Raw genomic sequence first — 120,521 nt, forward strand, 5'->3', positions numbered from 1 at the left:
CGGGCGGGCCAGTCCATAGCATCAATGCCTTCCTCTTGCAGGAACTGCTGACACACTCCAGCCACATGAGGTCTAGCATTGTCTTGCATTAGGAGGAACCCAGTGCCAACCGCACCAGCATATGGTCTCACAAGGGGTCTGAGGATCTCATCTCGGTACCTAATGGCAGTCAGGCTACCTCTGGCGAGCACATGGAGGGCTGTGCGGCCCCCCAAAGAAATGCCACCCCACACCATGACCGACCCACCGCCAAACCGGTCATGCTGGAGGATGTTGCAGGCAGCAGAACGTTCTCCACGGCGTCTCCAGACTCTGTCACGTCTGTCACGTGCTCAGTGTGAACCTGCTTTCATCTGTGAAGAGCACAGGGCGCCAGTGGCGAATTTGCCAATCTTGGTGTTCTCTGGCAAATGCCAAATGTCCTGCACGGTGTTGGGCTGTAAGCACAACCCCCACCTGTGGACGTCAGGCCCTCATACCACCCTCATGGTGTCTGTTTCTGACCGTTTGAGCAGACACATGCACATTTGTGGCCTGCTGGAGGTCATTTTGCAGGGCTCTGGCAGTGCTCCTCCTGCTCCTCCTTGCACAAAGGCGGAGGTAGCAGTCCTGCTGCTGGGTTGTTGCCCTCCTACGGCCTCCTCCACGTCTCCTGATGTACTGGCCTGTCTCCTGGTAGCGCCTCCATGCTCTGGACACTACGCTGACAGACACAGCAAACCTTCTTGCCACAGCTCGCATTGATGTGCCATCCTGGATGAGCTGCACTACCTGAGCCACTTGTGTGGGTTGTAGACTCCGTCTCATGCTACCACTAGAGTGAAAGCACCGCCAGCATTCAAAAGTGACCAAAACATCAGCCAGGAAGCATAGGAACTTAGAAGTGGTCTGTGGTCACCACCTGCAAAACCAGTCCTTTATTGGGGGTGTCTTGCTAATTGCCTATCATTTCCACCTGTTGTCTATTCCATTTGCACAACAGCATGTGAAATTTATTGTCAATCAGTGTTGCTTCCTAAGTGGACAAAAAGCTGAAATGTCTTCAGTCAATAAGTATTAAATCCCTTTGTTATGGCAAGCCTAAATAAGTTCAGGAGTGAAAATGTGCTTAACAAGTCACATAATAAGTAAGTGCAATAAATGAGTTTAACATGATTTGATTGACTACCTCATCTCTGTACACCACACATACAATTATCTGTAAGGTCCCTCAGTCGAGCAGTGAATTTCAAACACAGATTCAACCACAAAGACCAGGGAGGTTTTCTAATGCCTCGCAAAGAAGGGCACCTATTGCTAGATGGGTAAAAATTAAAAAAGCAGACACTGAATCTCCCTTTGAGCATTGTGAAGTTATTCATTATACTTTGGATGGTGTATCAATGCACCCAGTCACTACAAAGATACAGGGGTCTTTCCTAACTCAGTTGCCGGAGAGGAAGGAAATCACTCAGGGATTTCACCATGAGGCCAATGGTGACTTTAAAACAGTTACATGGTTGTGATAGGAGAAAACTGAGGATGGATCAACAACATTGTAGTAACTCCACAATATTAACCTAAATAACAGAGTGAAAAGAAGGAAGCCTGTACAGAATAAACATTTCCAAAACATGCATCCTGTTTGCAATAAGACACTAAAGTAAAACTGCAAAAAATGTGGCAAAGAAATTAACTTTATGTCCTGAATACAAAGCGTCATGTTTGGGGCAAATCCAACACAACACATCACTGACTATCACTCTTTATATTTTCAAGCATGGTGGTGGCTGCATCATGTTATGGGTATGCTTGTTATCGGCAAGGACTAGAGAGTTTTGTTTTTGTTGGATAAAAATAAACACAATAGAGCTAAGCACAGGCAAAATCCTAAAGGAAAACCTGCTTCAGTCACTGGGAGACAAATTCACCTTTCAGCAGGACAATAACATAAAACACAAGACCAAATACACACTGGAGTTGCTTAGACATTGAATGTTCCTGATGGCCTAGTTACAGTTTTGACTTAAATTGGCTGAAAATCTAGGGCAAGACTTCAAAATGTCTGTCTAGCAATGATCAACAACCAACTCGACAGAGCTTGAATAATGAAAAAAATTATAATGTACAAATATTATACAATCCAGTTGTGCAAAGCTCTTAGAGACTTACCCAGAAAGACTCATAACTGTAATCGCTGCCAAAGGTGATTCTAACATGTATTGACTCAGGGGGTTGAATACTTATCTAATCAAGATATATTAGTGTTTTACTTTCCTTTTTTTCTCTTAAAAAAAAAAATTATGTTAGTATTTTTCTTCCAGTTTGACATTAGAGTATTTTGTGTAGATCGTTGACAAAATTATTATAATGTGTTGTAACTTTTCTATTATTTCTCTATTTAATTTTTCTCTGCATTGTTGGGAAGGGCCCGTAACTAAGCATTTCACTGTTAGTCTACACCTGTTGTTTACCAAGCATGTGACAAATACAATTTGATTTGATTTGACACACACACACACACACACACACACACACACACACACACACACACTGGAAGTTACAAAAAATAGAGGACTGAACTTTGGAATGTAGTCTATGGTCACTGAGTGGGAGGTGAAAGCTAGGAGAAATGGGAGAGACATATTTGGCCTCACCAGTTGATCTGATGGTCTCATTACACTAGAGCTGCTTTTTCCCCCAATGATTTACAGTCTCTGCTATTGCTTTCTGATAGCTCTGCTCTGCTCCACGTCTGACATGATAATGTTTATTTTTGTTTTTTTAGAAACCAGTTAGATCAGATTCTGATTACTGGCAGAGATTCATGGCGGCATGAGGACATTCACTCTTTCACAGTTAACAAGGATACGTTTTATATTACAGTCTTTTAAGGGTTGACCTCACCCATGTTAGTGCATGGATGTTTGTTATCTCTTTTCAAATGCTTTGTAAAATTGAGCAGACTGTTTTCTTTCATTCATAAGTACGTGATTCCGTCTTGAGATATGAGATGTGACATAGACCGTGAAAGATCTGTCTCTCTTTTGGATCTGTCTCTCCTAACATGATTTCATCATCAACATGACCGCTCCAAATATTTTGTTACTTCTGTTACTGTTGTATGTGAGTATTTCAATCCTTTAACTTTCCTGTCAGTTTATAAATATCATGGGTGTTTTAATACGTACACTTAATTTGCAATGACGTCTTTCCCTTGACTGAAGGCAGAAATGCCTTGAAACAATTTAAATCTTCTTTAATGTATTCTATTCCTCCTACCTAATTTCTATACACAAACAGTACTTGAAAACTAACCAGGCACATATTGAGGGGCTACATGGATTGCTCTGTGTCAGTTCACTGCCACTTCAGAGTGAGATCTTCCACTTCAGACTGTGACTTTATTTTCCATGTCCTTAGTTCATGGCATGCAATTCTGTTTGAGTTTGGAGAAATATACTTTTGTGAGACAGCATGCAGTCAAGACATTTTTCAACAAAACTGAACTTGATATTTGAATCAGATCTGAATTTAATATGCACTACATTATAGGCCTACATGTGTGTGGGTTTAATGTTTACCAATTATTAATGGTTTTGAAGAGTTCTTGACCAGTAACATATTCAAACCTCACTATGAGTGACCTAGACGTGGACACGTGCAGATACACACACACAAACACACGTCATGGAAAAGCAAATGGAAGTGATCCCTAAGGAACTGTGTGGGAATGTTTTCTAAAATGTATTGGACAAATCGTGGACATTTCCAACATAGTTTAACAGGTAGAATAGTATCTTTTTTTTAAAGGGAACATTTTCTCAATCCTGTATACAGTACAGGTCAATGGACACCTTGTTCATAAAATTATTTTGAGGGCTTCAGATGAAAAGGTAAATAGCAGTGAAACATATACATGGCTAACTAGTCTTTAACATTGTTCCAGATCCCAGTAACCATTTCAAAATTAGGCTACCATTATGAAACCATATAAAAATGCTAGTGCAGATTCTGATTTGTTATGTGGCGAGACCAGAAGAAAATTCCCTCCATAATCCTGAGAGGCATGACAATAAACAAACCAAACCAAACCTTACGATAAACCTTTTTAAAAAATGCAACTTTGCATTTTCTTTTCTTGATCATCATAACATTTACATTTACGTCATTTAGCAGACGCTCTTATCCAGAGCGACTTACAGTTAGTGAGTGCATATATTTTCATACTGGCCCCTCGTGGGAAACAAACCCACAACCCTGGCGTTGCAAGCGCCATGCTCTACCAACTGAGCTACAGGGGACCCCATCCTGATTACATATTTAGTGATAATAACCTATATCACTAAATCCACCACAACACCCAGAACCCCCCAGAGGTCTCAGTCCAACCCCAGAGGAGACCTTAACGCTGCAGCTGCCCTTTACCCTCAGCTTCCTTTGTGCTCCAGCCTGTCCTGTCCTGTCCCCCGCTCCCTCCAAAAAAAGGACATTCATTTTACAGAACACAGCTGGACCCGCAGCTATAAAATGAGGGCTTACCTTGCCCACTGTCTAATCTGACCACCAGTCAGTGCCTGTCAAAAAGGGAGGGATAGAGGAGAGGCGGATGTTGCTTTGGCCCAAACACAAACTCAGACATCTGTAACCTCTTGTTGCCACATTTGCCACACTGTCATATCTGACCACCAGTGGTGGTCAGAGTCAGATATAGAGGTAGATGTGGTTAGAGAGGAGGGGAGGAGAGAAGAGGGGAGAGGAGGAGAGAGGAGAGGACAGGATAGACAAGGACAGGATAGGGAAGGAGAGGAGGGAACGGGAGAGAAGAGGTATGGATAGAGATGAGGCTTATATTTTAGGCCAAACACAAACTCAGTCATGTGGGAGCTCACGTTGCTACCCTGTTATCGTGCTCTGCCATGCCTTCACATCTCCCAGAGGAGCAAGTCATGGGGTCAGGCCAGCCAGCCAGTCTGTCTGGGAGGGGAGGAGAGGAGAGGAGAGGATCGCTCTGATAAGCTGTACAAATGCTTCTGCAGAGTCCCCCTGCCTTCCAAATGAACTTAGTCAGGTGGCTACATTACACATTAGGCAGGAGTCATTGCATTACCTGGGGACAGGAGGGACACACTGTCGACCGCCTCTGATTAGAACCACTGCTTAATTAACCTTCAGGTCTACCTACTGTCTGTTCAGTTATTCACCATAGCTAGGTAATACCACCATGACTAATATGACGTTTTTTTGTCCTTGATGCAATACATTTGTTGCCAGATTTGAACCGTTTATCAAAATTATTCAAATGATTAAAAAAGCCTATTTGCATCGCTAATCATAGAACACTTACAGAGTAAATTAATTTTTACATCCATTCATCAAATTGCTCACATGCACTTTATTTTTCTTCTTCTCCTTCCTATCCAGCCCAGTACATTGTGTGAGCAGCTCTCCCAGCTCTCCCTGCTTGCCCTGCTACAGAAGTACTGTGAGGCTCTCTCCGCGCTCTACAATGTCACAGGTAATGTAAAATATTCATGAAAGTGGGGAACACAATGAGTGTTTGTTCTTTCCAGCCTGTTAATGACTTTACTTTATTTATTGACTGAAGAATTAGAGTGCTGCTCAGTCAGAGCACATACCCCAAAGTAGCTTCGTCACGCAATGAGACTGAGGTAACACTCATTGGTGTGCACAACGGGCTGATATTGAATGACAAGCACTGCTTAAGCCAAGGCAGATAATTTAACTAGAGGATGTTTATTGGCATAATTAGCTGGTATAAATAATCACATCCACTTTCAGTGTTCTCAGTCATACCAATGAATATGCTTGAGCAGCACTTATTCCAATAGTGTTGGATGTGTGAGGTTTTACACAGACTTGGTTGTTCGTTTGCGAGCGTGAAATTAACCTAGCTCCATAATTATTAGGAATTAGACAGTTGCTGTAGCCTACTATTTTTGGGACATGGAAACATGTAAATCCCAACAGCTCTATTGTGTCATAAACAAGTGTTTTTGGAAATAGCGTAAATTAGGGAATAGTCTGGCCTCCTAGCACAACATGTAATCATATTTTCCAATGTATTAACATTTCATCATAAACATTGAATACCAAACTTTCAGCAAGATTTGGAGATGACAAAATAATGAATTACATGTGTGTTATGAGAGAAATATCTTATTTCCCTCCTCCACATGTAACCGGTGTGAAATGGCTAGCTAGTTAGCGGTGCGCGCTATCTTTGATGTCAGTCGCTCTGAGACCTTGAAGTAATTGTTTCCCGCGGCTTTTGTGGAGCGATACTTAACAATGCTTCGTGGGAAGCAGTTGTTGATGTGTTCAGAGGATCCCTGGTTCGTGGCGAGGGAAGGAAGCAACACTGTTACACACAGAGAGCATTAATCATCATTCCTGTCGACAGGATTATTTGAAAAAGGCAGCTTCTGCTCCTGTGTTTTCACTAGCATGTCAAACTAACAGCTCCCTCTCCCTGCTTATTTCAGATCAAGTCTAAAACGTAAGTCAGATGCATCATGAAAAAACTCAACCTTGCTGTCAGAGAGATTCTACAATAATATCTCTATTACAATGGAGACTTTTGTATTGGACTGCGAAGGGAAAAATAAAGTAATATACCGCAGGAAGAAAATACCCCCCCCCCTTGCAGGAAGACCCCACCCACCCGTAGGAAGACCCCGAAAGACATAACAGGTCATCCTGGTATCTCTTTATAACTCTTTATATGTCATCATAATAGTGAGGAGTGAGGACCATTTGAGGATGACAATAGAAACCAGCAATTTAATAATTCTGCCACCGCTGCTGAAAAAATCCTAGGGGAAGCACATGAAGCCAGTCGATACCGAACAATGACAATTATTCCTTCAGCTGCTTCTTCCTCCTTCCTGCTGTGTTTCCTACCTGCATGCTCCCGCTATTTTTTCCACAATCTGTTTTTCCAGCCTCTTGTGCCCTTGCTCTGAGCAACAACTTACTGAGTGAGAATCTGAAGATTCTCTCTCTGTCCGCCAGGCCTGGCAGACTCAGTCTTTGTCAATCAGACAACTAAAGCAAACGTGTCTCTTTGAACCAGCACAAAGGATGTCGGGAACTGGGCTTGCAGATATGGCAGTCAGTGTTTAAAATTAGGTCAGACAAGTTGACTCCAGAAGGAAGAATATATTATTAAGTTGCTGGTTTATTTTGTCATCCTCAAATGGTCCTCACTCCTCACTGTTATGATGACATATAAAGAGTTACCAGGATGACCTGTTATGATGATACACTATATAAAGTTTCCAGAAATTCAACACATTCAAGTCACCTGGTTTAGATGGTCCATGGCTGTAGTAGAGGGTTACATGTGGATGGAATCTGGATCTTCTCGTCTGTTAATATGCCAGACATCTGAAATATATGATGATATAACCAAAAAAGACATAACTGTGCAGATGAGCAATCTCCCATATTACATCAAGTATCTCATCTGGGACAGCAAACCAGATCGAACTGCACTAAATCATATGCAGTTAATACATAACATCAGAAATCCTGCCTCAATAAACAATTCTAGATGGCCAATAGTTATCATCAGAGAGAAATCCTCCAGCTATAGTACATGAGAGGTGAAAGTTGTGCAGGACTGGGTTCATAGCCTTACAGTCTCAAGACGGCTCTGGGATCCATCGGTCTCCTATATTTGCAAGTGTTTTGATCCAACTTTGCAACCCTGATGTAATGTCTCTCATCTTCACTTCAAGACTTCTGAAGAAGAAAACCCATTCTCTTGCGTATTTTATTGGACCTGCACAGACTACATTAAGATGCAAAGAGTTGATGACTGCAGGTCTAGTCTATTGTCCCAACGTTTACAGACCCCCCCAGGCTATTTGTTTAAAAACCTTTTTAGGCAAATAAATTCAAAACGAAAACATTTTCCTCCAACATGCTCTTGGAAAAGCAATCAAATGCATTGCTATTAGTTTTATTCAAACTGAAATATAATTGTCTTATGCCACAGCCACTTTATTTTCTGTAAAGACATATCAGTCAATATGCAAAAAGCCTTCTTAATTTCACGATTCTGCATTCAGGGAATAACACTGACAAACTCAAATTAATGATCACTTGGCAGTTTCATTTTAATCAGTTAAATTACAATCAAGGAAATGTCTAGAAAATAAAGGCACAAGTGCTGTCCATTAGCATGCCATTATCACACAAGTCTCACTAGATTTTAATTATATGTAATGTCCCTATTGCGCAAACAATTGAGAGAGGCGCTTAAAGAACATTAAGCCAAAATTCAGCATCTTAAAGATTTACTTAGTTCAGAATCTTAAAGACTTACTTTGAACCAGTCTGAACATTTCACAGCTGAAGCACAGGCTATATAGTATGACAGCCAATATGTGACTACTGTCCCTTTGTCCTCCCTGCACATCCAATTTATAGGCCTATCTATGTTATTTACCGACTTGTTTACTTATCTGCTTCCCCCATTAGCCTAATGGAATATCGAGCATAACAAGTAAATTAATAATAATCATCATCATCATCATGATGGTGATAATGATAGCCAGTCTAATTCCATCGCTGGTAGCCTTTAACAGCTTAGCACAGAGTCCTGCTCTGGGGAATACATTAACATTTAGGTGGTGCTATTAATAGACATGGGCAATTAAAACTTCCTCCACTAGGCTACTCTGTGCTGAAGTTGACACTCACAGAGCTGGGTTGCGGGACGGATGGACGTGTATGTTTCAGATCTCCTAATACGTGTCTAGACTGCATATTACAGTAAATGAGATGGGACAGTAATTGTATGTGCTAGTCCAGTGCAAAACTGAGAGAACTCTATAATTTAGATAAAGGTCATGAGTCTAATTGAACAAATAAACAGATAGATCGTCAGAGTCTGTGATGACATAATGGTGATACATATGTATTACAGAAAGCATTGTAGAACGTGTTGCTACAGGACATGTATCAAAAGCTATATAAAAAGCTATGTCAACATTTATATCAAAAGTGACATCTTCAAAAGTTTGTTTGTGTCATTTTTTTCATGCAATTTCGCAACCGTTTAGCGATGGCCTGGGTATAGGCTCATTCCTTTATCAACGTAACAGCTTTTTCACCCACACAAAATAGATAGGCCGACATTAAAATGCATTGAAATAGACACTTTTCCCTGGAGTCAGAACTTCAGATGGATAACACAAATTATATTAGGGAATTCTGAGTCTCACAACGATGCTTGGCATAACTCAGGGGTATGTAAAACCTATTCTGATCGTAATCTGACTAACTGTTACAAAAATGATCTTATTTGTAAATAGAATACGAGATTAGTCAGTAAGGGTCCCTTTGCAGTCTCCTGAGTGGCGCAGTGGTCTAAGGCACTGCATCGCAGTGCTAACTGTGCCACTAGAGATCCTGGTTCGAATCCAGGCTCTGTCGCAGCCGGCCGTGACCGGGAGACTCATGGGCGGCGCACAATTGGCCTAGCGTCGTCCAGGGTAGGGGAGGGAATGGCCGGCAGGGATGTAGCTCAGTTGGTAGAGCATGGCGTTTGCAACGCCAGGGTTGTGGGTTCGATTCCCACGGGGGGCCAGTATAAAAAAATATGTATTCACTAACTGTAAGTCGCTCTGGATAAGAGTTGAGGGGATGCTGAGAGGAAAACAGAGTGTAGTTAGTTTAAAACAATTTTCTGGAATTTCCATTAGTAAAAAAACAAACATTTGAAATGTTAAATGATCTGTGTTTTGGATTTAAACATTTAAATAGAACATAGTTATTTATATATTCCCTAGGCTACATGCCACTGAATGCTATTTAAAGCCACATTTATGTCACCCACATGTATCTGTAACCAGTTCTCTCTCTCTCTCTCTCTCTCTCTCTCTCTCTCTCTCTCTCTCTCTCTCTCTCTCTCTCTCTCCTCTCTCTCTCTCTCTCTCTCTCTCTCCTCTCTCTCTCTCTCTCTCTCTCTCTCTTCCTCTCTCTCTCTCTCTCTCTCTCTCTCTCTCTCTCTCTCTCACTCTCTCTCTCTCTCTCTCTCTCTCTCTCTCTCTCTCTCTCTCTCTCTCTCTCTCTCTCTCTCTCTCTCTCATAAAATATAGTTTCCAACAGTGCTTTCATCAGTACATTGGATCACCCACTGCTACCAGATTGTTATTTTTTCAAAGTGGATGCATTTGTCTCAATAACTCACACACCGGCTGTCAAGAGACTGAACAGATGGGCGGTGCGGAAAATAACCCGTCTTTCTGTATGAATTTCAACTCACTTTTACAATTTTTGCATAATTCCACAGAAAGATGATGAATTTGTGGTAGTAGGCTGAGGCTCGGTGCATCAATCTGATTGTTCAGGGAGCTGTGTGAGGAGGAGAGGGTAGGAAACGCTCGAGTAGCCTACGTGGAGTCAAATTCTGAGTGCGTCAATTGGACGAGCAGTTTTCCACGGGTTTGAAACGGGCGCACTATTTCTTGCCATTCTATCTTGGATGAAACACATGCACGTAGTGGGCAAAGTGTTGGGAGCTTTTCGGACTTCAAGCCTAGCTCTTTGATTTAACGTATCAATTGAACCATGGATGCTACGATTTACCAAATAATCTTTGGGGAGTTTGGGGACCCAAACTGTAGTTTGATGGATGCCTTTCAAAACACTTTCTACGAAAACGCATCGTTCTCTTTGATGGATATTGACGGTACGATTTGGGGGGATTTTGACACCGTCATCAATGGTTAATGCTCTTCCTTGACGTCTTAGGCAATTAAATATCATTATTTAAACGCCTTTTTGTTTATTTAAAGGTTTGTATTGCAATGCCACAACTGATGAGATTGGAACATGTTGGCCAAGGAGCAACACCGACGGATGATGGAGAGACCCTGTCCAGAGTACATCAACGGGGTAAAGTACAACACCACAAGTAAGATATTAAACCACTGAATTATTTAAAAAGTTTTTCACCGTGTATCTTTACACTGTTAACATTGGCTACAAAGGGGGGGATTGTCGCTGTCCATGCGTAATTGGGTGGCAATACTTATCTAGTCGTAATGTTCCGATAATAAATGAAGGGGAAACTATCAACTGTGCAATTGGAGCCAATCTTCTAAAATTGGAAACAGTAATAATATCATATTCAGTTTGCGCGTGGGTTGCTGGAATGGAGCCAAAGACTCAAGTGCCATTTTTAAACTCGAATAAATTATTAATTCATGCAGTGTTTGCCGCCACTTGCTCTCAAATATCAGCTGAAATGTGTTTCTTCTACCAAGAAGTGTGATGATACAATACATTTTTATTTGAGCGAGAACCACTGTATTGCAATGAATCATTTTAAATTATAATGTAAGAGAGTAATAAATGGAAATCTGAATCAATCCAGTGTGATTTAATCCAGAACATTTTCGAGAATATTGAACACTGTTTGTAAGCAATGTGTCCAGTTATGTCTGCAAGGGCCATGCTGTTATGACACATGATCATCAATGTCTAAATAATCCACACTATCTCTCCAGTCTGTTTTGGCTCTGTGTCCTTCCCTGTGCTGTTGGTGGACTCACACACTCTTCTTCACCATACCTAGCCTGCCAACATTCGTTCATCCATCTCCAGATGAATTAGACCACATGGGTGAACAGCAACACCCTGCTGATTGATAATATAGAGAAACACCTGTGTCACCCAATGCATCATTGTTGGCATCCAGGAAAGTAGTTATTGATGAGATTATACAATAACAACCTCTGATTAAATAATACTAGCAGGTGTCAATATGAAAACAGTAGATCACAGATGATGGTTGACTAGTCAACTCTTCTGAGAAATTTTGAGGTGACAAATGCACCTCAAATAACAAGTAAATTAATAATAATTCATTAATAATTAAACACCTCACCTTTTTTTTTTTTACATACAATTGTCCAGGAGATCTTGTGCTAGCTCAGCAAGCTAATGCCTAAGCTTTAGCCCAGCAAGTTCACACAGGAGACAGAGTTTGAATCCAGTCGGCCACATTAGCATAAAGCAAAATACAGGGTATTAAACTGATCCAAATTGAAATGTTTTGCTTTTGGTTAGTGATGAGCACTGATATGGAAATTCAGTATGTAGACTATGATAGGGATAGGTTGACTGATTTGATCATTCCAGGATACACACAGACACTGAGTTTGCCTCTCACATTCACATGTGATTTAACAGAAGCCCTTATCCACACTACCATTTAGTAACCATGTTACGGGTTCAAACCAGGTTGGGTGAACGTTCAAACCCTGTTTGTGTTCAATTCTAAAGTGATTATTAACTGTATATAAAAACTAATTTTAGAACCCTGTGTTCAACCATAGGTTTTAGCCAACAATCTAATCCTCACAATCCTTCTCTGGGTACACTATGAACACCACCTTCCCATGCACTCTCATGTACTGTAGATTGTACCCTAAAAAGCTGGATGTCAAAACCAGCCCTATAATGTTAGCCGAAGTTAAAGGGAGGAGACACTGGTTAGCAATGAGACAATTGCTAAAGCAGCTAAATCAAACAACAAAGAAACAAGAGATCAGCTAAAATGACAAATCGATGGTCAGAAACGTCTCAAGTCTGTGGAATAATCTGTATGTTATTGTTGTAAGTTTGTGCAGTGTGGCTTGCATCATTTGCATTATATCTGCTCAGTGCCAACTGAGTTTCAATACGCCAACATCCAAGGCAGCACATTATTCACTCCCATAGCATTCAAATATAAGGTACTTTGGATAAGCATCATAGGGACATTGCGTTTGTTGATTAGCTTGGTTTCACATGAATGGTTTAAAAAGTAGTGGTTAGGTAGGACAACACATTAATCTGCTGTAAATGGTTTGGAATAAAATAAAAAAACAGCCAGTGTAGTACATAGGGATGTGTGAAACGTACTCCTCAGCCTGAAGTGTCCCCACTTTTCGCGTGGTGTCGACTGATAAAACGCTTCAGGAGTGCGGTCACGTGTGCTAGCAAGGCAGAGGTCCTGGGTTCGAGCCTCGGTGTCAATTGAATCAGGAGGAAGTGGTACTGGCTAAGCAAGCAACGTGACGTCCTTTACACCAGCATCACAGCCTTTAAAGCTGCTATATGTAACTTGTTGGGCGACCCGACCAAATTCACATAGAAATGGAAGTTATAAATCTGTCATTCTCATTGAAAGCAAGTCTAAGAAGCGGTGGATCTGTTCTATGTGTGCAATTTTTATGCTTCCCGGTCTTAAGTTTCGTTTTTGCGACTTTTACTTGCGATTTTGTACAACAGCTTCAAACAATTCAATATCTTTGGTTATGGGAAAAATATTTCACAGCATTTAAGATGGTACAATGATTCTCTACACTATACTTGCTTGTTTTGTCACATAAACTGAAATTAGGTGAACTATTAGAATTTTAGCAAACAGGAAATGGCAGAGCGAATTCGGCATAGTGCACCTAAAGACAATACATTCGATATACTCAACTAATCTTTGCAGTAGGCGTGTAATATTACAGTCCCGTTCTTTTATATACACTATATATACAAAAGTATGTGGACACCCCTTCAAATTAGTGGATTCGGCTATTTCAGCCACACCCGTTGCTGACAGGTGTATAAAATCGAGCACACAGCCATGCAATCTCCATAGACAAACATTGACAGTAGAATGGCCTTACTGAAAAGCTCAGTGACTTTCAACATGGCACCATCATAGGATGCCACCTTTCCAACAAGTCAGTTCGTCAAATTTCTGCCCTGCTAGAGCTGCAACGGCTCAGCTGCAAAGTGGTAGGTAGGCCACACTATCTCACAGAAGGAGACCGCCGAGTGCTGTAGCTTAGCGAGTCAAAATCGTCTGTCCTCGGTTGCAACACTCACTACCGAGTTCCAAACTGCCTCTGGAAGCAACGTCAGCACAAGAACTGTTCATCGGGAGCTTCATGAAATGGGTTTCCATGGCCAAGCAGCTGCACACAAGCCTAACACCTTGATCACAACGACAGCATCATTGCGCGAAATGTTAAGGAGCATCATCTGGATATGTGTGCAACAAAAGTTCAACATTCAACTTATGCTACCAATTCTGTCAAGCCATCTACACATACAGTTTGACGCATACGTTCGATGAATCCAATGTATGCACCACACAGAACGCACTGCAACTGCCTCTGCAACGCAATGCTCCAAGGCAAATGCAGCGTTCCATTGGAAATGAATGTACTTCTGGTGTACCAAAATGCAATGACGCTGTCGGTGTGATCAAAGCGTAAGATCACTATGCGCAATGCCAAATGTTAGCTGGAGTGGTGTAAAGCTCGCCGCCATTGGACTCTGGAGCAGTGGAAACGTGTTCTCTGAAGTGATGAATCACAAGTCAATGTGCGGGGGTACAGGTTAGTCGAGGTAATATGTACATGTACAGTGGGGAGAACAAGTATTTGATACACTGCCGATTTTGCAGGTTTTCCTACTTACAAAGCATGTAGAGGTCTGTAATTTTTATCACAAAAATCCAGAAAATCACATTGTATGATTTTTAAGTAATTAATTTGCATTTTATTGCATGACATAAGTATTTGATCACCTACCAACCAGTAAGAATTCCAGCTCTCACAGACCTGTTAGTTTTTCTTTAAGAAGCCCTCCTGTTCTCCACTCATTACCTGTATTAACTGCACCTGTTTGAACTCGTTACCTGTATAAAAGACACCTGTCCACACACTCAATCAAACAGACTCCAACCTCTCCACAATGGCCAAGACCAGAGAGCTGTGTAAGGACATCAGGGATAAAATTGTAGACCTGCACAAGGCTGGGATGGGCTACAGGACAATAGGCAAGCAGCTTGGTGAGAAGGCAACAACTGTTGGCGCAATTATTAGAAAATGGAAGAAGTTCAAGATGACGGTCAATCACCCTCGGTCTGGGGCTCCATGCAAGATCTCACCTCGTGGGGCATCAATGATCATGAGGAAGGTGAGGGATCAGCCCAGAACTACACGGCAGGACCTGGTCAATGACCTGAAGAGAGCTGGGACCACAGTCTCAAAGAAAACCATTAGTAACACACTACGCCGTCATGGATTAAAATCCTGCAGCGCACGCAAGGTCCCCCTGCTCAAGCCAGCGCATGTCCAGGCCGTCTGAAGTTTGCCAATGATCATCTGGATAATCCAGAGGAGAAATGGGAGAAGGTCATGTGATCTGATGAGACAAAAATAGAGCTTTTTGGTCTAAACTCCACTCGCCGTGTTTGGAGGAAGAAGAAGGATGAGTACAACCCCAAGAACACCATCCCAACCGTGAAGCATGGAGGTGGAAACATCATTCTTTGGGGATGCTTTTCTGCAAAGGGGACAGGACGATTGCACCGTATTGAGGGGAGGATGGATGGGGCCATGTATCGCGAGATCTTGGCCAACAACCTCCTTCCCTCAGTAAGAGCATTGAAGATGGGTCGTGGCTGGGTCTTCCAGCATGATAACGACCCGAAACACACAGCCAGGGCAACTAAGGAGTGGCTCCGTAAGAAGCATCTCAAGGTCCTGGAGTGGCCTAGCCAGTCTCCAGACCTGAACCCAATAGAAAATCTTTGGAGGGAGCTGAAAGTCCGTATTGCCCAGCGACAGCCACGAAACCTGAAGGATCTGGAGAAGGTCTGTATGGAGGAGTGGGCCAAAATCCCTGCTGCAGTGTGTGCAAACCTGGTCAAGACCTACAGGAAACGTATGATCTCTGTAATTGGAAACAAAGGTTTCTGTACTAAATATTAAGTTCTGCTTTTCTGATGTATCAAATACTTATGTCATGCAATAAAATGCAAATGAATTACTTAAAAATCATACAATGTGATTTTCTGGATTTTTGTTTTAGATTCCGTCTCTCACAGTTGAAGTGTACCTATGATAAAAAGTACAGACCTCTACATGCTTTGTAAGTAGGAAAACCTGCAAAATTGGCAGTGTATCAAATACTTGTTCTCCCCACTGTATGTAGGGGTAAAGTGACTATGCATTTTGGAATGAGATGTTCGAAGAGCAGGTGTCCACATACTTTTGGTAATGTAGTGTATCTAGAGGGTCCTAGCAATACAGACATTCAAGCTCAGAGACGATGGGGAACAAAATCAGTATGTGTGGATCAATGTATTTCACAGATTAATGTTAAGCGTGCTAGAGAGGCCGTTCAACTCCGTGAACCCAGCAGGATGTTACAGCATGGGGAAATTTGGGCCCTGAGACAACTGAGCTGTCATAATGTAGTTATCCTGACCACATGGTGTCATACAGTTATGTCATACAGGGGTCATAACTCTATCCAGTATCCACAACCACTTACCTCTCTGGAATAGACCCTAGATACTTACACCAGGGGTGTAGTGGAGGGCAAACACGTGTAACATTTTTTTATTTTGTGTGAGGGTTTATCCACCTTTTGCAGAAACATTTATGAAAACATTATATAGGGAGCGTTACTTTACTCAACGCGAACGGCGATCAGCATTTACCCACCTATTTTTTAAAACCATTACATCACCGCTTACAACTGTACTTCTAATATGACACAACATTGAACATGAATACCTCTATCCACGGCAACATAGTACATATCTTTAATCCATGATAGAGACTTACAATATATTTATTTTGATATGCCTTGCCTAAAGACTTTGGATCTGTACATTTCCACTTTAACAATAACTTTTGTGACTGCTAATTTATGCTTCAGTATTTCTGTTATTTCAGGAGAATTTGTCATGCAGATCAAGAACAACTTCCACACTCTTAGGTGTGAATTTCATGTGAATTCACCTTATTAACACACTTCTAAAACTGTACCTACCTGGCTTTAAATAGGTCAAGATTACAGATGTAGAACATTAGGTCAAGATTATGTGAAAATTGTATTTTACGTAAAAGCTACATGTTCTGTGACTGGTGACTCTTTAGACACAAATCTCGCTTACAGATGTAGGATCTTAATTTGATCACCCCTTTGCAGGATAACCTTCTTGCAATGTAGGATATTTAAAACTTGTTGTGTTTTTTAGGTTTAAAAATGCTTCTGAAGTTTGTAATTTCCACTGAAATTTCAGACTTGATTTTCCCTTTAAAAAATATATAAACCCCTACAAAAATGTCCATTAATTATAATCCACTTAATAATGAACTTTTCCTGTTGCTGCAGGATTATTTTTCCTGCTGTAGTAAACTGGCTCCAATTAAGATCCTACATCTGTATGAAAGTCATAATGATTTCTATTCACTGAATAATTATCTCCTTTGGATTACATTACGATGAACAATATCGGACATGCAGTTGTAGGCCTGCATATTAGAATAAGGGTTCAAATTCAGGTCACTGAATTGTTACTGGGAGAATTGAAGATACTGTATGCCTGAACACACATAAAAGGCTCAGTATTTTGACTTTGTGGTTCTAAAGATACCACAGTGACTGTCAAGTCTCTCAAGTTTCACCTTTGTTGGCCGACTTGAACAGGGCAGTAGAATGAACAGTTTAGTGGACCTCATGCCAGGTCACTGGATGTTCCCAAGACCTCTAGAGAGACAAATATATTAACACTTTGGTGTCACAATTGTGTGACTTCCCTCAGGAGCCTCATCTAATTTCAGGCCACTTCTTTGTTGCCTCAAGTGCTTCGTCAAATTGAGTCAAATCAAAATTGGAGTGTGTAACTCTGATTAGTCAGACTTAGTCATTTTTCCTTTACACTGTCAACCCATCGTTCTGCCCGACCCTGTGCCCCTTTTATTCGTGTCCAGTAAAGCAGAGTCTGGCTTATAGGGTTTATAGTTTTATAGCTTCTCCAATATCGCACCAATCAAGTGCTACTGATTGCTTCAACTGCTGGCAATTAAGAGTCAGCTGGAACAAAGCGCGAACACCTGCCTACCCTGCAGGTCTAGAGAGAACAACACATTTTTTGCAGTATTGTAGGGATAGCATGTCACTTCCACTAAATCAGAGAGAGAAAAACAGAGTCCCACCACAGGGAGCTGCCGCAGCTTGACGATCCAAGGGAAAGCAAGCTGGAAAAGAAACCACAAGCTGTTGGCTAGTCTTGCGAATGCATTTCTTTAACATACTAAAAATGCCACTTTTTGTTTGTTTGTACTTTTACCCTTTTTTCTCCCCAATTGATAGTTACAGTCTTGTCCCATCACTGCAACTCCACTACCTTGACACACTGCTCGCTTAACCCGGAAGCCAGCCGCACCAACGTGTCGGAGGAAACACCATCCAGCTGGCGACCGAAGTCAGCTTGCAGGCGCCCGGCCCGCCACAACGAGTAGCTAGAGCGCAATGGGACAAGGAAATCCCAGCCGGCCAAACCCTCCCCTAACCCGGACGACGCTGAGCCAATTGTGCGCTGCCTCATGGGTCTCCCGGTCACGGCCGGCAGTGATACAGCCTGGGATCGAACACGGGTCTGTAGTGACACCTCAAGCACTGCGATGCAGTGCCTGAGACCGCTGCGCCACTTGGGAGGCCCGAAATGTAAGCTTTTTAACATAACGTGTTGGAAAGAGTTGACTGCATACAGTAGTTTGATAGGAGAATGTGGATCACTACCAATATCAGTTAATAACAAGGGAATTGCCAGGGACCTCACAATATGATATTATCACAAAATGTACGTGCCGATTGCGATTCAATACTGCGATTTTATTCCATTTTGATGGTCAAAACATTTTGCTCATATTTAATCCATTCGAAAAAATTCAGACCGCTTGACTTTTTCCACATTTTTTTACATTACAGCCTTATTATGAAATTGATTAAATCGTTTTTTTTCCCTCATCAAACTACACACAATACCCCATAATGAGAAAGCAAAAACAGGTTTTTAGAAATGTTTGCAAATGTATATAAAAAAAAAATAATATATATATAACAAGTATTCAGACCCTTTACCCAGTACTTTGTTGAAGCACCTTTGGCAGAGATTACAGCCTCAAGTCTTCTTCGGTATGATGCTACAAGCTTGGCACACCTGTATTTGGGGAGTTTCTCCCATTCTTCTCTGCAGATCCTCTCAAGCTCTGTCAGGTTGGATGGGGAGCGTTGCTGCACAGCTATTTTCAGGTCTCTCCAGAGATGTTCGATCGGGTTCAAGTCCGGGCTCTGGCTGGGCCACTCAAGGACATTCAGAGACTTGTCCCGAAGCCAATCCTGCATTGTCTTGGCTGTGTGCTTAGGGTTGTTGTCCTGTTGGAAGGTGAACCTTCACCCGAGTCTGAGGTCCTGAGTGCTCTGGAGCAGGTTTTCATTAAGGATCTCTCTGTACTTTGCTCCGTTCATCTTTCCCTCGATCCTGACTAGTCTCCCTGTCCCTGCCGCTGAAAAACATCCCCACAGCATGATGCTGCCACCACCATGCTTCACCGTAGGGATGGTACCAGGTTTCCTCCAGACGTGACGCTTGGCATTCAGGCCAAAGTGTTGAATCTTGGTTTCATCAGACCAGAGAATCTTGTTTCTCATGGTCTGTGAGTCCTTAATGTGCCTTTTACTGAATAGTGGCTTCCGTCTGGCCACTCTACCATAAAGGCCTGATTGGGGGAGTGCTGCAGAGGTTGTCCTTCTGGAAGGTTCTTCCATCTCCACAGAGGAACTCTGGAGCTCTGTCAGAGTGACCATCGGGTTCTGGTCACCTCCCTGACCAAGGCCCTACTCCCCCGATTGCTCAGTTTGGCCGGGCTGCCAGCTCTAGGAAGATTCTTGGTGGTTCCAAACTTCTTCCATTTAAGAATGATGGAGGCCACTGCGTTCTTGGGGACCTTCAATGCTGCAGAAATGTTTTGGTACCCTTCCCCAGAGCTGTGCCTCGACACAATCCTGTTTTGGAGCTCTACGGACAATTCCTTCAACCTCATGGCTTGGTTTTTGCTCTGACATGCACTGTCAACTGTGGGACCTTACATAGACAGGTGTGTGCCTTTTCCAATCATGTCCAATCAATTAGATTTACCACAGGTGGACTCCAATCAAGTTGTAGAAACATCTCAAGGATTATCAGTGGAAACAGGATGCACCTGAGCTCAATTTCGAGTCTCATAGCAAAGGGTCTGAATACTTACAGTGAGGGAAAAAAGTATTTGATCCCCTGCTGATTTTGTACGTTTGCCCACTGACAAAGACATGATCAGTCTATAATTTTAATGGTAGGTTTATTTGAACAGTGAGAGACAGAATAACAACAACAAAATCCAGAAAAACGCATGTCAAAAATGTTATAAATTGATTTGCATTTTAATGAGGGAAATAAGTATTTGACCCCTCTGCAAAACATGACTTAGTACTTGGTGGCAAAACCCTTGTTGGCAATCACAGAGGTCAGACGTTTCTTGTAGTTGGCCACCAGGTTTGCACACATCTCAGGAGGGATTTTGTCCCACTCCTCTTTGCAGATCTTCTCCAAGTCATTAAGGTTTCGAGGCTGACGTTTGGCAACTCGAACCTTCAGCTCCCTCCACAGATTTTCTATGGTATTAAGGTCTGGAGACAGAGCCACTCCTTTGTTGCCTTGGCCGTGTGTTTTGGATCATTGTCATGCTAGAATACCCATCCACGACCCATTTTCAATGCCCTGGCTGAAGGAAGGAGGTTCTCACCAAAGATTTGACGGTACATGGCTCCGTCCATCGTCCCTTTGATGCAGTGAAGTTGTCCTGTCCCCTTAGCAGAAAAACACCCCCAAAGCATAATGTTTCCACCTCCATGTTTGACGGTGGGGATGGTGTTCTTGGGGTCATAGGCAGCATTCCTCCTCCTCCAAACACGGCGAGTTGAGTTGATGCCAAAGACCTCGATTTTGGTCTCATCTGACCACAACACTTTCACCCAGTTCTCCTCTGAATCATTCAGATGTTCATTGGCAAACTTCAGACGGGCCTGTATATGTGCTTTCTTGAGCAGGGGGACTTTGCGGGCGCTGCAGGATTTCAGTCCTTCAAGGCGTAGTGTGTTACCAATTGTTTTCTTGGTGACTATGGTCCCAGCTGCCTTGAGATCATTGACAAGATCCTCCCGTGTAGTTCTGGGCTGATTCCTCACCGTTCTCATGATCATTGCAACTCCACAAGGTGAGATCTTGCATGGAGCCCCAGGCTGAGGGAGATTGACAGTTATTTTGTGTTTCTTCCAATTGCGAATAATCGCACCAACTGTTGTCACCTTCTCACCAAGCTGCTTGGCGATGGTCTTGTAGTCCATTCCAGCCTTGTGTAGGTCTACAATCTTGTCCCTGACATCCTTGGAGAGCTCTTTGGTCTTGGCCATGGTGGAGAGTTTGGAATCTGATTGATTGATTGCTTCTGTGGACAGGTGTCTTTTATACAGGTAACAAGCTGAGATTAGGAGCACTCCCTTCAAGAGTGTGCTCCTAATCTCAGCTCGTTACCTGTATAAAAGACACCTGGGAGCCAGAAATATTTCTGATTGAGAGGGGGTCAAATACTTATTTCCCTCATTAAAATGCAAATCAATTGATAACATTTTTGACATGCGTTTTTCTGGATTTTTTTGTTGTTATTCTGTCTCTCACTGTTCAAATAAACCTACCATTAAAATGATAGACTGATCATGTCTTTGTCAGTGGGCAAACGTACAAAATCAGCAGGGGATCAAATACTTTTTCCCCCTCACTGTAGGTAAATAATGAATCTGTTTTTTATTTGTAATAAATGTACTAACATTTCAGCAAACCTGTTTTCGCTTTGTCATTATGGGGTATTGTGTGTAGATTGATGAAAAAAAAAAATATTTAATCAATTTTAGAATAAGGCTGTAACGTAACAAAATGTTGAAAAAGTCAAGGGGTCTGAATACTTTACGAATGCACTGTATATAGTCTGCCATGGATTATATTTGAATGAATGTGAATTTATGTGACATTGAACCATAATACCTCTTACGTACCAAAAAGGCATTTCTCACTTGGGTGGATGAGTAATCTTTTGCCACTTGAGCAAATTAGTTACTTTAATTTGACACTTAGTGTAACTGCAGTTAAATGAACATTCTCTCTCTCCCTCTCTCCCTCCCTCCCTCCCTCCCTCCACTTGTTAGTGAATAAATCCTGGTCAGGATGTTTTGTGAAAACTTCACTGGCTTCATTGGACACACAATCGGCCTCATGGGATTTTAACAGTAAACACTGAATATTAAACAATGCCACATTCTCCCTGTACATTAACACTGCCAGTCACCCTGCACTTCAACACTGACATGGTGAGTGCTGACTATTCGCCATATAGAATCAGGACTCCAGAGGCTCATGAGGTTTACATCCTCTTTCAGTATTCAGCAAACATGGAGATCTCCCAAATAATATTATTACTCCTGGAGGAAGGAATTGTCATATTCTAAATATAACCACACCACTGGTATCGAGGCTTATGGGAGACTGCTTTGTTTATTTGTAAATGATCTGGGTGGAAATGCAGAAGCTACAGAATATACAGTAGGTTGCTTTTCATGCTAATTATTCAATAATGAATAAAGATATGCTTGTCTCAAATGAAATTCTTATTAGCTTTTTGGAAATCTTATGATTTAGCAAAGCTCTTTCCATAATGTGCTTCATGAAATTGCCTGATGGGTAAAAAAGTAGTCTCGCCAATGATTTTCTGCTATAGTTATTTTTTTTATCCCCAAATTTAATGTGTTGCAAACAGAGGTGCATGCATCACTTGTTAGAAATATGACTCAATAAGTATATTTGTGTGTCTGGACACAGCAAGAGCAACTTGAATGACAAATATGTCATATAACAGTTTAACAACTTTTCTTTGTTTTTGACTTTAAATGGTGGTTGGGCTCCCGAGTGGCGCAGCGGTCTAAGGCACTGCATCTCAGTGCTTGAGGCGTCACTACCGACCCCCTGGTTTGATTCCAGGCTGTATCACAACTAGCCGTGATTGGGAGTCCCATAGGGCAGCGCACAATTGGCCCAGCGTCGTCAGGGTTTGGCCGGTGTAGGCCGTCATTGTAAATAAGAATTTGTTCTTAACTGACTTGCCTAGTTAAATAAAGGTAAAATACAAAAATAATTCTAGCTTGTTATATAAATTGAAGGCCGTGGGAAACCGTCATTGGTTACAAGAAGGTAAGTAATCATTTATTTTTCACGATGTTGGCCTTTTCTACTGAATGACTCACCTGTTGAATTCTCCTTCAGAACAACCTTGTTGACATTCTATAGTGAATTTTCTCCTTTAGAAGATGCCCTTGTTGCCCACTGAATAAACTTGAGTGTAGTAAACAACATGCACAGTATTAACATTCTCTTTCTTCATACATATAAACATTTTCTAATTGCCTCGAAATAGATACATTGTCTAGACTGTCAAAATGCATCACCATAAGTATTTTTTATTGCCCTCTCAATTGTAGTTTTAGGATGATGTGGGGATAATGTTGACCATGCAGGCTATTGGTATCTTAAAACAAAGAAGTTAGATGTCTGCTTGTTTCCTTGAATTAGAGGTTGCAACAAATCAGCTATTGATTAGTTTGGGGGGGGAATTCAGTAACATGTGTAGGCCCTATCCAGAAAAAGAATCCCTAACCCCTAGAGACCCTAGACAGTTTTGGAGATATGAGAGGATTTGATAGGTTCGAGCAATAAGCGAATAGCTCCACCTTGCCCTCTGATAGGCTATAGGGGCAGTTTTTGCACATGGCCCTCAGTGTTTTCAGTACACACGGCAGAAAGAGACTACCCTGCTGTCCTCATAACAGCTGGTGTCACTTATTTTATTTTCTAAATCTACTGGTGAGTAAAGTAATGGCAACATAATGATTGTTTAAAGGGACATGTACCGTCCCCATTCCCCAAATCGATCTGCTAGTTGAAGAAATCTGACAGGGTTTATCTTGATAAGTTCAACGGTACAGTAAATTCAGGACAATTAAATTACCTTGTCTAAGTTTAGTATGAGGATTTGGCCTCCTTTTGTGCATTGTTCCTAAAGGGTATTTCACTCTGATTAATTAAATAATATACTGTCAGGTAATGTTCTCAAACAATTGTGTTCAAGACCCCCAAGATAACACAATTTAATTTTGACCTTCCGTGCCTTCCAGCTTTCCATGTCTTTGACTACCATCTTAGATGTATGTGAAAGTGTGGAGGCTTCTCTGAGACCGCTGCTCTCCGACTCTGAGGCTTCAATGGATCCTGATGATACTTTGAGGACATTATTTATTCAGGTCAATAACAGCTTGTTCATAATAAAGTAATCCACCACTGATTCAAATTGCTCTCGGAGGATAAATGAAGGAATTCCGACAAAGAGACTACACAAATAATGAGTAAATTATTTACAAATAGAAAAGGGGGGGAAAAGCAAGCAGGTATTTCTCAAGTGAATGCTCTGGTGAATAGATGGCACAGAATCCTAGTAACTATAGGTACAAAAGTGAGAAAATGATTTGAAGAGAATTGAATTTCGACAGTTATGGTAGAAGCTATTTATTTCTGTTGTAACTGTTGTTGACTTGGGACATCTCATGTTTTGAATGGTAGCTTGAGGCTTGGTGAACCTTCTAAAAAGTCTGGCCCAGATATGGACATAATCTCAGCTGTAGCCAACCCTGGCCCTGAGTTTGTTTGAAGCCTGAGGTGGAAGCTTTAGACAACACAGATGATGACGTTTGAATCCTTGTCCAAGTGTACTAATCTTTCTTAATGTGCTTTGGGAGCATGAAGGGGAAGCTTCAAAGACACAGCTGTGAATTAAGAAAAGCGTTTTCCCCAACACCCTTCTCCAGGCTCTCACAGTTTGTCCCTTTTAGTGGCCATCGCTCAAGACAGGGCTTTTTTAAGGGACACTGGTGAGAAGAAGTTGTTGTTTTTGGAAGAATTTTAATTGGGGTTCCTAAAATCGACAGTATGGTTCAAAGTACACTACATGACCAAAAGTATGTGGACACCTGCTCGTCAAACATCTCATTCCAAAATCATGGGCATTAATATGGAGTTGGTCCCCCCTTTGCTGCTATACTATTCTGGGAAGGCTTTCCACTAGATGTTGGAACATTGCTGCGGGGACTTGCTTCCATTTAGCCACAAGAGCATTAGTGAGGTTGGGAAATGATGTTGGGCAGTTAGGCCTGGCTCGCAGTCAGCGTTCCAATTCATCCCAAAGGTGTTAGATGGGGTTGATGTCAGGGCTCTGTGCAGGCCAGTCAAGTTCTTCCGCACCGATCTCAACAAACCATTTCTGAATGGACCTCGCTTTGTGCACAGGAGCATTGCCATGCTGAAACAGGAAAGGGCCTTCCCCAAACTGTTGCCACAAAGTTGGAAGCACAGAATCATCTAGAACGTCATTGTATGCTGTGAGCTTGTGTGGCCTACCACTTCGTGGCTGAGCCGTTGTTGCTCCTAGACGTTTCCACTTCACAATAACAGCACACTTACCGGGAAGCTCTAGCAGGGCAGAAATTTGATGAACTGTGAAAGATGGCATCCTATGAGTGTGCCACGTTGAAAGTCACTTCAGTAAGGCCATTCTACTGCCAATGTTTGTTTATGGACATTGCATGGCTGTGTGCTCGATTTTATACAGCTGTCAGCAACGGGTGTGGCTGAAATAGCCAAATCCACTAATTTGAAGGGGTGTCCACATACTTATATATATATATATATATATATATATATATATATATATATATATAGTGTATGTCTATTGTGGTGTTGTCTGCTGGAGTTTGTGTTTCAAATGGCCAATTACATGACATCAGATTTCTAAGGCCTTCCCAGAAATTAGTAATTTAGCCAAATGTGTACCTCTTTCTCATGGATCTCACAGCACAAACATCCCAGAATGACAAGGACAGAGGACATTTTTATTTATCTAGACTAATACTAATATCCCTTTCATACAAAGACGTTTTTCCGCCAACTTTACCATACCGCCAAAACATTTCTGCCTTTTCTTTATATCTGAAAGGTATTGCTGGTATCAAAGCCTAAACTTTTATTTCTGCCAAATGACCTAGCTACTAATGTTAATCATTTCGGTAACGTTCTGCCTACAGCTTAGTATAAATGTAGCTAGCTGTAATGCTGAGGCGGCATTTGCACGCACTACACGCTGTATCCGTTTAAAGGCACTTACAGACAGGCTGCGGTCACGGCAATTGAACCTCGAGAAAAATACGCCTACCTTGTGTACTAGCAGTCCCAGTTGTTGTCAGCTAGAACGTTGTCATTAAAACATTGTTTGATTGGTTGACAAGATGATTGGTCAACCATGCGCGGAAGCCGCTCAAGACTTCAGCTAATTTCATATTTTGGTGCTTTGCGTGCGGAGACAGCCGCGCTGCTCACGCGAGTGAGCACCATGAACCGCGCCGCTTGCGAAACTGTTTGCGTTTTGCCGCCCGCTGCCCAACTCACATTGAAGTCTGTGAGACCTTCGCCACTTACTGCGGCCAGTCTGTAAGCGCCTTCAAATGTATTTAGGATATGTCAAACTAGCAAGCCAGGCAACTAAAAGCAACTTTCTAGACAACAATGTTTTGGTTTGTTGCCAACTTTGTATTTACCATATCAGGAAAATTAACACTTTACAAGGTAATTATTTACAAGTATGGCGAGCTGCTAGCTTAGCTACTGTTGTGAATGTGAAGAAATGAAAGCAGTGCTGTATTTCTGTCTGAGGAATTTGCTGTTACGAGTTTGCTGTCACTCTGGTTACCATAACAACGATCACAACAACTGGGGGGTCAAAGATGAATGGGTTGTCACTAGTTACTACAGCCACAAGGTCAACATTTGCTGTATCGAAAAATTCATGAAATAGTTTTGTAGCTTTCTGGTCTTAATTTAAGGTTAGGGTTAAGGTTTAAAATCGGATTTTAAGAAGATAAATTGTAGGTAATAGGCGGGGTTTAGAAATAATTATGACTTTGTGGCTGTGGTAACTAGTGACAACCAGTTGAATGTCTCTTGCTCCCAGTGTTGCCAACTTAGCGACTTTGTCACTATATTTAGCGAGTTTCAGACCCCTCTAGCGACACATTTTCAAAAAAGCGACTAGCGACAAATCTAGCGACTTTTTCTGGTGTTATTGTGTTACAGTATGAAAAATTTATGTACTCACTAACTGTAAGTCGCTCTGGATAAGCGCGTCTGCTAAATGACTAAAATGTAAAATGTTAAAATGTTATTGGCGTGAAAGCACGTATCGTTCTTACTCTTCTCAACGAGCAGCGGGTGCTTTGTTACCCCCGTCCCAAAGCACTCACAGGCGGCACAGTCCTCGCGCAGCAGTCCCTCCCAGCTGCAGTCAGAGCAGGAGATGTTCACCCTCCGCGTCCAGACTGCAAATGAATCGCGCATGCAGTAAGCCACCAATGTTTTTTACTCACTTTTTGTCTCTCCCACAACGTTATTCCTCTCTCCTACAGCGTCCATCACAATTACATGCACATGGCCAATTATGCAAATTAGGTGATGACGTCATTTAGCGACTTTTAGGACAGTCAATAGCTACTTTCCTTACAGAGGAGTTGGCAACACTGTTTGCTCCTTCCCGAGAAAAGCAATGGCGAATGGTGAAAAGGCAAATGCAGACAAGAATGTGGTAAACATTTGGCTGTTTGATAGGGGACCATATTGCCTAATTCTTTTTTCAGGCAACATACTGCAAATCCTATGTGAATTAGGTATACAGTGAGGGAATTAAGTATTTGATCCCCTGCTGATTTTGTACGTTTGCCCACTGACAAAGACATGTTCAGTCTATAATTTTAATGTTAGGTTTAGTTGCGGCGGCAGGTAGTTTAGTGGTTAAGATAAGAGCGTTGTGCCAGTAACCGAAAGGTTGCTGGTTCTAATCCCAGAGCCGACTAGGTGAAAAATCTGCCGATGTGCCCTTGAGCAAGGCACTTAACCCTAATTGCTCATGTAAGTCGCTCTGAATAAGTGTGTCTGCTAAATGACTAAAATGTAAATTTGAACAGTGAGAGACAGAATAACAACAAAAAAATCCAGAAAAACGCATGTCAAAAATGTTATAAATTCATTTGCATTTTAATGAGGTAAATAAGTATTTGACCCCTCTGCAAAACATGACTTAGTACTTGGTGGCAAAACCCTTGTTGGCAATCACAGAGGTCAGACGTTTCTTGTAGTTGACCACCAGTTTTACACACATCTCAGGAGGGATTTTGTCCCACTCCTCTTTGCAGATCTTCTCCAAGTCATTAAGGTTGAGGCTGACGTTTGGCAACTCGAACCTTCAGCTCCCTCCACAGATTTTCTATGGGATTAAGGTCTGGAGACTGGCTAGGCCACTCCAGGACCTTAATGTGCTTCTTCTTGAGCCACTCATTTGTTGCCTTGGCCGTGTGTTTTGGGTCATTGTCATGCTGGAATACCCATCCACGACCTATTTTTAATGCCCTGGCTGAGGGAAGGAGGTTCTCACCCAAGATTTGACGGTACATGGCCCCGTCCATCGTCCCTTTGATGTGGTGAAGTTGTCCTGTCCCCTTAGCAGAAAAACACCCCCAAAGCATAATGTTTCCACCTCCATGTTTGACGGTGGGGATGGTGTTCTTGGGGTCATAGGCAGCATTCCTCCTCCTCCAAACACGGCGAGTTGAGTTGATACCAAAGAGCTCGATTTTGGTCTCATCTGACCACAACACTTTCACCCAGTTCTCCTCTGAATCATTCAGATGTTCATTGGCAAACTTCAGACAGGCCTGTATATGTGCTTTCTTGAGCAGGGGGACCTTGCGGGCGCTGCAGGATTTCAGTCCTTCACGGCGTAGTGTGTTACCAATTGTTTTCTTGGTGACTATGGTCCCAGCTGCCTTGAGATCATTGACAAGATCCTCCCGTGTAGTTCTGGGCTGATTCCTCACTGTTCTCATGATCATTGCAACTCCACGAGGTGAGATCTTGCATGGAGCCCCGGGCCGAGGGAGACTGACAGTTATTTTGTGTTTCTTCCATTTGCGAATAATCGCACCAACTGTTGTCACCTTCTCACCAAGCTGCTTGGCGATGGTCTTGCAGCCCATTCCAGCCATGTGTAGGTCTACAATCTTGTCTGAATTTTTTTGTTGTTATTCTGTCTCTCACTGTTCAAATAAACCTACCATTAAAATTATAGACTGATCATTTCTTTGTCAGTGGGCAAACGTACAAAATCAGCAGGGGATCAAATACTTAATTCCCTCACTGTAATTGTGTTGATGTCACTGGACATTTTACATTGCCTTTGACTTTATTGTCTGTCCTTTAGGAACTATCATGCAAAAAATGAAAAAAAACAAGTATTAAATTGTTTGAAAATCTTCACACCAAAGGAAGGCTTTTTGTTGTGAGTCTGGGTTCTGGAAATATGGTTGAATGTACATGAGCTCTATTTTTTTGGGGCATCACTTGGACATGCTGAAGTTTTTAAAAAACAGTGCTTTCATGTTACACTGAGAGTAGTGCCTTGGGGAATTTGAAGTGGAGTGTTCACACTGAATACATACATCTGTGTGTTTTGATGACAAGACATTCTCCAGAGACCAATTTGTAGGGTCAATGGACACAAGACAGAACTTAATTTCTTTATCTCTCAGTTTTAGGGATATGTGATTGCATCTTATTTCATCACCAAGTCAGGCCAATACATATTTTGTGAGGGTATACAGTTTGCCCTTATGCCGATTTCAAAATTACTGGGAACTGGGAAATCTCTGACTTCCGATTTCAGTGCATTCAAGACAACTGGGAACATTGGAAAAATCGGTGTGAAGGGTCATCAACTCAGAATTCCAAGTCGGAAACTGGGGCATCTTTCTAGAGCTCCGACTTTCCGACCTGAAGATCACTGACGTCATGATTTTACCTCGTTTTTTTCAGAGTTCCCAGTTGTCTTGGAAGCACCATTACTATATCAGATTTGTCTTCTTATTTCGAATAAACTCAAAGTTAAACATATAGGACATTTGAGGGTGGGGGTTCACAAAATATTGTATGTGTAATACCTTGACCAAACCGGCTCCGCACGTGCACCATTGTCATTGATTTTGTCTATCCCTACTAAACACGTTCATGACACGCAGGTTAAAATGTCAAAACCAACTATGAACCAACTATATTAATTTGGGGACAGGTCGAAACACACGAAACATTCGTTGACATTTAGCTAACTTGCTGTTGCTAGCTAAGTTGTCCTGTGAGATAAACATTGGCTGTTATTTTACCTGAAATGCATATGGTCCTTTCTTTTGCTCGATCTTTGTAGAATTTTGAGTCATACAAAATCATGTGTTCTCTACTCCGAAAATAAGTCCACAGATAAAAGGGTAGTTCATTTTTAGTTAGTTTTCTTTGATTAATCTCTCCTTGTTCATCTTTCAATCACCCAGTATGCTCGTGAAAACCAATGAGTAGATGGGAGAGGCGGAACTTGCAGTGTGTCAAGCCTCTAAAATAGAACCAATGCCCCATTCAAGACAACTGGGAACTCGAAAATGTCCTGCTTCTGACTTCAGTGCATTCAAGACAACTGGGAACTCGTGGAAAAAACAAGCTCCGACTGGGAAAAATATTTTTGAACTCTGGCATCTTTCCGACTTTCCGACCTGAAGATCACTGACCTCATGATTTGACCTCGTTTTTTTCCAGAGTTCCCAGTTGTCTTGAAAGCATTACAAGTTCTATTTTATCACCTGGCTATGCAGACACCTGTTGACACGCGTGAGCAGTTTGGATGAAATGATTGAATAACATGTATGTGTACATTTATTTTACAGCACTTGCGCACACAACGTGGCTGGTCTAGTCAGCATGTAAGCCTAGGTGTTAAATATAGTATCTTCCTGCTGTGATTGGCTGTGTTGTCCATGCTGTGAGGCAATTGTTGTTACAACTGTATGAAGAGCAGCATGTTGTCTGTGAATATACAGTCATGTGAAAAAGTAAGTACACCCCCTTTTTCTTTTCTTTTTTTCTTTTCTTTTTTTTGACACATGGATATTTCAGCTAAATTCCAACCACATTCATTGATAACGGTAACCCAATTTAAAAAACCACACCAAAAAATGTTTAACTTTGAAAATGTTATGCAATTAAAATAAACAAAAATGCAATTTCCTTATGCAGAAACAGTAAGTACACCCTTACCTTTACCATCACATAAAATGGCTAAAATTAGAATCAGGTGCACCAAAACAGGTGCAAATGATTAGAAAATCATTAGAGAGTAACTTGGGAGGGTCCAGCCTTCCATAAAGATTAGAAACTTGGTCTGGTTTGGTCTTAACCAAATGGCTGTGTGGTAACACATCATGCCAAGATCAAAACACCTATCCGAGTCCCTCAGAAGAAAGATTATTGATGCTCATGAGTCTGGGAGGGGTTACAAATCCATTAACAAGCAATTCGAAGTACATCATTCCATTGTCTGACGGATCATCTACAAATGGAGAAAATTGCAGACCACTGGCAATCTACCTAGTAGAGGTCGTCCCACCAAATTCAGCCCAAGAGCTGACCGAAAGATGCTCATAGAAGTCTCTAAGGACCCCATGGTAATGTAAAAGGGATCTAGGAGGTCTCTCTTGCCACAATCAATGTCGAAGTGCATGAGTCAACTGTCAGAAAGAGACTGCACAAACTTGGCCTACATGAGAGGTCAGGTAGGAAGAAGCCTCTACATTCTTTTTTGAATATCAAGACACGACTGACGTTTGCCAGACAACACCTGGGTAAAGACCAAAACTACTGGACCAATGTGCTCTGGACAGATGAGTCAAAGGTGGAGTTGTTTTGCCACAATGCCAGACTCCATGTTTGGCGAAAACGAAACGCTGCCTTTGAACAGAAGAACCTCACACCAACCGTAAAGCATGGAGGCGGTGGCATTATGGTTTGGGGCTGCTTTGCTGCCTCAGGGCCAACTTGTCATCATTGAGTCAACCATGAATTCCGTATTGTACCAGGGAATTCTTGAGGAGAATGTGAGGCCATCTGTCAAAAAGCTGAAGCTGAATGGAACATGGATCTTGCAACAGGACAATGATCCAAAACACACAAGCAAAGCTACAACAGAATGGCTCAAAAATAAGAAATGGAGGGTTATGGAATGGCTGAGTCATAGCCCAGATAGCCCAGCTGTGGGGGGACTTGAAGCGGGACGTGCATGCAAGAAAGCCCTCGAACATTACACAGTTGAAGCAGTACTGTAAAGAAGAAGGGGCAAAAATTTCCTCCCAGTCGATGTAAGAGACTGATAGACATTTACAAGAAATGTCTACATGAATTTATTTCAGCCAAAGGGGGCAACACCAGCTATTGAAGCTAGGGGTGTACTTATTTTTTTCCGCACTATGGAATTGCATTTCTGTTGATTTTTTTATGAATAAATGATTGCAAAGTATAATCTTTCAGTGTAATTTGTTAAATTAGGTTACCTTTATCTGTCAATAGCGTTGAAGTGAAGATTGCATATCCATCTGTCCAAATATGTACCAAAAAAAGACAACTTTGCAGGGGGTGTGCTTACTTTTTCACATGACTGTTCATGACATATGCATGTTGACCTCAATAATGGAAGGAGTGCTCTTATGTGCTACACTATAAATAAAGTCACTGTTTGCTGTGTTAACTGAGTGATAGGATGCTGTTTAGCTATCCTGACTGATCTGTCAGTTAATGATGATCTGAGAAATACAAAAATGTTATATACTGTTCATGTCTATTATTGTGCCCACGCGTAGAATGTGTGAGTGAATTTGCTGTAGAAAGTGCATTTTCTTCCCTATAGTGAAATCTTCAGTCCTGTCCTCTTTTGTTTAACTAAAGAGATAATTGGTATTTTGTCAGCGGAACAATAATCTCGCTCCACACCATTTTGTAAACTCCAAAATTCCTTCTTGTCGACTTCCACATGGAGGGATTGCATTTTTATGACACCCCTAGTAGCCTTACCATGTTCACAAGAGAAAAGTAGGTCAATTCTGAGGTGTGCTTGTATGCACTTCTTACTTTTCAGAAATGGTACCCTGCTGGCTTAAATGTCACTGTTCATGTAGATTGAACCTGACAAAATGCCATATGCAGTCACCCAACTGTTCCTGAAATCCAAATGACTAGGGGTTTAGGCTATTTATTTGTGATAAAAAATGTATGCTCACTAGGGATGTAATGTTTCACCAATATGCATCAGTCTCCGGTTCAAATGTTTAAGATATGAGTGCATCGGTCCATGGGATCACAAACCAATCCAAATGTAGCATGCAACATTCAGGAAATCGATTTAAACGTTACGAATCGCCAGGTCACACATTTGTTTTGCTCAAATTAATGTATTTCTACCTTCCGAAAATACCTCTCATCTTTTGTGACAACTGCGCCCTCTCCTTCAGTGTGGAACTAAGCATGTAATTATATTGACAGTCATTGATCTACAAGTCATTTAACAACAATAGGCAATATCAGTAGCTTAGTCAAACCAGATGCTGATCGGGGCTTACATTAGGTTCAGGTTCACCATCAGCAATAGTTTTGGTAGTTTTGCTTAAAACAATCAGTATATATAGTCATTTTTAGATATACAGGGTAAAGTTGATCATTTCATAACGAGGACATCAATCACTTTTGCTACCCACACTGCATGATTGAAGTGGGAGAATAAGAGAAGCGAGAGTCTGTTAACTTCCAAATGTTCTAAATCATTAAATTATGAGACGGGGGTGAAATCCAAAGTTGTGCTATATATCCATTGGCTATGTCCTAGTTAATTTTTAAAGGTAAATATTGATACATTAGTAGCTCTAACACTTTTAATCCTAAAAAACGACAACTTAATTAGTGGGTGATGGTGATTTCAGATCAAAAGTGCGTGTATGTGTGTGTGGGGGGGGGGACAAAAAGCAAACATTGCCCCCCCGAACTGATAGTGGGATGCCAAGTTTATCTTATGACTCAGCTCAGGCGTCTACATACACCATACATACACACACACGTCAGCTCAGACAGATCCAGCTCAGAGGCCCAACTCAGGAGCTCCATCAGCAGCAGATTTCAAATGGAAAATGAATGCTTTTATACAATAAATGTTAGTGCATTGAACCGAATCGCATCGATTTGTTTCTCTAATCAAACCGAATCGCACCGAATCATTTCAAACTAAAACGTATCGTTCCTGTATTGTATCGGAGCCCATGTATCTAGATATGCATCGAATTGTCTTGAAAGGGAAAGATGCACATCCCTAATGTTTACAGATTAGTTCCTTGTCCCCTGCAATATAATCTGTCAAAATGACAGTGGTGACTCAGAAATCTTACCTTAGCCCCAAGTTCAATTGCAATTCACATTTCCATCTGGGAGAGGTTTTGCTGCTTTCAAAACATGACCCTCATCCATCCCATCCACAAAGTTACAAACCATCAGAGATGACTGATGTGTTGATGTAGAAGGGATGTGCAATCTGCATATTAGCACATTTTTATTCATTTTATTTTTGTTTTTTTATTCCATGTTTTTTTCTCTCTATGTCAACACATAAATCTTCAGGGGATCAGCCATCCAGCCAGCCTAGCCTGAATGATTGTTGGATTGTCCCCCAGCCATCTCTCTACAGGAGGTAGACTGTACTTAGCACCTCAAATCAACCTCTCTAATTCATCACGATATGTTCATTAATAATAAATCAACTACTGCAAGATGAGAATGAAAATAACCTGATTTATGTGCAGTAGTCGGTAGTCCAATCAATTTCCATAGATCTTTATGTCCACACAGACACACAACCCAGACATATTGTAGTGGTTTAACAGCGTTTTCAATTAATGAATTCCTCCAAATGCTCCGATGTTGCATGTGGAGCAACATGCAGCCACTCCATGTGTTTGGCCTGATGCCATCTATTTTGTGAAGTGCACCAGTCCCTCCTGCAGCAAAGCACCCCCACAACATGATGCTGCCACCCCCGTGCTTCACGGTTGAGATGGTGTTTTTCGGTTTTCAAGCGAACCACATTTTTACTCAAAACATAACGATGGTCATTATGGCCAAACAGTTCTATTTTTGTTTCATCAGACCAAAGGACATTTCTCCAAAAAGTACGATCTTTGTCCCCATGTGCAGTTGCAAACCGTAGTCTGGCTTTTTTATGGTGGTTTTGGAGCAGTGGCTTTTTCCTTGCCCTGCGGCCTTTCAGGTTATGTCGATATAGGACTTGTTTTACTGTGGATATAGATAATTTTGTACCTGTTTTCTCCAGCATCTTCACAAGGTCCTTTGCTGTTGTTCTGGGATTGATTTGCACTTTTCGCACCAAAGTACGTTCATCTCTAGGAAACAGAACGCGTCGCTTTCCTGAGCGGTATGACGGCTGCGTGGTCCCATGGTGTTTATACTTGCGTACTATTGTTTGTACAGATGAACGTGGTACCTTCAGGCATTTGGAAATTGCTCCCAAGGATGAAGCAGACTTGTGGAGGTCTACAGTTATTTTTCTGAGGTCTTGGCTGATTTCTTTTGATTTTCCCATGATGTCAAACAAAGAGGCACTGAGTTTGAAGGTAGGCCTTGAAATACATCCACAGGTACACCTCCAATTGACTCAAATGATGTCAATTAGCCTATCAGAAGCTTCTAAAGCCATGACATCATTTTCTGGAATTTTCCAAGCTGTTTAAAGGCACAGTCAACTTAGTGTATGTAAACTTCTGACCCACTGGAATTGTGATACAGTGAATTATAAGTGAAATAATCTGTCTGTAAACAATTGTTGGAAAAATTACTTGTGTCATGCACAAAGTAGATGTCCTAACTGACTTGCCAAAACTATAGTTTGTTAACAAGAAATTTGTGGAGTGGTTCAAAAATGAGTTTTAATGACTCCAACCTAAGTGTATGTAAACTTCCGACTTCAACTGTATTATCTAAGTGAGTTTCAGAGATAGTCAGAATATGAATGTAATCTGTTACAAGCAAGTTATTGACTTCATGAACCTTGTTTCTTAGGCTAGATATGTTAATATGGGCAATTTTTAGCACTTTTCTGGGTTGCTTGATTGTTTTTAATGCTTTACTGGGAAGCTTATCCGAAGCACACTTGCTCATGTTATTTATATTGAGCTGAGTGGACTTCCTACTAGGACACTCTGCCTCAGTGCTAACAGTGTAACTCTGGTTCATAGGCACATGATGACTGCATACAATCGCTGTAGGATCAACAGAGGTATTCAGGGCAGTTAGGGGGACATAAATTAAGTTATTTACATTGTGTCTGCCAACACCCCTGGGAAAATGTATATTTGATGCAGCATTATGACAACTCAGCGTCATAATGGTAGGGATTAACTGAGCTGGTCTCGGGTCATTGATAAGTCATTGTCTCAATGCAGCCTTGAAATGCGTGGGCAGAGTCCAGGAGCCAAGATGATTTGGATGTTCTCCGACACTCCTGTAGAGTATCTTCTGTTTCCAGAAGGTGTCAAAGTTATCTATAAAAGTAATTCCAACAGAGCTACAGTAGTCTTTTAGCCAAGTGTGTAATGTCAGTAGCCTGCTGGATCTTTTACACCCGCAGCCCGACGATGGTACCGGACCTGAAATTATTGGCCGCTTTTTGGAATCTTTCAGTGCTAGAATCAGTTCTTTAAAATCAATTTTCAGCAGTTCTGATGTGAAACAAAAAAAAGTGATCCTTTTTAGAATAAACTATACTAAATATATTCACGTCACCAAATAATTGATTGAAACACATTGTTTTGCAATGAAGATCTACAATAGCCTCAACAGCACTCTCTGGGGTAGCACCATGGCGTAGCCAGAGGACAGCTAGTTTCCGTCCTCCTCTGGGTACATTTACTTCAATGCAAAACCTAGGAGCCTCATGGTTCTCACCCCCTTCCATAGACTTACACAGTAATTATGACAACTTCCGAAGGACATCCTCCAACCTATCAGAGCTCTTGCAGTATGAACTGACATGTTGTCGACCCAATCAAAGGATCAGAGAATGAATCTACTACTGATAGCATAAGCTACAGCTAACTAGCACTGCAACACATACAATGTGTTGAGTAGTTGCCTCAAAGAGAAAGACAATAGTTGAACAGTTTTGAAAAAAAAAAAATCTTCAAAAATGAAGGAGAATGAAGAGAGCGAGAGAGAGAGAGAGAGAGCTAGCTATATTTCGTTGTATTTTGTTTAAAAACTTTCACTTACCTAACTAGCGAATGCATCTAGCTAGTTTAGCCTACTCAAACACTTGGCTCAAACAAAGCGGGATGCTATGTTAGCTAGCTGGTTATGGTTATCCAACACTGGAACTCTTCCAAGTCAAGGTGAGCTTTTGGTTTTATTAATTTATTGCCACAAGGCAACTGCTTGCTGTACACTGTACTGCATGATTGTAGCAGATTTATTAAAGTGTTAGTTCTAGTAGCTAGTTATGTTGACTATGACGTTAGGTGACAACAATGTATACTGTGTGTAGCGGTTAGCGGTTATGGTATGAAGGTTTGGCTTGGAAAGGGTTTTTCGCCTGGTCACAGACAGCTGTTGTATTGTGCACTGAAGTCCACAAGCGAAGAGAAAAGGTAAAAGGAGGAGAGCGTAGATGTGAGAAGGAATTATACAACAAGCAATTGATCATGATGTTTTTATGTGGATGCTATGAAAGTGAACTGCGTTTGCGGTGATCAAGGGTGTATTCATTCCGCCGATTCTGTTGAAAAAGGTTTCTTAAATGGAAGCAAGCGGAACGAAAAGGGGATAAACATACCTGAATTTGTCGAATGGAAACTCTTGTTTGCAACTGTTGGACTAATGATTACAACCTAATGATTACAGCTAGATGCAGGCAATCGTGTGCAAGGCGGTATTGAATGTGTCACTGTCTGGATTACTAAACATTTTCTCTTGGAGGCATAATGCTTATTGCTTACGAAACCAGCAAGCTGTCTATTAGAGAGTGAATATTTAAGTGATATTCAGTAATGAGGCATCAGGTCATTTACCATGTCCTGCCCAACAGACATCCAGACAGATGTGTTAAGGCTTAGTCTCTCAGGCAACAGCTAAATATGCACACACATGCAGGCGTGAACAAACACACAAACACACACACACTCCTTGTGACCGCCAGGTGAAAGAGGAAGCGCCGAACAACGAGATGGTGCCGTATACATTGTTGGATTACTTCATGGAGCAAAAATTTATTTTGTTTAATAATGGAGCATTTTCTCAATTCCAACGTTCCACCTGTAACTAGCCATGGGAGATTAGAAGACACCGGTCTTTTCGACCAAGTAAAGGTTGGTCGAAAATGTTCTGAATACAGCTAAACAGGAGCATCGTACGACTATCAACAGCTATCACATGCCAATGAAATTATTTAGCTAATGATGATAGTCTTTAGATTTTATATTGGCTGAAGGACATGATGCAGCAGGCAGGCAGGAGGAAAAGGATGCAAAAATGTGCAAAAATGGTGGTTTCATTCACAAAATAAGGATAGTGATGGTAGCAGTTGTTAGGATATATAATAATGTCGGCAAAATAGGCAAAAAGGACTTTCAAAAACAAAGAAACTATGAAAAAACAAATGGCCCCAAGGAAATCAAAATCAAACTGAACTCAATCCAGGATATTTGCTGGCCTAGGAAACGGTATACTGTCAGACAAATGTACAGCCTACAAACACGTAAACCCTCCCCATCAGAACACTGGTAAAGCCATGTAGAAATAGGGCCAACCTTGTGCCACTATCTGGGTAACATAACCTAGCAGGCGTAGAAAGATGCCTGAGCGGAGTTCCCACTTCCGTTTTTCAGTGGAAATGGTTGAAAACCGGATGTTAGCGTTTTCTGCCGACTCTGCATAGGCTACAACCTGGGAAAAACCATTGCCTCAACAAGCATGGGTGCCAATTATAACTGGCCAATTATATAATTTAAGCTGAAGGCTATACAAATGTATAGAAGCAGACTTAATCATAGCATCACATAACATTTACAGGCTCTTCTCCATCCAACCAGTATACATTTTCAACATGAGAGATCTCATTAAACAAATTAATACATTAGCTACATGAGCAGAGCTCCAAGAGGCGGCGGGAAGCACTCTTTTCATGCCACTTCGATACCAAAGTGACTTTTTCGTAGCATGTTAGGATAACTTACACAGCAGGTTAGGAGAATTAACATAGCAGGTTAGGAGACTGAGGTTAAGGTTAGGAAAAGGGTTAGGGTTAGCGAAAATGCTCTCCTAACCTGCTACGAAAATCACTTTGTATCAAAGTGGCGTGGAAACAGTATGTCCCAAGAAGCTGCTGGGAATAGAAACAAGACAAACACAATTGAAGGAAAATAACTCAAATTACACAGATAACTGGGGCACTTGCTAGCAATAAGGGTAGGATTAGCATTTACAAGATACACATTTATAGAAAGGTTGTGGACTTGTCACTTGGGGCAAGTCAAAGTTAGCCTAATTCAAGAGCGCACAAGGGAGAGTGGGGCTTGCATTTGGGAGCGAGTGTATTTGAGCAGCAGTAGGCTTAGTGTTGATTAAAATGTTTCATATTATTATGGTGTAGGTCTAAATGGATACATGGATTGCATGTGGAGTTGTGCCCAATAAATGTGCATTAAAGTAGGATGTCCAATCCAAATCGCATCTTTTGACCTCCACTATGATACTCCGCTAAATGGAGTTAGTGGAATTTTTACCCTTGTAGTATGGCCAAAAATAGGGTGACTAAATCAATGGAGGCCAGAGAAAAAAGTGGTCAGACATCAGGAAAATAGCATTGTGTCAGCTAGGCTGGATGGTGTGCAAGAATTAAAGCTAACTGACACCGTTGAACTCATCATCTTTCTTCTTGAATCCGGAAGACATAAAACAATATAGAGGTAAGATACAGTGGGGAGAACAAGTATTTGATACACTGCCAATTTTGCAGGTTTTCCTACTTACAAAGCATGTAGAGGTCTGTAATTTTTATCATAGGTACACTTCAACTGTGAGAGACGGAATCTAAAACAAAAATCCAGAAAATCACATTGTATGATTTTTAAGTAATTCATTTGCATTTTATTGCATGACATAAGTATTTGATACATCAGAAAAGCAGAACTTAATATTTGGTACAGAAACCTTTGTTTGCAATTACAGAGATGATACGTTTCCTGTAGGTCTTGACCAGGTTTGCACACACTGCAGCAGGGATTTTGGCCCACTCCTCCATACAGACCTTCTCCAGATCCTTCAGGTTTCGTGGCTGTCGCTGGGCAATACGGACTTTCAGCTCCCTCCAAAGATTTTCTATTGGGTTCAGGTCTGGAGACTGGCTAGGCCACTCCAGGACCTTGAGATGCTTCTTATGGAGCCACTCCTTAGTTGCCCTGGCTGTGTGTTTCGGGTCGTTGTCATGCTGGAAGACACAGCCACGACCCATCTTCAATGTTCTTACTGAGGGAAGGAGGTTGTTGGCCAATATCTCGCGATACATGGCCCCATCCATCCTCCCCTCAATACGGTGCAGTCGTCCTGTCCCCTTTGCAGAAAAGCATCCCCAAAGAATGATGTTTCCACCTCCATGCTTCATGGTTGGGATGGTGTTCTTGGGGTTGTACTCATCCTTCTTCTTCCTCCAAACACGGCGAGTGGAGTTTAGACCAAAAAGCTCTATTTTTGTCTCATCAGACCACATGACCTTCTCCCATTCCTCCTCTGGATCATCCAGATGGTCATTGGCAAACTTCAGACGGGCCTGGACATGCGCTGGCTTGAGCAGGGGGACCTTGCGTGCGCTGCAGGATTTTAACCCATGACGGCGTAGTGTGTTACTAATGGTTTTCTTTGAGACTGTGGTCCCAGCTCTCTTCAGGTCATTGACCAGGTCCTGCCATGTAGTTCTGGGCTGATCCCTCACCTTCCTCATGATAATTGATGCCCCACGAGGTGAGATCTTGCATGGAGCCCCAGACCGAGGTTGATTGACCGTCATCTTGAACTTCTTCCATTTTCTAATAATTGCTCCAACAGTTGTTGCCTTCTCACCAAGCTGCTTGCCTATTGTCCTGTAGCCCATCCCAGCCTTGTGCAGGTCTACAATTTTTTCCCTGATGTCCTTACACAGCTCTCTGGTCTTGGCCATTGTGGAGAGGTTGGAGTCTGTTTGATTGAGTGTGTGGACAGGTGTCTTTTATACAGTTAACGAGTTCAAACAGGTGCAGTTAATACAGGTAATGAGTGGAGAACAGGAGGGCTTCTTAAAGAAAAACTAACAGGTCTGTGAGAGCCGGAATTCTTACTGGTTGGTAGGTGATCAAATACTTATGTCATGCAATAAAATGCAAATTAATTACTTAAAAATCATACAATGTGATTTTCTGGATTTTTGTTACTGACCTCTACATGCTTTGTAAGTAGGAAAACCTGCAAAATCGGCAGTGTATCAAATACTTGTTCTCCCCACTGCAGATATCGATTTTGAGACATGACGTAGTATTTTCATATTTTAGTTAACGGTTTTCATATTAATGCATTTCTCACAAAAACTATCTCTGTGAAATGTCAATGGAGCACTGAGCATACAGCAAGCTTTTTATTTTCAAAGCCTTTTATATTTACAGATTTTCCCAATTGTTAACAGACATTTGCTGAAACTACATCTCAGGTACTCAAAACTCTAAGCACAAAACAGTTCGCCAATTTCCCCAAACCCCACAGACATCTTGCAAAATGAAACACACCAATCAAAATCATGTACTCCATGCTCAAAATGAAACTGCATACAAATGAGACACACACACACACATCAAATGAATCTAACTTAGTGACAAACGACATCACACTAATGTGACATATTCAAAACACTACTATCAGAACCTATTTCATTGTAAAGACTAATATTTTGTTGTTATACTGTATATTGTTTGTATGTACTCAAACAAGAAAGGAACACAAATGCAAAAATTTTAGTTTTATATTTCAACATGACTCAATACATGTCAAACAGCATACTGTAAGCACACATACAGTAAAAATGTAAACATACAGTACATATTTGTTGCATATGCAAAGGAAGACAAATAGGCTTGTTTGTACTACTGTACTGTATGTTAGATCAATTGTACAGAACAGATAAAGAAACTGTCAAAATACAGTACAATCTCAATCATAAGTCAAGAAACAAATACTCCATTGCGAAAACAAAATCAGTCATGTCTGTTGTTTTGGTCCGGCCACATGGTCTGGCATGACGCATCCACCCCTGACAGGACTCTGCTGGAATGTCACCACAGGCCTCCTCCATTGCCTCGAGAACGGCCATATGTTCATGGGGTTTACGATCATACACCTTCTACTGCCATGCTGAAAACAACTCCTCAATGGGGTTTAGAAATGGGGAATATGGTGAGCGATAGAGAATTGTAAACCTGGATGGTCATGGAACCAACTGTGGACCTGAGCAGCCCGATGGAAACTCACGTTGTCCCAAATTAGAAAAAACCTTTGCTGCTCAGGATCACCTGGCCCTCTCTGCTCTAGCTGAAAATATTGTCATGTAAGGTGTTCAGGAAATGAAGGAGATGGGCAGTGTTGTATGTTCCAAGGGTGGCATGGTGGTGGAGGACCCCATTGTGGCTCATAGCTGCTCATATGGTGACATTTCTCCACGCTGGCCAGGTACCTTAATGATGACACGTTGACCAATGATGTTCCTTCCTCTCCTCCTCGTCTTCGCTAAATTGAATCCAGCCTCATCTATGAATATGAGTTCCTGGGGGATGGGACTTGCATCCAACTCCATGATTCTCTGAAATGACAGTAAATACTGTAATTGCTGTATAGTAAAGTTCACTGGCAACATCAAAGAGTCTCTAATGTTTCAAGAGTGTAATACTAGTACATTACTTGCTTGCACATATTCTTACCGTTTATCGTTCACTCTTTGGGAGTTCCTTTCAAATGGGACTCTGTAGATTTGCTTTATCCGGAGATGGTGTTGCTTAAGAATGCGGTTTATGTTTGATACGCTCACTCTGATGTTATGGAAGATGGCAGGGTTTCCCGCAGTCTTATGGGATTATTTTCAATTACCATTTGCACAATGGCAGCCTCCTGTTCGTCTGTAAATAGCCGTGGTCGTCTTTCAGTTCTACAAAAACAAAATAGCATACAGTACAGTAAACACTACAGTAATACAGTATACACGATAAACATGTTACAAAGTAGTGTAGCTCCCAATTTCATACATACAGTAATACATGAAACATTTACTTTGTTTCCCCTTACAGTATGTATTGGAATCTACAGTCTTTACTGTGCTTTATGTTGTACTACTGTCAAGTAGTAAAAGTAGTAGATAGGTCCGATGTCTGCAGTACATACTGTACCTATTCTCATTTCGGAATGTCCGGATGATGGATGCTATGGTGAAGGGGCTCAGATTGGGCTGCACTCTCTGCCCAGCCTCTCTCAAGGTCAAACCATGGTTGACCACATGGTCCACCACAGTCGCCTGAATTTCATCAGAGATTACTCTCCCTGTTCTTGGTTTTCCTCGACCTCTACCCCCACCCTCACCTCTACCTCTACCTCTACCTCTACCTATACCTCTACCTCTACCCCTACCTCTACCCCTACCTCTACCCCTACCTCTACCTCTACCTCTACCTCTACCTCTACCTCTACCTCTCTCTGCCAAGTTTGCTTCCATTGTTCTCCAAACACAGGAGTACTCACCTGTGGCCTTTTTATCCATGATCGCAAAGTGAACATATACGCAATTAGTGTTTGCACATGTGAAGAGTGATTGTGATCAGTTGGTAATTGTGACTCACCACCTGGATTTGGTCTTATGTAGAAACATTTGAAATGCTGTTTTTTATATTGGATAAAAGTAGAGACTCGGAGCTACAACATTGTATATCATACACTGCATTTTTGAGGAACAATGGGAAAGTAATTCTGCTTTGAAAGTTGATAAACTTGTAAACTCACTTTTGAGAAAATGGCATTTTAATGTTTTGGTATCTAGTGAAGAGCTCTTCTTTGTCTACACCCATTCAGCATCGTTCACACCCTCTTAAGCTTTAGCCCCACCCATCTCGTTTCGCTCTCGGAGCATTCAGAGTGCACACTTGACGCTCTGGCCGATGATTTGTTTACCTCTGGATAACATGAAAACTGCCTAAGCGCTATGCTGGCAACAATTTCATAACACTTTTTTGTTTACTGACACCGGCCATATTCAATGGGTGTTGTACACTTTAGCTTAAGACATGTAGCTAGCTAGGTAAACAACATGTAAGATCACACATGTCACATAACGTTAGTTAACGAGCCAGCAAGCTAACGTTAGCTAGTTAAACAACAATGAACAGTGCCAAATCATGTCGTTACTACCCTGCATGAATCTGCTGGGAGCTAACCAACCAGGTTCAAAGTTAGCTAGCTAACATTAGGCTCTAACTAGTAACAAAGCAAATGGATCTGGGATACGAATAATAACGTCATACACGTAACGTTAGCTAGGGAGCCAGACAGCGAATGTTAGCTAGCTAACAGTACACTTTAGCTTAAGACATGTAGCTAGCTAGCTAGGTAAACAATGAACCTAGCTAGGTAAACAACGTTTAATATCACACACGTCACGTTAGCTAACGAGCCAGCCAGCTAACGTTAACTAGATAACGTTAAACAACAATGAATAATAACGTCATACACGTAACTTTAGCTAGGGAGCCAGCCAGCTAACGTAAACTAGACTATCTTACCCGTATACATCATCATGCATGAAGGACGCGTCTCCCTGTCACGGATCCCATGATAGGGTTGCCCTTAGTTTGAAGATATAATCCGGGGACAGGTGTTTTCGCTATCTCTTTAGCTATCATACTCTAATTCCACTGATTTCAAAACTCGATCCTCCAGAAAGTGGAGAGCAACACTTACGCAGCTCCACTACACAATACATTTTTAAAAAGCTGCGTTCGACAGGATTACCAACACAGACTGAGCTCAAATAGACAGAAGCCTTCTATATGGCAGATCAATCCTCTCTCCTCTCTCGGCATGTCCAGCCCACTCATTATCTCAGCCAATCATGGCTAGTGGGAAGGTTGCTGTGGCTTAACAAACAAGGCTCGTAATTTAACAATTTTATTCGTATTTACAGATGGCATACACGTTTGTTATTAAGGGACATGAAAGTTCACATGTTCCAGAAGGCATTTCTGGCCAAAAACGCATTTTGATAAAAAAATGTTTTAAAAACTTCAAATGGCTCTCCTGTGAAGTCATGACTTGCGACATACGCCTAGTTTCCTGAAACGGGTCACAATTGTGTTTAGCTTGTTGAACAGTGTTTATTTTCATTTCCACACAAGATATTTTAGTTGTGAAGGTTGTGCCAGAGGTAGAGAATTGTGTGTTGTGTTCTGCCAAAATGTTTGTTATAGAATTTCAATCTGAGTATAAAGCAAAACATGTGCCAGTAGTATTGCAGATTTGGTGTATGGTTGTGCTAAATTAGTTACAGGTTTGGGTCATTGTGCCTCATGGGCCAGTTTTAGTGTGTAAACATTTGGGGGAAACTGTAATATGAGATGAAAGGCGAGTTCCTAACGAGTTCATGAAGCTAAACTAGAGCTCTGTGAGGTGTCCACAACGATGTGGGCAGACTTTTTGATCAAGAGAGACCTTAAGAAAATATGCACATTTTCTCTTTAACACTAAACATATTTTACAGTTATAAGGAAGGTGAAATCTTATAGTTCGTAATTATATAATTTGATTATGCTATATTTAGAACACATATAAGTCATTTCAAGCCTTATTCATACAGTTTTGTTGAATAGGAAATAGCCTACATCATATAAAATATTTCATATTTTCATATTTGTACAGTGTACTTGTGCTTGTGTCCTCAAAAGTGACTACACCTCAGCAATGTATAACTTTTCTTACCAGAAAGGAGAGATTTGAACCTTTCTTTGAGTATGTAGCATTACTAGATATTGTTTATGGCCCTCTCGTGATAAATAATAACTTTTGGGGATTATGTAGATTACATTTTCGATTACATTTAGTTACATTTAACTGGTTATACTGTATATATTAGCGTGTTTGCCGTCATTGTACAGTAGGGTTCACATGCCTTTAATACCTCCAAGATCTCTCTTCCTTTTAATTTTTTTTATTTCCAGGCACAGTCTGGAATACTAGATGTTTCTTAATGCCCACAGTGTTTTTATGGTCCTCTGTAGCTCAGCTGGTAGAGCACAGCGCTTGTAACGCCAAGGTAGTGGGTTCGATCCCCGGGACCACCCATACACAAAAAATGTATGCACGCATGACTGTAAGTCGCTTTGGATAAAAGCGTCTGCTAAATGGCATATTATATTATTATTATCCATCCTGTATGCATGAATTTATTACTTCTTTATTCTCATATAAATGTGTAAATGGTCTTAAATAATTCCACTCCATAGTATCTGTTTATTGTACTGTATCCTATGAGATTATGTTTTATTCTACTAAATGAGAGCATTGCTCGATCACTGTTAGTCAAGAACTGCTGCTAGGCAGGCACAGTGAATGTGACTGTCTGTACTGTTTGCCATTGGAGCATATGTAATTCCTGCCTTGTTAATGCATGCCTCAGATATTAGCACAACAATGTTAGGGATGAGTCAGTGTTATTAAATGTTCTGTCTCATTTACAAAGATTTCGAGGTGCCTTAATTAGCATTTTAATTAGCCAGTATATGAGGTTGATTTCCATACCACTTTCTCAGGGCCAGAAACTGCTCATTGTACTGTATGTATAGCAATAGTAAAAGCATGAGGGCATTAGGCTCATGGTAGTATGGGGGTTAGAAAGGTTGCTGTCAAGTGGGTAGGGCTAGCCCTTTCCATACCACTTATAAAGCAGTAGTAAAAGCATGAAAGCATTAGGCTCATGGTAGTATGAAGGTTAGAAAGGCTGCAGGCAAGGGGTTTAGGTTTCACCCCTAATGTCTCTAACTGATTGGGTCAGTGGCAAGGTGACTTGTGGCTTTTGCTTTAGTGGGCTAGGGTTGTGGATCAGGGAGTGCTTTCACTTGTTCACTGCCAGCCTCTGAGGGAGTGCTTTCACTTGTTCAGTCCCGTCCATATCTGACCTCTGACCAAGCTATGGCCTGAGAAGGAGCAGCCTGCCAGATATGGTGTTGGATAGGGACTACAATGACAGTATAGAACGGCAGTGTGTGTATCTTCTCAGTATGCCGTTTGCGGGAACATTTGTGGTAGATATGGTGCTGTAATTTACTGACAACATTACTAGCCTTTAAAATAAATAGCTCATTCTACTCCACTACTCTGTTTAGAATGCACTGATCCATTTGCAAATTATATATAATTATCTATCTGTATAAAAGTGCTATATTTCTCCAGAATTTGACAGCTACCCCTTTAAGAATCTCATTCATCATGTCATCACATTGAAACGTCTGGGTCAGAGAATGAAGAAGTCAATTCAATTTGGTCACCAAATGCTCTCATTCTGGGCACTTTTCCAAAGAGACAAATGCTGTTTGTGTGTTGCTCAGTGACCTTAGATAAAAAGGGCCTATCATATTATATTGTGGCCTGAAAGTTACTCTCTTAGTCTGTCTATGAGCCTGGGGTGTTGTAGTAGAATTGTCTGTTATTTTGGGGTGATTTTCATTACATACGCTGAAATCAGTGTCTACTGTATTTCAGTAGATGTCTACTGTAATGAATCTACAAGAACATATAATGTTGAGAAAAAATATGACATTGAAAAAAAACTTTAATAACTAGCCCTAGGTCTAATTTTGTCCTTAGGCTGTTCCTTTTTTAGAACTCATGAGTCAATGTCAGAGATACTACTGCATTAGAGCAGGGATTCACAAACCCGGTCCTGGGGCCCCCTCTGGGTGCACGTTCTGGTTTTTGCCCTAGCACTACATAGTTGATTCAAATAATCAAAGCTTGATGATGAGTTGGTTATTTGAATCAGCAGTGTAGTGCTAGGGCAAAAACCAAAACGTGTACATGGGGGATGGGGGGGGGGGGGGGGGGGGGGGGCTGCAGTGTAATGCTTTGTGATCTGAAACAGAGGTTTGTCATACAGGGTCAGATCTCTCAGGGATAGGACTTTAAAGTGGTCTGCCAGACAGGAATTCAAGACAACACGCTATCGGTGGTGAAAGCTGTTGTTTTACATATCATTTAAAAATAATATAAATTGCATTCAGATGAGCTGTCTAAGCACCTTTCGACTTCATTTGCTCTTTTCGTTGTTGAATATTCAATATATACAAATGTACCTGGAAACACTTTAACAAAATGTGTGACATTAGTAAACATTCCCTCTCGAAAATAATCAATTTACCTTTCATAATAGTATCAGCAAACATTACATCTTGAAAATGATCAATTTACCTTTCATAATAGTATCAGCAAACATTCCCTCTTGAAAATAATCAATTTACCCTTTATAGCAGGGGTATTCAACTCTTACTCAACGAGGTCCAAAGCCTGCTGGTTTTCTGATCTACCTGATAATTAATTGTCCCAGGTCTAAATCACACCCTGATTAGAGGGGAACAATGAAAATACACAGTGGAACTGGCTTCGAGGTCCAGAGTTGAGTTTGACGGCTTTAGAGCAGCAAAATAAATATGAATAAATATTTTTTGTAGAGATCAAACTCAAAAAGTTTGTCCCCTGGTGAGTGAATTTAAAAGCCTTTCCCTTTATGTTTTTTTTATTTATTTTACATTTAAGAATTTCATCCTTGCCATGTTAAAATGGATAGGCTGTCACTCTAAGGCTTGAAAAGGAACATCAAAGAAGCCATTGACATATCTAGTTTGTGTCATTGTGTTTTGAAGCACTGCTGTTTTTCTTTTATCTGAGAATACCGTTTGACCCTCTTGACCTCTTGGCTTTTTGAATTCAGGCAAACTACCCCCTAGCCTTAGCCTGTCTCTGATGTCTGGTTAGAAAACACCATCACAGTGACAGATATGCCTCCATTTGTTCTGTCTTAAAAAGACATGCCTAACTCCCTTAAGATGGGAGGTTTATCTACTGTGCTTTGACATGCCCCAGGTCATACAATTTAATATGAAATGTCTGGAAAGCGCGACTGGCGTAACTGGCTCAGGTGGATGACTTGCATGGAATATAGAGTCAGTAATACATCACTTTATAAGAGTTGTTTCATATGTAGAAGCCTGGAAACTCATCTAAATCTAGGAGAACATATACTAATATATATCAAGAGCCTAATAATTATATTTTTTTATTAGATTTGATTGTGTTTTTTATCACTAACATTAAAAAGGGGGTATGGAATTCTACAACCTGCTCAACCCGTACAACCAGCTGGATTCTCTTCAACCCTTGGGAAACCTCCTTCAACACTATAAACAACATACACTGAGTGTACAAAACATTAGGAACACCTTCCTAATATTGAGTTGCACCCCTTTTGCCCTCAGAACAGCCTCAATTCGTCAGGGCATAGACTACAAGGTGTCAAAAGCGTTCCACAGGGATGCTGGTCCATGTTGACTCCAATGCTTTCCACAGTTGTGTCAAGTTGTCTGGATGTCCTATAGGTGGTGGACCATTCTTGATACACACAGAAAACTGTTGAGTGTGAAAAACCCAGCAGCATTGCAGTTCTTGACACACTCAAACCGGTGCGCCTGGCACCTACTACCATACCCTGTTCAAAGGCACTTAAATATTTTGTCTTGCTCATTCACCCTCTGAATGGCACACATACACAATCCATGTCTCAATTGCCTCAAGGCTTATTTTATTTTTTTAACCTGTCTCCTCCCCTTCATCTACATTTTAGTCATTTAGCAGACACTCTTATCCAGAGCAACTTACAGTTAGTGAGTGCATACATGTTTTTTGTTTTTTTCATACTGGCCCCCCGTGGGAAACAAACCCACAACCCTGGCATTGCAAACGCCATAACTGAGCTACACGGTACTAATTGAAGTGGATTTAACAGGTGACATCAATAAGGGATCATAGCTTTCACTTGGATTCATCTGGTCAGCCTATGTCATGGAAATATGTTTTGTACACTCACTGTAACTGTACACAGAAACCTCAGTTTCTCCTTATCCAAGTCCAATGTAAGCTCTGAAACTGCCTCTATAGTGCCATGGTTATGGAAAGAGAAACAAATATCTGAATAAAGTGTCTTCATCATGCGTTATGTACAGACGGTTAGTCAGAAACTCTTTCCCTGTACCAGTGCTTCAAATGACTGCTGGCTCTGCGGAATACCTCACAGGCACAAGCCTGAGTATTCCCAGAATGCCACCCAATTACTTTGGATTTACTTTGTCAACTCTGGAGTTTGAGAACAGAGGAGGATGAATCTTTAGGCAGTCAGAGGTATAATCCAATTCTCTCAATACCCTGAAAATACACTCAAAATGTATTTAGTAGATCTTTCATCCGTGAAACAAGACATTTGTCGTCCCGTACAGTACTGTACAATACTTGCCCTTAGATTTGAGTAGCAGCAGCTTGTATAAAATGCCTCTGGCAGTGGATCAATGCACATGTCCAGTTAGTTTTGTTGAACAGGGTCAAATGAACAGACTCAATGTATTTGGTTGGGTAATGTCATTGATTGTTTTGCCTTGTCTCATGGGACTCATGCTGCCTGTTTGTTCCAAATGATTTAACTGAAGGTGTACGCTGCATCCAATCCAACTGTATAGATTCTTCATGGTTAAATATCCATCCAGTGCAAAATAAAAACATTGATTATGAGCGGAGGTCTTACTGTTGATTAGGAAATACCATTGAACTAAGAACAGTAAGACTAAACTCACACTTAACTGATTGCGTGATACCTCATTATGCAGACATGTTAGCTTTATTCATAATCAGGTGTTGTCCTTTGACTTGTGTCTCAGTAAATCCTCATGTGTTGAAAGGTAATAAACCAGATTGCAAGGCCAGATCTGATCATCTTTATTTATCCCCACTGCCACTGCTGTCCACTAACTCAGCACACCCTGCTCCTCCAACCAATCATCAAGCCAATATTTAGCTAACAAAGGTCAGTGAACATGCCCCACTTTTCCATTTTCCATTCATTTCCATACTAATGTTAGTTGTATACATCATGATTTTGTAGATCTCATTATATAAAAGAGATACAATCATAAAGTATCAAAATGTTGAAAATAAAATAATGTGTTGGTGTACAAGAGGCGTTGAAAAGGACTGATTCATTTGAAATGATCTGATTCTCTTTCATGAAATGGGCATAACATGGTGCACAAAATTAAGAGGATTAAAAATAAGTTTGAAGTGGTCTTCAAGAAGGAGATAAAAAAGTCTCATGTAGAAAATGGGGAAATTAAAAAACTATGTTCAAAGTCGATTACTGTAAGAGGTTTTAAAAGATATGCAAACATATTAACTGGAGGACTAAGAGGCTTTGCAAATCCCCTTTCATAAATTAAAATTTTTATTCCTAAAGTGTCCAGAGTGGCAGAAAAAAAGATTAAACTGGTCAACTTTGAACTGAGGGCCAAAGTAACAATCTTGTCTCGACTCACAGGAAAGAGCTAAGTGAAAGACTGTTGTGTCACTACTTTGGACTTAATAACTGCTACTGTAACTGAAAGATTGAAAGTGTTACCGATTGTTGTGTAAATTATCGACTTAATCTTACACATGAATGATTGTTTAACTATTATTGACTTACTACTATAAGTGGCATAATGCTATGTAACGATTATCGACAAAATAAATGAAGGATTATTTAAGCAATAACGCCCTCGAACCCAGGGATTATGGCGTGGTAACTCCTGACTAAGGGCTGTTCTGAGGCCCGATTTGAAGCCGATTCTAATCACTCTATTCATTCGACGTTGCTATGCTAAACAAATCATTGGCATGTAGATAGCTAGCAGACATTCAATGATGATGAGAGATAAGAACTTCAATAAATAATTATTTTATAAATATCCTACTTTTGCATTCTGAAGTTACTACGCAAGCGGGCCTGTCGTTAGTTATTTTCTCATGTTTTGACCCAGTCGTTAATTGTAATCATTCTATTCATTCAACGTTGCTATGCTAAACAAATCATTGGCATGTAGATAGCTAGCAGAGATTCAATGATGATGAGAGATAAGAACTTCAATAAATAATTATTTTATAAATATCCTACTTTTGCATTCTGAAGTTACTACGCAAGCGGGCCTGTCGTTAGTTATTTTCTCATGTTTTGACCCAGTCGTTAATTGTAATCATTCTATTCATTCAACGTTGCTATGCTAAACAAATCATTGGCATGTAGCTAGCTAGAAGAGATTCAATGATGATGAGAGACAATAACTTCCAATAAATAATGATTTAATAACTATCTAATAGGCGACATACAGAGAGCTCGCATTTGTCAAATTATACATTGTTGCACAGGTCGTAGAGGCAGACAGGTATGTTTATACAACCCCAACTATTGCAAACCAAATAGTAGATTGGAAAAATAATGTGTAGATGCTTTTTCCCCGAAGGAGTTAAGTTATGAATTTCCTGCCTGGGCTGTGGGACAGTGGAATTATGACATTAACACGTCATGGTATTTTGCGGGAGTTGTTGTCCCACAACTCCTGCATATCAACCAATCAGCATCCAAGATCCAAACAACATGTTGTATAATGTTGTATAACTATCATCGTCTTAATCCTACACTTAATCCTACACAACTATTATTGACTTAATAACTACACTGAACAAATATATAAACGCAACATTCAAGTATTTCACGACTCGGAATAGATATATGCTGTTGGTCACAGATAATGTTTTCTGATGTCAACATTGTGAACAGAGTGCCCCATGGTGGTGGTGGGGTTATGGTATGGGTGGACAACGAACACAATTGCATTTTATCAATGGCAATTTGAATGCACAGAGATACCGTGACGAGGTCCTGAGGCCCATTGTAGTGCCATTCAACCGCTGCCATCACCTCATGTTTCAGCATGATAATACACAACCCTATGTCACAAGGATCTGTACACAATTCTTGGAAACTGAAAATGTCTCAGTTCTTCCATGTCCTGCATACTCACCAGACATGTCACCCATTGAGGATGTTCGGGATGCTCTGGATCGACGTGTATGACAGCGTATTCCAGTTCCCGACAATATCCAGCAACTTCGCACAGCCATTGAATAGGAGTGGGACAACATTCCACAGGCCACAATCAACAGCCTGATCAACTCTATGAGGCATGCAGCGCGACACATTTTTTAAAACCTTTTTTAAGGTATCTGTGAGCAACAGATGCATATCTGTATTCCCAGTCATGTGAAATCCATAGATTAGGGCCTAATTATTTTTTGGGGTGAAGTTTATTAATTCGACCATTTAAAAAAACAAGCACTCATAAAACTTGAAAAAGCCATACATGCACATGAATAAAATCATTGAGGATAACACACAATAAAGTCTGGGACTTATTTCCATTGTGGTCCTCTTAATTTATTTCAATTGACAAATTTCTTTATAATCTTTGAAATTGTTGGATGTTGCATTTATATTTTTGTTCAGTATATTATCGACTTACTTCATAACTGTTACTACACATGAATGATTGTTGTTTTACTATTATCTACTTATCTTAAATACAGCACATTAATATGTATTGTGTAATATTGGACTCAACACAGATTGCAAGACTAAATTCATGCATTTTATATTTGGCCTATAGGAGCAATCAGCTATGAGTACACATATTAATTTGATCACTCTTTTGTTGCTGAGAATTGTCCTGCATTACAGGAAATGCAGATGAGCTTTGTGAATTACATAAACTCACTTGAAAACCAACACTAACACACGGTTATATTAACAGTATTGCACTTTTCATTGTAGCCTACTTTTGGCCAGCTAATAGCCTAACCACTGATCAAGCAACATTATGGACTAAACGTTCAAATCCTGTTGCTGCAATATTATTTTGCTGTGACAGTATAGTTCAAATTAAGATCCTACATCTGTATATTTCTGTTAACCCTATTGAATATACTTGTACTTGGATTGTAGCCCTTAAGTAATGTGACCATACATTTACAATCCTCTCACTCCTCTTTTCGCAGGGAGCACTTACAGAGAATGCATGGATAATGGAACGTGGGCTCTGAAGAGCAACTACTCCAGTTGTGAACCCATTTTGGAGGAGAAGGTTGGTATGACTATTGGTTATGCAGATCAAACCCTATGCCTTCTCCTTTATTATGCTTGTTGCAAGTAATCTGTTAGAGACAATGTTAACAACCAGAACCACATACACTACATAACCAAAAGTATATGGACACCTGCTCATCGAACATCTCATTCTAAAATCATGGGTATTAATATGGAGTTGGTCCCCCCTTTGCTGCTATAACAGCCTCCACTCTTCTGGGAAGGTTTTCCACTAGATGTTGGAACATTGCTGCGGAGACTTGCTTCCATTCAGCCACAACAACATTAGTGAGGTCGAGCACTGATGTTGGGCTATTAGGCCTGGCTCGCCGTCGGCTATCCAATTCATCCCAAAGGTGTTCCAATGGGGTTGAGGTCAGGGCTCTATGCAGGCCAGTCAAGTTCTTCCACACCGATCTCGACAAACCATTTCTGTATGGACCTCGCTTTGTGCATTGGGGCATTGTCATGCTGAAACAGGAAAGGGCCTTTGCCACAAAGTTGGAGTCACATAATTGTCTAGAATGTAATTGTGTGCTGTAGTGTTAAGATTTCCCTTCACTGGAACTAAGGGGCCTAGCCCGAACCATGAAAAACAGCCCCAGACCATTATTCCTCCTCCACCAAACTTTACAGTTGGCACTATGTATTCGGTCAGGTAGCGTTCTCCTGGCATTCATCACTCCAGAGAACGCGTTTCCACTGCTCCAGAATCCAATGGCGGCGAGCTTTATGCCACTCCAGCCGACACTTGGCATTGCGCATGGTCATCTCAGGCTTGTGTGCGGCTGCTCGGCAATAGAAACCCATTTCATGAAGCTCCCGACGAACAGTTCTTGTGCTGACGTTTCTTCCAGAGGCAGCTCTAGCAGGGCAGAAATTTGACGAACTGACTTGTTGGAAAGGTGGCATCCTATGACGGTGCCACGTTAAAAGTCACTGAGCTCTTCAGTATGGCCATTCTACTGCCAATGTTTGTCTATGGACATTGCATGGCTGTGTGCTCGATTTTATACACCTGTCAGCAACGGGTGTGGCTGAAATAGCTGAATCCACTAATTTGAAGGGGTGTTCACATACTTTTGTGTATATAGTGTCCTCAGATCAACCTGTTAGAAATGATGACGTACGATATGTACTAGATAACACCAATTCAAATGATATCTTTGGAATGATTGTGTAACATGATAAGCAGATTATTTTCATGCATAGTTTAGGACATTCAAAATGCTTATATTTATGTTTTCTGCTTTACTGATGTCACAAATACGGAAGGATTTTCACATGTAGTGCGCAATTAGTTGTGGCCTAATTATCTCACATTTCTGATTAGGACATATTTATAGCACATTTACTATATAATAACAGTTTAGCTGTATTCTGCAGTGCTATTTTAAGTTTAACTTTCAACGACACTAGCTACTCCCTTTTTAAGGTTCAGAAGCAGGTCCTTCAAATATTAGCTCAATACACAAAACTCTGGTTTATGCAAATCAGTATAAAATGTGGAAACAAATGAAATCCTAGCTTTTTGGAATGTTTATTTATTTTTACTAATCCAGTCAGCTAAAGTATGTAATTTATCATCAGAATGTTCCACATTTCCATTTGTATGTATTATTGATATCTTTTGAAGGTGAATTGTGCATTGCAAATGTATGTCTCTGTCAATGTGTATATAACCCCTTTATTTTTTATTTTTTGTGTCTATCGAGATTTTGAAGTAGATCTTGTGATATTCTCCCCACAGAGGAAATATCCAATGCACTATAAGATTGCTCTGATCATCAACTACCTAGGCCACTGTATTTCTGTGGGAGCTCTTGTCATAGCCTTCATTCTCTTCTTATGCTTAAGGCAAGTACATTTACATTTACATTTTACATATTTAGCAGACGCTCTTATCCAGAGAGACTTACATGAGTACAGAAATGGTACCCTTCTAAATGTATCTGCAGTGCATGTGACCTCTTTCAAAATAATAAGTGAAATGTATGTGAACTGCAGGACTGCCCTCCTATTAGGCTAACTCGCTTAATGTATTTTAGGTGTCTATGGAAAGTATACACTGTGTTTTGATGGTTGTTAATCTAACATAAAAATATATAAAATATCATTGATCAAGTAAATTGCACCCAAGAATAAAATGTGGTCAAATGTATACCTGTCGCCTGCTATAGGAATATGTTTAGGACCGGAATATTGTAACTTTAGGTATGTAGACTAAAACATTGGTTTCTTTATTTCCATCTGTAGGAGCATAAGATGCCTCCGAAACATAATCCACTGGAACTTGATAACAACCTTCATTTTGAGGAATGTTATGTGGTTCCTACTTCAGTTGATTGATCACAATATACATGAGAGCAATGAGGTAACATTCGTTACATATTATTATTTATTTGAACAATTCACATGACTGTTAAGCTTTTTATTGCAATAATAACTAACTATGTTTGTTTTTCTATCTTTCTACAGCCTTGGTGTCGTCTTATAACGACGATATATAACTATTTTGTGGTGACCAATTTTTTCTGGATGTTTGTTGAAGGATGCTACCTTCACACAGCCATTGTGATGACTTATTCAACGGACAAGCTAAAAAAATGGGTCTTCTTGTTCATTGGCTGGTGTAAGTGCATGATAATTAATAATGTTCAGCATCACCAAGCTTTTGAGTACCAATTTACTATGTCAGACTATGACAAGTGACTGACTTCTATCATAAAACTCTGCATAAGGCAGTACTGACACCGCCTAAATATGAAACATGAAATGGTAGTTTACCCTCTTTTCAAAACTGTCAATCATATTGTCACCTTCATGAGCCATTGTGACAGTCTGGTTAAAAAAAACTGTTTCTAGAAATAGGAATATCAATTTACTGTAGCTATAAGAGGTAAATCCCCACAAATTACACAGAACAGACCAGGGATTTTATTCATTCACCACCATCACAAAGGGTGGATGCTACAGAATGCTTGAGTATACGTATTTAGACAATGAAGCTAAATATCGCTCATTAGCAAAACAACATTCCATCCCATTTCCCTCAAAGCACCTTGTGTGATTAAACCAAAAGCATCTAATTTCAAGAAAATACCAAATGCTATTGGATTGTGCGGAAATCAGAGGTGGTTGTGCATCAGTTCAGGCGTGTGATTGAGCGAGCAATTGATGGGATGGGCAGCAGATGCCACCAGTCATCACCACATAGATTACCCACGCTCACCTAGAGCTGAAGTGTTAGTGAAAGCACATTGCAGTCAGGAGAGACTAACACTTATGTTAGAAGCTGACTCACACCATGGAGAGGCACCTGAAATGACACTGGAGTAGGCTTGAGTCATTTGCCTCAGCTCAGCTCAGTGCTGAGCCATCTTGCCGTTTTCTTTATGTAACATGTAGTGTAGGACTTTATATGCACTGGCATAATTTTTTTTATCTGAATGGATATGTATATAGCTCACATTTAAGTGAATCATCCCAAAGAACCCTTTGAACTTATTGTAGGCTATGGTAAAGGCCAGGGTATAGTAAATACAGCCAGTATAGTTATTAGAAATCTCATTTTGGCCGTCTGGCATGTGGGTTAATTTAACATAGACTTGATCTTTTTCTTGATTAGAACAACTAAGCGTTGTCTAGGTATTTGTATTTATTATGGATCTCCATTAGCTACTCTTCCTGGGGTCCAGACACATTAAGGCACATGACAAAATAATGCTGTCGGATTAATTAGGGGGTGGTACATGTTTAGTGCCCCTCCCTATAAGCATGCTGAAAGTCAGTTGTTAATTTGTTTACTGTGAAATAGCATTATATCTGGTCAAACACAATGTTTTCCAAAAGTTTACTAAGGGTTGGTAGCAGGCTGATTGGTCAGCTGTTTGAGCCAGTAAAGGGTGCTTTGCTATTCTTGGGTAGCGGAATTACTTTTGCTTCCCTCCAGGCCTGAGGGCACACACTTTCCTGTAGGCTTAGATTGAAGAGATTACAAATAGGAGTGGCAATATAGTCCGCTATCATCCTCAGTAATTTTCCATCCAAGTTGTCAGACCTAGGTGGCTTGTCATTGTTGATGGAAAATAATTTGTTCACCTCTTCCACACTCACTTTAGGGAATTCAAAATGACATTGCTTGGATTGACAGAGGCATTCAGGGGAGTTAGAGGAATATAAATTAGGTTACTTACATTATGACTTCCAACACCCTTGGGAAAGTATTAGAAGGGCAGCAGGTAGCCTAGCGACTAAGAGCGTTGGGCCAGTAACCGAAAGGTCGCTGGTTCGACTTCCAGAGGTGACTAGGTGAAAAATCTGTTGATGTGCCCTTGAGCAAGGCACTTAACCCTAATTGCTCTGGATAAGAGTGTCTGGTAAATGTAAGATGACATAGCCTAATACAGACAGAAGCATGTCTGTTCTAGTAAATATATTCTCAAGTACTTTATTTTCTCTGTTACGCTGTGTGCACTGAACTGACATGCATGATTGCTGCTGACACTGATGTTCAGATGAAGGGAATTAAATAGTCTATAATGTGCACCATCGCAGTGCTCAACTCAAACAGCTGTGTGTAGCCTACTATAGCTAATGGCAAAATAATTCAAAGCCTATACTTTTTCACTTAGGATGTAACTTTCCAGTGCTACTATTTTTGCCATGTAATGTTGTTACTAAAACTGAATCAGACAACCCCATAGTAGAATAGTTGACCTAGTTACCTAGTCGGCTTGTTGTTGTGTGTTCAATGCGAGAGTAATATTCCTCTCGAGGCGCATTCAAGTCAGGAAAGCCATAGGAGGAAAACATGTATTCTGACAAGCAGTCAATGCACAAAAATTCTTCATGCAATCACGGGAAAACACTTTTGAAAGCAGTTTTGGCAAATGTATTTTGTAAAGGAGTTTTGGCCTTTGTTATTGTTTATTTCTCTACTCCTTCAATTGTTTTTTTTGTTTTTTTACAAATGCAGTTTTACAACCAGAGTTTCTAGCATTGTTCAGGCCCAGCTGCATAATAGAGCTCTTAATAATATGGGCAATTGCGTCTTAAAACGGCAATGACAAATCAAATTTTATTTGTCACGTGCCAAATACAACAGGTGTAGACCTTACAGTGAAATGCTTACTTACAAGCCCTTAACCAACAATGCAGTGTTAAGAAAAAAAAGTGTTAAGTAAATAATAAGTAAATAGATAAGTAAAAAATAACAAATACTAATTATTAAACAGCAGCAGTAAAGGGAGGCTACATACAGGGGGTACCGGTACAGAGTCAATGTGCGGGGGCACCGGTTAGTCGAGGTAATTGAAGTAATATGTACATGTGGGTAGAGTTAACATTTAAATTTTTTTTTACATTTTAGCAGACACTCTTATCCAGCGCGACTTACAGTTAGTGAGTGCATACATTATTTTTTATTTTTTTCATACTGGCCCACCGTGGGAATCAAACCCACAACCCTGGCGTTGCAAACGCCATGCTCTACCAACTGAGCTACGTCCTTGCCGTCCATTCCCTCCCCTACCCTGGACGACTGTGCGCCGCCCCATGGGTCTCCCGGTCGCGGCCAGCTACAACAGAGCCTGGATTCGAACCAGGATCTCTAGTGGCACAGCTATGCAGTGTGCTATGCAGTGCTTTAGACCACTGCGCCACTCGGGTGACTATGCATAGATAATAAACAGAGTAGAAGCAGTGTAAAAGAGGGAGTTGGGTGGGGTGGGGGTGGGAGGGAGGGAGGGAGGGACAATGCAAATAGTCTGGGTAGCCATGATTAGCTGTTCAGGAGTCTTATGGCTTGGGGGTAGAAGCTGTTAAGAAGCCTTTTGGACCTAGACTTGGCGCTCTGGTACCGCTTGCCATGCGGTAGCAGAGAGAACAGTCTATGACTAGGGTGGCTGGAGTCTTTGACAATTTTTAGGGCCTTCCTCTGACACCACCTGGTATAGAGGTCCTGGATGGCAGGAAGCTTGGCCCCAGTGATGTACTGGGCCGTACGCACTACCCTCTGTAGTGCCTTGCGGTCGGAGGCCGAGCAGTTGCCATACCAGGCGGTGATGCAACCAGTCAGGATGCTCTCGATGGTGCAGCTGTAGAACCTTTTGAGGATCTGAGGACCCATGCCAAATCTTTTCAGTCTCCTGAGGGGGAATATGCTTTGTCATGCCCTCTTCACGACTGTCTTGGTGTGTTTGGACCATGATAGTTTGTTGGTGATGTGGACACCAAGGAACTTGAAGCTCTCAACCTGTTCCACTACAGCCCCGTCGATGAGAATGGGGGCATGCTCAGTCCTCTTTTTTTTCCTGTAGTCCACAATCATCTCCTTTGTCTTGATCATGTTGAGGGAGAGGTTCTTATCCTGCTACCACACGGCCAGGTCTCTGACCTCCTCCTTATAGTCTGTCTCATCGTTGTCGGTGATCAGGCGACAAACTTAATGATGGTGTTGGAGTCGTGCCTGGCCATGCAGTCATGGGTGAACAGGGAGTACAGGAGGGGACTGAACACGCACCACTGAGGGGCCCCCGTGTTGAGGATCAGCGTGGCAGATGTGTTGTTACCTACCCTTACCACCTGGGGGCGGCCCGTCAGGAAGTCCAGGATCCAGTTGCAGAGGGAGGTGTTTAGTCCCAAGGCCTTAGCTTAGTGATGAGCTGTGAGGGCACTATGGTGTTGAACGCTGAGCTGTAGTCAATGAACAGCATTCTCATGTAGGTGTTCCTCTTGTCCAGGTGAGAAAGGGCAGTGTGGAGTGCAATAGAGATTGCATCATCTGTGGATCTGTTGGGGCGGTATGCAAATTGGAGTGGGTCTAGGGTTTCTGGGATAATGGTGTTGATGTGAGCCATGACCAGCCTTTCAAAGCACTTCATGGCTACAGACGTGAGTGCTATGGGTTGGTAGTCATTTAGACAGGTTATCTTAGTGTTCTTGGGCACAGGGACTATGGTGGTCTGCTTGAAACATGTTGGTATTACAGACTCAGTCAGGGACATGTTGAAAATGTCAGTGAAGACACTTACCAGTTGGTCAGTGCATGCTCGGAGTACACGTCCTGATAATCCGTCTGGCCCTGCGGCCTTGTGAATGTTGACCTGCTTAAAGGTCTTACTCACATCGGCTATGGAGAGCGTGATCACATAGTCATCCAGAATAGCTGATGCTCTCATGCATGCTTCAGTGTTGCTTGCCTCGAAGCAAGTATAGAAGTGATTTAACTCGTCTGGTAGGCTCGTGTCACTGGGCAGCTCGCAGCTGTTCTTCTCTTTGTAGTCTGTAATAGTTTGCAAGCCCTGCCACATCCGACGTGCGTCGGGCCGGTGTAGTACGATTCAATCTTAGTCCTGTATTGACTCTTTGGCTGTTTGATGGTTCGTCGGAGGGCATAGCGGGATTTTTTATAAACGTCCTTGAAAGCGGCAGCTCTACCCTTTAGCTCAGTGCGGATGTTGCCTGTAATCCATGGCTTCTGGTTGGGGTATGTACATACGGTGAATGTCGGGATGACGTCATCGATGCACTTATTGATGAAGCCAGTGACTGATGTGGTGTACTCCTCAATGCCATCGGAAGAATCCCGGAACATATTCCAGTCTGTGCGAGCAAAGTAGTCCTGTAGCTTAGCATCTGCGTCATCTGACCACTTCCTTATTAACCGAGTCACTGGGGATTCCTGCTTTAGTTTTTGCTTATAAGCAGGAATCAGGAGGATAGAATTATGGTCAGATTTGCCAAATGGAGGGCGAGGGAGAGCTTTGTGTCTCTGTGTGTGGAGTAAAGGTGGTCTAGAGTTTTTTTTCCTCTGGTTGCACATTTAACATGTTGGTAGAAATTAGGTAGAACGGATTTAAGTTTCCCTGCATTAAAGTCCCCAGCCACTAGGAGCACTGCCTCTGGATGAGCATTTTCCTGTTTGCTTATGGCCTTATACAGTTCATTGAGTGCAATCTCAGTGCCAGCATCGGTTTGTGGTGGTAAATAGACAGCTACGAAAAATATAGAAGAAAACTCTCTTGGTAAATAGTTTGGTCAACAGCTTATCATGAGATACTCTACCTCAGGCGAGCAAAACCTAGAGACTTCCTTAGTATTAGATTTTATGCACCAGCTGTTGTTTACAAATATACACAGACCGCCACCTCTTGTCTTACCAGAGTCAGCCATTCTATCTGTCACGATCGTCAGGGAGAGAAGTAGACCAATGCGCAGCGTGATGAACGAACATGTTACTTTATTATATTAAAGCACGAAACAAAACAATAAACGACTCGTGAAGTCCACGGTGACAATGACCGAACACGGAACAAAAACCCACAAACACAAAGTGAAAAACAGACAGTTAAATATGGCTCCCAATCAGAGACAACCAGCCAACAGCTGACACTCGTTGCCTCTGATTGGGAGTCACTCAGGCAAACATAGAAAACAACAAACTAGAACCCCCAACATAGAAATAAACCACATAGAATGAACACACCCTGGCTCAACATATAGAGTCCCAGAGCCAGGGTGTGACAGTACCCCCCCCTAAAGGCGCAGACTGTGACCGCGCCTCAATAAGAGCAAAACAGGGGAGGGCTGGGTGGGCATACCTCCTCGGCGGCGGTTCTGGCTCCGGCCTTGCCCACCACCCTCCAATAAACCCCCCATAGCGCCCCTGGTCCGGTCTGGCCCCGCTGGCTGGAGCTGACCTGGACGTAGCAGGAGCGGCTAGCTTCAGCTCCGTTGTGGAGCAGTTGAGCGGTACCTGATTTGGCACCGATGACCCAGGCACGGGTTGTGCCGGACTGACGACGCGCACCCCTGGCTTGGTGCGTGAGGCAGGAACTGACCGGACCGGGCTGACGATGCGCACCCCTGGCTTGGTGCGTGGAGCAGCAACGGGCCGGACCGGGCTGACGATGCGCACCCCTAGCCTGGTGCGTGGAGCCGGAACGGGCTTCACCGGACTGACGACTCGCACCCCTGGCTTGGTGCGTGGAGCCGGAACGGGCCTCACCGGACTGACGACTCGCACCCCTGGCTTGGTGCGTGGAGCCGGAACGGGCCTCACCGGACTGACGACTCGCACCCCTGGCTTGGTGCGTGGAGCCGGAACGGGCCTCACCGGACTGACGACTCGCACCCCTGGCTTGGTGCGTGGAGCCGGAACGGGCCTCACCGGACTGACGACTCGCACCCCTGGCTTGGTGCGTGGAGCCGGAACGGGCCTCACCGGACTGACGACTCGCACCCCTGGCTTGGTGCGAGTAGCAGGAACGGGCCTCACCGGACTGACGACTCGCACCCCTGGCTTGGTGCGAGTAGCAGGAACGGGCTGGACCAGGCTGACGACTCGCCAGATCAAAGTAGAACTGGACGGATCCAACTGGCCTCAATGGATTCCCTTAATTCATCTCTGTAATAGCTGCTAAACACAGCAGCCTGATTCCAATTTAGATGTTCCTACTCCCTAGTGATATTAACACTATCACTCAGACGTTGTCGTCTTCAATACTTTTAGATGTGATGTTGTTTGGCAAATATGTAAATAAATGATTTCTTTCTTTCTTTCAGGCATTCCATGTCCTATAATTGTTGCTTGGGCCATTGGGAAGCTTTACAAAGAAAATGAACAGTAAGCACAAATTTCTAATTAACAACAACAGTGGAATCTCAAGCATTTTATAATAAGTAGTTTGTGTTGTAGACATTTTGTTGTATCTGATTACCTTTGATGGAGTGCATAGAAACCAATACATGTACAGTACTAGTCAAAAGTTTGAACACACCTACTCATTCCAGGGTTTTTCTTTATTTTTACTATTTTCTACATTGTAGAATAATAGTGAAGACATCAAAACTATCAATTAACACATATGGAATCATGTAGTAACCAAAAAAGTATTAAACAAATTCTTCAAATAGCCACCCTTTGCCTTGATGACAGCTTTGTACACTCTTGGCATTATCTCAACCAGCTTCATGAGGTATTCACCTGGAATGCATTTCAATTAACAGTAGTGCCTTCTTAAAAGTTAATTTGTGGAATTTCTTCCCTTCTTAATGCGTTTGAGCCAATCAGTTGTGTTGTGACAAGGTAGGGGGAGTATACAGAAGATAGCCCTATTTGGTAAAATACCAAGTCCATATTATGGCAAGAACAGCTCAAATGAGCAAAGAGAAATGATAGACCATCATTACATTAAGACAGGAAGGTCAGTCAATACGGAAAATGTCAAGAACATTGAAAGTTTCTTCAAGTGCAGTCGCAAAAACCATCAAGCGCTATGATGAAACTGGCTCTCATGAGGACCGCGACAGGAATGGAAGACCCAGAGTTAACTCTGCTGCAGAGGATAAGTTCATTAGAGTTACCAGCCTCAGAAATTGCAGGACAAATAAATGCTTCACGGAGTTCAAGTAACAGACACATCTCAACATCAACTGTTCAGAGTGGACTGTGTGTATCAGGCCTTCATGGTCGAATTGCTGCAAAGAAACCACTACTAAAGGACACCAATAAGAACAAGAGACCTGCTTGTGTCAAGAAACACGAGCAATGGACATTAGACCAGTGGAAATGTGTCCTTTGATCTGGAGTCCAAATTGGAGATTTCTGGTTCCAACCGCTGTGTCTTTGTGAGACGCGGTGTGGGTGAACGGATGATCTCCGCATGTGTATTTCCCACCGTAAAGCATGGAGGAGGAGTTGTTATGGTGTGGGGGTGCATAACTGGTGACATTGTCTGTGATGTATTTAGAATTCAAGGCACACTTAACCAGCATGGCTACCACAGCATTCTACAGCGATACGCCACCCCATGTGGTTTGGGCTTAGTGGGACTCTCATTTGTTTTTCAACAGGACAATGACCCAACACACCTCCAGGCTGTGTAAGGGCTATTTTGCCAAGAAGGAGAGTGATGGAGTGCTGCATCAGATGAACTGGCCTCCAAAATCCCCCGATCTCAACCCAATTGAGATGGTTTGGGATGAGTCGGACCACAGAGTGAAGGAAAATCAGCCAACAAGTGCTCAGCATATGTGGGAACTCCTTCAAGACTGTTGGAAAAGCATTCCAGGTGAAGCTGGTTGAGAGAATACCAAGAGTGTGCAAAGCTGTCATCAAGGTAAAGGGTGGCTATTTGTAGATTCTCAAATATAAAATATACTTTGTTTAACACTTTTTTGTTTACTACATGATTCCATATGTGTTATTTCATAGTTTTGATGTCTTCACTGTTATTCTACAATGTAAAAAATAATCAAATGAAACTAAACCCTTGTCACGATCGTTGAGACGGGTCAGACCAAGGTGCAGCGTGGTATGCGAACATGTTTATTAAACTCAATAAACATAAACGAAACAACGTGAAGTCCTCAGGCTATACACAGCCAAGCCTAAACACGGAACAAGATCCTACAACTAAGGTAGGCAAACAGGGTACTTAAGTATGATCCCCAATCAGAGACAACGAGCGACAGCTGCCTCTGATTGGGAATCACACCCGGCCAAACCTAGAATTACACATCTAGATCCTAAACATAGAAATTCTAACATAGATCCTCACGCCCTGACCAAACCAACTAAAGACAACAGGCCTCTCAAGGCCAGGGCGTGACAATCCTTGAATGAGTAGGTGTGTCCAACCTTTTGACTGGTAGTGTATGTCCTGGTAAATGTGTTAGTCACAGATAAACCTTGAATGATGTCTTATATCCTTTGCAGTACGGTGGTAGTACTTAAATGCTTTTAGTATCGTGGAGAAACTACCAATACTGATTCAAGGTGATTCAGCAATTTACTGTATTGTAGGTGTCACAGGGGCATTCGCTGTAGCATTTACAAGACAATAATGAATGTTATCTAAAGAGGTTATGAAAAGTCATTTGATAGCTATGTGTATTTGAAAATTGTATTTCTGTCCTTTTTAATACAAGAAAGTCAGATGACAGTTCATTAGTTAGAGGTCATGTTTTATAGTTTTGACTTTGAGGTCTATGCTGCTATTATAAAGGCACTTCTTGGCAAATTAAAAGAGTCAACATTTAATTTCATTCATTGTAGCATTTTCTAACTTGGGTACTCTGGAACAGAGGCATCATGGCCATAGGGGGCACAGTGGCGCGTCATTTTTATCCATGCCAAACTTGGTGCAAAACCACACCCACGAGAAACTTAGACCGCTGCGCTCCCAAGTGGGGCAGCGGTCTAAGGCACTGCATCTCAGTGCTTGAGGCGTCACTACAGACCCCTGGTTTGATTCCAGGCTGTATCATAACCGGACGTGATTGGGAGTCCCATAGGGCGGCGCACAATTGGCCCTGCGTCGTCCAGGTTTGGCCGGTGTAGGCTGTCATTGTAAATAAGAATTTGTCCTTAACTGACTTGCCTAGTTAAATAAAGGTAAAATAAACATTCAAAATTGTGCTGATTGGTCAGAGTTCAGACGTTCCCTGTGACGAAGTAAATGCACGTGTGAGAGAGGAAGAACGCTTTTATATATAAAATAATGTTGATGTTTTTTAACATTTTCTGTTGTTGTTTTTGTAATACTACTAGCCACCTAGCACTTTTATGAAGTTGACTTTAGCTAGCCCAGATAGTTTCCCAATCTCCCAACCTCATAACTAGTTACTAAGAAGCCATTTCAGGTTATCAATCAAGTTAGAGTAGCTAGCTTGTCTAACTCTCTTAGCCGGCATGCCTGCTGGCAAGTTTGGTAGACTTTAGAAAAGCAAGCAATTACTAAATGTACTGAATAAGACTCACATTCCTTTCAATCTTTTACCTGGTTTTAGCACCAGTCAGGAGGATACAGACAGCTCAAGAGTTATGCTTAGATATGCAGAATTAAGCATAATGACTATTGCTCTAGATTGTGTAGATGAAGGGGAGGAGACAGGTTAAATAATGATTTTTAAACCTTGAGACAATTGAGACATGGATTGTGTATGTGTGCCATTCAAAGGGTGAAGACAAAATATTTAAGTATCTTTGAACGGGGTATGGTAGTAGGTGCTAGGCACACCGGTTTGAGTGTGTCAAGAACTTCAACGCTGCTAAGTTTTTCACTCTCAACAGTTTTCCATATGTATCAAGAATGGTCCACCACCCAAAGCACATCCAGCCAATTTGACACAACTGTGGGAAGCATTGGAGTCAACATGGGCCAGCATACTTGTGGAACACTTTTGACACATTGTAGAGTCCATGCCCCGACAAATTGAGGCTGTTCTGAAGGCAAAGGGGGTGCAACTCAATATTAGGAAGGTGTTCCTAATGTTTTGTACACTCAGTGTAGATTGATACAAATGGTTAATATGCTACATTCTGAAAGCAAAGCCATTCATTTAATGTTTGTCAACAGATGCTGGTTTGGGAAAGAACCTGGAAAGTATATTGACTACATTTATCAAGGGCCGGTCATTCTTGTCCTTTTGGTAAGTAACAAGATGGTCATCTCTCACTGTTGACTTTCTTAAGCTGCTCTAATGCAACAACACATTTCAGTCATTCAGTTGTTGTTTTTTCATTGCTAAAACATCATGTTCTACATAATGAACTCTTAATTAAAGTCTTCCATCTGTATTCTCTGCTAGATAAACTTCGTTTTCCTCTTCAACATAGTAAGAATTCTCATGACCAAGCTGAGAGCTTCTACCACATCAGAAACCATACAGTACAGGTGAGTCGCTTCTCCTGTGGGGTTGTTTTTTGGAATATTGCATGCCATATTATGCCACCTTTACTTGACCCCCATTTAATATTTATGATAAAACATTAAGATGAGATTCTGCATTTTACCTCCATTGCTTCCCCCAGTGTTTTTAAGCGAGGAAGTGGTAACGTGTTCACAGGGCTAAACTATATTCAGGAGCCCTGGAGGAATGCATTTGTTAACGTTGAACCATTGAGCTTTAATGGAGCAGATACATTTTAGCCCTGTAGAAGCTCATAGAGATTCCCTTCAGAGAGTTTGAGGAGTTATTAGAGTACATTATTTAAACCAATCCCGTACCAGACCTCGGAAGGAATCCACCCCTAATGTCAAAGGAGGATTCTTAAAAACATTCTGACTGTCCCAAAATGTTACAAATATTCAGTGGTGGAATAAGTACCCAATTGTCATACTTGAGTAAAAATAAAGATACCTTAATAGAAAATCACTTAAGTAAAAGTGAAAGTCACCCAGTAAAATACTACTTGAGTTTTAAATATACTTAAGTATCAAAAGTAAATGTAATTGCAAAACTATACTTAAGTATCAAAAGTAAAAGTATAAATCATTTCAAATTGCTTATATTAAGCAAACCAGAAGACTCAATTTTCTTGTTCTTTTTATTTACGGATAGCCAGGGGTACACTACAACACAGAGACATAATTTACAAATGAAGCATTTGTGTTTAGTGAGTCCGCCAGTTCAGAGGCAGTAGGGATGACCAGGGATTGTCTCTTGGTAAGTGCGTAAATTGGACAATTTTCCTGTCCTGCTAAGCGTTCAAAATGTAATGAGTACTTTTGGGTGTCAGTAAAAAGTACATTATTTTCTTTAGGAATGTAGTGAAGTAAAAGTTGTCAAAAATATAAATAGTAAAGTAATGTACAGTTACCTCAAAAAACTAAGTAGTACTTAAGTACTTTACACCACTGCAAATATCAAGCAATCCAGAAGTGATATTTTGCTAAAAGGAACAGTCATTTTATATCATTTTAACAGACAGGATATGTGACTGAATGGTAGTGTGGACTGCTCTTTCCAAGAATGTTATCACCACCGCAAGCTCAAGTTATCTGTTTTTTTGTCTTATTTCTTGTTTGTTTCACAAAAAAATAATATTTTGCATCTTCAAAGTGGTAGGCATGTTGTGTAAATCAAATGATACAAACCCCCCAAAAATCCATTTTAATTCCACATTGTAAGGCAACAAAATAGGACAAATACCAAGGGGGGTGAATACTTTCGCAAGCCACTGTATCTAGGTTCCATTTTGATGCTGCTGCATTGAAGACTGTCTGGGGGGGATGAAAAGACAACCTAAACCAATGACTTACAGGAAGTACAGTGCATTCAGAAAGAATTCAAACCCTTTGACTTTTTCCACATTTTATTTCGTTACAGCCTTATTCTAAAATTGATTAAAACTGTATTTTTTCTCCTCAACAATATACACACAATACCCCATAATGACGACGCAAAAGTATTTTTTGTGTGCAAAAAAAAAGAAAAAAGAAACTGAAATATCACATTAACATAAGTATTCAGACCCTTTACTCAGTACTTTGTTGAAGCGCTTTTGGCAGTGATTACAGCCTCGAGTCGTCTTTGGTATGATGCTACAAGCTTGGCACACTTGTATTTGGGGAGTTTCTCTCATTCCTCTCTGCAGATCCTTTCCAGCTCTGTCAGGTTCGATGTGGAGCGTCGCTGCACAACTATTTTCAGGTCTCTCCAGGGATGTTCAATTGGGTTCAATTCCAGGCTCTGGCTGGGCCACTCAAGGACATTCAGAGACTTTTCCCGAAGCCACTCCTGCGTTGTCTTGGCTGTGTGCTTAGAGTCTGAGGTCCTGAGTGCTCTGGAGCAGGATTTCATCAAGGAACTCCAAGTGGGCTGTCATGTGCCTTTTACTGAGGAGTGGCTTCCTTCTGGCCACTCTACCATAAAGGCCTGATTGGTGGAGTGTGGCAGAGATGGTTGTCCTTCTGGAAGGTTCTCCCATCTCCACAGAGGAACTCTGGAGCTCTGTCAGGGTGACCATCAGGTTCTTGGTCACCTCCCTGACCAAGGCTCTTCTTCCCCGATTGCTCAGTTTGGCCGGGCGGCCAGCTCTAGGAAGAGTCTTCGTGGTTCCAGACTTCTTCCATTTAAGAATGATGGAGGCCACTGTCTTCTTGGGGACCTTCAATGCTGCAGAAATGTTTTAGTACCCTTCCCCAGATCTGTGCCTCAACACAATCCTGTCTCGGAGCTCCACGGACAAGTCCTTTGACCTCATGGCTTGGTTTTTGCTCTGACCTGCACTGTCAACTGTGGGACCTTATATAGACAGGTGTGTGCCTTTCCAAATCATGTCCAATCAATTGAATTTACCACAGGTGGACTCCAATCAAGTTGTAGAAACATCTCAAGGATGATTAATGGAAACAGGATGCACCTGAGCTTAATTTCGAGTCTCATAGCAAAGGGTCTGAATACCTATGTAAATAATGAATTTTTAATAAATTTGCAAAAATGTCTAAAAACCTGTTTTTGCTTTGTTATTATGGGGTATTGTGTGTAGATTGATGAGGGGGGAAAAAACAATTCAATCAATTTTAGAATAAGGCTGTAACATAACACAATGTGGAAAAAGTCAAGGGGTCTGAATTCTTTCCAATGTACTGTACACTACATGACCAAAAGTATGTGGACAACTGCTCGTCAAACATCTCATTACAAAATCATGGGCATTAATTGGTCCCCCCTTTGCTGCTATAACAGCCTCCACTCTTCTGGGAAGGCTTTCCACTAGATTTTGGAACATTGCTGTTGGGACTTGCTTCCATTCAGCCACAAGAGCATTAGTGAGGTCGGGCACTGATGTTGGGCGATTAGACCTGGCTTGCAGTCGACATTCCAATTCATCCCAAAGGTGTTTCATGGGTTTGAGGTCAAGGCTCTGTGCAGGTCAGTCAATTTCTTCCACACCGATCTCGAGAAACCATTTCTGTATGGACCTCGCTTTGTGCACAAGGGCATTGTCATGCTGAAACAGGAAAGGGCCTTTCTCAAACTGTTGCCACAAAGTTGGAAGCACAAAATCGTCTAGAATTTCATTGTATGCTGTAGCATTAAGATTTCCCTTCACTGGAACTAAGGGGCCTAGCCCGAACCATGACAAAAAGCCTCAGACCATTATTCCTCCTCCACCAAACTTGGCACTATTCATTCAGGCAGGTATCATTCTCCTGGCATCCGCAAAACCAAGAGTTGTCCGTCGGACTGCCAGATGGTGAAGCGTGATTCGTCACTCCAGAGAACGCGTTTCCTCTTCTCCAGAGTCCAATGGCGGCGAGCTTTACACCACTCACCTTGGCATTGCACATGGTGATCTTAGGCCTGTGTGCAGCTGCTCAGCCATGGAAGCCCATTTCATGAAGCTCCTGACGAACAGTTCTTGTGCTGACATTGCTTCCGGAGGCCGTTTGGAACTCGGTAGTGAGTGTTGCAACCGAGGACAGACAACTTTTAAGTGGCCTACCACTTCGCGCCTCGTAGATGTTTCCACTTCACAATAACAGCACTTACAGTTGACTGGGGCAGCTCTAGCAGGGCAGAAATTTGACAAACTGACTTGTTGGAAAGGTGGCATCCTATGACGGTGCCACATTGAAAGTCACTAAGCTCTTCACTAAGGCCATTTTACTGCCAATGTTTGTCTATGGAGATTGCATGGCTGTGTGCTTGATTTTTTACACCTGTCAGCAATGGGTGTGGCTGAAGTAGCCGAATCCACTAATTTGAAGTGGTGTCCACGTACTTTTGTATCTATAGTGTACAAAGGGCTACTCTAATTCATAGTGAACATGGGAATGTCCACTCACTGTTTGGTTGCTCTATAGGTGGTTAAAAAATATATTTTAATAAAGGTGACACAGTAACATTTAGACCGACATGGTCTTTATCCTAACATGGTCTTCCTCCTTACTCGTAATACATTGTATATATTGTGATGCGAGACTGCCAACCCACAGTTATTGCAGTCATTACAACTCCCCTCAATATTTGCAGTTTATGGAGCAGTTAATGGAGTATTTAAATCTGTTTAACAACTTCCTTCTACTCAACAAAGTGATGAAACGGTCAGCTACTTTATTATGGTTGAATCCCTTCAATCTGTACTTCACTTGCACGCACCATTACGTAACATTCCCATGAATATATGGCCACACTCACACACACACCATTTTCCATGATGATCATTTCTGTTTGAAACAGTGTCCCCTCTTTTTCATTAGAAATTATCTGCTGATGTTGCACAGTGTCTAATAGCCTTGCATATCATATTCATGGAACAACTTGCATCGTCCTCAATTCACATTTAAGCTCTTTTTCATGGTGGATTATTTGAGAGCTCAAAGGGGGAAATCTCAAATCCCAGCAAAGTCTGCAGACCTCTGTCCTATAGAAAAGGGTAAGGCCTCTTTTATGCCAATGCTGACATTGCTGACATTGGGTTCCCTACTCTTTGTCAAACAGTGGATTTATATCCTTAGCTACAGTAGGTAATGTGCTACTTGAGGTGTAACCTTGGCCATCTGCTGCTTCACCACTTAAGTAGACTACCTGAAATCCCATCATAATTCGATGAAATTAAGAATGCCATTTGGAACCAGATACTCAAATGTCAGTTGTTGATACCACGGCTTTGAACTTTTAAACGTATTTCTTCTCAGTGCGGTTCTTTCATCTAGAATGGCAGAACAATCCTTGCACAATTTAATTCAGCTTTATTTCGATAAGTGCTTTTTGTGATGTAATATCTACCGCAACACCCTAAGGAATAAGCTCCATTCCCCCCTCAACCTGCTGGAGGCAAGCATTGGGCGACATTGTCAACAATAACAAAAAGTCCCTCTTAGTTGAGTCAGTAGTCTCGTGGGATGGGGTTCTAACCTTACTCAGAATGTGTATCTCTGACATTCATTATTCGGGGTCTTTTGTCAACAGATGGTGGTAATGGTAAAAAGCAAGCAATCTACTAAAATAGAAAGAAAGGACACTTTTTGGGTCTTTCAATGCTTTTTTGTATTGACGTACATTAAAACATTTACACAGCTTTCTTTTAGAAGCAACCACTTTCCCCAGTTACTTTTGTAACTAAACGGGAGTACTGATGTTTCTGTTATTTCCTTCACAGAAAAGCGGTAAAAGCGACATTAGTGCTACTACCTCTCCTGGGGATCACCTACATGCTATTTTTTGTGAATCCCGGAGAGGACGACATCTCGCAAATAGTTTTTATTTATTTCAATTCATTTCTACAATCATTTCAGGTAAGATAATGGAGTCTGTTCTTTACCAAGTTGTGCCCCTCTTTCCCCAATAACACAAAACCTTGAACCTTTATAAATCTGTGTCATTATCTTTGTAGCTTTAATATACTGTTAATTGAAGGTTTTATAGGTTTTATAGCCTCTGGGAAAAGGACTATTTGTAGGCTACTATTGTAAGGCTTTGTAAACCTGGTCCTGGCTGCTTTACTGTCAAGTGTTCTGAGCTGTCAGGAGAATGTTTGTGGAGACATGTATGTGGGCGTGAGTTATGCACAGTGGGCATTCTCAGCGTAAATCTTCCCTCCACAATGCAAGGCTGAGGGGGTGGGGAGAAGGTACTGTGTTAATGGTGCTGAGTGAAGGGATGTGTAGAGGATAGGATAAGGGTCCATTTTATAACAGTTTTAGACTATTCTTATAAAAACCTTATGAGAGGTTGTTCCATCCTGATTTACTACTCCTATTATTGCTCTGTATGCTGTATAATTGAAATGTGAAATGTAGACAAGTGTGTGAATCATTCAATTGCTTTGCTGTTATTTCTATACACTTTGTAACATTAACTCAATAGGGAAGAAAATTTAATCTTCCACTTCTCAGAAAGCTGCATTTTGTTTATATTAATCACATTTGATCTCTGAAACAAATGCCTATTGCTAGCACACCTTGGGTGGCAGTCTGATTATCTGGACAGATGAAACACTATAAAATATCTGACCAATAGTTGATATTGTTCAATACTGTGCATCCCTATTTGAGTTCATTGATAAAGATAGCTCAATGAAAACAGCTTGTACATACATTCTGTACTATACATTCTAACAGTGTTCTGTCTTGTTTTCCAGGGGTTCTTTGTTTCAGTATTCTACTGCTTTCTAAATGGTGAGGTGAGTCAACCAGGATCTTTTCATGCGTGGGCATTGCCGTGTGTCAGATCGCTATGTAAAGATCTGAGAGGCAGTAGACTTCTAGTCCTGAGACCCTTATTTCACCTCTATCATGGAACGCCATCATTACCCTGCAGGCTATTTTGGAACAAACATTACTGTAGATCAGGACTGCCCAACCGTGTTCCTGAAGAGCTACCGTCCTGTAGGTTTTTGCTCCAACCCTAATAGTCCGGGTAGCCATGATTAGCTGTTCAGGAGTCTTATGGCTTGGGGGTAGAAGCTGTTAAGAAGCCTTTTGGACCTAGACTTGGCGCTCCGGTACCGCTTGCCGTACGGTAGCAGAGAGAACAGTCTATGACTAGGGTGGCTGGAGTCTTTGATAATCTTTAGGGCCTTCCTCTGACACCGCCTGGTATAAAGATCCTGGATGGCAGGAAGCTTGGCCCCAGTGATGTATTGGGCCGTACGCACTACCCTCTGTAGTGCCTTGCGGTCGGAGGCCGAGCAGTTGCCATACCAGGCGGTGATGCAACCAGTCAGGATGCTCTCGATGGTGCAGCTGTATAACTTTTTGAGGATCTGAGGACCCATGTCAAATCTTTTCAGATCTCCACTGTCTTTAAGAAGCTGTTGTTGGTATACACACACAAAAAATAGAAATTGATTGAAGTCTACTGTGGCTACCTTGGAAACTATTTACCGTATTTTCCGCACTATAAGGCGCACCGGAGTATAAGCCGCAGCAGCTAAATTGAATGATATTGAATGATGTGTACATATATAAGCCGCACTGGACTATAAGCCGCAGGTGTTTTAATGTTTAATTACCATATGTAAGGGTTCGTGCACAGAGGGGATTGTCGGGAAAGAGACAAACTGTCTCGCTCTCGTAATGTCTGTCTGTCTTGCTCTCGTTCTGTCTCGTTCTGTCTCTCGTACCACTCTCGGTTCCACTTTTACTTTTGCGCGCTACCTGTCTCACTCTTTTCCGGCCTCCAGCTTTTCCTGCTGGAGCCCGCCGCTTAAAGGTGGGGGGCGAGGACCGGTCATAGAGCCCATAGAGTTATAGTTGGTGGACTGTAACCTGTAAAATCCATAGATTTAGGAGGTCTTCTAGTGGCCGTTAGCTGTAAAAATCCATAGATTAGCCGCACCGTTATATATAAGCCGCAGGGTCGAAAAATTGGAAAAAAGGCGCGGCTTATAGTCCGAAAATTACGGTAATGTGAATCCTCATGTATCCTCATGTATTGTTCTGTACTGTTTTGTAAAGATTTGTTGTTGACGGTTATTCAAATGTCAATTTAAGTTAAAGGGATTTCCTGTGTCCTATATGCTTTGTGTGGAGATAGATGTAGTATACTGTAGGAGGGCCAAAGAAACACTGGCTGCCCACCACTAATATAGTATTTCATTGTCATCTTCCAGGTGCGCTCAGCAGCCAGGAAAAGATGGCATCGTTGGCAGGACAACCATGCCCTGAGAGTGCGTGTGGCACGTGCCATGTCCATCCCCACTTCACCCACCAGGATCAGCTTCCACAGTATAAAACAGACCACAGCTGTTTGACCTGGATCACCAAGTTCAAAGGTCACCTTTGGAAACTTCCCTTTTCTAGGGAAGACACTTGTCTTAAGGCACCTCTCCATAAATGTTGTCCATTTGCTTTATTTAGTTTCTCCTCTGCATAAAGACAGAGACAGTGCGCTTTGAGAAAGAGACCATTAGGATTTCCACATTATAATACTGTAACATTACCTACTAGGACGTCACACAGAAGTCAGGACCATTCAAAACAGATGGACCAGGTTGCCTCTCCAAATGAACATTGTGAAGTGATTGCAGAGTCAAAGTTGTACTGACAATGCATTAAGAGCTGTTATCATACTATAGTACACCAGGTTTTATTTGAATAGGTCAGGAAGGTTGACCTTTCAAGGCCCCGTGCTGAATGCTGATGAGGCAAAACAAAAGCAGTGTTAGTGTCAAAAGAGACCCTAATCACTCCCAGTACTGTACTGTACTAGTGGCATTTATATCCATAACCCTTCATTATTTCATATCTACGAGAGGGCAGAGATAATTTATGCAGGAATGTGCTTAAACAGTGTGGGCACGGGATGCAATTGCATTCTGTGTTTGTTGCACACCAAGTTTGAGATGAGATTAAAGAGATGTAATTATACTGTTAATCCCCAAGGAAATAAGGAAGTGGTACCGTTTGGTTTGTCATCAGCACCACTTTCACGCACTGTCAAAATGTCACCCTAAGAGCTATTCATTTGTATAAATGTTTTCAGGCTAATTTATTTTCAGATTGTTGCCTGACAACACTTTTGAACAGCATAACGTCAATGATGTGTTTTTCTCACTTCAGTATAAAACCCCCAGAGGCTACTCTAAATAAATCAAAGTTATCTTTCACTGGGTTCGAATTCAGATTATACCCATTATCTTATGCAAATAATGGAGATAGGACTGTGATTCAGATACATTTATATAATACTTATTTCAAAAACTAAATACAAACACTATTTTAGTGTCGCAGATCCTTATTTAAGTCCACATAATGCCACAGCTGACCCAAGTCAAGAGAAATAGGAGTAATTTTAAGGTACAGTACATTCAATCCTTTTACTGTATTAAAAGGATTTAATTATTTTCTCTCTTTCAAATCCCAATGTGCTGCACTTAATCATTCGTCAATCCTAAGCTGTTGTGTCCAGGAGCCAGACAGAGATAGAGCCTGATGAGTGAGAGCTCCATTTAGCTTCCTTAATGCTTTGCCCTGCTCAGGTCAACATTCCAAGCCCTGGTAATGACTGACTGACCATCTGACCTGCATGGGTGTTATCCTCCTTTCCCCCCAGGTCCATTGCAATGTCATACAAGTTCCAGGCACTGAGGCAAGCCTGGTTATTCAGGCTTCAGTAAGCAGTTCTGGGAAATAGAACAGTAGAACCCATGCACCCATGAAATCAACTTGGGACTTGGAATTGTAGAAATTATGTAAATACCGGTAGATGGCATGTTGGGGACAAACTCACTAATCTGGTTTAGAGCTATTTCTCTGATTTAGGTTAAAAAGCAAACTTCTTTGGTATCAATTATACATTCTTGTTACCTGACTAGTTGCCATGAAGTGAATTAAAATGGCTTGACACATGGTCTAAAATTGCTTGTAGGGGAAGGTATCTTTGTCATCATCATTTGATAATTGCTGTGAACATTATTGACCTGTCATGACCATTAGAGTTTGCATCCTTTGATTGCTGTAGGTCTAATTTTCTGGAACAGTTGTCTATGTAGCAGTTCTCTGTAACATTTTCATACAAAATGTATATTTCATAATCGTGACTGAGTCCATATGCACAATAACTCTCTTGAATAAAAGTTTTCAAGCAAACAGTCCCAATATCTATATAAATAGCCAATGTACTACGTGAATAATGGTCAATATTGTGTTGGTTGAACATGATGTTGTTATTTATGTTTGGGAGGTGCCTCCACGTTGAATGTTTATATTGGATACGTTTTACTCACATCTAGGGGTTCTAGTTTGAGAAGGTCTAAAAAGAAGAATATATCTTCAAAGAGTGCGATAAAACATGTATAACCACAATTTTTCGTTGTACTGTACATAAACTCTTTTAAAGTTTGTTGTATATTATAATTCATATTTGTACAAATGTTATGACGTAAATATGTATTTTCTCTCTTATAATGTTGGAGTGAAAGTAATTCATTAAGAACATTCAGAGCATTCAGCTTAAATGAATACCTAGGACCATCCAAAGCAATCACAGAAAGGTATGACTATTTTACTACATCATCTCACCATCTCTTCTTGTGCAGCTTAAATGGTACTTTCCATTATGTTTTTAGTCTATTGAATTCATTACAATTCTGCACATACAGTACACAGTACAGTACTCCTATGGAAGTTATAAGGTAAGCAGTTTAAAACTTACCAAGGGAAATCTCCCCAACATTTTCTTTGATTGAAACATGAAAATTTAGATTTATTTGTTGCAATTCTTAAATGATTTTATGAATATATAATGAATAATTTGTTCAAAATTACAAATTCACCAAAGATAACAAACACGTTTACCTGCATGTGTTTACTTGTTGTCAGTGCACTTTCTCTGACCAAATCATTTATTTTTCATATTTTGTACAGCTTCACCATTCTCTGATGTATTCTCGATTTAATAACTTATTAATGTACATAAATGCATTTTGGCTTTATGTTGAAACGCCAACGTTGCCTTTTAGAAAAACAGAAAATTGTGTTTTTGTGGAAAGAAGAAAAACTCTGTTTCTACAGTAAATGTTGTACTGATGTGTGATTGATATGCATTTATAAAAGTACATGTGGTAAAATCAACCTTCAGATTAGAAATAAATATTATATTCAACTCTCTGGTTTGTAAAGTCTGCTACCTGCAATCTTGTCCAGAATTTCCAGACATATTCAGACTTATTCAATAAATAGTATTCACTGAGGAGACATTGAGGAGAAGGATTGCATGTTGTGCATTGTATTCATTCTATTTCATTATACCAACACTCGATTTGGATTAGGATATTTTGGATCCAATAAAGGCTTAATAAAGGCTTGCCATCTCTAACTGCAGACGTTAGACCCATTGGATTATCTTAAAATGGCCTAAGGAGGTGGCAGGTTATATAATATGATTGTGGATTGAGTTACATACTATTTTTTCTGTGGTTGGACGGAGTGAAGTGGAGCAGAATATGCTGCCTATGCCCAGATCCCTCAGCACTCCGCTCTCTGTGAGTTATACATCCCTAACTATTAGCTGTATCTCTCATCCAAGCCAATAAAGGCTTGTTTTGCTTGACAGGCGTTTAAAAGGTGGATTGTGGATCTGATGTGCCCCTCAGGCTATAGCTCCAGATGCTACTGGGTCCTCCTCGTCAACTTGTAATGTTTCCCTCAAGTGCACTGTGACTATTTTCAGTCACATTTCACAAGTCATTAATTTAGCTAATAATAAATGTAATAACTGCATGTAGAGTAGCTAGGTTTCTTTTTATGAAATATATACTTTACTTAGTCATCATCATCTGACATAACTCACACAAACTGCACTACATGAATATGACCTGTGACCTCCTTGACTCAGTGGATCAAAGGGACCTCAACTACGCAACTCCATCGAAAACGTACAAGATAAGCTGTCATCAAAGCAAAGGGTGGCTATCTGAAGAATCTAAAATCTAAAATATATTTTGATTTGTTTAACACTTTTTTGGTTACTACATGAGTTTTGATGTCTTCACTATTATTCTACAATGTAGAAAATAGTAAAAATAAAGAAAATCCCTTGAATACGTAGGTGTTCTAAAACTTTTGACCGGTACTGTATAAATGTTTCTCAAAATGAGGGAGGAAAAGACAGCTGAACAGGGTCAGGAGAGGGGCCGACTCAACCTTTTTTGGTGGCGCAAAAAGTGAGAAGACTCAACTTATTTTATGGGAAGAAAGGGGTATGATACTTAATTTTGGACAATCAATAGGTCCCACTGTTTCCCAAAATCACATGATGGGTAGTTAAAGTCCCTGAAGTTCAAAACACTCAAAACAATCAGTTTGTTTTACACTGATATAGTTCAACTTGAAGTTTCTATCCAGTGTTTTCACGGTGCCTTTTTCTAAGCTTGGAAAAAAGAGACAATGAACACACAGGATAAAAACTTGAAGTGTAGGCTATACGTGGCCAAATAGAATTCTAATGGTACTGTAAAAACCTAATACCACTTTACTACCTACTACAAGGTAGATGTACAGGTAGATGTGTGCATGCGTAAACATTTCTTTGGCAGGTTCGATTGATTTGCCATAGGTTAAATGAATCATTTCATATAAACAGCAAACAACTAATTACCAATGAAAATGAAGTTAACCTCTCAGTGATTTCATAGATCAATTTAAAGGGATTGGCACGTCATGATCTCACCACTTTCTGTTGGATTTTCTGCTCGAAATAACATCCACATAAATGTAACCACACAGACCCCATTCATCCAATCGCTTTAGACACGCACAGCCATAGGCACGCATTGACATACACACACATGCATGGACAGACAAAAATGCCTTCAAGCTATAGTAGTTTGTGATCATTGTTCAGTGGTAGTGGAAGGAGATTTGGTAGTGGCAATTGTAAAAGTAGAAGAGGTTGTGATGATGATGATAGTACTTAAGCAGTACTATTGTAGTTATAGCTGTAACAGTACAGTAGTGCACTATACCTGCTATAGCAGTGTTTGTCATAGTAGCACACTATACCTCAAACTGTATTTATATAGCACATTTCTTACAGAGGATGCATTCCAAAGTGCTTAAATACAATTAAGAGACCACATTAAGAGACAAATGAAGATAGTAAAACAATAGTAAAATAACAGTCCACATGAGAGACGTGCTATATTTAAGCAATAAGCACGAGGAGGTGTGGTATTTACATTTACGTCATTTAGCAGACGCTCTTATCCAGAGTGACTTACAGTTAGTGAGTCCATACATTTTCATGCTGGCCCCCTGTGGGAAATGAAACCACAACCCTGGCGTTGCAAGCGCCATGCTCTACCAACTGAGCTACACGGGGCCCTATATGGCCAATATACCACGGCTAAGGGCTGTTCTTTACCACGACGCAACGCGGAGTGCCTGGATACAGCCCTTAGCCGTGGTATATTGGCCATATACCACAACCCCCTGAGGTGCCTTATTGCTATTATAAACTGGTTACCAACGTAATTAGAAGTGAAAATAAATGTTTTGTCATACATGTGGTATACGGTCTGATATACCATGGCTGTCAGCCAATCAGCATTCAGGGCTCGAATATAATGCAGTATTTGTCTCACAATGTGCCTCCAGAGAATGACTGACGGGAGCAGGTTTGTTTATCAAGTCATTCAGGCTTATTGACCCTCAATGTCAGTTACTACAGAGAGCAGCATGTAGGGGGTCTCCCTGGGGTTGAGCCATGGGGACTGGGGCTAAAGCAATGTGATGTGCTTACTGCTACAGTACATTAGGACAATGAAACCACTGTTCACTCAACTCTTCATAAAAGTCAGATAATCAAGTTGGCAAAAAATGTGATCTACATGAAAGGTAAGTAAGTCACAGTCACAGATTTCCACATGAAAGGTAAGTAAGCCTTGTATACTGAAATGGAAATATTGAAAAAGTAAAAAGGACATCATATGGACACTGGTGACTGATGTAGACCTACTGATATGTAATTGGACAGCTATCCAATCATCTTAAATCAGATTTGTAATAGCATGTGATTATGGGATCTTTCCTGCTGAAAACAATCAATCAAACAAACCAAACAGCCGCCAAAGGGTCTCTGGTTTTCAGACCACTGGCTCCATCTATTGGTTGAAGGTGAGAGGCCAATGAACCGACTGCACATATACACTACCGACTACAGTAATGTGTGGGATCTTTAAAAACAAAAACATTTCTTCCTATAAAATTGCATGATTTTTTCGTTTAAAATAAATAAAATCCGCTTTTGTATTCAAAGATTGATTAGGTCTGCAACATGTTTTTCTGACAGTTATTTATTTAATTACCTGATGCAGGTCTGCCCTCTTGTGTCGGCTACCAGAAAAATCAAGTGGCATCATTCAGGTGCCATGCGTAGAGAAGAGAAGAATGAAGACATTAAAATGGGACCTTGTTCTGTGTGGACACTGACAATAATCACCTCAGACATTTGCTATAACTTTAAGCAGATTTATTCCTTTCAAGTGAAATCGTCTTAAGTAAAGCAAAGACAGACCAGACAGTGGAAGAACAGAGACTTTGTGGCCACATGCTTCATTACACATAGTGTGTGCCTGGACTGAGAATGTATGTGATAGAAATAATACAATGGCTACTGAACATGTGTGAATGACATATAGTACCTTACAGAACACATGTTAAAAAGGAGTCCACCTCCTTTCTCCGTAAAAACATCCTTTGTATATGTCTTCAGCTCATGCTAAAGATTGTTCATAAACTTACCTTGAAGCAGTAAGAAGAATTGTCATTTTTGATATATAAAGATGAAGGACCTCAGTAGGGAGTTTGCCTGTTCCTTTTAAGTAATATTTTTTGGCAGTTTCTTTGAATTTATCACTGTGAGGTGCTTGTTTGGTAAAGTATGTTAGTTAGACCAATGGCACCCTCTTTTGGTTGTAGGCTACATGAGGGAGCATTGACCACAGACCCCAATACAGGACACGTCACATGGCAAGGGAAATATGACCGAGGAAAATCAGTTACAAATGGTCAAATGAAAATTAGGAAGTAAAGTATTGCACAATACCATAATATTGAATCATTCTGTTTAATTACAAGTTTTGATCCACAAATGAACAGTGGGGATGTACAATAACATTTGTTATTTGAGTCAACATGAAGGGGAACGATAAAAAACAATGAACAGTTAGTTGAACGGTTCTGTCACGTGATGGAATAGCAATCCAACTGGGCACATAGGGATGAATACATGACATGAGGGGCATGGAGTGGACTTTACATAAACATATTAACAATCATCTGTCTTCAACTATCAGGTGTCATGGCGGTGGCAGCCTTTTTAAGATGCCATGACGTGTTTTACAAAAGCTGTGAAGAAAAATAGACAAGGGAATTAGGTACAGAAATATTAATTGATTTAAAAGGTATGTTTTGGAATTTTTGGTCAAAGATAGCAAGGAGAGGGTATAATTTCTTACCTTCGTAGTTTACACAGCCGTTGGCGTCCTCCTGGTTTGTCATGAGCTGCTCAACCTCATCCTCCTTCATCTTTTCACCTATAACCAATCAAACATACTGTTAAATTCCCTTTTTTGTTAAATACCATTTAAATTGAGTATAACCTAAAACCTTTATAGCCTACTTTAGCTGTGTCCCATCCTGTACGTGATGTAGCCAACTCTTCTACTATTGTCAGTGGTATGACAATAAAGAGTTGGCTACATCCCATTCAGGATTGGACCAGGCAAGGTCAACCTATTTTAGACTATATTATTGTATGCTATGTAAAATATGTCTGAGGCCTTGGACTCACCCAGTGATGCCAGGACGTGCCTGAGCTCAGCGCCCATGACTGTGCCGTCGCCCAGTTTGTCGAACACCCTCAGACCCTCAACGAAGTCCTCATATGTGCCGCGGTCCTTGGCTTTGCAGATGTGTTGATGGATTGGCAGGAAGCTGTCAAAGTCCAGCATCTTCGTCGCCATTTCTGTGTATGAAACAACAAAATCAAATGTCATTGAAACCATCCACACTACCACCAATACAGGAGCTAGAAATGTAGAACATTAACTTAGATTGTATTAAAATAATACATATTCCATATATGATTAACCCTATTAGATTTCAAATATAAAAAGTTAATAAAAGCTACATTTTAAAAACGTATTGATGAAACATCAAAGAAAGCCAACTGATCAACATATTTTTTTATTGATTTTAGAAACCCCCCAAAATAAAACAGATTATAGAATGTTGCATGGACTTACCCTCTGGCTTGGGCTTTCCAAGGACATACATTATTTCTGCGTTGGTTGGGTTCTGCCCCAGTGCCCTGATCACATCACCACACTGTCCGTACGTGATCTTCATCTCATTGAGTGGTGTCCTGTCGAACAGCTGGAAAGCATCCTTGAAATCTGTGGAGAGAGCAACACGACAGTGGCATTGTGTGTCTAGATGTTTTTCCACTTGTCTGTCAGGGTCCTAAAAGCAGGCTGGTCTCACAGCATGCAGATCTCCATTTGAGGAGAGGCTGGACATTTTCAAAAGACAATGATTTACTGTTGCTTTCTCTCAACACATCTCTTGCACTTTCATGTCCTTCTGTCACACTACACGTTCATGTACTTCACATCACACTATACGTTCATGTACTTCTATCACACTACACGTTCATGTACTTCTATCACACTACACTTTCATGTACCAGACTAGATATACAAGTACTCATTGTGAAGAGACAGGCAAACAAACAACTGTAACAACAACAATTTCAATCTTACCCTCAATCTGCTCAGGGGTGAATTCAAGCTGAAAGAAAAAGCAAAATCATTAAAAACTATTTTGTGCAGGATGTGAATGTAAAGGGAAGATTTCACATGACCAACAATATAGATCTCAAAGTGAACTGCATGTTGTGAGCAACAGTGAAAATGACTTTGAAAAGCTGAGGTCAAACATAGTTGATAGTAGTTGTACCACCCCCACTCCCCATTATGATGCCCCCACTATCAGTTGTCCAAACATTATAGAGATTTCTCAGGCTCCAGTTACACTCCACTTATTCCAGGCATTTAAAGCCAGGGCTTGGTCAGTGTCAATTTATGGCTGACCTTCAGACAGACACAGCCTTCTCACACATGCCTCCTGACTGTTTTGACTGTGCACATGCCTTTGACCGACTGCTTTTCCTGTCTACGTTTGACACCAGCTCTGTTGTCTTAACGCAAGATGATGTGTAAGACGGAGGTTACAAGTGCCATGCAAATGATTAAGTGACACTTCACCAGCACAGAGACAAAGTCCTCTATTAAAATGGTACGCATTTCACAGCTGATGAAGGAGGTCAGGGTTGAGTCACTAAAGTCCCTCTTGATTAACCTAAATATGAAATGGAGGAGAATAGGAGGAGAAGGACACTAAGATGTAATTGTGTTTCACCTACCTTTCTGGTTATCTGAATAACTTCAAAGGTCTGACCTAAAGCTGTATTAAAATCCTATTTATATTCATTTGATATCCTTCATGTAAAGAGTATTTTTTTTTTACGGCCCTCTTGCACCATTCTTGGCAATTTTCCTATTGTGTGTGTTGGATTTGTTTCAGATAGTCATAAATTACTGTCAGATCTGTGGATATTTAGAGATCCCACCCAACAGTGGAGCTGTGCAAAAATATTTGAAAAACCCATATTTTAGCATGTTTTAAAATAAATGGCCTTGGTAAGAAATATATGTATTTGTCTTTGCACTTTTTTCCCCTTTCTTTTTTGTACAAAGCCAGTCTGCCTTTCGATTTGGGTGGTCTGCTATGCATGGACATAATTCAAATCACATTGTGTGGCTTTAACCTCACTACATTGTAATACAGCTGCTCCCTCAACCATGAAAAACTTTTACCCACATAGAAGAGGCAGAAATAGAAAGAAACATTTGCATATCATGTAAAAGATCATTGTTGCTCTTCAATCTGTCATGCTACTGGTGTTGTCTTATCAATGTGGAAACGGCTGAACAGTAGGACTCCTATTTGAATGCACTGCACTGTTCACGTCACATGGTGTCTCTAATGTTCTTGAAAAACACAGATGACTATCTATGGAAGACCAAACTCTTAGTGCCATCTCCTTGAAAGGTCAGTTTTGCCCTCAAGTGGATACATGGCTTGATGTTGAGATTAAGGGTATTACATTTTTCTTATCAATTTTATGAATGTGAAAAGAATGGAACCTCACCCATATGATAGTGAAGTTATGTCCTGTGTGATAGCCCAGTAACACCCAGTAGCACCCAATAAATATATGATTAACAGCCCTTTTCAATCCCTAATCCCTAATATACAAATCATTTTAAACACGTTCGAAGATAACAAATAATTGAAAAACATGCTTATGTTGATGTTTCCCCTACCATCTAGACCACCATCCAGACTACCATCTAGACTACCATCTAGACCACCATCTAGACCAGCATCTAGACCACCATCTAGACCACCATCTAGACCACCATCTAGACCACCATCTAAAGCTCAACACATTTTTCCTATTCCCTTCATCATGCAAACCAAAGTGGAAATCTGAGTTTTTCTGTACCACGACTTCTGCAGGGTTAAACTCCGGGATCTTGACAGGCTCAGGCTCTGGGGCCTTGGGCTTGGGTGCTTCTTTGGGCTCTTCCTTCTTCTTGGGCGCCATTGTGAGAACAGAGATGCACAACTAAGCACAGGAGCTACAGGAGGAACGACACTGCAGAGAGTAACACTTTGGGTAGGGGCTGGGGCCCTTTATTCTGTCTGTCCAGGTGTCATCCTCACCCCCTCCCTGGCCCGCAGTGCTGCCAACAATAGGGAGTGCACTATAAAAGGCCATGCTTTGTGCTTCTATTTAAGACAGACAACAGGCTGCGGATGCACATCATCAAGATGCCTACTAGGAAACTAATTTGGATCGAAATCCCCCGCCTGGGTCCTCATCCTTGAATCCAGCTATTTCTATCTAGTCCATTGATGTGTTCAGGTGTGCATGCTAGCTGTTCCTGTAGACTTCCAGTCATTGCACTGACGTTAGTTAGCATTGGCTCGCAAAACTACCTCTAACTTCCTTCAATCTAAATGCAGATAAATAAAAATGGCATCCACAAGTTCATCTGACTCTGGGGAAGTAGATAAAGGGCTTTATTGCCAAAACCCTGAACTATCCCTTTAAGGGAAAATGACAGTTGTATCTGAAACTCTTTGTTCTACCAGTTATTGAGCGAAGGTGTTGAGTGATCATCTGAGAAGCAGACAGTGAATGTGACTCAAATTATAATAATATTGATAATACCCTGCAATTACTCTCCACTCAGATTGAATATTGCATAATGTCTAATAAATTAGTATTGTCTGCCATGGATAGGACAGGAGGACATGTGTGTGGGCAAGCATGGTGGGTCTGTGAGATTATTATTTATTTATGGGACAGATGTTCCTATCTGCAGGGATTTGGAGAGCATTAGTGACAGTGTGGAGAGAGATTTGAATAGTCTCTCTGCTGGCAGTAAACCCGAAGGCATATTAATTGCTCTTGGCCTGGACTTTTCAGATGTCAGCTTATGGAACTGCTAATAAAAAATGGCTTGCTTGATCCATGACAAGACGCTGTTGTCTCGTTCTGAACAGCTTGCCCCAGAGAAATCCACAGCACCATGTATTTTCCCCTTCAGTTTACATGCAGGATCAATCTGATGGAATTATTGGTTAGTTCCACACTGACTGCTCAGCTTGCCTTGCACAAAAAGACAAGAAAGGAAACTGTTTCATTATAAGAGGATATTGAAATGCTGTGCTTATTGATGCATACAGCTGACTACGGATAGAAAAATGGAGAGAAGAATATGGAAAGAAGATCAGTGTCAGAGAAAAACAGCATAAACACAGCACACACCAAATAATGACTGTATCTAATATAATCAATGAACTATCACGAACCTGCCCAGTAATGGTATCTTTATTTAATCTGAAGAAAGTGGTCTCCCATTCAATGCCTATATTAGTCTACATTGCATTGTTTGTTTCTAACAATGCTTGTGTCCTCTTGTCTGTATGATACTGTACAACGACTCATACCTGGCAGCTGCTTAGTGGTTGAATTTCAAGACCCTGTGAAATAGTTACTGATAGAGTACTGTATGTCCATGTCATGTGAAAAGTTGACAGTTTGTTTGATTCATTAAAGAAAGTTTCTGGTGTGACCGATATAATCTGAATGAACTGGTCTTCCTTATGTACTTCTGTTTCCTAGAATATCACACAGGCATGTGAATCATCACTAAGCATAAAATAAGAAATACATATAAAGATAAAAATACATAAACATCAATTTTGTATCTGACCAAGTTTGTATTGGTTCAACACCATCTCCTGAGCTTCCCGGTTTGCCACTTTTAACTTCCGATTGCTTCCTAGTTCCAGATTGTCTTTAAATTGTTCCAACATTTGGCAAGTAAATATTGAATGAGCCTAGAGATTTCCTGTTCGCAATGATGAGTGAGTATACTGCTCATAGAGGGAATATAAATACTGAACGAGATGAGAGATTTCCTTTTCCTCCACTAAATGGTCACACAGGCGGCTAACAGCTTTATTCTGACAGCAGGGTTATATGATCATTTCCATGTTGAGAGCTTGGGACTATAAGGTTCTATCAGCATTTTAGTCAAAATTGAGTTATTGACATAGCCTTGTTCTGTTTAATGTTTTCTACCTATATAGTACTCTAAATACCCCAATTCATGTTGTTAAGTTCAAAAGAATACAATATAAAAATTGCTGACACCATTCAAACCAATGAGGATTCGGAACCAATTATCTCAGAATCATCTTTTTGCAGATAAAACCTTATAGTCCCAAGCTCTTGATGTGTCAATCTGGGCTGAAAGAAGTTAATCCATACAGGGGTTATTCAAGGATACATCTCACTCTACCTGGAGAGTAGAGGCAAAATAAAAGCTTATCAGGTAATAACTCTACAGAGCCCTGTGTGAAAGAGGCAAGGTAGGCTTAAGGCCAGCAGTGCAGATTTCATTATCACAGGCCGTGATAACCCACAATACAGGGAATATAATTGCATTTTTACATTTAATTGTTTAATTATTGTTACTGGCGTAGCACACCTCCCCCGCAGCCCCCGCAAGGCGGGAGGTTCCACAAGTTTTGGTGGCCCCCAACCCCACAAAAACTGCGCTACGCCACTGATTATTGTATCAAACATCATACACTGCCTGATGATGAACCCTGTTAGTGTTACTGAATTGATCAGCTCCAGTATTCTGAAATCATCCTGCTCAATGTCATTTGCATCAGTTATCATACCAAAGTGAAATGTTCTACCAGCCATGAAATGACTGATAATTGCATTAATATGTCAATGAGATTACTCTCCGAACAGACAGTACTGCAGCTTTTCATTATAATGTTGTAATGCTTATCCAACTCATTGCTGGCTTGCAGGTGCACTTGAACAGAACCCCGGCCAGTCAATGAGTGTCAACCTACATAGAGACACAGATGGAAACTCAGTGTGTCAGTTAGGGTATAAATGGATTGAGCCCTTCATAGCTCTAACTTCCACCCCACGAACATGATATCAGGTGATTGACATTGAAGAGGGCTATTGCAACCATCACAGAATGCCCACCCCATGGGGAAGCTCGTAAAACATGCAGGACCTGTCCAGTTTACTATTTTGGTGGTGCCTGTTGTTCTCTCTTGTATGTACCTTGGAAAGGGTCCAGACAATTTACAATGCCAATTGTTATTTGGCCCCCAAACAAAGCGAAGCGACCTTCAGTGTAACTGTACTGGAGCAGAGGCAGCTTAGCAAACCAAAGTCCTAAGTAAGTATAGACACCCTTAGTTTGGACTCTACTGTTTGGATTCAATGAAACACAGTAACATCCCTTAATCCAGAAGGGATGAACAGAGAAGGGTACTAACTCAAATGAATTAATTTATAAGCTGTACACTGTCGAATAACAGCCGTAGAGCACAATTATCCAGGGAATTCAGCTGGCAATGTCTCAAATGATGGTTCTGTCCTGCTGCGTGGCAGGCTATAATTCCATTTAAATTCAGGAGGATGTGGATAGCCCTCTTCTCAGGGAGGAGAGTTGATGATTGGAAAAAGAAACACCTTTCAAGGTCCCAGATAACTAGTGTGGAACCATTTGCATAATAGTTAAATGGCCAGGACTCCCGCACGAGACTGGGTTGTTAGAGCTTCCCTTCGCCAGAAGTCCCAATTTCTTGAATAACTATTTAAAGGCCTAGTGCAGTCAAAAACTTGATTTTCCTGTGTTATATATATATTTTCACACTATGAGGTTGGAATAATACTGTGAAATTGTGTAAAGGATGATAATGACCTTTAAGTGTAACAGCTGTTTGAAAAGACCGACTGAAATTTCAGCCTGTTTTTGTTGGAAGGAGTTTTGGCCTGCCTGGTGACATCACCAGGTGGTAAATTAGTTAATTGACCAATACGAAAGAGAGTTCCAAATCTCTCTGCCAATAACAGCTAGTTTTCCCCTCCCAACTCAGACCACTTCTAGACAGTCCTAGCAAAATTCTTGCTTGAGAAATTGCACTTTGCTATGAAGCTGTTTTTGTATATTTTTGACCAATTTAATTGAAAACAATCACAGTAAGGTACTTTATTGTTACCCAGAAATTATTTGATATTGAGATAGAAATGGCTGCATTGGACCTTTAAGTGAAATGAACTGTATTTCAACTCATTCTACTAATGTGAAACTCAATTTTAACATTTTTGTCACAAGGGTTAATTGAGCTGACAAACTTTTTAGGACAGTTTGCCTTGTTGTAGCATCTTGTATACACAAATTATTGAATGCTGTTGAACCAAGTCTGCAATCAGATAGTCAACTTTAAGTAATGATTGTACGAGCATAGTTTGGAGTGCATTTGTCAGCAGCATCTATAATTGAATCGTAGGCGTCATACTGTGCCATCATATTGTGGCTATTGAATGGCAATAGTTAAGTTTGATCTTTTATAAACTTTTTGTAACCTTCATACAGTGAGGGAAAAAAGTATTTGATCCCCTGCGGATTTTGTACGTTTGCCCACTGACAAAGAAATGATCAGTCTATAATTTTAATGGTAGGTTTATTTGAACAGTGAGAGACAGAATAACAACAACAAAATCCAGAAAAACGCATGTCAAAAATGTTATAAATTGATTAGCATTTTAATGAGGGAAATAAGTATTTGGGCCCCCTCTCAATCAGAAACATTTCTGGCTCCCAGGTGTATTTTATACAGGTAACGAGCTGAGATTAGGAGCACACTCTTAAAAGGGAGTGCTCCTAATCTCAGCTTGTTACCTGTATAAAAGACACCTGTCCACAGAAGCAATCAATCAATCAGATTCCAAACTCTCCACCATGGCCAAGACCAAAAAGCTCTCCAAGGATGTCAGGGACAAGATTGTAGACCTACACAAGGCTGGAATGGGATACAAGACCATCGCCAAGCAGCTTGGTGAGAAGGTGACAACAGTTGGTGCGATTATTCGCAAATGGAAAAAACACAAAATAACTGTCAATCTCCCTCGGCCTGGGGCTCCATGCAAGATCTCACCTCGTGGAGTTGCAATGATCATGAGAACGGTGAGGAATCAGCCCAGAACTACACGGGAGGATATTGTCAATGATCTCAAGGCAGCTGGGACCATAGTCACCAAGAAAACAATTGGTAACACACTACGCCGTGAAGGACTGAAATCCTGCAGCGCCCGCAAGGTCCCCCTGCTCAAGAAAGCACATATACAGGCCCGTCTGAAGTTTGCCAATGAACATCTGAATGATTCAGAGGAGAACTGGGTGAAAGTGTTGTGGTCAGATGAGACCAAAATGAAGCTCTTTGGCATCAACTCAACTCGCCGTGTTTGGAGGAGGAGGAATGCTGCCTATGACCCCAAGAACACCATCCCCACTGTCAAACATGGAGGTGGAAACATTATGCTTTGGGGGTGTTTTTCTGCTAAGGGGACAGGACAACTTCATTGCATCAAAGGGACGATGGACGGGGCCATGTACCGTCAAATCTTGGGTGAGAACCTCCTTCCCTCAGCCAGGGCATTGAAAATGGGTCGTGGATGGGTATTCCAGCATGACAATGACCCAAAACACACGGCCAAGGCAACAAATGAGTGGCTCAAGAAGAAGCACATTAAGGTCCTGGGTGGCCTAGCCAGTCTCCAGACTTTAATCCCATAGAAAATCTGTGGAGGGAGCTGAAGGTTCGAGTTGCCAAACGTCAGCCTCGAAACCTTAATGACATGGAGAAGATCTGCAAAGAGGAGTGGAACAAAATCCCTCCTGAGATGTGTGCAAACCTGGTGGCCAACTACAAGAAACGTCTGACCTCTGTGATTGCCAACAAGGGTTTTGCCACCAAGTACTAAGTCATGTTTTGCAGAGGGGTCAAATACTTATTTCCCTCAATAAAATGCAAATCAATTTATAACATTTTTGACATACATTTTTCTGGATTTTTTTGTTGTTATTCTGTCTCTCACTGTTCAAATAAACCTACCATTAAAATTATAGACTGATCATGTCGTTGTCAGTGGGAAAACGTACAAAATCAGCAGGGGATCAAATACTTTTTTCCCTCACTGTATGTACAACTTTTATTTTTATTTATTTTTTTATTTCACCTTTATTTAACCAGGTAAGCCAGTTGAGAACAAGTTCTCATTTACAACTGCGACCTGGCCAAGATAAAGCAAAGCAGTGCGATAAAAACAATACAGAGTTACATATGGGGTAAAAAACATATAAAGTCAAAAATACAACAGAAAATATATATACAGTGTGTGCAAATGTAGCAAGTTATGGAGGTAAGGCAATAAATAGGCTATAGTGCAAAATAATTACAATAGTATTAACACTGGAATGCTAGATGTGCAAGAGATTATGTGCAAATAGAGATACTGGGGTGCAAAAGAGCAAAATAAAATAAATAACAATATAGGGATGAGGTAGTTGGGTGGGCTTATTTCAGATGGGCTGTGTACAGGTGCAGTGATCGGTAAGGTACTCTGACAACTGATGCTTAAAGTTAGTGAGGGAGATAAGAGTCTCCAGCTTCAGAGATTTTTGCAATTCGTTCCAGTCATTGGCAGCAGAGAACTGGAAGGAATGGCGGCCAAAGGAGGTGTTGGCTTTGGGAATGACCAGTGAGATATACCTGCTGGAGCGCAGACTACGGGTGGGTGCTGCTATGGTGACCAATGAGCTAAGATAAGGCGGGGATTTGCCTAGCAGTGATTTATAGATGGCCTGGAGCCAGTGGGTTTGACGACGAACATGTAGTGAGGACCAGCCAACAAGAGCCTACAGGTCACAGTGGTGGGTAGCGTATGGGGCTTTGGAGACAAAACGGATGGCACTGTGATAGACTACATCCAATTTGCTGAGTAGAGTGTTGGAGGCTATTTTGTAAATGACATCGCCGAAGTCAAGGATCGGTAGGATAGTCAGTTTTACGAGGGCATGTTTGGCAGCATGAGTGAAGGAGGCTTTGTTGCGAAATAGGAAGCCGATTCTAGATTTAACTTTGGATTGGAGATTCTTTATGTGAGTCTGGAAGGAGAGTTTACAGTCTAACCAGACACCTAGGTATTTGTAGTTGTCCACATACTCTAGGTCAGACCCGTCAAGAGTGGTGATTCTAGTCGGGTGGGCGGGTGCCAGCAGCGTTCGATTGAAGAGCATGCATTTAGTTTTACTAGTGTTTAAGAGCAGTTGGAGGCTACTAAAGGAGTGTTGTATGGCATTGAAGCTCGTTTGGAGGTTTGTTAACACAGTGTCCAATGAAGGGCCAGATGTATACAAAATGGTGTCATCTGCGTAGAGGTAGATCTGAGAGTCACCAGCAGCAAGAGCGACATCATTGATATACACAGAGAAAAGTGTCGGCCCAAGAATTGAACCCTGTGGCACCCCCATAGAGACTGCCATAGGTCCAGACAACAGGCCCTCCGATTTGACACACTGAACTCTATCTGAGAAGTAGTTGGTGAACCAGGCGAGGCAGTCATTTGAGAAACCAAGGCTATTTAGTCTGCCAATAAGAATGCGGTGGTTGACAGAGTCGAAAGCCTTGGCCAGGTCGATGAAGACGGCTGCACAGTACTGTCTATTATCAATCGCGGTTATAATATCGTTTAGGACCTTGAGCGTGGCTGAAGTGCACCCATGACCAGCTCGGAAACCGGATTGCATAGCGGAGAAGGTACGGTGGTATTCGAAATGGTCGGTGATCTGTTTGTTAACTTGGCTTTCAAATACTTTCGAAAGGCAGGGCAGGATGGATATAGGTCTGTAGCAGTTTGGATCTAGAGTGTCACCCCCTTTGAAGAGGGGGATGACCGCGGCAGCTTTCCAATCTCTGGGGATCTCAGACGTTATGAAAGAGAGGTTGAACAGACTAGTAATAGGGGTTGCGACAATTTCGGCGGCTAGTTTTAGAAAGAAAGGGTCCAGATTGTCTAGCCCAGCTGATTTGTAAGGGTCCAGATTTTGCAGCTCTTTCAAAACGTCAGCTGTCTGAATTTGTGTGAAGGAGAAGCGGGGGGGGGCATGGGCAAGTTTCAGCGGAGGGTGCAGAGTTGGTGGCCGGGGTAGTGGTAGCCAGATGGAAAGCATGGCCAGCTGTAGCAAAATGCTTGTTGAAATTCTCGATTATTGTAGATTTATCGGTGGTGATAGTGTTTCCTAGCCTCAGTGCAGTGGGCAACTGGGAGGAAGTGCTCTTATTCTCCATGGACTTTACAGTGTCCCAAAACTTTTTGGAGTTAGTGCTACAGGATGCAAATTTCTGTTTGAAAAAGTTTGCCTTTGCTTTCCTGACTGCTTGTGTATATTGGTTCCTAACTTCCCTGAAAAGTTGCATATCGCGGGGGCTATTTGATGCTAATGCAGTACGCCACAGGATGTGTTTGTGCTGGTCAAAGGCAGTCAAGTCTGAGGAGAACCAGGGGCTATATCGGTTCTTAGTTCTGTATTTTTTGAATGGGGCATGTTTATTTAAGATTGAGAGGAAATTACTTTTAAGGAACAACCAGGCATCCTCTACTGACGGAATGAGATCTATATCCATCCAGGATACCTGGGCCAGGTCAATTAGGAAGGCCTGCTCGCTAAAGTGTTTTAGGGAGCGTTTGACAGTGATGAGGGGTGGTCGTTTGACCGCGGACCCGTTACGGACGCAGGCAATAAGGCAGTGATCGCTGAGATCCTGGTTGAAGACAGCTGAGGTGTATTTAGAGGGTATGTTAGTCAGGATGATATCTATGAGGGTACCCATGTTTACGGATTTAGGGTTGTACCTGGTAGGTTCGTTGATAATTTGCGTGAGGTTGAGGGCATCTAGTTTGGATTGTAGGATGGCCGGGGTATTAAGCATATCCCAATTTAGGTCACCAAGCAGTACGAACTCTGAGGATAAATGGGGGGCAATCAATTCACATATGGTGTCCAGGGCACATCTGGGGGCTGAGGGGGGTCTGTAGCAAGCGGCAACAGTGAGAGACTTATTTCTGGAAAGGTGGATTTTTAGAAGTAGAAGCTCAAACTGTTTGGGCACAGACCTGGATAGTATGATAGAGCTCTGCAGGCTATCTCTGCATCATGTTCAGGATTAGCTTTATGTTGATGACAATGAATGTTCTTATGTGAATGGCATTTACCTCTGGAAAATGTATTCCTCCAAATGGGTCTGTCAGTGATCATACAAACAGCTGACTCCTCTGTGTATTGTCCATTGCTGAAAGAGAATCAAATAAAGTAAAAAAGAACATCATCCTAAATGAAGAGGATGACACGAAAAGTAATTCCACATCCAGAGGGATATTTTAGATTAACCCAACAAGCTTAACATATATTACTTTCTGAGTTGTCAGTGGGGTCTTTTGGGGGAGTTTCATAACTTGTTTCTGATTGAAGTAATTCAAGGTGTTCCAGTTGCAACGTACCAATTGCCCTCAGTCTCCCCTATAGGACTGTTATGATGGAACGTACAATTTTTACTGATTTACTGTTACAACAGAGCATGGACGAATGTATCTCATATACAAATCAAATGTTATTTGTCACATGTGCCGAATACAACAGGTGAAGACCTTACAGTGAAATGCTTACTTACAAGCCCTTAACCAACAATGCAGTTTTAAGAAAAATAAGTGTTAAGTAGAAAATAGATAACCATTTTTTTTTTTTAAGAGCAGCAGCAAAATAAAATAACAGTAGTAGTACAATATGTATTTGCTGAAGACCTGCAGTGTCGAAAGCAATCTTGTCACTCAAAGAACATCAAAATATTATGGGCCACCTCAACGGCCTAACACTAATGATTGGCTGAATAGAGAGACAGAATCACCTAATACAAGATCACTTTACAGTCTCCTAAAAGGCATTGTCTTTCAACAGTGTGCTGTAATATCTGAAAATAGCAAATGTGCTTATCATGCAACTGTAACTTTATTAAGAAATTATTTACTTTTTTATTAAGTACTTTTTTATGTACAGTGGGGAAAAAATGTATTTAGTCAGCCACCAATTACACGTCAACTATGACAGACAAATTGAGAAAGAAAAATCCAGAAAATCACATTGTAGGATTTTTAATGAATTTATTTGCAAATTATGGTGGAAAATAAGTATTTGGTCACCTACAAACAAGCAAGATTTCTGGCTCTCACAGACCTGTAACTTCTTCTTTAAGAGGCTCCTCTGTCCTCCACTCGTTACCTGTATTAATGGCACCTGTTTGAACTTGTTATCAGTATAAAAGACACCTGTCCACAACCTCAAACAGTCACACTCCAAACTCCACTATGGCCAAGACCAAAGAGCTGTCAAAGGACACCAGAAACAAAATTGTAGACCTGCACCAGGCTGGGAAGACTGAATCTGCAATAGGTAAGCAGCTTGGTTTGAAGAAATCAACTGTGGGAGCAATTATTAGGAAATGGAAGACATACAAGACCACTGATAATCTCCCTCGATCTGGGGCTCCACGTAAGATCTCACCCCGTGGGATCAAAATGATCACAAGAACGGTGAGCAAAAATCCCAGAACCACACGGGGAGACCTAGTGAATGACCTGCAGAGAGCTGGGACCAAAGTAACAAAGCCTACCATCAGTAACACACTACGCCGCCAGGGACTCAAATCCTGCAGTGCTAGACGTGTCCCCCTGCTTAAGCCAGTACATTACATTTAAATTTTAGTCATTTAGCAGACGCTCTTAACCAGAGCGACTTACAGGAGCAATTAGGGTTAAGTGCCTTGCTCAAGGGCACATTTACGTCATTTAGCAGACGCTCTTATCCAGAGCGACTCACAAATTGGTGCATTTACCCTATAGCCAGGGGGGGGGGGGGGGGGGGGGGGGGGGGGTAGAAGGATTACTTTATCCTATCCCAGGTATTCCTTAAAGAGGTGGGGTTTCAAATGTCTCCGGAAGGTGGTGAGTGACTCCGCTGTCCTGGCGTCGTGAGGGAGCTTGTTCCACCATTGGGGTGCCAGAGCAGCGAACAGTTTTGACTGGGCTGAGCGGGAACTATGCTTCCGCAGAGGAAGGGGAGCCAGCAGGCCAGAGGTGGATGAACGCAATGCACTCTAGCAAACTGAAGTTTGCTAGAGTGCATTTGGATGATCCAGAAGAGTATTGGGAGAATGTCATATGTTCAGATGAAACCAAAATATAACTTTTTGGTAAAAACTCAACTCGTCGTGTTTGGAGGACAAAGAATGCTGAGTTGCATCCAAAGAACACCATACCTACTGTGAGGCATGGGGGTGGAAACATCATGCTTTGGGGCTGTTTTTCTGCAAAGGGACCAGGACGACTGATCTGTGTAAAGGAAAGAATGAATGGGGCCATGTATCGTGAGATTTTGAGTGAAAACCTCCTTCCATCAGCAAGGGCATTGAAGATGAAACGTGGCTGGGTCTTTCAGCATGACAATGATCCCAAACACACCGCCCGGGCAACGAAGGAGTGGCTTCGTAAGAAGCATTTCAAGGTCCTGGAGTGGCCTAGCCAGTCTCCAGATCTCAACCCCATAGAAAATCTTTGGAGGGAGTTGAAAGTCCGTGTTGCCCAGCGACAGCCCCAAAACATCACTGCTCTAGAGGAGATCTGCATGGAGGAATGGGCCAAAATACCAGCAACAGTGTGTGAAAACCTTCTGAAGACTTACAGAAAACGTTTGACCTGTGTCATTGCCAACAAAGGGTATATAACAAAGTATTGAGAAACTTTTGTTATTGACCAAATACTTATTTTCCACCATAATTTGCAAATAAATTCATAAAAAATCCTACAATGTGATTTTCTGGATATTTTTTTCTCATTTTGTCTGTCATAGTTGACGTGTACCTATGATGAACATTACAGGCCTCTCTCATCTCAGAAATTATTTTAAGTTCTGGTCATATTTTGGATCTGGAAACCAGTAACAGACACTGTCTGGATAGATTTTTGTTGATCCTTTTGAATCTCACTTTAATTAAGTAAGGGTTGGAAGGTAACACACGTAGGGCCTTCTAAAACATGTTTCTACAAAATCCATTCAGCCATTCGGTTTTGTACCTAATCTTTTCTCAGCAAATTTGTCCCACAATTCATCTGAGCTGATGATTGTCTCCAGTTCACATCCCTAAGACGATCAGACATTTGGGAGTATGTTGCTATCAGGCATATGTTCTCTACAGGAACTCTACTCAGATCTGATGGTCTCTTTGTTCTCCTCTGTTCTTCTCTGACCAATGAAGTCCATGTATGTAACATATGGAGGTATTATCTATTCAGTGATAGGACTAGACCTCAGTACTCACAGATTAGATTTAACATATGAAAAATACACAATCAAAATTATTTTCTTTATTAAAAAATTTGCCTATTTTAAACTCCCAGGAAACACTTAGTTAAACATATGGTATGTACAGCACATTGCCTGATATTTGTGAGTATTTCAAACCATACAACATGGAGCAGCACTGAATATAAAAACTTTCACTAAACTTGAACCTGTTACTATGAGGCTAGTGCAACACTGTCAAACTGTCACAAGGCATAGACTGGGACACAGTGCCCTCCTTTGGCTAAAAGGTTAAGTATGTGACATGGAGTCAACAACACCCACTTACTTTCGGTGTGACAGACGAGGAACAAGCTGTACAATTTGACATGAATGAAAAAATGAAATCATGGCTTTAGATGACCCCCTCACTATAATTCCTGTAGAACGTACAGTATCTCAAGAAAACTTTACAAGAGCTCTGTTCCATCGAACCCATGTCATCACTTGAACAAACTTTAATCTATATTAAACTTTATAACATTTGTTTTCTTAAATTTCACTCAAAGAACATCAAACTATTATGGGCCAGCTCAAAGGCCTAACACTAACTGTTGGCTAAATAGAGAGACAACGTTACCTAATACCATAGTTGTGGACTCCAGGATTCGAGTCTGACTCCAGTCACAAATTTGATGACTTGAGACTCAACTTGATAGAAAATAAAATAACTTGAGACTTGACTTCGGAACTCTACATTGACTTGACTTGAGACTAATTACTTGAAATTATCTGGCCAGGTGCGCTTTGATTGGAGCAGCAAACTGTCAGTCAATACAGGTCTGGTGAGCTAGCGAACAGATTGCTGATTTGCTGTACAACTATAGGATCGCGTGCAGCAAAAACGTCAAATTATAGGAAGAGAGGATTGCCATAATAAATAAATATGCAGCTCCAAAAATGGTTTGGTGATCAAGAATATAACGTTTACTTTGCAAGCTCATCAGCAATGGGGCAACAATTACTAGCATAGGCCTACTGGTATTTTGGTATGTAACAGTTGCTTGAAATGTATAATTTACTCATGAATCTTGCATTTGGAATTAGTTTAAAATTAATTATTACTGTGGCGAAGATGCACCATATGCGCGACTCTTCACTTGAGCTCTCCAAACTCCCGCCAGTGGAATGCTTTTTTTCTCCTGATGAAATGTTTGCTCTTGATTTCACATGTTTAAATGCATAGGCCCTATGTGGTAAATCTATATTCCATCTAATACTACATTAATTGCTAGCGTTTCATCATTCCATCCGCGTACCGTTCATTGCAACATGTAGACATGTTTGATAGGCCTATGATACATTTTCATTTAGCCAACCATTTCTTACCCTCTTGAGTGGGCGCAATGTTTATTGTGCACATGAACGTTCACAAGACTCATGAGGTAGAAGATCTGTTTATTTAATGCAATGTATGGTTTCCTTTGTTCATATTTCCCGGGTTATGTCGGAGTTCCGTGTGTCTGTGTGCTATGTCTCGGTCATCCTGGTTGTGCGTAATAGGAGCGCGTGCGCCTCAAGTGCGAATAGAAATACGCTACGTGGCCTGAACTCCACGCTTTCTAGTCAGAACGTTGAATAAGCGAAAATGATTGTTCCATGTATACAGTGAGGGAAAAAAGTATTTGATCCCCTGCTGATTTTGTACGTTTGCCCACTGACAAAGAAATGATCAGTCTATAATTTTATTTGAACAGTGAGAGACAGAATAACAACAACAAAATCCAGAAAAAAACGCATGTCAAAAATGTTATGAATTGATTTGCATTTTAATGAGGGAAATAAGTATTTGACCCCCTCTCAATCAGAACAATTTCTGGCTCCCAGGTGTCTTTTATACAGGTAACGAGCTGATTAGTGCTCCTAATCTCAGTTTGTTAACTGTATAAAAGACACCTGTCCACAGAAGCAATCAATCAATCAGATTCCAAACTCTCCACCATGGACAAGACCAAAGAGCTCTCCAAGGATGTCAGGGACAAGATTGTAGATCTACACAAGGCTGGAATGGGCTACAAGACCATCGCCAAGCAGCTTGGTGAGAAGGTGACAACAGTTGGTGCGATTATTCGCAAATGGAAGAAACACAAAATAACTGTCAATCTCCCTCTGCCTTGGGCTCCATGCAAGATCTCACCTCGTGGAGTTGCAATGATCATGAGAACGGTGAGGAATCAGCCCAGAATTACACTCAACTCGCCGTGTTTGGAGGAGGAGGAATGCTGCCTATGACCCCAAGAACACCATCCCCACCGTCAAACATGGAGGTGGACACATTATGCTTTGGGGGTGTTTTTCTGCTAAGGGGACAGGACAACTTCACCGCATCAAAGGGACGATGGACGGGGCCATATACCGTCAAATCTTGGGTGAGAATCTCCTTCCCTCAGCCAGGGCATTGAAAATGGGTCGTGGATGAGTATTCCAGCATGACAATGACCCAAAACTGTCAAGGCGTGCTGAAGGTGGGTGTGGTGTATGAATCATGCGCAGGACGCAGAGGCTCCGTCCAAAGGCTTTAGTGCAATATATATAAAAGACAGAAGCACAATAAGCCCGAAGGCGAATACACGGCGCACACAGGCGACAAAACAAACGGTGCACAAACATGTGCAAAATAACCTCTCCAAAACACTGGAGGGAAAATGTAGCTCCAAACACGAAACAGAAGCGCAATCACACACAACGAGAACTAAATAGGACACTAATGAGGACTAACAAGACACAGGTGTACAACATCCAGACAAAACCAAACGAACATGAAACATAGATCGGTGGCAGCTAGTACTCCGGGGACGACGACCGCCGAAGCCTGCCCGAACCAGGAGGAGGAGCAGCCTCGGCCGAAACCGTGACAGTACCCCCCCCTTGACGCGCGGCTCCAGCCGTGCGCCGACCCCGGCCTCGGGGACGACCAGGAGGACGCGGAGCAGGGCGCGCGGGATGGTCCCGGTGGAACTCCGACAGGAGAGATGGGTCTAGGATGTCCCTCCGCGGCACCCAGCACCGCTCCTCCGGGCCGTACCCCTCCCACTCCACGAGATACTGGAGACCCCCCATCCGGCGTCTAGAGTCCAAGATGGACCGAACGGTGTACGCCGGAGCCCCCTCGATGTCCAGTGGGGGCGGAGGAGTCTCCCCTATCTCATTGTCCTGGAGTGGACCAGCTACCACCGGCCTGAGAAGAGACACATGGAACGAGGGGTTAATATTCTTATACTCAACAGGTAGATGTAACCTATAACACACCTCGTTCAATCTTCTCAGGACTTTAAAGGGCCCCACAAACCGCCGACCCAGCTTCCGGCAGGGCAGGCGGAGGGGTAGGTTTCTGGTAGAGAGCCAGACTCGATCTCCGGGTGCGTACACCGGCCCCTCACTGCGGTGGAGATCGGCGCTCGCCTTGTGACGAAGGACGGCCCGCTGCAGGTGGACGTGGGCAGCGTTCCACGTCTCTTCCGAGCGCCTCATCCAATCATCCACCGCAGGGGCCTCGATCTGGCTCTGCTGCCAAGGTGCCAGAACCGGCTGGTAACCTAACACACATTGGAAGGGGGTTAGGTTAGTAGAGGAGTGGCGGAGAGAGTTCTGGGCCATCTCGGCCCAGGGAATGTACCGTGCCCACTCCTCCGGCCGGTCCTGGCAATACGACCTCAGAAACCTACCCACATCCTGGTTGACACGTTCTACCTGCCCGTTACTCTCCGGGTGGTACCCTGAGGTAAGGCTAACCGAGACCCCCAAACGCTCCATGAACGCTCTCCAAACACGAGAGGTAAACTGGGGGCCTCGATCAGACACTATATCCTCGGGTACCCCGTAATGCCGGAAGACGTGGGTAAATAGGGCCTCAGCGGTCTGTAGGGCAGTAGGAAGACCCGACATAGGGAGAAGACGACAGGCCTTAGAGAACCGGTCCACAACGACCAGGATGGTGGTATTCCCCTGAGAGAGGGGAAGGTCTGTCACAAAATCCACCGAGAGGTGGGACCATGGTCGTTGTGGAACGGGCAGGGGTTGTAACTTACCCCTGGGCAGATGTCGGGGCGCCTTACACTGGGCACACACCGAGCAGGAGGAGACATAAACCCTCACATCCCTAGCCAAAGTGGGCCACCAGTATTTAGTGCTAAGGCAATGCACCGTCCGGCCGATACCCGGATGTCCAGAGGAGGGTGACGTGTGAGCCCAGTAAATGAGTCGATCCCGAATCTCGAGCGGAACGTACTTCCGACCCTCAGGACACTGTGGAGGGCTGGGGTCGGTACGCAACGCTCGCTCGATTTCGGCATCGACCTCCCACACCACCGGTGCCACAAGGCAAGACTCCGGTAGTATGGGAGTGGGCTCAACGGACCTCTCCTCCGTGTCATACCGCCGGGACAGCGCATCCGCCTTACCATTCTGGGACCCAGGGATGTACGTGATTTTAAATACGAACCTGGTGAGAAACATACTCCATCGAGCCTGGCGAGGGTTCAGTCTCCTCGCTGCCCGGAAGTACTCCAGGTTCCGATGGTCAGTCAAAATGAGGAAAGGGTGTTGAGCCCCCTCAAGCCAATGCCTCCACACCTTAAGGGCTTGAACTACAGCTAACAGCTCCCTGTCCCCAACGTCATAGTTACGCTCCGCCGGGCTGAGCTTCTTTGAGTAAAAAGCACAGGGGCGGAGTTTAGGTGGCGTGCCGGACCGTTGAGAGAGAACGGCCCCTATACCAGCCTCAGACGCGTCTACCTCGACCTGAAAGGGTAATGCGGGATCCGGATGCGCCAGCACCGGAGCCAACGTAAACAGGTCCTTCAGTCTCCTAAAGGCCCTGTCCGCATCGGCTGACCACTGCAGGCGCACCGGACCCCCCTTCAGAAGGGACGTGATGGGAGCTGCCACCTGTCCAAAACCCCGGATAAACCTCCGGTAGTAATTCGCAAAGCCCAAAAACTGCTGCACCTCTTTTACAGTAGTTGGGGTTTGCCAATTACGCACAGCGGACACACGATCCACCTCCATTCTCACCCCTGACGCGGACAACCGATAACCCAAAAAGGAGACCGACTCCTGGAAAAACAGACATTTCTCTGCCTTGACATATAGGTCGTGCTCCAACAGCCTCCTCAATACACGACGCACCAGGGTTATATGCTCGGCTCGGGTAGACGAGTACACCAGAATGTCATCAATGTACACGACCACCCCTTGTCCCTGCATATCCCGGGAAATGTAATCTACGAAGGATTGGAAGACTGATGGAGCATTCATCAACCCATATGGCATGACGAGATATTCGAAATGACCTGACGTGGTACTAAACGCTGTCTTCCATTCGTCACCCTCCCTAATGCGCACCAAGTTATACGCGCTCCTGAGAACCAGTTTTGTGAAAAACCGCGCTCCATGCAATGACTCTGTCATGGTCGCAATCAGAGGGAGTGGATAACTGTATTTCACAGTAATCTGATTGAGACCACGGTAATCAATGCACGGGCGCAACCCTCCATCTTTCTTTTTCACAAAAAAGAAGCTCGAGGAGGCGGGAGAAGTGGAGGGCCGAATGTATCCCTGTCTCAAAGATTCGGCTATGTAAGTCTCCATAGCTTTTCTCTCCTCTTGAGACAAAGGATACACATGGCTCCGTGGGAGCGCTGCTCCTGCCTGGAGATCAATCGCACAATCCCCCTGTCTATGAGGAGGCAACTGCGTCGCCCTAGTTTTGCTAAACACGAGAGCTAAATCCCCATATTCAGGCGGAATGTGCAGTGCGGGCACTTGGTTTGGACTTTCCACCGAAGTCGCCCCCACGGAAACACCCAGACATCGCCCCTCGCACTGAGCAGACCAACCATCGAGAGCCCTCTGTTGCCACGAAATAGCAGGGTTATGGGTGCTTAACCAGGGAATCCCCAGCACCACTGGGTACGCAGGAGAGTCGATCAGATACAGCTGTATAGTCTCCTCATGACCCCCCTGCGCACACATCCGAAGTGGCGCTGTGATCTCCCTGATCAACCCCGACCCCAACGGGCGGCTATCTAAGGCATGAACGGGAAAAGGTTTGTCAACAGGTAGGAGAGGGATCCCTAACTCAAAACAAAACTTCCGATCAACAAAATTCCCAGCTGCGCCTGAATCTACTAGCGCCTTATGCTGGGAATGAGGTGCAACCTGTGGAAAACAAACAGGTATACAAAAGTGCGCAACAGAAAGCTCTGGGTAAGTGGGACGTCTACTCACCTGGGAGGCCCCCCCAGTGCGTGGCCTGTTGTCTTCTCCCCCGGAGAACCCTCGCCAGCACCTGGCCGCAGTGTGCCCTCCACGACCGCACTTGGTGCAGGAGACAGGCCCCCTCGGGCTCCTCCTCCTCCGTTCTCTAGCGCCGGCACCCCCGAGCTCCATAGGGCTCGGCTCGGAGGTGCCGGAGGGCGGAATGGACGGACTCCCCTCGGGACGTCCACTGGTGGCCAGCAGGGTGTCCAGACGGATGGACAGATCGACCAACTGGTCGAAGGTAAGATGGGTATCCCTGCAGGCCAACTCACGTTGAACGTCCTCTCGTAGGCTACATCGAAAATGGTCGATGAGAGCCCGTTCATTCCACCCTGCATCCGCCGCTAGAGTCCGGTACTCTAGAGCGAACACCTGAGCGCTCCTCTTCCCCTGTCTCAAATGGACTAGACGCTCCCCCGCCGCTTTGCCCTCAGGTGGATGGTCGAACACGGCCTTGAAGCGGCGGGAGAACTCGGCGTAGGTGATGGTGTTGGCGTCCATCCTCCTCCACTCGGCGTTAGCCCACTCCAACGCCTTGCCCGTGAGACAGGAGATGAGGGCGGAAACGCTCTCGTATCCCGAGGGCACCGGGTGTACAGTGGCCAGGTAGAGCTCCACCTGCAGGAGGAACCCCTGACACCCGGCAGCTGTTCCGTCATACGCCCTCGGGAGCGAGAGCCGAATCCCCCTGGGTTCCGAACCTGGGACTGGTGGACCGACCGATGGGGTGGGCAGGGTAGGTAGAGGTGTGGGTACCCTGCTGGCCTCCCATCGGTGCAAGGTGTTGATTACCTCCTGTAGAGCGGTCTCCAGTTGTCTTATCTGGCCCTCTTGCCCACGGAGATGCTCCTCGAGCGACACAGGCGTCACTGCCGATCCTGCTGATTCCATTACGGTGTGTGATTCTGTCAAGGCGTGCTGAAGGTGGGTGTGGTGTATGAATCATGCGCAGGACGCAGAGGCTCAGTCCAAAGGCTTTAGTGCAATATATATAAAAGACAGAAGCACAATAAGCCCGAAGGCGAATACACGGTGCACACAGGCGACAAAACAAACGGCGCACAAACATGTGCAAAATAACCTCTCCAAAACACTGGAGGGAAAATGTAGCTCCAAACACGAAACAGAAGCGCAATCACACACAACGAGAACTAAATAGGACACTAATGAGGACTAACAAGACACAGGTGTACAACATCCAGACAAAACCAAACGAACATGAAACATAGATCGGTGGCAGCTAGTACTCCGGGGACGACGACCGCCGAAGCCTGCCCGAACCAGGAGGAGGAGCAGCCTCGGCCGAAACCGTGACAAAAACACATGGCCAAGGCAACAAAGGAGTGGCTCAAGAAGAAGCACATTAAGGTCCTGGAGTGGCCTAGCCAGTCTCCAGACCTTAATCCCATAGAAAATCTGTGGAGGGAGCTGAAGGTTTGAGTTGCCAAACGTCAGCCTCAAAACCTTAATGACTTGGAGAAGATCTGCAAAGACGAGTGGGACAAAATCCCTCCTGAGATGTGTGCAAACCTGGTGGCCAACTACAAGAATCGTCTGACCTCTGTGATTGCCAAGAAGGTTTTTGCCACCAAGTACTAAGTCATGTTTTGCAGAGGGGTCAAATATTTATTTCCCTCAATAAAATGCAAATCAATTTATAACATTTTTTACATGCATTTTTCTGGATTTTGTTGTTGTTATTCTGTCTCTCACTGTTCAAATAAACCTACCATTAAAATTATAGACTGATCATGTCTTTGTCAGTGGGCAAACGTACAAAATCAGCAGGGGATCAAATACTTTTTTCCTTCACTGTATGTCATCTACATGTTGTAGATTTTGTAGTAAGCATTATGCTTTAGTTTGTGAAAATCAAGCCTGAGGGTTGGATCAGAAGGTAATGTTTAGAAGGTTAAAAACCAATAGTGGAGGTTGTATTTTGAAGAACTTAAGTGAAAATGTCGGAACGTAAACATGTTTAATCACTTGATTATGATTACATCCTTCTCCACAAGACAACAAAAGTGATCAATTGATCAAACAAAGGATATATACAGTATATATATATATATATATATATATATATATATATATATATATATATATATATATATAGACTCTTCAATGATGATGAGAAGTTAAAGTGAAAAGGCTACGAGTCTGTCTGTCAAGCTAATAAACTGTGCCTTGTGTCACATTGTGCAGCTAGGGGCATTAACCTGGGTCCCACTCTCTCTCTCTTTCTCTCTGAGTTTCCACATCATTGATCATTTCCCCTTCCCTTCAGGCATATCATAGGACATAGCTTACATGGGAGTGAATGTTTTGCTCTCACCAAGCAGATGACATCTATACAACTGATTAAGCAAATCAAGATGCTCAGGAGGAGATGCACCAAGCAATTTCTTATTGTATCTACAATTCCCATTCTACCCAACTGTGTGCCCAGATTGAGTCTGTATTTTACACTGTCTTTCGGGGCCGCTGACTCACGACTGTCATCACTAAGGTGTCCCAACAAGAAAGTTATTGCAACTTTTACTTACAATATAGCAAAGAAAATGGCAAAACATTTGGTATAAGGGTGCTTCCCAACCACCATAAATTAGTCAAAGATACAGCCAACTCAATGATTTTGGTTGAGAGTTGGCAGAAGACACGTGAATGTAATGGGTTGTGTTTAGACATTGCAGTCCAACAGAGAGTTGAACTTTTGACCCAATGTATCCAGACTAGCCAGGTCCATCAACTAATTGAGTTCAATCAATGGCATGTGCCCATGTCTAAATTTTTTCCACTCGCAACCACATCCCTAAAACCCAACCACACATTGGCATTTTATGACTTTGGGTTTGAATTTGTCCAAAGAGACCCTGCAAACCAAAAAAAGAGAAGCATACAAAAAAATTACTATATTTTTGTCAATGAAAACAACAACTTGTTGGAGACCAATTCAGGGGAGTGCTGAAATAGTGTTTGGCTGGAACCTTGTTCTCCAGTCTTCCCTTTGTGTTGCACAGAAAATGATAAACTACAGAGTCTGGCTTGCTAGATTAGATATGCTGCTTTTAATCACTGAATGTAGATGTGAAAATGCTGTTCTTGGGGTCATTTGGTATTAAAGCATACAATTCTAGTGACAAGTTGAGTTCATTAGAGAGTTGTTGTGCTTTTTGAACTCCTCTTGACCTATTCAATCCTTTCCTGCAGTCAAATGACCTAGTGGCCTCATGGGTGGAATGTTATTCATATTTTTCATAATTTTATAATTTTAGTCTTCTGTGTAATATTGGGATGCAAACTCATATTGGGATGCAAATACATTTCAACTTTATATCTGACAGGGTACAGGTGTCCTCTTCTTTTTTTGAGTGAGTGAGTGAGAGTGAATGAGTGTGTGAGTGAGTGAGTGAATGAGTGTGTGAGTGAGTGAGTGAGTGAGTGTGAGTGAGTGAGTGAGTGTGTGAGTGTGAGTGTGTGTGTGTGTGCGTGTGTGTGTGTGTGTGTGGGGGGGGGGGGGGGCATGGTCATTGGAGATAATTTCAGTTTCTCTGCTAAAGCACAGCAGGACGCTGTCTTCCACATGTGCTACTTCCTGCCCCAGTTGTTGCTAACCAATAATGAGACACAGCTTCCTCTTGTCTTGAGGCCATGAGGACAAACTTGTTTAATAATGCAATTTTTAATATTTGGATATTGCTTTAATGATAATACATGTTCTTTCCTGAAGAGCGCGAGTGATGGTATTTTATTGTGTGATAGGTTAAGTTCAGGTTTATTCAGGTTAGCTAGGTGTCACGGTTTCGGCCGAGGCTGCTCCTCTTCCTTGTTCGGGCAGGCTTCGGCGGTCGTCGTCTCCGGAGTACTAGCTGCCACCGTTCTATGTTTCTTGTTCGTTTGGTTTTGTCTCTTTGTAACACCTGTCCCTTGTTTGTGTTTGATGATGTTCCCTATTTAGTTTCGTTTGTTTGGGTCAGGTGTTATGCGTGATTGTTTATTGTCAGACTGCCTCTGTATGGTTACATTTCTCTCGTTGTTGCTTGTCCCGAGAGTTCGCACTGCGTGCGCTTTTCTTGTGTATTTCGCACTGTGTTTGTGCGTAATTGTTTTGCGCCACCCGGTTGGGTTGGCGACTATTTTGTTCACGTGTTTGAACGTTACTAAAACAGACGGTTGAAGTCATCCTGGTTCCTGCGCTTGATTCCTTCCACTCATCTACACACACCACTCTGACAGAATCACGCATCCATCCATGGAATCAGCAGGAGCGACCGCGCCCACAGCCGGGATGGAGGAACGTCTTCGTGGACAGGAGGATCGTATTAACCAGGTCTGTCATGCCCTGGAGGGGGTGATGAACACTCTTCACCGATGGGAAACCAGCGGGGTACCCACGCCCCCACGAACCGAACCATCCCCATCGGTCAGTCCTCCTGCCTCATCTCCGGAACCCAGTGGGATTCGGCTCTCGCTCCCGAGGGCGTACGACGGCTCCACTAACTATGCGGAGTTCTCCCGCCGCTTCCGTGCTGTGTTTGACCATCCACCAGAGGGGAAGGCGGCGGGGGAGCGTCTGTTCTACCTCCGACAGGGGATGAGGAGCGCCCAGGACTTTGCATTGGAGTTCCGGACCCTAGCGGCCGATGCAGGGTGGAATGAGCGGGCCCATATCGACCACTTCCGCTGCAGCCTCCGGGAGGACGTCCAGCGAGAGTTGGCGTGCAGGGACACCTCGTTGACCTTTGACCAGCTTGTCGACATGGCCATTCGGCTGGATACCCTGCTCGCCACCCGTGGACGTCCCGGGGGGGGTTCGCCCATTCCACTCTCCAGCACCTCCGAGCCGAGCCCTATGGAGCTCGGGGGTGCTGGCGCTAGGGAACGGAGGAGTAGGAACCCGAGGGGGCCCGGTCCCTGCACTAACTGTGGCCGTGGAGGGCACACCGCGGCTAGGTGTTGGGGAGGGTCCCCCGGTGAGGGAGAAGGCAGGTCACGCATTGGGGGGTCCCCCCAGGTGAGTAGGCGCCCTACTTACCCAGAGCTTTCTGTCGTGCACCTAACCTTGCCTGTTTGTTTTCCACAGGTTGCACCTCGTTCCCAGCATAAGGCGCTGGTAGATTCAGGCGCAGCTGGGAATTTTGTAGATCGCCAGTTCTGTATAGAGTTAGGGATTCCCCTCCTTCCAGTTGATAAGCCTTTTCCCGTTCATGCCCTAGATAGCCGTCCGTTAGGGTCTGGGTTGATTAGGGAGGTCACAGCACCCCTTCAGATGATGGCGCAGGAGGGTCATGAGGAGATAATTCAGCTCTATCTGATTGACTCTCCTGCGTATCCGGTAGTGCTGGGTCTTCCCTGGTTGATGACCCATGACCCTACTATTATGTGGCGAGAGAAAGCTCTTAAAGGGTGGTCTGCCCAGTGTGAGGGGCGGTGTCTGGGTGTTTCCATAGGGGCGACCTCGGTGGAGAGTCCGAATCTAATGACAGCACTGCATATTCCCCCCGAGTATGAGGATTTGAAACTGGCGTTTAGTAAGACTAGGGCGGCGCAGCTGCCGCCTCATAGACGGGGGGATTGTGCGATAGATCTCCAGTCAGGAGCAGCTCTCCCGCGGAGCCATGTGTATCCCTTGTCTCAAGAGGAGAGAAAGGCAATGGAGACGTACATCGCTGAGTCTCTTAGACAGGGATACATACGGGCCTCCACTTCACCCGCTTCCTCGAGTTTCTTTTTTGTGAAGAAAAAGGATGGAGGTCTGCGCCCGTGTATTGATTACCGCGGTCTCAATCAGATCACAGTGAAGTACAGCTATCCACTTCCTCTGATTGCGACTATGACGGAGTCATTGCACGGTGCGCAGTTCTTTACAAAATTGGATCTCAGGAGCGCATATAACTTGGTGCGCATTAGAGAGGGCGATGAATGGAAGACAGCGTTTAGCACGACTTCCGGACACTACGAGTATCTAGTCATGCCATATGGGTTAATGAATGCTCCCTCAGTCTTCCAATCCTTCGTCGATGAGATTTTCCGGGACATGCAGGGACAGGGAGTAGTTGTGTACATCGACGACATTCTGGTGTACAGTCCTACCCGTGCAGAGCATGTAGCCCTGGTGCGCCGAGTATTGAGGAGGCTGTTGGAGCATGACCTATATGTCAAGGCAGAGAAATGTCTGTTTTTTCAGAGGTCGGTCTCCTTTCTGGGTTACCAGTTGTCTGCGTCAGGGGTGAGGATGGAGGTAGACCGGGTGTCAGCTGTGCGTAATTGGCAGACCCCAACCACTGTGAAGGAGGTGCAACGGTTCTTGGGTTTTGCGAATTATTACCGGAGGTTTATCCGGGGCTTTGGACAGGTGGCAGCTCCCATAACGTCTCTGTTAAAGGGGGGTCCGGTGCGCTTGCGGTGGTCAGCTGAGGCGGACAGGGCATTTGGGAGACTGAAGGACCTGTTTACCTCGGCGCCGGTGTTGGCGCATCCGGATCCCTCTTTACCGTTCCAGGTAGAGGTGGACGCGTCAGAGGCCGGGATAGGGGCCGTTCTTTCCCAGCGTTCTGGCACTCCACCTAAACTCCGTCCCTGTGCGTTTTATTCAAAGAAGCTCAGTCCGGCGGAGCGGAATTATGACGTAGGAGACAGGGAGCTGTTAGCCGTGGTACAGGCCCTAAAGGTGTGGCGGCATTGGCTCGAGGGGGCTCAACACCCTTTCCTCATTCTAACTGACCATCGTAACCTGGAGTACATCCGGGCAGCTAGGAGACTGAATCCTCGCCAGGCTCGCTGGACTATGTTCCTAGCCCGGTTTGTGTTTAAGATCACATACATCCCTGGGTCCCAGAACGGGAAGGCAGATGCTCTGTCTCGGCGGTATGACGCGGAGGAGAGGTCCGTTGAGCCCACGCCCATACTACCAGAGTCTTGTCTGGTTGCACCGGTGGTGTGGGAGGTTGATGGCGAGATCGAGCGGGCGTTACGCACCGACCCGAGTCCTCCACAGTGTCCAGTGGGTCGGACGTACGTTCCGCTCGAGGTACGCGATCGCCTCATTTGTTGGGCTCATACGTCCCCCTCCTCTGGCCATCCGGGTATCGGCCGGACAGTGCACTGCCTTAGCACGAAGTACTGGTGGCCAACGTTAGCTAGGGATGTGAGGATTTATGTCTCCTCCTGTTCGGTGTGTGCCCAGTGTAAGGCGCCCAGACATTTGCCCAGGGGTAAGTTACAACCCCTGCCTATTCCACAACGACCCTGGTCCCACCTCTCGGTGGATTTTGTTACCGACCTTCCCCCCTCACAGGGGAATACTACCATCCTGGTCGTTGTGGATCGGTTCTCGAAGGCCTGTCGTCTCCTTCCCATGCCGGGTCTACCCACTGCCCTACAGACCGCAGAGGCTCTGTTCACCCATGTCTTCCGGCATTACGGGGTACCCGAGGATATAGTGTCTGACCGAGGCCCCCAGTTCACCTCCAGAGTGTGGAGAGCATTTATGGAACGGTTGGGGGTTTCGGTAAGCCTTACCTCGGGTTACCACCCGGAGAGTAATGGGCAGGTTGAACGTGTGAACCAGGATGTGGGTAGGTTTCTGAGGTCATACTGTCAGGGCCGGCCGGAGGAGTGGGCGAGATATGTGCCCTGGGCCGAGATGGCACAGAACTCTCTTCGCCACTCCTCCACCCAACTAACCCCTTTTCAGTGTGTATTAGGGTACCAGCCGGTTCTGGCACCATGGCATGAGAGCCAGATCGAGGCCCCCGCTGTGGATGAGTGGGTGCGGCGCTCGGAGGAGACGTGGGACGCTGCACACGTCCATCTGCAGCGTGCCATACGTCGACAGAAGACGAGCGCCGACCTACACCGCAGTGAGGGGCCAGTGTACGCACCTGGAGATCGAGTCTGGCTCTCAACCAGAAACCTGCCCCTCCGCCTGCCCTGCCGGAAGCTGGGTCGGCGGTTTGTGGGGCCCTTTAAAGTCCTGAGGAGATTGAACGAGGTGAGTTACAGGTTAGAACTACCTATTGATTACAAGAATATTAACCCCTCGTTCCATGTGTCTCTCCTCAGGCCGGTGGTAGCTGGTCCACTCCAGGACTTTGAGATTGAGGAGACTTCTCCACCCACGTTGGACATCGAGGGTGCTCCGGCGTACACCGTGAGGTCCATCCTTGATTCGAGACGCCGGATGGGGGGTCTTCAATATCTCGTGGAGTGGGAGGGGTACGGTCCGGAGGAGCGGTGCTGGGTGCCAAGGAGGGACATATTGGACCAGTCCCTGCTGACCGAGTTCCATCGGGGTCATCCTGCGCGCCCTGCTCCGCGTCGTCCGGGTCGTCCCCGAGCCCCGGGTCGGCGCACGGCTGGATCCGCGCGTCAAGGGGGGGGTACTGTCACGGTTTCGGCCGAGGCTGCTCCTCTTCCTTGTTCGGGCAGGCTTCGGCGGTCGTCGTCTCCGGAGTACTAGCTGCCACCGTTCTATGTTTCTTGTTCGTTTGGTTTTGTCTCTTTGTAACACCTGTCCCTTGTTTGTGTTTGATGATGTTCCCTATTTAGTTTCGTTTGTTTGGGTCAGGTGTTATGCGTGATTGTTTATTGTCAGACTGCCTCTGTATGGTTACATTTCTCTCGTTGTTGCTTGTCCCGAGAGTTCGCACTGCGTGCGCTTTTCTTGTGTATTTCGCACTGTGTTTGTGCGTAATTGTTTTGCGCCACCCGGTTGGGTTGGCGACTATTTTGTTCACGTGTTTGAACGTTACTAAAACAGACGGTTGAAGTCATCCTGGTTCCTGCGCTTGATTCCTTCCACTCATCTACACACACCACTCTGACACTAGGTCACTGTGGGGTCGGGTATATACATTTTCATTGACTAGTTCCATTAATATAATTAATGCAAGAGTGGGTTTGGTTGTACGGGATTGAAACATTTTACAAGCACTTTAAACATGCTAAAAAACAAATGAATGCATTGCTTAAATATGAGGTCCATAGAATGTTCTACTTTGAAATGCAACAATTGGCATTTCACACTGCCCTGTTTTGCATATGAGTAGCCTTATTTAATTTAAAAGCTTATATTATTATGTTATTAATTGTTATGACTATCTTTTACGCGCAAAGTTCTTACTGTACAGCACATTTATATGTTATTTGCAATATCTTGAGTTCTTTCTGCTCATATCAGTATGTGATAATAATGCATACTTTAACATGCATATTCGTTCCATATCTGTCCAATGTTGAGCTATATAAGCTGTCAGTTAGAATGACATCAACTACAATAATTCACTTCATTTTCCTTTATCTTTTCTTTATAGAGTACATAGTCTATTATACCGTTCAAGTATTTCCCAACATTATTGTGATTCAACTAGGTGAGACTCTCTATCAGTGGAGGCTGCTGAGGGGAGGACGGCTCATAGTAATGGCTAGAACGGAGTCAATGGAGTGGTATCAACCACATGGAAACCACATCTTTGATGTGTTTGATAACATTCTGTTGACTCCATTCCAGCCATTATTATGAGCCGTCCTCCCCTCAGCAACCTCCACTGCTCTGTAGAGCAGTTTGTCCTATGCATACACAATACATACACAAGGCCACTACAGTATTTCTCAGATGTCACCAGCTAAAAACAACATGCTGTTCCAATGTCCTAGTCTGTCACCAAAGTATGACTCTTTCTCATCCAAATTAGCCTGCACGACACCTGATTTAATGGTTAATTATCTGCTTATTCATGCATATAAATGACCATGTCATGGGCCTCTCACTCCACCGGGTTACCACCTTAATTTTCTTCCACTCTGCTCACCACTCTCTCTACTCAGCCTAACTAGCTCCACCTGTCCCTGCTCTGCTCTGCTCTAATTACTCTGCCAGCTGCGCTGCATTACCCACTACCTCTCCCAGTATTTAAGGCCCTGTCTTTCAGCTCTCCGGTGTCAGATCGTCTGCAAAGCTCACACCCGGAACCTGTTTGCTCGCGCTTCTGGCCCACCCTGGTTTTGTGACCCCGGACCTGCCTGTTTTTTGGATACTCTTCTGCCTCAGGAGATCCAGACCTGCTTCTGCCATTACGACTCCTGACTACTCTTCAATCCCGGTAACTCTGACCAGCCTTCTGCCTTGCTACTACGTATTTTGGATTTCCCTTGAACTGTACTGCTGCCTGGTTTCATTCCGCCCTGTTGTGTCTGTGTCTCCCCCCCCCAGGACTTCTGGACCACCCACCACCGGCTTCATAGGACGCATCGCTGCCACTGGGGGGGGGCACAGACCCAGCGCATTGGACGGGATCCCTGTTACCCCTGGAGCCTTCATTCACTCCCTACTTCCCTTTTCCCTTAAGTTTAATAAACTTTCTGGTGTGACGCAATTGTGGTCCTCTGGTCGTCTGTCTGAACCGTGACAGTACGATCTGACCATTATGGACTCAGCGCACACTTTCCCCGACATGGAAACCGATGAGCATGAGCAGCAGTTCCAGCAGCAGCAACAACAACTCGCCATGATCATTCAACTCCTCACCAACCTTACCCCAGCCAGTCTGCCCACCAGCCCAGCCCCCGAGTTACCTGCCCCGGTCATTGCAGCCGCTGCTCCGGAACCCAAGATTGGAAACCCCGAGCGGTTCAACGGCGATTCAACCCAGGTCCGGCCATTCCTGACTAGCTGCCGACTTCAGTTCTCCTTGCAGCCAAGGACCTTCGCCACGGAGGGGGCTAAAGTTGGGTATGCCATCACTCACCTGACGGGCCGAGCTCGACTCTGGGGAACAGCAGAGTTCGAACGTCAAACCCCCGCATGTGCAACCTTCGACCTGTTTGCTGAGGAGATGCTGAAGGTGTTTGACCTGGATTCACCCACCGCAGAGGCGTCTCGTGAACTGTTCAGTATTCGACAAGGCAGACGTACAGTCGCAGACCATTCCATCGACTTCCGAACCCTGGCTAGACGAAGTTCTTGGAACACACCATCGTTGGTGGACGCGTTCTTCCATAGTTTGGCTGACTATATCAAGGACGAGTTGGTCTCCCATGAACTGCCTTCCACTCTTGATGAAGCCTTCGCACTGACTGTCAGGATCGACAGAAGGATACAGACCCGTCGTCGTGAGAGGGGGCGCCAAGGTCCACCTACTACCGGCATTCGGAGAGATCCGACTGGGCTCCTGTCATCTACTGCCACTCACCCAGGTCAGCTTGATCAGTCTGAGCCTATGGAGATTGGGCGAGCCTCCCTCACTCCTGCAGAGCGCCAGCGCCGCTTCACCTCAAACCTCTGCCTCTATTGTGGAGGTGAGGGACATCGTGTGGTAACCTGCCCTTTAAAGGGCCGAAGCTCACCGGGCATAGGGGGAGTCCGGTTGAGTTCAATGACCATCCAGTCCTCCGACCGCAAACCCCTGCTGCAAGTTCACCTCCGCCTCTCTGACTCAACTCACACCCTGGCTGCTCTGGTGGATTCTGGCGCCGAAGCCAACATAATGGACATCAAGCTGGCACGCCAACTGGGACTGGAGAACCTCCGTTTGACACCTCCTATTCCTGCCCGGGCACTGGACGGACACTTACTCGGATCGGTCACTCATGTCACGGCCCCGGTCTCGATGGGTCTGTCCGGAAACCATCAAGAAACTATCCAGTTTCACCTGCTCCCCTCTCCAGGCCAACCCCTCATCCTGGGTTACCCATGGCTCCGCCGGCACAACCCTCAGCTCGACTGGGTGACCGGGGTGATCAGGGAGTGGGGAGAGGACTGCCACCGAACCTGCCTGCTTGCTGCCGCACTACCCCCTCGGCCAGTACCTACTAACTCCGCTCCTGACCTCTCCAATGTCCCAGAATGCTACCATGGTCTCAGAGAGGTGTTTAACAAAGCAAGAGCCACATCTCTGCCCCCTCACCGTCCGTACGACTGTGCCATCGACCTCCTCCCTGGAACAGCTCCTCCAAAGGGTCGTCTTTATTCGTTGTCTGCTCCTGAAAGAAAGTCCATGGAGGACTACATCAATGGCTCTCTGTCCGCAGGATTAATCCGTTCATCTTCGTCTCCTGCTGGTGCTGGCTTCTTCTTTGTGGGGAAGAAGGACGGATCTCTTCGCCCCTGCATCGACTACAGGGGACTCAACGACATCACAGTGAAAAACCGTTACCCTCTGCCTCTGCTCACCTCTGCTTTTGAGTTGCTCCAGGGAGCCACTGTTTTTACCAAGTTGGATCTCAGAAACGCTTACCACCTAGTGCGGATCCGGGAGGGAGATGAATGGAAAACCGCATTCAATACACCAACAGGCCACTACGAGTATCTGGTTATGCCTTTTGGCCTCACCAATGCTCCTGCTGTGTTCCAGGCTCTAGTGAATGATGTACTGCGGGACATGTTAAACAAGTTTGTCTTCGTTTACCTGGATGACATCTTAATCTACTCCAGAAACCTGTCTGAACACACCCGCCATGTCCAGCAAGTCCTTCATCGTCTTCTGGAGAATTCCCTCTACGCCAAGGCAGAGAAATGTGAGTTTCACGTCAAGACAGTGGCCTTCCTGGGGTACATAGTGGCAGAGGGAAGTATCCAAATGGATCCTGCCAAAGTATCAGCAGTCACTTCATGGCCTGTTCCGGAGAACAGAAAGAAGCTGCAACAGTTTCTGGGGTTTGCTAACTTCTATAGGAAGTTTATCCGGAACTACAGTACCGTTGCTGCCCCTCTCACTGCTCTAACCAGCACCAAGCAACCCTTTACCTGGACCCCAGCAGCCGACAAAGCCTTCAGTACCCTCAAGGTGAGGTTCACCTCCGCTCCCATCCTCCAGATGCCTGATGTGGACCGGCAATTCATTGTGGAGGTGGACGCCTCGGATGTGGGAGTTGGTGCTGTGATTTCTCAGTGGGCTGCGGAGGATAGGAAGCTCCATCCCTGTGCCTTTTTCTCACGTCGGTTGTCCCCCTCTGAGTGCAATTACGACATAGGGAACCGTGAGCTGCTGGCTGTGAAGCTTGCCTTGGAGGAGTGGCGTCACTGGCTGGAGGGGTCCACCATTCCATTTCTCGTTTGGACCGATCATAAGAACTTGGAGTACATCCGCACGGCCAAACGGTTGAACTCCAGGCAGTCCCGCTGGGCCCTGTTCTTCACCAGGTTTAATTTCACTCTGTCATACCGGCCTGGATCACGCAACACCAAGCCAGACGCCCTCTCCCGTCAATTCCAGAAGGATGACACCCCCTCCAAGGACCCTGTGTCGATTCTGCCAAGTCCCTGCATCGTTGCAGCTCTGACCTGGGCTGTTGAGGAACAGGTGCTGGAGGCTCTCCGTAACCAGCCAGGTCCCAGCACTTGCCCAGCTGACCGCCTTTTTGTCCCCGAAGACCTGAGGTCCCAGGTCGTTCAGTGGGGACATGACTCCCGCCTAGCTTGTCACCCTGGCTCCACCCGCACTTACAACCTGCTCGCCCAGAGGTTCTGGTGGCCCTCTCTGAGGAAGGATGTACGGGAGTTCGTCCAAGCCTGCCCCATCTGCAACCAACACAAGTCGTCCTGCCAGCCCCCAGCCGGATTGCTGCAGCCCCTGCCTGTGCCCAGACGTCCCTGGTCTCACATCGCCCTTGACTTTGTCACGGGGCTGCCCCCTTCAAGTGGCATGACCGTCATTCTCACCATCGTTGACCGTTTCAGCAAGATGGCACACTTCATTCCCCTCCCCAAGCTCCCAACCGCCAAGGAGACCGCCCAGGTGGTCCTGGAACACGTCTTCCGGATCCACGGACTGCCAAGGGATGTAGTTTCTGACCGTGGTCCACAATTCTCCTCCGCTTTTTGGAAGGAGTTCTGTCACCTGCTGGGAGCCACAGTCAGTCTGACTTCCGGATTCCATCCCCAATCCAATGGGCAGTCAGAGCGGGCTAATCAGGAGCTCGAGAAGGCACTGCGATGCATGACTTCACGCAACCCCCACTCCTGGTCGCAGCAATTGACATGGGTGGAGTACGCACACAATTCTCTGACCTGCTCTGCCATCGGTATGTCCCCTTTCCAATGTGTTTATGGATACCAGCCTCCTCTATTTGCCAGCCAGGAAGAGGAGGTTACTTGCCCATCTGCACTTGCTTTTGCCCGTCGATGTCGCCGCACCTGGTCACAAGCCCGAGCCACACTCCTCAGATCCGTTGCCAGCTACACTACCGGGGCCAACCGTCGGAGAATTCCTGCTCCCACCTACCATGTTGGTCAAAGGGTGTGGTTGTCATCGAAGAACCTGCCACTCAGGGTGGAGTCGCAGAAGCTGGCACCTCGGTTCATTGGCCCATTCCCTATCATAAGAGTGATTAGCCCAACTGCTGTCCGGCTCCAACTGCCTAATTCCCTGAGGGTGCACCCCACTTTCCATGTGTCTAAGATTAAGCCCATCCATGAGAGTCCGCTGGTCCCTGCTGCGCCTGGTCCTCCTCCTCCACGGCTCGTCGATGGTGGTCTGGTTTACACCGTCCGCCGCCTGCTTCGGTCCAGACGGAGGGGTAGGGGTCTCCAGTACCTCATTGACTGGGAGGGCTATGGACCTGAGGAGAGGACCTGGGTGCCAGCTAGTCGGATTGTGGATAGGACTCTCATCACCGCTTTCCACCAACGGCATCCTGATCAACCTGCAATCCGTAGGGGCCGCCCCAGAGGGGTCCCTAACCGTCCGGCCCGCTCGGCTTCCTGTCCTGTGCCTGATCCTGTCTCGGGACCTGTCCCATCTCCCGACCACGGCCCTCCGGCTTCCTCCGAGGATGAGGACGTTCACTCGGACCGTTCGGAGGAGTTCTAGCCCTCCTCCGGCTCCCCTCCTCCCGCCCGGCGTGGTGTTGCTCTTGGGACTTCTGGGGCCGTCCCTTGGGGGGGGGGTTCTGTCATGGGCCTCTCACTCCACCGGGTTACCACCTTAATTTTCTTCCACTCTGCTCACCACTCTCTCTACTCAGCCTAACTAGCTCCACCTGTCCCTGCTCTGCTCTGCTCTAATTACTCTGCCAGCTGCGCTGCATTACCCACTACCTCTCCCAGTATTTAAGGCCCTGTCTTTCAGCTCTCCGGTGTCAGATCGTCTGCAAAGCTCACACCCGGAACCTGTTTGCTCGCGCTTCTGGCCCACCCTGGTTTTGTGACCCCGGACCTGCCTGTTTTTTGGATACTCTTCTGCCTCAGGAGATCCAGACCTGCTTCTGCCATTACGACTCCTGACTACTCTTCAATCCCGGTAACTCTGACCAGCCTTCTGCCTTGCTACTACGTATTTTGGATTTCCCTTGAACTGTACTGCTGCCTGGTTTCATTCCGCCCTGTTGTGTCTGTGTCTCCCCCCCCCAGGACTTCTGGACCACCCACCACCGGCTTCATAGGACGCATCGCTGCCACTGGGGGGGGGCACAGACCCAGCGCATTGGACGGGATCCCTGTTACCCCTGGAGCCTTCATTCACTCCCTACTTCCCTTTTCCCTTAAGTTTAATAAACTTTCTGGTGTGACGCAATTGTGGTCCTCTGGTCGTCTGTCTGAACCGTGACAGACCATTTAAATGAATGTTTAACTCCTGCAGGACGGCTGCAAACTAGATCAAATTGAAAACATAAGACTACATGTTGTAGAGACTGTATAAAATGGGATATCTCATAAGCACAGCGTACGCACATTCGGGTGGTGAGATGCTCGTCTATGCTGTGTGACAATCTCTCTCAGTGTGACATACGGTTGAGCATTTCTGTGGCACAGAAGCATCATTCTCTCCCATGTATAATGGATATGGATTGGATGGCGCCTTAATCCAAATCAACAGTCCTTC

General features: G+C 43.2%; 1 protein-coding gene and 1 pseudogene across 2 annotated transcripts; one reads left to right on the forward strand and one right to left on the reverse strand.

Moving 5' to 3' along the window:
* The first annotated feature begins 2,650 nt into the window (after window positions 1–2,650).
* LOC311098775 (corticotropin-releasing factor receptor 2-like) lies at window positions 2,651–78,634 on the forward strand (annotated as a pseudogene). The gene is made up of 13 exons (XR_014615694.1): window positions 2,651–3,105; window positions 5,404–5,497; window positions 10,809–10,927; window positions 54,197–54,282; window positions 56,035–56,141; window positions 56,541–56,658; window positions 56,763–56,916; window positions 63,852–63,912; window positions 67,649–67,721; window positions 67,881–67,966; window positions 73,183–73,318; window positions 74,164–74,205; window positions 75,637–78,634. The product of XR_014615694.1 is annotated as a corticotropin-releasing factor receptor 2-like (transcript).
* A 4,210-nt stretch (window positions 78,635–82,844) lies between these two features.
* On the reverse strand, window positions 82,845–86,198 carry LOC311150611 (myosin light chain 3-like; the record flags this gene model as incomplete). The annotated part of the gene is made up of 6 exons (XM_084188096.1): window positions 82,845–82,873; window positions 82,984–83,061; window positions 83,319–83,492; window positions 83,773–83,922; window positions 84,289–84,316; window positions 86,097–86,198. 6 exons carry the CDS (start codon window positions 86,196–86,198, stop codon window positions 82,845–82,847), a joined length of 561 nt encoding a protein of 186 aa, XP_084044222.1.
* Window positions 86,199–120,521: the final 34,323 nt, after the last annotated feature.

The sequence above is a fragment of the Coregonus lavaretus genome (assembly GCF_964263955.1).
Source record: "Coregonus lavaretus genome assembly, chromosome: 23".
Lineage (NCBI taxonomy): Eukaryota > Metazoa > Chordata > Actinopteri > Salmoniformes > Salmonidae > Coregonus > Coregonus lavaretus.